The sequence below is a fragment of the Sceloporus occidentalis genome, unplaced genomic scaffold (genome assembly GCF_023333645.1).
Source record: "Sceloporus occidentalis isolate IW3139 unplaced genomic scaffold, rSceOcc1.0.p SCAF_6, whole genome shotgun sequence".
Classification (NCBI taxonomy): Eukaryota; Metazoa; Chordata; class Lepidosauria; order Squamata; family Phrynosomatidae; genus Sceloporus; species Sceloporus occidentalis.
This window is the reverse complement of record NW_028316986.1, coordinates 101018334-101161143: the sequence shown is the minus strand read 5'-3', so window position 1 is coordinate 101161143 and position 142810 is coordinate 101018334. Positions and strand designations below refer to the sequence as shown.

Genomic DNA, 142810 nt, shown 5'->3' with positions numbered 1-142810 from the left:
TTGGATATAATGGGGCTCATGCTCACTGCACGACAATGCATGCAGGCACACACGCATTTCCCAGGCGGCTTCAGCGTATGCTGAAAGCCGCCTATAAGGAGCCTGCGTATGGAGTGGGCTCACTGTATAGATGTAAATAAACCTGATGAACTGAATTTATATTTCTGACTATTTTTAGCTTTTATGTTGTCATGTCCTCCATCTTCCTTGAATGTCTTGAATGTCCCCCATTTTGAGCATGGATAAGAAGCATGGCTTTATATTTATAGAAATGTTTTTTAGCATTTATTTTGCAATGTCCTCCATTTTGAGCATGGCTAAGTAGCATGAATTGGCATTTCTATGAATGTTTTTAGTTTTTATTTGGTCAGGTCCTCAATTTTCCTTGAATATCCTCCATTTTTAGCATGACTAAGCACGCTAAATTTATAGGAGTGGGGTTTTTTAGTGTTTATTTGATCACACCCTACATTTTCCTTGAATGTCTTCCATAGAACACCCTGTGCATACTGATATTCCACACAACACACACACATCAGAGGTGTAGTCCCCACTGGAATATGAAACCCACTGTGGGGCAAATCTTGGGCAGGACACACTTTCTCAGCTTCAGAAGATGCCAGTGGCAAACTCTGTCTACATAACATGCCAGGTACACTCCATGGTAGGCCACCAGAAACAACTTAAAGGCACAAAACACACACTCATTCCTACAGTGACACTCTCTCAGCCTCAGAAGATTACAATGGCAAACCCCCTCTACAAAACATGCCACGAAAAACCCAGGGTAGGTCACCAGAAACCCCCAGGATAGAGTCCCCAGAAACTACTTGAAAACACACACACAAAGTCACACTCTCTCAGCCTCAGAGAATGACAATGGAAACCCCATTTGAAATAACTTACCAAGAAAGTATGGAGGGCAGAGTAAAAGAAGGGAAGGAAGAGGAGGTAAGGGAGGGAGGACATGTAGGACAGGACGCCAGCAGGGATGGGGGAAGAAGGGAATGGTAGAGGAGGAAGAGGAAGAAAGGAAGGAAGGACATGTAAGACGCTGGCAGGGAGGAGGGAGAAGGGGAAGGAAGAAGGGAAAGAAGGGAGGACATGTAAGATGCTGGCAGGGAGGAGGGAGAGAGGAAGGAAAAGAAAGAAAGAGAAGGAAAGGAAAGGAAGAGAGGACATATAGGACACCAGCAGGAAGGAGGTAGAGAAGAGGGGAAGGGAAGGGAAGGGAAGGAAGGAAGGAAGGAAGGAAGGAAGGAAGGAAGGAAGGAAGGAAGGAAGGAAAGCAAGGGAGGACATGTAGGATGCCGGTAGTGAGGAGGGGGAGAGTAAGAGTTGGGAAGGAAAAGAAGGAAAGGGAGGGAGGACATGTAGGATGCTGGCAGGGAGGAGGGGGAGAGGAAGGGAAGGGAAAGGAAGGGAAGGAAGAGAAGGAATGAGATGGAGGACATGTAGGAGGCGGATAGGGAGGAGGGGGAGAAGAAGGGGATGGAAGGAAGAGAAGAAAATGGAGGGAGGACATGTAGGATGCTGGCAGGGAGGAAGGGAAGGGAAAGGAAGAAAAGAGAAGGGAGGACATGTAGGACACTTACAGGGAATTAGGGAAAGAAGATGAGAGAAGGAGGACATGTATGAGGCGGATAGGGAGGAGGAGAGAAGAAGGGAATGGAAGGAAGAGAAGGAAAGGGGAGGGAGGATATATAGAAAGACTTCAGGAATGGGAAGGAGAGGAAGGGAAGGGAAAGAAGAATGGGGAAATGGAGGAAGAGTAGGGAAGAAAACAGCAAATCTTGTTTGAAACAATTTCCAAGACCTGAAGACATACCACACACACACCCAAGTCTGGGGGGAGGAGGAGGTCAAGAACAAAATGGTGTCCCCCAGGGGTCTGTGCCTCAGGGGTGGGGCTGGGCTTCCAATGGGAATGGACTGGGCTTGGTTTTGCTTTGGACACCTAGGCTGCAACAAGGAGTCGCCCCGCTGCATGTGCTTCCCCACCCCTCCTTCCTGTGCTCCGGTTGTTCTGGGACAAACTGAGCTGGTACAAGGAGCTGAGCCATGTGCAAATGTGCGCATGCTCCGACCCCACCTCATGCCCGTTCCACTGGTGACTGCCTTGCCATCAGCAACTGGACTACGTGCCAGAAGTGGCACATGTGCTATATGTTCACCAGCACAGCTGTACAGCTTTCATAGAGCACAACTCTCCTTGCCCTTAAGGAGAGTATTTATTGAAGAAGAAGAACAGTGTTAATTGATGAGCTCATGTTCACTTTGTGTAATCATCTAAAGTCCCTTTTGTCTCTTGAGTTTATCACACCGGAGGAATTTCTCTTAATTTTGAATGAAAAGAAAGTGGGGCTAGTTTAGTGAATTTACGTGAATGCAAATTGCATTCAAACTGGCTTCCCATTGCCTAAAAATAGCATGCCATTGCCCGAATTGGTGTGTGGTAGTCTATCATGCAATAACATGAAACCCTATGATTGCGTTCAGACTGCCTTCCCATTGCCAGAAATTGTGAGTGGTAGTCTATCACGCAATAACATTAAACCCCATGTTTGCGTTCGAATTGCTATTGGATTATACTTCCAATTTCCCTTGCCTGATAAACTCCTCTGAGAAGCAAATTTCCTAAAGAAAAATCTATGAAGAATATTCTGTGACTGCTAAAGTTCTGAAAGTGAGGGGAAGAGCTGAGAAAGGGAAGAGACTGAGGAGATTACGGAGAGTGAATTGGGATAGAAGGCATCAGCTAGTAAAAATAATAATAAAAGAATAACACTTTTTTTTACCCTGCCTCTCTGTCAAAAGACAATCTATTTCCATGTTTATGTGGCGGCATTGTCAACAGAGTAAACCAATTCTCTTGAATGTGATGGGTATTCCTATGGCTGAGCAGCATGAAAAATAGTAAAACAGATCAGCCTGAGGACCTTATCGCATGGGGTTAAAACCCTGGATTACCTTTCCCAAATTCAGTCCTAATTCAGGAGGCAGCTGGATATTATCACAAAGAAATCACGACTGAATTGCCACCTGGGTCTGTCCCAGATGCAGCCCTTTTTAGAAGTTAGAAGCATCTGACTTCTAAAAATGGCCACCAAAGTGGCTTACAGGACCTGGGCTGCATCCGGGATGGACCCAGGTAGCAATTCAGCCGTAATTTCTTTGTGATAATACCCAGCTGCCTCCCGAATTAGGACTGAATTTGGGAAAGGTAAACCAGGGTTTTAACCCCATGCGATAAGGTCTTATTCTCCTCAGAACTTACTGTATTAGCTGATGATGATGATGATATATTGTTATTGATAGTTGAAGCAGATTAGAAATTGTAGGAGCTATAAACTGAACTCCTGGGTCTATCTGGAGATCAAACTGTGAAAGAGATTAAAAAAAATTAAAATCAGGCATTTTAAAAACCTTTAGGAAAAATTACATAATTTTTGTGTGTACTGTTGTGCTCACTGTATATCCCAAAGGTAGATGGCAGTACAGTGCAAGAATGATTCCCAGTGGATCAGTTATTAGCAGCACAGACTGTAGCTCTCCAGCATAAAATACCTTATCTGTTATTGACCTTAAAAACCTTTTCTGTTATCAGAGTGCATGGCCTTGGTATTTTATGCTGTACGGAGGTGAAGATCACTGGCATTTTCCCTGCAGTTAGCCAAGTTCCAGAGTCATGGTGAGTAATTGCAAGGCTTATGATTTTTGTAATTTGTCATCTAAAGAGTTTGGACAGAATTTTATATGAAAATTGAAAAAACATCTCTCTTTGATATATTTGTTCAAATATGGTCTGGAAAATGTGTTGTTCTGTTGCAAAATTTCTTGCCCTTGAAGTTGAACAAGTTCAGATGCAATCAGACATATACATAATTACACGCACACAGAGCTACAACAACATAAACTGGGTCTTGTTCTTTAATAATTGGCCTGCGTATAAATTTCTATATGTACACACTCATGCACACACACACACACACACACCTATACATATATGGGTGTATATAAATGTATCTACATCTGCAGATACATTAATATGTATGCATAAACATAAATGCACATATATATAGATGTGTGCATGTGTATACATATGTATACTGTATGTATATAGGTATATAGATATATATGTGCATATCTATCTATCTCTCTATATATATCCATATCCATATATGAGTATATCCAAATCCATACACATATATGCCTGTCTGTCTCTTGTGTTGACTGTCTCTTGCATTTTTTCAGGATATATATATATATATACCTTAACTGAACAAATAATATGTATGAGCAATTTTATATATATTTGCTCATACATGGACAGGTTGCTTACCTGTAACAGTATTTCTTCGAGTGGTCATCTGCGAATACAAAGGAGACAGGAGTTATGGGGGTCCTGGACAGGCACCTTGCCCCCGCACACATCACATTTCTTGAAAGGCGCTGGAGACATCCTTACTGAAGTCGACAGTTTAAAGGAGAGTCCAAAATCAAGGTCAACAAACCGAGAGTCCAAATTCACCAAGGTCAGAAGAGAGAGAATAGCCAAAAGACGGTCTGAGGTCAAAACAGTGATTCCGAAAAAAGCTAGCAAAGGGAGCGAAGTTCCCTAAAGCAGCTAACGCGGCGGAAAAAAGGAACTGGGGAAAGAGCGGGAACGCAGGGGCCTTATAACGGGTGGGCGGAGTTACCGCCGAAAAGTTACTAAAAGTTGCAAAGTGTACTTTGCCTAGTGATTCCAGAAGTTTCTGAAGAGCACTGCACAGGCGCAGTAAAACCCATCTGTATGATTCGCAGAGACCACGAAGAAGAAATTATTTGTTACCATATACTTATGTGTACATGCAGAAATATACACAAGTTGCCATAAAGGCACATATAAAGGTGCCTTTATCTAGCTCCCCATTACACTGTCTGTCTTCATGATACTACATGTATACATAGTGTAGTTCAAATAAATATATGGTTTCACAAACCAAAACACGTTCCCACACATTGCCAGCCAGCATCAAGCCCCACTGAATGCTATCTCCTCAGGGAGTGGGAAATGCTGTGCCCAACCTCCCTTTCCAAAAGCAAAAGAACCACATATCCAAATGGGATGCTATTTCAGGGGCGGGGGGAGGGAGCAGCTCTTTCTCCAAGGCACTACCAGAAGCAACACCACTGGATGCAAACCTGCCCCATGGACCCATGGAAAAACCAGGAAAAGGGCAAAAACGAGGGTTATAATGAAGATAATGTGAATTTGGCAATCATACCATCACAATTTCGCAAATAAAGCAAATTCTAAAATACATTTTCGCTAAAGTTCCGAAGGTAAAAAGATGTGGAATAATCCTACTTTATACCTGGTTTAACTGCAGTCTTTGTGTGATGTCGTCTGAAATTGTGTCACGTAATTACGCATGTTTTGGGGGTTTTTGGGGGGATAACCTCTTGATCTCCATGTGATAAACTCCTTTGTTACCGATTACATAAGAAACATAAGTAGATACATACGTACATACACTGGTGGTAATAAAATCACATCCCAGACAATTTTGTGCTTCTCTACTTGGAAGAAAGTGACAGTGTGTCCAATATGGTTAATTTCCATACTAAACATATTTAATACTGAAAGCTTAAACAGAATACTCACTAAACAACGTTCAATGATGTTCTTCATGGGCTGTTTAAATCATAAGGTTCTTGGTTTAAAGCTCATCCTAGGTTCAAACTCTCTAAGGAGACAACACATCAACTTTTAGAATCTGCCTCTGTTCCCAGTTACATGCAAAACATTGGATGAATAATGCCCTCATAGGTTTTCTATCAGATTCTTCTTTGTTGATTTAAAGCAGATGTTGGTAATTTGTGCTTCTCCAGAAGTAGCTGTACTCCTATTTCTCCCTGCCTGAATCATCATGGCCAATAGAATGGGTAATATTTTTAAATTCCTGCAACATCTGGAGAACCACTACAGGGTCACTCTCTCTTTCCTTGTGCAACTAAAGGGTTTATCAAACGGGGTTTTACCAGCTCAGATCCAGGGCAACTGCGAATCGAGCAATGCAAATTCATGTTATAATGTTAATGTATATTCACACCTGGTTCCTTTCAATGGGAGCTCCTCCCATGGGGCTTCTGCAGTGCTTCCAGACTGAATCCTTACTGGCTCCTCATTTTGGGGAGTTTGCTAAATAAGTGAGTTGACAGGATTCGCATTTAAGCTCACTTCGAATTCACTGTGAATTGTTCTGGTGTGGAATGACACTTTGCTTGTGCTCTGGAACACCACCGCAAAAAACCCAGGTTGCAAATTTCCTATGATGCTGTGCTGCAATTTTGCCTCATTTGCTTCCGGTGCTCCCCCCTGAATGAATGCATTCACGTTTTAACATGGACAGGAGACATGCTGGCAAAGAGGGGGGAGATCGGGGGGGAGAGAGAAAGGGAAAAGAGGGGGGCAAAGAGAGAGAGTGGGGTTAGTAAAGTTTCTAAAGGACTCTTTGGGGGTGGGGAGCAGGACGTCCTCCAAAGTGAGGCCAAGGTGGAGGCAGGATTTACTTCCAAGTAGAACTGCAGTTTCTACACTGATTATTTTGCAGTGACAGAAATTTATTATTATCATTAATAATAATAATAATAATAAATTCTTTCACAGCAAAATAATAATAATAATAACAATAACAGTAATTTTGCCGGTGGGTGATACATTTGGATGAAGCAGAGGACATTTAGAGATAGGTGACATTCCCTATCATTCACGTGAGGCTAGGGTTGGAGGGTAGATCCAGATGACAGATGTGAAGGGAGATGTGAACAGGAGGCTGGAGGGAGAGATGGAACTCCCAGAATTCCATAACCTCGAGCCAAGGACCCCACAACAAACTCCAACTTCCATAATATTAATAATAATTTATTTTTAAAATAATAATAATTTATTATTTTAAAATAATAATAATAATAATAATAATAATAATAATAATTTGTTTTTATCCCGATTTTCCGCGATGATCAAAGCGGCGTACAGATTCAAATTTCAGCATCAAAATACATACATAGGAATAAAGACAATATATAAAAATCAGATTAAAAACTATTACACAGCGAGCTGAGTTAAATCCATAAAACGTTACGAGAAACAATTACAAAATAGGGAGAAAGGAAATATCACAACTCATGGGGGGAAAGCTTGATGAAAGAAGAAGGTCTTCAAATTTTTCTTTAAAAGATCCAGAGAGGTGGTGGAACGGAGCTCGTCGGGAAGGTTGTTCCACAATTTTGGGGCCGAAATGGAAAAGGCCCTTTGCGAGGTCACCGCGTATTGCGCAGTTGGGACCCTCAGCAAATTCTTCCCGGCTGACCTGGGTGTGTGGGGTGGATTATATGGGGAGAGGCGGTCCTCCAAGTACCCTGGGACCAATCCATTTAGGGCTTTATAGGTAACTACCAACACCTTGTATTGGGCCTGGAAGCGAATAGGCAGCCAATGGAGATATTTTTTTAAAATAATAATAATAATAATAATAATAATAATAATAATAATAATTTAAGTTATTAGTTTGCTGAGGCACCAGAGCTCTCTGGCAGAGAAGGTTCAATGTCTCAGAACACTACAGTTCCCAGAATTCCATAGCACTGAGCCAGGACAGTTAAAGTGTAGTTAAACCAGATTATCTCCCCAGTGCAGATGCAGAGGCTAGCATTCACATGAAACTGGAAAGGGATGGGAGGTAGATTTCAATCCAGATGACAGATCTGAAGGGAAAGAAACAGCAGGCTGGAGGGAGAGATGGAACTCCCAGAATTCCATAGCCTCGAGCCAAGGACCCCACAACAAACTCCAACTCCCATAATAATAATAATAATAATAATAATAATAATAATAATAATATAATAATAATAATAATAATATTTTTAAAACAATATTATTAATAATAATAATTTAAGTTATTAGTTTGCTGAGGCACCAGAGCTCTCTGGCAGAGAAGGCGCAATGTCTCAGAACACTGCAGTTCCCAGAATTCCATAGCACTGAGCCAGGACAGTTAAAGTGGAGTTAAACCAGATTATCTCCCCAGTGTGGATGCAACCTAAGAGAAGGCAACTGTTACAAAGGGAAGGAGAGATGTAGATGAAATAGATGAGGAGAATGACAAGAGGATAGATGTTGATGTGGCTGAAATGGATGGGGGCTCTGACAGGGAGGACCCCTTTGAATTTGGCTGTCAGGGATGGGAAAAGAGAAGGGAGGAAGAAAGGTGAAGCTGTCATTCATGTGAAAGTGGAACCAGGCTCCCTTCTTAACCTCGGAAGTGCAAAGGTTCAGGATGCGTCCAGAGCCCCATTGAGCATGCGCAAGGGTCCCAATTTGAATCGTTGAAACCACATGGTATGCACCGGTGTGGTAATACAATTTGCTCTCACTCCACTTTGCCTGAATCGACATCACGTGACTTGCCTTGGATTCGATTGCCCCTCAGTTCAGAAGGGCAATGGAAGGGCAATCAGGTGTGATAAAACACTCACATTATAACGTCAGTTCGCATCATTCGACCTGCAGTCACCCTGATCTTAGCTCCAATAGCCATATGTGTGTGAAGCAAAACCAGGAAGATGATACTATCAGAGAAAAAGAGAAATAATGGGAGTAAACAGTGGTTTGAGCATTGGTCTATGACTGGTGACCAGCGTTATATTCCCAGGTCAGCCATAAAACCCACCGGGTGATCTTGGGCAAGTCATATGCTCTCAGCCTCAAGGGAAAGCAATGGCAAACCTACTCTGAACAAATTTTGCTAAGAAAACCCCATCATAGGCTTGCTTTAGGTTTGCCATATGTCAAAAATGACTTGAAGGCACACAACAACAACAACAACAACCAAATGACAAACAATTACTCAGGAGAAGAACAATCGAACAGAAGCTGCTGTGCCAGTGGAATGAAGATAAATTGAAGGGATGGTAGCTTGGCATACTCAGTCATGCCTTGTGGGAGGGGAAGGAGCATTCCCACCAGGCTATTCCACTCTAGAACTTTCTGAATAGTCTCTATGCAGGCACAAACCCATAAAGAAATAATGGAGATCACAACAGTCTACTAATTTTACAGATTAGACTGAGTAGTAAGAACAAGAATAACAATTGAGGGTAATCACTTTTAATATACTGAGTCTGAATTGAGTTATCCACAGTGATTTTCAAGTTTTGTCTTTGTAGCTTGTATTTTGTATTTCTGTTACAATGTTGTTTCATTAATTGCTTTTTAAGGTCTCAAACAGACAGCCCAAAAGGCTTGTTCAGATATCAGTTATAACATTACCTATTTACTGAGAAAGCATCTTCCCCCTGCTGTCAAAGAACACATTTGGAAGCAGGAACAGGTAAATGGTTGTTGTTGTTTTTTACAGTTGCTATTCCAAGAATTAGAAGGCAAGAATAGCATTAAAGAGAGGGAAAAAAGATGGACAACATGGGGAACTGGCTTCTTGGATTTTTAATCAGGTGGGAATACCAGTCTTTGGCTGACTCTGCCAACTGTCCACTCAAGACCTCTCTTTGGCTTTCTCTTAACCAAATAAGTCTCCTCACAATATCATGCTCTTTGACTCCAAATATATGTGATGGATCCCTTTTCCAGGCTGGCACAGTTCCATCCCTTGGACTCCTGTCACTTGCCTTGCCCTTTCCCCCCTCTTAATCCCTTCCTGGATTGAATCCTTGAGCCCCAAAATGATTCCCATACCATTGCAAATGTTCTGGACTTGATTGGACTGCTGCTTCTATATGAATTAAATAGTTCAGTAAATATGTCCCCAGTTGACCTCATGACCTATGTCTCTTCTCTTTATGTCTGGGTTAATACAAAATAAACTCCTCAAATTTCAAAGAGAGTTACTTCAGCCGTGAAGCATTGTATAGTCTGTTCTTTTTGTTTTAGATGCTCTCTCAGTGAAATAAGTATTATTCACTTACACATGGCCCAAATCAAATGATCCAGTTAACTGGACAAACTAACAGAGTTTTAAATCATCCAGGAAGCTGACACTTTTCAAGGGCAGGGTGTGAAAGACTGCAGTAAGATTCATAAAGGCCTCTAGAACCAAATCTGCAGCTGATATTGAGAGATTTCTTTTAAAAAAAAATCCCTTCTGCTGCATCTATATACACGATGAAAATCCATTTTCAAATCATCAGTTTGCACCAGAGTAGTGTCCATAGAGTGTTTTAGGAAAGAAAGTGTGATAGTTCCCCTCTCCAAACCAGCCCCTCAAGTTCCAGCCACTGGGCTCCTATCACTCATCTTGCCCTTTCCCTCCTCTTACTCCATCCCTGCATTGGATCATTGGGCCTCAAGGTGATCCCTATGTGGACCAGTGGATATGTTGCTCTGTGGGTTCACTGTCATAAGTGTGACCAGATTCTCTGTCAAAACCTAATAGCCAGTACAGTTGTTTAAAAAAGTTTATTAAGACACATTTAAATCACACATTAACCCCTGAACTATTTAATCATTCATAGCTCCCTCTTTAGTTCTTCCTCCTGGCTGGCTGGCTGTCCTATTACAGCTTTTCCCTATCTCTATGCCACCTTTCCTCCATCTCTCTGCAATCCTATCTTAGTGGTTCCCAAACTTTGGTCCTCCAGATGTTTGGACGTCAGCTCTCTGAGTTCCTGGCTATTGGCCAATCTGGCTTGGGTTTCTGAGAGTTGAAGTCCAAAACCCCTGGAGGACCAGAGTTTGGGAACCACTGCATCTGCTTTCCATTGGTGATAAACCTCATTTTTATATCCTTTCTCCACATAGCCCCACCTTCACAGCATTCACTGAGCTGAGCTTGCCTAGTTCCTCCCTTCACAGAAAGGGAGATGTTGATATAGTAGTAGAACTAATAGATTTATTCCCCAAAGTTCAGAATTAGGATACTACAGTGCTACAAAAGAATAGTGTTGCACAAATGTTTTATTTTCCTTGTTTCCAGGCAAAATGGATAAAATGTGTACATGAAATAATTTGTTCCTCTTTTAAAACAGACTTGGCTCATCCTTAGTGATCAAAATGAAATAGATTTAATTGATTTTTCATAGGAACTGATTCAATTCACATTTCAAAAATAGCACATAGGCCATATTGCAGTTATCCTTTCATTTTTGTCCTTGTTGCAATGCAATATATTATTTAGTTATTCTAATCAAATGGAATACACAAAAAACGTACATTAATGAATACAGTGTACAAAACAGAAGCTACAATAATAAATGATCCCTTAAAAATGAGTCAACTTTCATCTTGAATGAAAAAAAAATTACCTATTTGGAGAAACTGTACTCTGAATTGGCCATTATGAAAATGTTTGTAAAAATGTGTACGCTTTACACCACTAAAATTGCAAACTGATATTGAAACAAAGATATCTTTACTGTACATCCTTACTGTACATCCTTTACTTTACATCCTTACTGTAAACTCATAATCCTTATGAATGGATGGTGCTTTGTGCACAATTGTATGTATGTAACACACAATTGCTTGATATCCCATGTCCATTGTGAGATCAGACAGGACAGGAATGTTGCAAAATTCCAGTGCACTGTAGCTGGAACTCCTGGGCTTTCCTAGAGATCATGAATGTGGAAACTGCTCATATAATAATAATAATAAATATTTATTTCTATCCCACCTCTTCCATTTTGAGGATCGAGGCGGGTAACAGCAAAGTGAATACACTATACAACAATAAAAACAACAAAACCCACAAGACCCCGGCCCAAACTTCCCTCCCAACTATAAAATTAAACAGTAAAACATGGTTAAAAAGTACATAACAATACATCAAAATTTTTTTTAAAAAAAAACCACAAATAAGAAAAATAATTAAAGTGGGGGATTCAATTGGTTCTGGACATTATCAGTCGGGGAAGAGAAAGGTTTTTGTCACCTTTTTAAAAGCCTCGAGTGAGGATAATTGGCGAATCTCTTCCGGCAGGTCATTCTGGTCTTTCTAGCTTGTAAGAGGTCTTTCTAGCATGTAAGAGGTTTTTCCCAGAGAATCGGAGTGTACAGGAAGGATTGTATGGGAGGAGGCGTTCCTTCAAGTAGACTGGACCCAGGCCATGTAGGGCTTTATAGGTGATAACCAACACCTTGTACTGGGCCCGGAAGCTAATAGGCAGCCAATGTAGTGATTTTAAAACAGGTGTAATATGGTCGAACTTGGATTTTCCGGCGACCAGTCTGGCTGCCATGTTTTGTATCAACTGGAGCTTCCAGACGTAGCACAAAGGTTGCCCCATGTAGAGCGCATTGCAGAAATCAAGGCGAGAGGTTACTAGAGCATGTACAACTGTTTCTAGGTCCCACTGGTCCAGATAGGGGCGCAACTGGTGTATCAGCCAAAGCTGATAACAGGTACTCTTGGCTGTTGCATCAATCTGAGAAAACAGTTGAAGTGACGAATCCAGGAGCACTCCCAAGTTGTGGACACAGTCTTTCAGGGGAAGTGTGACCCCATCTAGAACTGGCAAACTTATCTCCATACCCGGATTGGGATTACCTATCACGAGTACCTCCATTTTATTTGGATTCAGCTCAAGTCTATTTTCCCTCATCCAATCCATTACCAACTTCAGGCAGTCATTCAAGGGGGAGATGCCCTCCTTGGTTACTGAAGCAGTCCGAGACATAGAGAAATAAATTTGGGTGTCATCAGCGTATTGATAACACCCCACCCCATGTCTCCGGATGATCTCACCCAGCGGCTTCATGTAAATGTTAAACAGCATGGGGGACAGAATGGAATCTCAAATTAACATTTTGTCCCTGACTCCAGAGACAGTGTGCTGTAATGGTTTAAGCATTATACTAGGACCCTGGAGACAAGGGTTCAAAACCCAGCTCATCCATGTAAATCCACTGAGTGACCTTGGGGAAGTCACACCCTTTCAGTCTCAAAGGATGGCAATGGCAAACCCCGATGGCAAATTTCTCTGTGTTGAAATTAATTTTGTTAGTTTTGGTCCAGCTTTCTAGTCTATCAAGGTTATTTTGAATTTTGATCTTGTCCTCTGGGGTATTAGCTACTGCCCCTAATATGGAGTCATCTGTAATTTTTATAAGCATGCCCTCTATTCCTTCATCCAAGTCATTGATAAATATGCTAAATAGCACTGGGCCTCGCAGAGAACCCTGTGGCACCCCACTGGTCACTTCTCTCCAGGATGAAAAGGAGCCATTGCTGAGCACCCTTTGGGTTCAGCCATTCAATCAGTTACAAATCCACTAATGGTTGCATTGTCTAGCCCATATTTTACTAGCTTGTTTGACACAATATCATGGTGGAATTTGTCGAAGTGGGGGACTTTATCAAAGATATTACTGAAATCAAGATATGCTACATCCACAGCATTCCCTTCATCTACCAAACTGGTAATTTTATCAGTCATTGAGTTAAGATTAGTCTGGATGACTTGTTTTTGAGAAAGCCAAAGATTCTCTTCCATTGCTTGCAAGTTTATTTATATAGCCTTGCCTAAATGGCCTTACTTAATTACCTAAATTGTATGACTATGCTAAAACTTATTTTTTTTCCTGCATACACTCAATGGGTGGAGATGCATTGCTCCTACTACCATCCAGGATTCATGGTAGGTACCAATGTCCAATTCTCTGGATGGATTAGAAGGAGCAACCCAAGTTCCAAAATATTGATTGGGAGTGGCTGCCTATTGATTACCTTACTGATTGCAGCACCATGCAGCCAAAAACTGCCTGCACAAACTTACATTCATCTATCTGTCTTACAGATCATGAAGGCTCTTTCCAGCCAGCAATATTACAAATCTCTTATAAAGGAACTGATACTGCTTATGCCACACGTGTTGCCATTGAGCAAGTGGAGTGAGGCCACACCTGCTTCGGTCTTGATCCCTTTGCATAATCATAACACAGAAATATTCAAGCTTTTAACCAGCTTTTAACCAGCAAGCAATTCTGTGTTTTGAATAGAAACAAACAGTGCCTTCATGTGCCTAACGCATGGGACATAATTTGGGAAAATGTATATTCTGACACAATTCTTTACTTACTATACTTTATTTACTATACATTTTCACAGAAGTAGGATCAATTGTAAAAGTCCATTTATCTTGGTCAAATTTGCCCAGTTTTTTATTTACTGATAGTGGAGTCAATTCTGAAACTCTTTTGACTGAAGTGATTGGCACTAAAAACACCACCTTAAAAGAAAGCAGTCATAAAGAAGCCTCTTTAAGGGGTCCAAATGGACTTTTGTCAGTACTTTCAGAACTAAATTTAGAGCTCAAGAGGGAACTCTGCTTATTGTTGGTGGTGCCAACAAAGTAGCCTCCCTCAAAAACATCTTAATATGAGGATGTCCTGAAAGCTGACTCTCTCCAGATGCAAAACCAGTGACAAAGTGGCAACTTGTCTTTAGAGTGTTTGGCCTCAGTCCCTTGACTATTCTGCTTTGGAGGTAACCAAGCATATCACCTATGTCCTTCAGATTAACTTCATGAGTTGAACATCAACTTCAGAAGGATTTCCAAGTCATATTACAGATTGTGTGAGTGCAGTCTCTTCCTGAGGCCAATATCGTATTGACCATCTTCTCCATATAAGCCTTGTTGACTCAAAATGTCCCTCTCAATATCCATTCCAGTAACTTTAAACAATTTGGATCTTGATGTAATACTGGACCCTGATGTGTCAAGTTTGGCCTTTGCAGTAGCCACCATGGATTTCCTACTAACATCCAAAGTAGAGTCAGAAATTAAGGCTGTCTGGACCAATACAGAGCTATCAGCATCAACATGTCCCTTTCCATCTGTGCATATTTGGACACATTTGCCCTTGACCATTGATGCAAAGCATATTAGTGCCAGCCACAATGCTTTCAGTTCCAAATAACAGATATTTGAATTCCAAATCATGATGAGTACATTTCCCTTGAATTGAATGGCCCTGGCAATATGTTCCCGAGCGGGAGAGACTTGCATCTGACTATTGCCAGGTGGATAAAAAAATAACGGTCCCTTGTTCAAGTTCTGGTTGTGTAACTATCATCTCAAATTCAGCTTCAGAGAATGTGGTAGGCTGAACTCTCTTTGGAAGCCAAGATGACAAAACTGAGGCTATCGTATTATGGACACATCATGAGGGGAAATGAATCATTTGAAAAGACAGTGATGCTAGGAAAGATGGAAGACAATAGAAAGAGAGGAAGACCACATGCCAGATGGTTAGATTCAACCAGAGAAGACACAGGTCTCTGGCTGTGTGCCCTGAACAAAGAGGTTAAGGACAGAGGGTCTTGAGTCTCATCCACAGGGTCACCATAAGTCAAGGGGCCCGCCCTTCCTCTGGAGTGCCTGGCTGAAGGGGCCTGAAGGCTCTTGCCGCCGCTTCCACCTCTACCAGCTCCCTCTCAGGGTCTTGCGTATCTCCCTGGTGATGCCACTCCTTACGCTCCCAAGACATTTCTTCTGTCCCAGGGAGTCTAGGGCCGGTCCATCCCAACTCGGGATTGTAGGGCTCTCCCCTGGGAACTCCTTCCCAATGAGGGCTGGCAGGGTGAGCAAGGGAGTGAGGTCCTACCCGCCGGTGTCAGAAAGATGCCGCCAGGAACCAGGATGCCGCGGCTGGCCCTGGGACTGGGGAACTCTCACCTCTCCCTCTCCCGCCGTCCTCACCGCGACCCCCTCTTCGATGTCGTAGTCTCCTCCCCCCTGGCGCCTGTCCCTCCAGCCTAAAAGGGCTCCCTTGCTCCACCCCCAACTCTCGGGCCGACCTCTCCCCTTCCCAAGATGCCTCCACCTGTGTCCGCTCTCCACCTCTCTCCTTCTCCCCTTCTCCAGGGTCCTCCTGCTTGCCTCTTTCCTTCTCCGCCCGCTCAACCCGCACCACCTTTCCCACTTCTCTACAGGTCCTTAATATTTTCCTCAGGGACAGCCTATATTTGTACAACAGGGAAACTCTCTGTCTTAATAGAAACAAAAAACAGAGTCCATGACCTTGGCATCACATGCAGTACAGAACTAGAAATCACTAACATTTTTTTCTACGAATAGCCAATTTCTAGATTTGTGATTAATAAGTGCAGCCCTTTGGTATTTTGTAATTTGCCATCTGACATGTATGTTTGAAAAGAATTTAATATGGAATTTGAAATAAACTCTGGAGAAAGTTTTGCCCCCTTACAAATTTTCTTGCCCTAGAGGTTAAACAAGTTCACATGAAATCAGACTTTGTCACTGATTGCATAAACAGAAATACAGGCCACTAGTAAATGACATACAGTACAATCTTGGCCTTTGTTATCCTAATTTGATTCCTGCATGCATTACAAAACCATATCATTAAGCATACTTAATGCTAAAGTACAGGCTAACCAGTATAGCAATATGCCTGAACCTTTAGTACCGGAACAGACTGGCCAGTAAAGCCAGCTTCCAGGCGGCTTAGGGGCATGGCATTTAGATGCCACATGCCCCCAAGATGTCTGGAAACTGCCCTGGCTGACTAGACATGGGAAGCTTCAAGATTCTCTATGGACGTGGCATTTACATGCTGCATGCCACCAGAGCAGCTTGAAGCTGCCCTGGGGTTGCAGCCAGGCCACCTAAGGTGGCTTTTTACCAGCCCAAATAGGGGCGGATGCAGGCCATGTGGTTGCTGTGGCCCTGGGCTGAATGGTGCTGGGGTGGCCCCATCCACCTTTTTCATGTGGTCTGTTCTAGTCCTTAGTAACTGTGGTAATCTATGATTAATCATCTTAGTGCATAGAGTTGTATATAAAGTAGTGTGGTCTGTCTGTCTGTCTATCTATCTATCTATCTATCTATCTAAATTGAAACTATGTTTTTAATATGTTTTGGATTTAGCAGTCTGTAATCAAATTTTTAATAATATTTATATTTAATTTCTTTTTAACTTTTGTAAAGTAATGTTTCAGCTGGACCTTTTTAAAATTATTGTAAGCCACCTGGAGTCCCATTTTGAGAGAAAGGCAGGATATGAATTCAATAAATTAATAGATTAACATGGAGAGCTGACATAGAGTCTTTGGTCATATCAGGAGCTGGCAAATATTCTGGGATAGGTGCAGTGTGAATGGATTCCCAAAATAAAATAAGAAAGAACAGGAATCTGAGACTTTCTGGTCTTTTGAATCAGTATGGATGCAGCCTCAAAAGGATTTATTTAAAGTGTGTGTGTGGGGGGGGGGGGGGGGAGAGTGAGGAAATCCTCTGTTTTTCTTCAAGGTGGCCAGATATTGGGAATGGCCCTAGCTGAATAGGGCCTAAATATCCTAAAGGCACCAGTTCCTGCCTGATCCTGGAAACTAAGCAGGGTCAGCCCTGGTCAATATTTGGATGGGAGACTAGCAACAAATCCCAGATGCTGTTGCCTGTATTTTAGAGGAAGGAACTGGCAAAACCACCTCTGAGTATTGCTTGCCTAAGAAAACTCCATGAAATTCATGGGGCTGCCATAGGTTGACAGGTGACCTGAAGGCACATACCCACAGGTCATAGCTGGATGTCCAAGGCAGGCATTGTGCCACAGAAATATATTCAAGCAGGACCCTCACTTGAAATGGGCTTTCCATCCTCCTTGGTCCAGTCAAGAAAGTACCAGACATTATTCCTCATGGCCATGGATTGTCAAAGCACAGTTTCTTGGATCTGCTGAGAGAGTATCATCATCAGTTAACAAGGTAACTTTTCATTTAAGAAGAGCTTTCTATGTCCATGCAAGTTATACAATGGCATGAAATTGCACTTGTTAAAAAACCCCTTCACTTAACAGATGCATTATTTGAGTCATATGGGTATGGAGGGTATCTTAAGCAATGGTAGTAAACCTGGCATTAATATAGAAAGCTCTTCTTAAACTAAAAGTTACCTTATTAATTGATCATGATACTCTCACAGCAGATTCAAGAAAGGCAATCTGTCAGGTCTGTGACTAGTATATCAATCCTCCCCCTGATAAATGCAGATTGGAGTTCACAGGCTTAGCTTGTAGTAAGAAAGCCACAGCTTAAAGACAATAGGAGCACATGATGCCCACTGTTAAAAGACGATTGTGGTGACTGCTCTCTGCTGGTGGACACTTATAAAGCCATAGGATACATCTTTTCTGCATTCCTGTCAAGGTTTGTGTGTTTTGCATCTACCAGCAAGGATAGAATAAGGACAGATGTAAGCTAGATCTGTTTGCAAATAAAATAATAGAAGCAACACTTGACAAAGAAACTGCTATCTTTCAGGAGGCAAGAGAAAGTGGCAGAGGAATGTTTTTCAAGAAAAGCACCTTTGAGTGCCTGCTTTTATAGATATTTTCCTGAGGGGTATAGTGGTTTGAGTGTTGAATTACAGTTCTGGAGACCAGGGCTCGATTCCCTTCTCAGCCATGGAAACCAACTGGGTGAACTTGAGCAAGTTACACTTTCTCAGCCCCAGAAAACCCCATGACAGCTTCATTGTAGGGTCACCATAAGCCACAAACAATTTGAAGGCACACAACAACACTAAGGCACCCTCTTGTAGACATCCCTTTTAAACTTGTGTAATTAAATAAACAGTAACAAATACCATATGCCTATCAAATGATCCTTTGTTCCAGAAAAAATGGGATCCTCCTAAGTGCTGCTTCCCTGCAACTTCTTACAATTAAAGACATGAAGTGTGTGTCACAATATATTAACTAAGCCATCTAACTGGCATAAAAGCTTGTATTTTCTAGCCTCTCAATTACTGGGAAGAAGGTTAAGCCTTCTATCACAAAGGAAATCCAAAAGGTGTGTCTTGTGTAAGTGAGAAAAATTGATTTGGCTTTCATCACATTTTAGGTTTATCTGGTTTGTGATGGCTTCATGATGCTGCCAGAATTCCATTTACACCACCTAAAGGAAAATCAGATTATGTAAATCCTAATGGGTTGGGCTGCAAACAGGTTTGGTTCAAGCAGCATTCCGCACTGATCCAACAATCCATGTGCTTCACGGGCTTCAAACTAAGAATTTCATGGCTTCTATCATACTTGAAATACAGGAATATCAACATTCTGCTTGGAATTTGAGCATCACCGCTTCCAGCTGTGAAGTAAAGGAGGGAGACAACAGAGTATATCTAAGGATTCCTAGATACCAGACATGTCCTTTAGGAGGACAGTGGTCCATGCAATGATAATTTGTCAATCCCTGGATTAGTCATTCAATTAGTATTATAATCCAGGGATCACCCAAATATCTGATTATGAGAAGAAAAGGGAATTGTCTCACTATAGTGACTGCAGCCAGGAAATTAGAAGAAGATTAAGAATGGGGAGGGCAACAATGAAAGAACTAGACAAAATCCTAAAATGTAAAGATATACAGATGAACACTGAAGTTACTATGAGCCTTATCACATGTGGAGGGTTTGCAGCTCAGATCCGCAGTCACTCCTGTTTTAGCAACGCGAAACATGTTTTTCATACCAGCTCCGGACTCACTCCTGTCTAGCAATGCGAATTCACATTAAAACGTGATGTTTTACCACACCTAGTTGCCTTTCCGTTGCCCTTCTGAATCGAGGGGGAAGCGGAGTCAGTTCGATTCCAGCCAAGTCATGTGATGCAGATTCAAGCAAAGTGTGGTGAGTGCACATTGTATTACCACACCGGAGCATTCAACGATTCGAATTGGCATCCTTGTGCATGCTCAATGGGGCTCTGGACACTGTCCTCCTTCCCTGCCCCCCCTTCCCCGTCACCCTTCATTGGGGTGTTGGAGCAGGCAGGGGATGATGGGATAGGTGGCAGGGTGGCAGAGAGGACAAGAAGGGGATGCAGGAGCAGGCAGGGGATGATGGGATAGGTGGCAGGGTGGCAGAGGGGGCGAGATGGGGATACAAGAGCAGGCAGGGGATGATGGGATGGGTGGCAGGGTGGCAGAGGGGGCGAGATGGGGATGTAGGAGCAGGCAGGGGATGATGGGATAGGTGGCAGGGTGGCAGAGAGGACGAAATGGGATGAAGGAGATGGAGGGGGATGAAGGAGGAGGATGCAGGGGGCCAAGAGGGGCCACATCGGAGCGATCCTCCACACCAGACCAATGAAATGAAATCGAAGTGATCTTAGAAGCAGATTTTGGTGAATTCACTTGTTTCCGAATTCACCAAAATGAGTCAGTGCAGATTGAATGCGGAAGCGCCTCCTAAGAAACCCTCCCATAGAAAGCTATTGTGTGTGATAATACATCATGTTTTAGCGTGAATTCACATTGTTGGACCTGCAGTCACGTCGGAAATGAGCTGTAAAAAGCTCCCTAAATCTCTGTGTGATAATATGTATGGATGTGAGAGCTGGACAGTGAAGAAAGCTGACAGGAAGAAAATCAGTTCATTATTGTGGTGCTGGAGAAGACCACTGAGGATTCTGTGAACAGCCAAAAAGACAAACAAATGGGTCCTAAAGCAGACCAGGCCAGAAATCTCCCTGGAAGCCAAGATGACAAATAATTGGCTGTTGTGCTTTGGCTGCATCATGAGAAGGCATGAATCACTGGGGAAAAACAAAAATGCTAAGAAAAGTGAAGTAGAAAGAGAGGAAGGCCACATGCTAGATGCATGGATTCTACTGAGGAGCTCATGGGTATGAATTTGCAGGACCTAAGCAGAGCAGTGGACAGGGAATCTTGGAGATGTCTCATCCACAGGGTCACAAAGGGCTGAGGTCAACTCAAGGGTGATTAACAACAACAACCTCATCATCAACAACAACGTGACTACTAGGAAGGAACTATGATGTATGTTTAAAGGGCTAGACAAGACCTCAACCTGGAACCTTGGGGAAGCACTATCAATCAGCATAGAGAGAGAGAGATAATCTAAAGCAGCTTTCAATGTGCTTATGATCTCTCTCCCTGGGTTGTTGAAAGCAGTGGTAGCTCATACATCAGCGAGAGATCCCCTCTGGATTTTATTCTGTATGGTATAGGAGCTATCCAGAGTGCTGTATTCTAGCCCCAAACTAGCACCCTTGAGGCTTTTCCTAGTGTGTGTGCATGTCAGGGTGACGAGACATCCTCCTTTTCCATGACATGTCCTACATTTCAATCTTCTGTCCAGGAAGCATTCTCAACTGTCCTCCCATTTTGAGCATGACCAAGAAGCCCACTGAGTAGTGCCACAATTGCTGTTCCTCTTTGAGAAATGCATCTACTTGGCAGCCTGTCCTCCCTGCAAATCGGGGGATAGGAGGGATCCTTCTAAAGTTATTTTTTCCTAGGATCAACAGCTGACAAGACTTGCCCCAAGAGATTAGGTTTCTCAAAAGGGAAGAAGACAGCAAACATGTTAGGCAATGGCCTACTTGAAGATGCAAATGTTGAAATGGTTTCTCCCCTTAATTTCAGCACAATGGACACATGAAGGGAATAATTTAACTGTAGATTCAATCAAGGGTTGGCTGCTTGTAAAGTTCAATTTTAAGCATTTCTCTTATCCAGAGTTCTGTAAGTATATTTCAAACTAACAAGGTTTGTGGGTTTGACTGGATAGCCCTTGTGGTCTCTTCCAACTCTATGATTCTATGGCAGCAGTCCTAAGACCATATTTCCGATGGTCTTAGGAACCGAGACACTGCAATTTTATGGTTGGGGGTCACCACAACATGAGGAACTGTATTAAAGGGTCGCAGCATTAGGAAGGTTGAGAACCACTGTTGTATGGCATTTTAACTGAGATAAGTTCATCAGAAAAATATGGTTGCATGCATAATAAAAATACAAGAAAACCAGCGTAGTAGGTTTGAGTGCTGGACTATGACTCTGGAGGAGAACAGGGTCAGAATCCCTGCTCAGCTATGGTGACCCTGGGCACATCACACTCTCTCAACCTCAAATGATGGCAATGGCAAACTTCCTCTAAAAAACCTTGCCAAGAAAACCCCATGATAGAACCTAGGGCCACCATCAGTCAGAAGTGACATGAAGGCACACAACAACAATAAATATTTTTTAAAAAAATACATTATATGTAATATCACCATATACTGTATTTCATTATGTTTACTGTTGTTGTGTGCTTCATGTTTATATTGCTGTGGGAGCCAGCATGTAGTGTTTGAGTGTTGGACTATGACTCTGGAGACCAGGGTTCAAATCCTGCATTGGTTATGTAAACTCAATTAGTGACCTTGGGCAAGTCACACTGAGAGGATGGCAATGGCAACCCCCCCTATGAAGAAGAAACTTGCCAAAAAACCCCAAGCCTTAGGGTCACCATAGATCGGAAACAAAAGCATGCAGCAACAATAACAAAGCTGTAAATAAACCATATTAAATGAATTTATATTAGTGTTGAGGGTTTTTGTTGTGCTTTGGCTTTATTTGTCCTACATTTTTCTTGAACGTCCTCCATTTTGCAGTGCCTTGTCCTCCTTGGCAGTGAGGATATTTGGTCACCCTGGCCACAAGTCAGAAATGACATGAAGGCACACAAAAACAAACATAAATAAACCATATAAAATAAATATTTAATATGTGTATTTTGAGCTTTTGTTTGGTCATGCCCTCCCTTGTTTTTCTTGAAGGTCCTCCATTTTGTTTTTAATAATAGTGTCTTGAGCTTTTATTTGGTCAGGGCCTCCATTGTTTTTCTTGAACCACCTCCATTTTGAGGTGCCTTGTCCTCCTTGGTGGTGAGGACATCTGGCCCCAAGTCAGAAATGACCTGAACACACACAACAAATTACGTAACAAACTTAGCCGTAAATAAGCCATAAAAAAATGAGAAATTTAATGAGTGTTTTAAGCTTTTATTTGGTCATGGCTCTCCCTTGCTTTTCTTCCATTTTGAGGCACCTAGTCCCCCTTGGTGGTGAGGAAATCTGGTCACCCTGGTCACAAGTCAGAAACTAAACATAAGCCATATAAAATGAATATTTAATATGAGTATTTTAAGCTTTTATTTGGCCGTGCCCTTCATTTATATTCGTGTGTTGAGCTTTTGTTTGGTCATGGCCTCTTTGTTGAAGTTTTTGTTTCATGTTAGTGTTTTCAGCTTTTATGTGGTCATGGCCTACATTTTGTTTCTTGAAGGTCCTCCATTATTTGTTTATATATTCGTGTTTTGAGCTTTTGTTTGGTCAAGGCCTCCATTGTTTTTCTTGAACACCTCCTGGTCCTTCTTGGCGGTGAGGACACCCTGCCTAGTTGTTTACCGAACTACACTCTTAGAGCGCTGCTATTCCGCATTAACTGCTCTGGCTGCCTCCTGTTGCATTCTGGGACTTGCAGTTTAAAGAGGGAGAGAGTACAATGCTCAGCCAGACAGCTCTCAGGCTTCAATCAACTACAAAACCCAGAGTGCAACAGGAGGCAGCCAAAGAGCAGTTAAAACTGGAATAGCAATGCTATAAGAGTGTAGTGCAGTAGTCTACTACCTAGCCTCCGCCTTCCTTATCCCAACCTGCCTTAGGGTCAGGCGTCTTGGGGTTTTGGGGCTTTGCAGTACTTCCCAAGGCATCTTGAGGGTCCTCACGGGGCAGATGGGACCCAGCCTCATTGGAACCCAAGACATATATTCATATATCCAAAAGGCCTTGGGATAAGAAGGGCTGGGGCTTTGGGGCTTTGGAGTACTTGCCTAGGCATCTTGAGGGGCCTCGTGGGGAAGATGGGACCCAGCCTCATTGGAACCCATGACATAGATTCCTATATCCAAAAGGCCTTGGAATCAGAAGGGCTGGGGATTTGTGACATTGAAATACTTGTGTAGGCGTCTTTAGGTACCTCGTGGGGAGGATGGATGGGACCCCTTCATAAGGAACCCCCTCCCTTACCCATATGGCCTTGGGATCAGAAGGGCTGGGGATTTGGTGCTCTGCAGTACTTGCCCAGGCACCACCACCAGGGACTCATGGGGAGGATGGGACCCATCCTTATGGGAACCCTTGAAATGTATTCATTTATACATAAGGGGTCACCTTCCTTATCCCATAATGCCTTGGGGCCAAGGGGTTTGGCAATACTTGCCTAAAGATTGTGAGGTACCTTTGGGAGATGATGGGACTTATTCTCATGGGAACCCATGGAAGTTTTTTATCTATTCATTTAATTTTCCATAAGGAGTCTCCTTCCTTATCCCATATGTTTGAGCCAGAGGTGTTTGGGATTTGGGGCTTTGCAGTACATGCCTAGGCGTTGTGAGTGACCTTATGGGGAGGATGGGACCCATCTTCATAGGAAGCCATGACATTTATTTACCTATTTATTCATGAGGAGTTTCCCTCCTTATCTCAAATGCTTGGGATCAGAAGGGCTGGGGCTTTGGAGTACTTGCCTAGGCGTCTTGAGGGGCCTCGCGGGGCGGATGGGACCCAGCCTCATTGGACCCCATGACATACATTCATATATCAAAAAGGCCTTGGGATCAGAAGGGCTGGGGATTTGGGGATTTGGAGTACTTGCCTAGGCGTCTTGAGGGGCCTCGCGGGGCGGATGGGACCCAGCCTCATTGGACCCCATGACATACATTCATATATCAAAAAGGCCTTGGGATCAGAAGGGCTGGGGATTTGGGGATTTGGAGTACTTGCCTAGGCGTCTTGAGGGGCCTCGCGGGGAGGATGGGACCCAGCCTCATTCGAACCCTTGACATACATTCATGTATACAAAAGGCCTTGAGATCAGAAGGTCTGAGGATTTCAGGCTTTGCAGTACTTGCCAAGGCGTCTTGAGAGGCCTTGCGGGGAAGATGGGACCCAGCCTCATTGGAACCCATGACATACATTCATATATCCAAAAGGCCTTGGGATCAGAAGGGCTGGGGATTTGATGCTCTGCAGTACTTGCCCAGGCACCACCACCAGGGACTCATGGGGAGGATGGGACCCATACCTTGAAATGTATTCATTTATACATAAGAGGTCACCTTCCTTATCCTATCATGCCTTGGGGCCAAAGCTTGGGGTTTGGCAATACTTGCCTAGAGATTATGAGGTACCTTTTGGAGATGATGGGACTTATCCTCCTGGGAACCCATGGAACTGTTTATCTATTCATTTAATTTTCCATAAGGAGTCTCCTTCCTTATCCCATATGCTTGGGCCAGAGGTGTTGGGGATTTGGAGCTTTGCAGCACATGCCTAGGCATTGTGAGAGACCTTATAGGGAGGATGGGACCCATCTTCATAGGAAGCCATGACATTTATTTACCTATTTATTCATGGAGTTTCCTTCCTTATCTCAAATGCTTGGGATCAGAGGGGTTGGGGATTTGGAGTACTTGCCTAGGCATCTTGAGGTATTAATTTTATAATCAGCACTTTAAATATCTCAGCGCAAGACCCCTTCCTTCCTTACGTGGTCTCAAAAAAGAAAACAGGGTTGAGTGTCCCTTATTATCCTAAATACTTGGGGTCAGAAGGGTTGGGGATTTGGGGGTTTGGAGTACTTGCATAGATGCCATGAGGTATCTTGGAGATGATGGGACCTATGTTCCTGGGAAGCCATGAAATTCATTTTATGTTCCGTATGCACTTCATAGACGTTGCCAGCATGTAATTTTGTATACAGTATTTTTAAACAATTCTGTGCATCTCCTCCCCCATGTGGCCCTGAAACACAAAATTATCTCAAATGGTTACGTGTTGGGGATTTGGAGTACTTTCCTAGGCATCGTGAGGTACCTTGCAGATGATTGGACCCATCCTCATGGGAACCCTTGAAATTTATTCATTTATCCACAAGAAGTCTCTTATCTGAACTACTTGGGGCCTGAAGAATTGGGGATATAGGGTTTTGGAGTATTTGCTTAGGTATCATGATATGCTTGGAAAAGGTGGTGTCAGATTGTCAAGGGTTAAAGTCAGCACACAGGGAAATGCTTAGATGTGTGTATGTGGCTGACAATGAGCATCAAGCCTGGGAAGGACAAGGCTGATCAAGCACAGCTGATGCTCATAACCTCAAGGACACTTTGGTGCCTGTGTGCACTTGTATCTGGATGATGAAACATCTGACTGGATTGCACAGGAACTCACTGAGTTTGGGAAACCACATGGTCTGAAGAGTATATAAACTCAGGGGCTTCCAGTAATTGCCTGTGGGTTGTAGTAGGAGTTTGGTATTCGTTTGAGAGATCTGTATTATAGCATTGTAAATAAAGCATTTCGGGAGACTTGGCTTGTCTGGTCGTTTATCAGCTGAAGCCTGGCATTGGTTGCTGTTTGTCACCGAAGGTTCCTGCATTTCTTCAGTTCCTGGAAGACATCCAGTTGCTGTTATCTCTACTGGGAATTGGAACCACGTTTCTGAATTTGCCAGCTTACTCTGCCATACAGCCAACATTGGCTACAGGGCTCAAATGAGTTGCTGACAGGTGGAACCCAAGGCTCAACTTGAAATCCATTTATGTCCCCCCTTCCTTTCCTTTCCCCATGTGGTCCGGAAAAAGACTGAGTGTCCCTTATTATCATAAATACTTGGGGTCAGAAGTCTTGGAGATTTGGGATTCCCCCTCCTTCCCAGATTTTAGAATATTTGTATCGGCGTAATGCATATACATAGTTTGTGTAGAAAACAAAAGTATCTTGGTGATGGGGTATACACATATCCTGGAGGAAATATATATGTGATATATTTTTAATAATTCTGTTCATGATTGTGTATCTCAGCCACCTGAGGAGGATTTTGGAGGATTTTTTAAATTCTGGATAAGGGATACTCAACCTGTATTACTCTTTTCCTTTCAAGAAGCATCACCCAGGCAGCTGTTGGTGTGCAAGGATGGCAGTGAGAGGAAAGAGGGCATATATAGAAGTCTGTAAACACACACACACACACTACACAAACACATATATCCTCTTTCCCCCAAGACATGTGCTTTTGAATTCATCCCAAACTGCTGCCTCGCCCTGCTTTAAATTTATACAAAAGCCCAGGGAGAGGCAGATTTTAAATAAATACCATTATTATTATTATTATTATTATTATTATTAAATGGAAAATAGGTATTTTGTGTGCATTTATGAAGGATATGAGAAAGCAGGATGTTATACGAGAAAGTGCAAGCCCTCCTGCAATTAGAGACCTGCATTCTCGTCTTCCATAAAGCTTTACCCTTTTTATCCCCTCACCCAAAAAGCATGTATTTATCTCAAGAAATACTTACTTGCCACTCCCCATGTATATCCTCTCTCTGTATATAAATACAGAAGAATGATGAGAAGGCACTGTATGAGAAATTGCAAGCCCACCTTGCACTCAGAGACTTGCATTTGCATGTTTCTCAGTGCTTCACTCCTTGGGTCCCTTCACCAAAAAGCAGGTGTTTCATCCAGGACATACTTGTCTGTCATCCCCATAGTGTCTTTATTTGTTTAATCTGATATCTTTATCTGTTTAACAGGTAGCCCTCTGCTCTGCTTCAGCCGCACATGCGCCCAGGATGCATTTCCCATTCATCACCCTCTCCTTTCCACACACACAACACACACTCCTCCGTTTTTTCATGTGCAGGCAATGTTATCCAACACCACCCATAATTGCATCCCTGCCAGTCTTGAAGACAGAGGGATGGCTGTGCCAAAGGAAAACCTGTCCTGGGAGAGATGTGGTGAGGAAACAGCTGGTTTAAAGCCCTCCAGCTCTTCCTTTAAATGGCTGAATTAAGAAGGAGAGGGCCTGTTGCAAATGCTTTTGTCTAAAGAGACAGGTGGAGGTTGGGAAGGAGCTGTGATAGGACAATGTTGCTAAACCTCTGGCCACACCTGTGGTGGGGTTGCACATGTCTTTAGGTACGTACTGAGAGGAATGCATGATTTTTAGTGAGGTGTGACCCAAGCAGTGGAGTGTTCAGGGAAATGTGATTGCATATCTCTTTGAGTCCGATGTGAATTTACACTTCCTCTTATCATTGCCAGTGGCAGATTGGGAAGTGGGTTAAGAGACACTTTCACAAACAGGTTTGCTGTCCTGACTCCCTTCCCCAAAGATTTACAGTCCAAGGAGCCCACTGCATTCATTGAGAGACTTGGGTGAGAATGCCATTGAATTAAAAACTCTTGAAGTGTTCGGCAGATTTCCTTGTTTGTTGCGCGTAGATGGACAAAAAGTGATTGAGGACAGGTAGCCTATTGGTTCGGAGCCTCTTTTCCTAATTCGTTTTGGACTTATGGAGGAGAAGGACAGGTTACTCACCTGTAACGGTATTTCTTCGAGTGGTCATCTGCGAATTCATACAAATGGGTTTTACTGCGCCTGCGCAGTGCTGTTCGGATACTTCTAGAATCACTGGGCAAAGTACACTTTGCAACATATTAGAAACTTTTTGGCGGTAACCCCGCCCCCCTCCTATAAAGCCTCGGTTCCCGCTCTTTTCCCCAGTTCCAAATGTTTTCCCGCCAAGTAGGCGATGTAAGACAGAGCCAAAGTGAGCAGGACACCGAGGGGAGGATGGGCGGAATTTGTATGAATTCGCAGATGACCACTCGAAGAAATACCGTTACAGGTGAGTAACCTGTCCTTCTTCTTCGTGGTCTCTGCGAATCATACAAATGGGTTTAGACTGACAAGCTTAGGTATACGGCGGAGGGAGTGTCCTGAGACCCAAGCTATGGTAAACCAAGAAATTTTTATTACAGCAATAAACTTTTGAACCATCAAGAGTCAGTCCTGTTTCTTGCACAACATAACAAATGCGGACAAAACCTACAAGGCACAGGAAGGGTATGCAAGGTCACGCACGACCATACCCATTGGCATTGTGCAAACATAATTAGCAGTTGCAATGTAATCATAACTTTGCAGAACCTGAGGAGGGATTGTAAGGTCATGCAAGACCAATCTCCCTCGAAGCTAAAACAAAAAGCACACCATAGACCAATTGACCAGCACAATGTACACAATAAGTCATCAGTGCAACCCCGAAACCAAGACAGCCCTCCCAAAGGCTGCGTCCCGAATTGCCCTGGTGTCCAGCCTATAATGTTTTATAAAAGTCAATGGCTGGGACCAGACAGCAGCCCTACAAACATCTTCTAAAGGGATGCCAGCCAGGAAGGCAGAGGACGCTGCAACCGCCCTGGTTGCGTGCGAACGGACTCTGGTCGGTACCGGTTTCCCCGACAACTCATAACACAGGCGTATGGTGCTGGCCACCCATTTTGAGAGTCTCTGGGGCGACACCGGCAAGCCCTTTTTCGGTTCCGAATAACATTGGAAGAGCCTTTCGGAACGACTCGAACCCCTAGTCCTGTCCAGGTAGAAAGCCAAGGCTCTTCTAACGTCAAGCATATGGAGGTTTCGCTCCTCCACGGTTGACGGATTCGAAGCCAAGGTCGGCAACACAATGTCCTGGCACATGTGGAACAAGGATACCACCTTAGGTAGGAAGGTAATATCAGTCCGGAGCACCACCTTGTCCTTATGGAACCGGAGGAACGGCTCATCCCTCCGCAGGGCACAGAGTTCTCCCGCCCGGCGAGCCGAGGTAATGGCCACCAAGAAGACCGCCTTCCAGGTTACAAGTCTTAAGTCAGTTGTGGCCAAGGGCTCAAAAGGCTTGGATTGGAGGGCCGACAACACAATGTCCAAACTCCAAGTCCAACAAGGAAGGACAGGTTGCTCACCTGTAACGGTATTTCTTCGAGTGGTCATCTGCGAATACATACAAATGGGTTTTACTGCGCCTGCGCAGTGCTGCTCGGAACCTTCTGGAATCACTGGGCAGAGTTAACTCTGCAACATATTGAAACTTTTTGGCGGTAACTCCGCCCACCCGTTATAAGGCCCCTGCCTTCCCGCTCTTTTCCCCAGTTCCGTAATTTTTCCGCCAAGCAGGCGAAGGAAGAGAGCCAAAGAGAGCAGGACACTGAGGGGACGGACGGGTGGGATTTGTATGTATTCGCAGATGACCACTCGAAGAAATACCGTTACAGGTGAGCAACCTGTCCTTCTTCTTCGTGGTCTCTGCGAATCATACAAATGGGTTAGACTGACAAGCTTAGGTATGCGGCGGAGGGAGTGTCCTGAGACCATAGCTATGGTAAACCAAAGGTATATTTATTACAATAAACACCTTGAACCATAAAAAGAGTCAGTCATTTGTAGATGCACAGATCAAACATAGCAATAACATTGCTGAACCTGAGAAGTGGACAAAAGGTCATGCAAGACCAGTCCATGGAAATTGTGCAAATCATCATTCAACAGATAAACACAGTAACATACGTACATAAGTGTGAAAAGCAACCATCAGTAGCAATTAATGCAACCCCGAAACTAACACAGCCCTCCCGAAAGCTGCGTCTCGAATGGCCCTGGTGTCCAACCTGTAATGTTTTATAAAAGTCAGAGGTTGGGACCAGACAGCGGCCTTGCAGACATCCTCGAGGGGGATCCCTGACAGGAATGCAGAGGATGCTGCCACTGACCTCGTGGAATGAGCCCGAACCCTGCCAGGGAGAGGCTTGCCTAACAGATCATAGCAGAGGTGGATGGTACCAGCCACCCATTTGGACAGCCTCTGCGCAGACACAGGCAACCCCCGCTTCGGTACCGAGTAGCACTGGAAGAGTCTCTCGGACCGACTGAAGGCAGCAGTTCTGTCCAGGTAGAATGCCAGCGCTCTCCTGACATCAAGAGAATGCAGACGCCGCTCCTCCTCTGACGTCGGGTTCGACGCGAGGGTAGGCAGTACAATGTCCTGGCACATGTGGAAAGCGGACACCACCTTAGGCAAGAAGGTAATGTCCGTACGGAGAACTACCTTGTCCTTGTGGAATCTTAGGAAGGGCTGGTCCCTCCGTAAGGCACAGAGTTCGCCCGCACGGCGGGCAGAGGTGATGGCCACAAGAAAAGCGGTTTTCCAAGTCAATAGTCTCAAGTCCGCTGTGGCCATCGGTTCAAAGGGCTTGGATTGGAGGGCAGACAGTACCGTCTCCAAACTCCAAGCCGGTGTCGGTATCGAGGCAGGAGGATAAAGGTTGGCACAACCCCTCAGGAACCCTTTCACCAAAGGGTCCTTGAAAAAAGACACCCTCCCCCCGAACTGATATTTTGCACAGATGGCAGAGAGATAACATTTGATGGATGCGAGGGAAAGCCCCCCATCCAAAAGTGCCATCAAAAACTCCAGCACCACTGGAGTGGACACCTGTGCAGGAGATAAGCCCTTTTGTTCAAGGAAGACACAAAACCTCTTCCATTTAAAGGCATAGGCACGCTGAGTAGGTTTCCTCGCGGCCAGGATCACCGACTTCACGGCATCGGGAAGGGCAGTCAGGGTAGGATTCTCCAAGCCACCAGCGGTAGGCTGTCGATGTCCGGATGGAGGATCCGTCCGTCCCGGATCGACAGCAGGTCCGGGCGAGGATCGAGACGAAGAAAGCACCTCCTGGAGAGATGTAGAAGGGATGCGAACCAGGGCTGTCTCGGCCACCACGGCGTGATCAAGATCGCGTTCGTGTGGTCCAGCATCATCTTGGAGACCACCCTGATGATGAGAGGAAAGGGGGGAAAGGCATAAAGGAATCCCTCCGTCCACAGGAAGGCGAATGCGTCCCCGAGGGATCCAGTCATTGGCCTCCTGGAGCAGAACTGGGGACAATGGCTGTTCCAAGCGGTCGCGAAGATGTCGATCTGGGGGGTTCCCCACCTGTCGAACAAGGCGCTGACCGTATCCGGATGGAGTCTCCACTCGTGGCACACCGAGGACGATCTGCTCAGACGGTCTGCCAAGTCGTTGTCGTCTCCCGGCAGGTGGATTGCTTGAAGAAGAACCTGTCTCCGAATGCACCAGTCCCAGATGCGGAGAGTAATCTCGAGGAGTGTGCTTGACTTGGTGCCACCCTGTTTGTTGATGTAATACATCACGGTGGTGTTGTCCGTCTTCAGGAGCACCACCTTGCCTGTCACAGCGGGTTCGAAGGCCCTCAAAGCCTTCTCGACTGCAAGCATCTCGAGAGCATTGATGTGAAGAAGGCTGTCCGAGTCCGACCACCTGTCCTTTACGACCAAGTCGAGGAGGTGGGCGCCCCAGCCCTCTAGGGATGCATCGGTTGTCAGGGTGACCTCTGACTGTGGCTGGTGGAAGGGCATTCCGGCGCACACGTTGTGTTCGTTCAGCCACCAACCCAGAGAGGCGGCTACCGGTCTCGGTACCGTTAACCATCTGGTCGGGGAATCCTCTATCGGAGAAAAGACGGAGAGAAACCAAGCCTGGAGCGGACGTAGGCGAAGTCTCGACCACGGTGTCACGAAGGTCGTGGACGCCATGTGCCCCAGGGCGATCTGGACGTCCCTGGCTCTGACTCTTCTGTGTGATATGCAGGGGCTTAGTGATGTTACCAGTGCTTGGAACCGGTCTGGTGGAAGAAAGGCGGAGCATCTTACGGAGTCGAGGATGGCTCCGATGAATTTGATCTGTCTGGACGGGGTGAAATGAGATTTCTCTCTGTTGATTACCAGTCCGAGAGAGTCCAGCAGCCGGATTGCGAATGAAATTGCATCTTGAAGGTCCTGCTGGGAGTCCGCGACAAACAGCCAGTCGTCTAAATAAGGGAAGACTCTGTAACCCTTTTGGTGCAGATAAGCTACCACCGGGGCCATGCACTTTGTGAAGACTCGTGGAGCCGTGGCCAGGCCGAAAGGAAGGACATTGTAATGGAAGGCGTCGGAGCCGACGGCGAAGGCGAGGAATCTCCTGTGGGACTCCCGAATTCCGATGTGGAAGTAGGCGTCCTTCAAATCGATGGTCGCGAACCACAGGCCCTGGTGTAGGAGAGGCAGAATGGAGGCTAAAGTTACCATACGAAAGCGGCGGTAATGGAGGAAGAGGTTCAAATCTCTCAAGTCCAGAATTGGTCTAATGCCCCCATCGGACTTCGGTACCGTGAAGTACCTGGAGAAAAAGGCCGCATGGAAGGAATCGGGGGCTAGGGGGGAAACAGCCCCTTTGTCCAGTAAGGCGCGCACTTCGTCGAGAAGGGTGTCCGAGGGTGGGGTGGAAATGAAAGCTCCGGTGGTCGGGAGCTCTTTGAACTCAAGGGTATAGCCCCTGCGGACGATGTTTAGCACCCAAGAGTCGGAGGAAATGGAGGCCCACACGTTGATAAAGGGCCTAAGAATGTCCAAAAAGTATCTGGGAGAGGCGAAGTGCGCGGGAAGGTCTCATGCCCTCTTTTTGGACTGATCAGGGTCCTGCCGTCGGTTCTTGCGGTACCGAGAAGGCTGGTTGCGGCGACCAGAGGATGACGGAGACTGGGAAGGGTATCTCTGGCGTTGAGGGCCTTGCTGTTGGAACTGCCGGTCCTGGTAGGAGGACCTGCTGAATTGGCCTTGCTGCTGTTGCCAAGGGCGGAACCTCCTACGGAATGGAGCAGGGGTGGGGGCAGACATACCGTGCTTCCTCGCCGCTGCCTTCAGTCTAAACTTCCGGTTTAGCCTGTCATCCGTCTCGGCATGGAAGAGGCCCGAATCGTCTATGGGCATGTCCTCGATTGTAGACCTCACGTTGGCGTTTAGGTCCGAACCCCGCAACCAAGCGTGCCTCCTCAGGGCAAGGGAAGCTGCCATAGCCCTGCCCGAGCACTCCACGACGTTCCTGGAAGCAGTGATGAGCCATGCGCCGATGGAATGGGTCTCATCCCTAATCTCAGTGAGGGTTCGCTGGGCTTCATCCGGAACGTCGGGCACGATGGGGGAGATGCCTTCCATAAGGGTCTGAATATATGCACCCATACAAGCGGTGTAGTTGGTTGCCTTCACCGCCAGTGCTGCAGCCGCGTATGCCTTCCTGGCCAAGGCATCGACCTTCTTAGCCTCCTTATCAAACGGCACAGCGGCTTGCCGTTGGGTCGCAGTTTGCTGGGCACCTTCGACAATGGCGGAATTCTGCCGAGGGTGGGAGGTCAGCCACGGGGCCGTTGGGGCAGAAACCTTGTAAAGGGATTCGATCTTGCGCGGCGGTCCCACCAGGGAGGAAGGGCAATCCCACGAGCGTCTGACCAGGGCTTCCAGGGACGGCATAAAGGGAACCAGAGGTGTAGAATGGGCCCTGCTGCGAACCCTGCGTTCAAGGGGGTCCCTGGCCTCTTCCTCGGGATATTGGAGGTCAATGTCCAGAGCCCTGGACATCTTGATCACATGCTCGAGGAACGACCTGACATCATCCGTAGGAGAGGCCGTCTCCGGGTGGTGCAAGAGCTGTGGAGAGCTCCGGGCCGGGTCGTCGTCTCCCGAAGAGTATTCCGAATCCACAGGCTCGGGTTCGGAGTCAGAATCTAGCAAGTCCACCGCAGCATGCGGTCTGGGGTGTTGGACAGGCCTGTCCACACGCCGGGAGGAAACCGCTGTCGATGGGCCTGGCCGGTCAGGAAGTTCGCGACGATGGGACACTTGGTCGCGAGGTTGGTCCAAATCCCGGGGACGGTCCCGACCTCGGGAGGATTTGGAAAGGGCCACTTCTTTAGGGACCGGGAGAAAGAATTGGTCCGTCTCCGAGTCGTAATAATACTGCGGATCGGTCGGAGAGCGTGGAGCCAGCAAAACTGGAGAAGGAGACCTCGGCGGCTGATCAGGTACCTCTTCGTCGTCCGACAGGAGGAAAGGGAGCGTTGTCGCCGACTGAGTCTGAGTTGGCACGGTCTGGGCAGCGGTGTCCCGAAGGTGACTCGCAGCCGGATGGTGAAGGTCTGGAGAAGGATTGTCCACCGTAGGCGTGGCCAGAGGGTCGACCCGTCCCGGGGAGCCGGGACGCGGACGGTCACGGCGGGACTCCCGGTGCGGTTTGCGAGGGAGGGAAGCATCGTCCGAGCGCCTCTTGGAAGGTGAGCCCGTATGGGAGCTAGTCTTGGAGGTCGACTTGGACCTCTTAGCCGAAGAGGATGAGGTCGCCTCCGGGGCCGAAGACTGCCTCTTCTTGGCTGACTTGTGGCGAGGCGGTGCATCCGGAGGGAAAAACTGGATCGGAGACTCCGAGATAGTAGCCGTCCGACCAGCTCGCTCTTCGGTACGGGCAACGGAATCCCTCGAGCCCGAGGGTTCCTCGGAGGCGATGTTCCTCGAAGTGGGGTCCGAACCAGGCTTGGACTTGGACCTCTTTTTCTCCGGGGCTGCCCGGGACGTTCCCGGTGTCTCAGATGGAACTCCCTCCGTACGGCTGGTAGCCGTTTCCTGCCCGACTGACCCCGATGTGCGGGCATGTTTCAGGGGTTTGGGAGCGGCATCTCGGGCCGGCTGGCGAGAAGGGTCCGAACTCCCCTTGTCCTGCCCCAGAGAAGTAGAAGGAGGAGCGCTGGAAGGGCCGCTGCGAGCCTGGGCAGGTGGAGCCGAGGCAGAAGGAGCTGACGCCGGGCGAGAGTCCCCTTCCCTGATCTTGCCCTGGGCAATGGCAGAAGTAAGCCGCGACTCCCGATTTTTACGGGCTTGGGAGGACATGGACTTACAGAGGCTGCAGACCCTAGGGTCGTGGTCCCGGCCCAGGCAGAAGAGGCAAGAGGAATGGGGATCCTGGACAGGAACCTTTCCGCTGCAGATGTCACATTTCTTAAAAGGAGGGGACATCTTGCGAGTCAAGGAGATCCAAAGCCGAAGTCAAAACAGTCCGAGTGTCCGAGTTACCAGGGGCGGGAGAGAGAGAGTAGTCAAAAAGCAGTCCGAAGGTCAAAAAACGAGAGTGATTCAAAGCAAGCGAAAGTTCCTAGGAGCAGCGAGCGCGGCGGAAAAAAGGAACTGGGGAAAAGAGCGGGAAGGCAGGGGCCTTATAACGGGTGGGCGGAGTTACCGCCAAAAAGTTTCAATATGTTGCAGAGTTAACTCTGCCCAGTGATTCCAGAAGGTTCCGAGCAGCACTGCGCAGGCGCAGTAAAACCCATTTGTATGATTCGCAGAGACCACGAAGAAGAAAGAAAGGAACCTTCTCCACTTGGAGGCATAGGACTTCTGAGTTGCAGGCCTATGCGCGGCACGGATCACCCTCCGCACCGGAGGGGTCAGCGCCGTCAAAGCAGGAGCCTCCAAGCCACCATCGGCAGCGAGTCGATGTCGGGGTGCCGGACCCTCCCCTCCTGGAGGGTGAGAAGGTCCGGCCTCGGTTCCAGCCGGAGAAATTCGCCGTTGGACAGGCATAAAAGCAGTGGAAACCACGGCTGTCTCGGCCACCACGGGGTGATGAGGATCGCGTCGACTCTCTCCCTCGACATCTTGGACACCACCCTGGTCAATAGCGGGAACGGGGGAAAAGCATACACCGTTTCCCGTGACCAGTCGAAGGTGAATGCATCTCCGAGAGGACTCTCGTGTCGCATTCGGGAACAGAACTGGGGACAGTGGGTGTTGGAGGCTGTCGCAAACAGGTCGACCTGGGGGGCTCCCCACTTGCAAAACAGGTCGGTGACTGCCTCTGGGTGCAGACGCCACTCGTGGCAGGTTGATGTTCTGCTGAGTTGATCTGCTAGGAAGTTTTCTTCTCCCGGTAAGTGAATCGCCTGGAGAAGTATGCGTCTGTGGATGCACCAGTCCCAAATCCTCAACGTGATGTCCAAGAGGGTCCTGGATTTGGTGCCTCCCTGTTTGTTGACATAGAACATCACTGTTGTGTTGTCGGTTCTGAGCAGAATCACTTTGCCTGTAACAGTGGACTCGAAAGCCTTTAGTGCCTTCTCTACAGCCAACATCTCGAGCGCGTTTATATGTAGCGAACGTTCCTGCAGGGACCACTTTTCCCTCACACATAGGTCCCGAAGGTGTGCACCCCAGCCATCCATGGACGCATCTGTCGTCAAGGTCATTTGTGGTTGAGGCTGGACGAAGGGCATACCTATGCACACGTTTTGGGAGTCTAGCCACCAGAGGAGGGAGGAAGTCACGGCCCTTGGAACGGTGAGCCATTTGTTTGGTGAGTCTGTCAACGGGTTGAATACGGAGAGGAACCACGACTGGAGCGGTCTGAGTCGCAGTCGCGCCCATGGGGTGACGAATGTGGTGGAGGCCATGTGTCCCAACGCGACCTGGATGTCCCTGGCTTTGAGCCTTCTGCTCGAGTGAACAGTGCGCACTGCGGTTGACAGGGCCTGGAAGCGATCCTGAGGAAGGTAGGCCATCGATTCTTCGGAGTCGAGCACAGAGCCGATGAAACGGACCTGCTTGGATGGAGTCAAGTGGGACTTCTCCAGGTTGACTACCAGTCCCAAGTCGGACAAGAGATTTAGAGTGAAGTGTATTGCATCCTGGAGCTCTAGTCTTGACGGAGCTGTCAGCAGCCAGTCGTCGAGATAAGGAAAAACACTGAATCCCTTCTGATGGAGATAGGCTACCACTGGGGCCATGCACTTCGTGAAGACTCGGGGCGCTGTGGCCAAGCCGAATGGGAGGACGTTGTAATGGTAGGCGTCGGAGCCGATGGCGAAGGCGAGGAATCTGCGGTGGGATTCCCTTATCCCGACGTGAAAGTAAGCATCCTTCAGGTCCACCGTCGCGAACCAGAGGTCCTGCTGGAGAAGAGGCAAAATGGAAGCCAACGTCACCGTGCGAAAACGTCTATATCTTAGGAAGGAGTTCAGTTCTCTTAGGTCCAGGATGGGTCTGATTCCTCCATCTGGCTTTGGAACCGTGAAGTATCTGGAGAAAAATGCTTTGGGCCATAAATCCTGAGGCAATGGAGAGATGGCCCCTTTATGAAGGAGAAAGCGCACTTCGTCGAGAAGGGTGCCCGAGGGGGCAGTAGAAATGAAAGCTCCGGTGGGCGGGAGCTCTTCGAACTCCAGGGTATAGCCCCTTCGGACGATGTTTAAGACCCAGGAGTCGGAGGAGATGGAGGCCCATGTGGTGGCAAAGGGCCTCAAAATGTCAAGGAAAAACAAATTAGAGGGGGCGAAGTGCGCTAGGGATCTTCATGCCCTTTTCTTCCCCTGGTCGGGCTCCTGTCGACGGTTCTTTCTGTACCGAGACTGGTTGCGACGGCCCGAGGAAGATGATTGCTGAGAGGGGTAGCCCTGCCGCTGCGACCCTTGTTGATGGAACTGGCGTTCCTGATAAGGGAACCTTTGGAACTGACCTTGGTGGTGCTGCCAGGGCCGGAGACGCTTACGGAAGGAGGACGGGCCTGGTGTGGACATGCCATGCTTGCGAGCGGCCGCCTTCATGCGGAACTTCTTGTTAAGTCGCTCGTCGGTATCGGCGTGGAACAATCCCGAACCGTCGATGGGCATGTCTTCGATGGTGGATCTCACGCTCTGATTGAGATCGGAGCCTCGGAGCCAAGCGTGCCTTCTCAACGCGATGGAAGCCGACATCGCCCTTCCAACACATTCCGTGACGTTTCTAGCCGCGGTGATGAGCCAGCTACCAATCGAGTGAGTTTCATCCCTGATCTGGGTCAGAGTCCTCTGGGCCTCATCGGGAACGTCAGGCACAATTGGGGAGATGCCCTCCATCAATGTCTGGACATAAGCTCCCATACAGGCCGTGTAACTAGAGGCCTTCGCTGCCAGAGCCGCTGCAGCATATGCCTTCTTGGCCAGAGCGTCTATCTTCCTGGCCTCTTTATCGACTGGTGAGGTGGTCTGGCGCTGGGTGGAGGTCTGCTGAGCACCTTCCACAATAGCAGAATTCTGTCGAGGATGTGACATGAGCCACGGAGCATTTGGAGCCGCGACTCTGTACAGCGACTCGATCTTCCTTGGGGGCCCGAGGAGAGACGAAGGAGAGTCCCAGGAACGTTTAAGAATCGTTTGCAAGGATGGCAAAAATGGGACACACGGGGGTGTCGGGACCCGACCATGGACCCGGCGCTCGACTGGGTCTTCTGCATCCGCCTCCGGATAAACAAAGTCGATGTCCAGGGCCCTGGACATCTTAATGATGTGTTCCGCGAATGAACGAACATCATCCGAAGGCGAGGCCGCTTCTGGATAGTGGAGATCCTGCGGAGACTGGCGCGGGGGGTCTTCCACCTCGGAGGGGTCTTCCGTCGCGATCGAAGCATCCGCCTCAGAATCTGAGGACTCCACCGGAACCACGACATTGCCTCTATCAGCTGGTCGCGGTGTCGGTTGAAGCAAAGCAGCTCTGGAAGCTGGGACGGGGTCCCTCTGGCGTTTGCTCAACTGTGCATCATCTCGGGAACGGTCACGGGGGCGGTCACGAGAAGGCATCTTGGACATTGCAACCCTCCTAGATACCTTCAGGTAGAACTGGTCTGCCTCAGAGTCGTAGAACACGTCGTCATCATCGGGCACCGGCAAGGGAGACAGGGGAGCTGGCGATGGCGACCTCGGGTCCCGATCCCTCCGAGCTGGGGATGGAGATCGCGGGGGCAATTCCCGAGAAGGAGACCTCGAAAGCCTGTCTTGGAAGTCTTCCTCATTCGAGAGAAGAAAAGGCACGGTCGCCGCCGCCGAAGGTCCCGGAGTGGACACATCTTGACGGACCTCCCTCGGTGGAGGTCTCTCGGACACAACTGACAGAGTGTCCTGCCTTGGGGACTCCATCCGGATGCGAGGACGAGTCGAGGGCTCTGGTTCCTTAGACACTCCAGGTTCCTTACGGGGGCGGTCCTTAGAGTGCTTGGACTTCTTGGAAGCCGTAGCCTCTGGAGCTGAAGCCGAAGACTTCCTCTTCTTGGATGAGGCGGAGCCCCGCGGAACATCCAGAGGGAAGAAAGGAATAGGGGACTCCGTGAGCCTTCCACCCGGTTTGGGTGTATCCTCCCTACGGGGGGCCGTCTTCGCCCTGGAGGAGGTATCCTTACCGGTACCCGATCCGTCCTTCGGGTCCGATGGAGCTTCCTTCCGGGAGGTATGCTCCGGTGCCGGCCGCGAGGTCTTAACAGGGGCATCTCGACTCCGAGATGAGGTGGAAGCGGCGGCGGTGCCCACAGACCCAGATTTATGCGGGTGCTTGGTGGGTTTGGTGGTGGCACTGGGCTTGTCAGATCCACGGGCCACATTTGCCTCAGGGTTGGGACCCCCGGAACGGTCGGATGTCGACGGTGGAGCACTTGACGAGCCATCTCTGACGGAGAGAGCCGCGGAAACAGGGGCCACAGGGGCCGAAGACGGGCGAGGATCCCCTTCCCGGATCTTACCCTGGGCTATAGCTGAAGTGAGCCGCGACTCACGATTCTTCCTGGCCTGAGAAGACATCGATTTGCAGAGGGAGCAGGACTTAACATCATGGTCCTTGCCCAGGCAAAAAAGGCAGGAGGTGTGGGGGTCCTGCACCGGCACCTTTCCCCCGCAAATGTCACACTTCTTAAACGGAGGAGACATCGCTAACGAGGTCGACAGGTCCAAAACGAAATCCAAAGTCAAAGTCAACAGTCCAAAGATCCAGTACACGGGGAAAGAAGAGACGCCAAAATCCAAGAAACAGTCCGAGTCAAAACCAGTGATCCAAAACGAGCCAACACGAGCGAAGTTCCAAACAGCAGCCAAACGCGGCGGAAAAAATGGAACTGGGGAAAAGAGCGGGAACCGAGGCTTTATAGGAGGGGGGCGGGGTTACCGCCAAAAAGTTTCTAATATGTTGCAAAGTGTACTTTGCCCAGTGATTCTAGAAGTATCCGAACAGCACTGCGCAGGCGCAGTAAAACCCATTTGTATGATTCGCAGAGACCACGAAGAAGAAGTTTCTTTTCTCCAGCTTTTGCGATCCATGGAAAATGGGAACGTACAGAAGACAAATGGTCTATTTCCACTTGTTTGAAGGTTGGGAGTGTTGGAATTACACTGGTGCCTCGGGTTACGAAATTAATTCGTTCCGCCATTCCTTTCGTAACCCGAAAATTTCGTAACCCGAAAAATAATCCGTTAGCACTGGAAAGCCTATAGCTGCACTTTGCAGCATTTGAATTACGCGCCGAAATGAATTTCGTAACCCGAAAAATATTTCGTAACCCGAAACAGTTTTTGCCAATCCAACTTTTTCGTATCCCGGAAATTTCGTAACCCGATCATTTCGTATCCCGAGGCACCAGTGTATATGTGAGATACATTTATGATCAGATGTAGTCTTATAGAAAGATTTAGGGAGAGTAGATTGGGAGTGATTGACTTTGGCAAAATGCACTGAGTAACAAACCAGAACACATAACGGGCGCAAACTCCTCTCAGGAGAGAATCAGCTATAAAAGTAGTGTGATATGTATAGTGTGCTCCACCTGGCCAAAATTCTGAGAAAAAGAAATTAGGGATATAGCCAGAGGTGCTGTAATAAAGGGTGACTCCAGCTGCTTTCATATTGACTGTGTAAAAGACACATCCTGTTGGATTTAATATAAAATATAAGAGGGAAATTGTCCAGGAATACCAGCATGATCTTGTTTAATTTCAAGTGGAGGGGTTCTCTTTATTAAACAGAATTTGAAATGGAGTACCAGGGCTATTTCAAGTTCTTAGTAGTTACTCAGAACCATGATAAAGGAAGCATGGCTAGAAATTATAACGTATTTGAGGAAGAAGCTCAAGAGGATACTGTCATGGATAACTAGCCAAGTTGGACTCCTTTGGATTCCCTGATTTTGGGGACAGTAAAACGGCATGGCCTTCACACCGGATGACCATCTGTTTAGAAGAAGACACTCTAAGCACCACGGCAACAGTGATGACCTAACAGTAGAAGTAAGCCTTTGGAGAGCAGAGAAGGTTCAGGGCCCCTTGGTTCTGCCCAGGAATGGCCAGGAGGAGGAGATGGAGGAGGCTCCAAAAGCTGGTAAGAGAAGGCGGGAAAATGGCACTCTGGGGTCTAGATCAAGGGAAGTCATAGGACCACTCTGTTCTGCCTTGGTCAGGCCTCACCTGGAATAATCCTGGGTTCAGTTCTGGGAAAAACAATTCAAAAAGGAGGTTGGGAAGCTAGAGCAGGGTGGCCAAAATGGTGGAAGGACTGGAAACCATAAAACCCTATGGGGAGGGACTCAGGGAGCTGGGGGTCTTTATCCTGGAGATGGTTAAGGGGTGATATGATAGCCTTGTTTAAATATTTGAAGGGATGTCATATTTAGGAGGGAACAAGCTTGTTTTCTGCTGCTCCAGAGAATAAGAGACAATGGAGCAATGAATGCAAGCTCTAGGAAAATATTCCAGCTCAACATTAGGAGGAACTTCCTGACATTAAGAGCTGTTTGACTGTGGAAGACACTCTTTCCTCGGAGATTGTGGTGGAGTCTCCTTCTTTGGAGGTTGTCTTTAAACTCTCAATGGAGATGCCTTGACTGAGAGTTCCTGCATGGCAGAATGGGGTTGGACTGGATCAGGCCCCTTCTGGGGTCTCTTCTGACTCTATGAGTCTGTCCTTTGGGAGGAGGAAGAGGCATCTCCTCTAAGGTGGAGGTGGGTGGTGACTCTCTTCCACATTTTAAACTGCATTTAAAAGGAGGAGGTGTCCCAGGTGCTTTTGGGGGGGAGATGTGTATTTGGGAGAGGGTCCACTCTCCTGCCTCCTTGTCCTAGTTGTGGAGGGGGGGAGAAGAAGGTGGCCTGGGCCACCAGAACGAAGGTAATGGGCAAACTGGGAAAGACCCCTGAGCCGCTGACCTTGTGACTCCTTTGGACAGGGATGCGGCTGGTCTGTTGGAAGCCTGCTTCTCCTCCTGCGCTGGTCCTCCCTCCTTTGGCCTCCTGCTGCGGCCGGTGAGTGGGGCTTCTTGACCAGGCCATAGTAGCAGAGCCTTGGTGCCAGCATGACCATGGGGAGGGGTTTCTGGGAAGCAGCAAAAGAGGGACATAGCCAATGGGCCCCTGAAGAGCCCTGAGCTGCCCCAGAGAGCTGGCTCCCCTTCCCATAGCACCATTGTTTGCTTCTCCGACAGTCAAATCCAGCTCTTCTGGAGGCCTAGAATGGGCTTTCTCACCGGCTCCATGGCTGGACTGCATTGCCTTAGCCTTCCTTCAGGGTGTTTTGGTGTGTGTCCCATTTGGAAAGGTTGAACAGCTCAGTTCCAAGCAGTAAGAGCTCCGCGCTCAAATCTCCTGTCATTTTTGCTTCTCACTGCAATGCACCAGCTTCTCCCCCATAAAAAACCTTCTCTGAAACTGAATTTGGCTCTCAGACCAAAAGAAATTGCCCACCATTACTGGCGATTCTTCAGGGACATCCTCTTGATGTCCTAAGATTTTGTAGTCCAAAGGGAGACACTTCCCCGAGCTCTCTTGCTGTCTCTCTGGGGTCTTTATGGTGCGTCCTCCTGGCCTCTGGACCTCTCTGCATGTTGAAAGGGGGGAAATAAGGAGATGGATGAATCCAAGCATACTGGATGACTGACTTCCACCTCTTCTTCTTCTTCTTCCTCACAGACGCAGGGTGCGGCACACCGGCCAACTTTGCTCCCATGCGCTCTCTTCCTCAGGCACCTGAAGCTACAGTGGAACTCCCTTGGATGGTGTCTTTGCAGGACTTGCAGGGCAAACATCTGGCCTTCGGTAGCTTCCTGAGCGAGCAATGGCTCCTGAGCAAAGCCTCTGGCCTCCGCAACAGGTAAGGGCCAAGGCAGGGCAGGCATCCGGACCCAAGGAAGCATGGCCTTCAACTGTGGCGTCACACCCTTGGCTCGTCTCCTCCCATTCGGTCAACTCTGGCTTAAGGCATGGGTTTTTTAGGGTTCCAGGAAAGCTCTGCCAAGCAAACCCTGATATCTCCCAGTAGTCTCCCATCCGAGTATTAACCACAGCCAACCCTCTCTGGGTTCTGAAACCAGAGAGCAAGTGTGCATGTTGTATGTATTCTGGATTTCCAAACGTTACTTCATATTTCCAAACACTGTATTTCCTATGGTTGCTTTTATTGTTGTTTTCAGAGTCTACCAAGTGTCACAACCATCAGTTATTCAGATTCTGCCCAAGAATCTAGGACTCAGTGAACTATTGTTGGACAGTGTGGCTCATTCCAAGTAGTGACACTTTTTGCACTTCTGCTCTTGTGGTTCCATCTATGGACATTTGATTCAGATGTAATGAGCACCTCTTGCTACTGGAACCAAAGATGTTTTCCCAGATAGCAGTGGCAGTAACAGCTATTAACCTGACAAGGCTTCCAACGATTTCTTTAGATCCATATCTGGCTTGGTTCTTGAGTTTTTGTGTCTCTGACAGTCAGGCACTCAACCAGTGAAACCTTCGCTACCGTTACATTTCCAACCTGCCAAAAGCAGTGTCTGCTGGGAATTCCAGTCCCTTAAGCCTGGGAGTTCTGCTAGAAGAAAAGGAACAGGTCTTGCAGTTCAGAGCAAAAGCCCAGGAGCAGGTCTTCTTTGTGGTCTGTGTTGCCAAGGTCTGTTTCTTGTTGACCACGCTCTCTCTCTCTGTGTTGCCAGCACCCAGGTCCTGGCCCTGGCCAGTGTCACGGGTCCAATGGGGCCCAGAAGCCTGCTGCTGCCCATTGATGCCATCATCCCTCACAAGGACTTTGATGAACTCACGCTAGACCACAACATTGCCCTCCTGAGAATAGCCGCCCCGATCCAGATTGATGAGACGGTGTGGTACATCTGCTTCCCATACCCAAACTTTCCCCCAGAAGCTCTGCAGGACTGCTGGGTCGTGGGCTGGCTGCACCCACAGACAGGTGAGGCAATTCTGCATGTTCACTTTGAAGCCAGGACAGCTTTCAGAGTTGCTGTCTAAGAGGGTATTAGCCCAAGAGGAGGGCAACCCACTTCTTTCCACACCTCGCATTTGTACCTGCACACTGCTGCTCAAAGGATCACATTGTGGCCTCTTTGCTGCTGATCCCATGGCTCTCCTCACAGCCGTTGCAGCATCATGTTTTCTCTTTCTCTTGGGCTGCATCTGCACTGCAGAATTAATACAACTTGACACTGTTTTAGCTACCATGGCTCATTATGCTGTGGAATTCAGGGATTTGTTGTTTTGTGTGACATTTAGCCTTTTTCTGTCAGAGAGCTCTGGTGCCATAACAAACTATAAATCCCAGGATTCCATAGGATGGAGCCATGGCAGTCAAAAAGGCATCAAGCTACATTAATTCTACAGTGGCAGCAGCCTCAGATGACAAGCTTGGCTAGCTCTGCTGTGCAAACAGCTGCTGATTTCTTCTAGCACATCCCGCCAAATCCGGACAATGGGTACAAGGGAACACATTGCCATAAGTGTTGTTAGGTGCCACTGACAGGGTATTCAGCACAAAGCATTTTCTCAGGATAATGGGGTTGCTACCTGAATATCCCCAACACAGATCTCTGGGTCTTCTTACGTATCTTCCCTTCTTCCAGCTCCCAGTGCTTGCAACCTGTGCTAAACTGCAGGAATATAGCCATTGTTTGGGTTTAACCCTGTAGACGTTCTGCCCGAAGAAAATGCTGCAGGGCAGTAAGAACCTGTGCTTTGACACAAGCTGCTCTGATGGGTCCTAAAGAGAAGAGGAGGTTCCTCTGGGGTTTTAGGCAGAAGATAGGAAATACAGAAGGGCAGGAATGAGGAAAAAGTACCGTGTGCGACGTCTTCAGGAGGCAGCCGAGGTCTGTGAAGGCCTTTATAAGGCCTGGCCCATTTCATGCCTCCTCCTCTTGGTCCCAGACAGGGAGCAGCTCTCCACAGAAGCTCTTGGTGGAAGATGTCGATCCTTGTCCTCTGCACAGGACCATGGCCACAGAATGCTGCAGCCACAGGGAAGGTGACAATGTGTCTGGATGCCTGGTAAGGAAACCATGTTCTCATTTGCACCTGTGACCATGGATCAAACGATCCACATGCGAATCTCCAGCTAGCCTCCATGTGCAGCTGGGTGATCTTGGGGCAGCTGGCGTCTCCCAAGGGTTGTTGTGAAAGGAGGAAGAAAGCGTGACATACCACCCTAAACTCTTTGGAGAGAATGTAGAAAAGAAAGTAATTACGATAAAGCAAAGTCAGGTTTGCTTTGGAAGCATCCTCTTCTATCTTCTAACTCTGGGGCCAAGTTTAAGTTGTAACCTAGAGGAATGTGTCCTTGGAAAGGAACTTAGGGAGTCTCACAAGAACCAGAGCATGCCGTTGCTGGCACCATAATTTCCTGGCAAAGTGATGAATGCGTGCGATGAACGCTGACTTTGCCCAGCTCTCCTGAGATACTCTGGAAGGCCATTGGCAATGATGCGTGTCAAGTGATCATCGTCCATTTTTCTGTAATACGGAGCACCCAGCACATTTTGTTTGCTTGCTCCATTCCACACATGTAGTTTGTAGCAAGGAGCAGAATGAAAAGCAAATGCTACTGATGGAGTCTTTTCACTGAACCAATGAGCCAACTACGAAGCCTACAAATTCCTTCTTGCTCACGATTGGCATCTTTCCTGATGAACCAGCACCTGGCAGCATTGGCTGGGCTTTCCTTTCTTTGGGATACTGAGAGCACCATGAATGTTACCTTTCCTAGTTTCTTCTGTTGTGGGTTGTCCTTAACTGTCCAAGGAAAGGAAGGGTGTAAGTACTTCAAATAAGGATACAGGTGGGTGGTTAACAATAGCCCTGCTTTCTTCTCTTGTTTCTTCCAAGGGTTATCCTGGGAACTCGGTCGTGTGCCAAGCACAGGGGACTGGGCAGTGGGTGCTGAAGGGAATGCTGACCGACGGCGGCGCAAGGTGCTACGGGCCATTTCTTTACACCCGGGTTGCGTATTACAGCGATTGGATCGTTGCCACCACATCCCGGTGGGGCTCCCCTGTCTTTCCCATCCCTCTCAGGAGACATTTTGCCTCCCAGGCAGAGCACCGGCAAGAGATGGTCGATCCCTTTATTGACGAGGAGGACCTGGGCGACTGGAAGGCCCCAAGCGCTGTCTCAGAGGACCTTCCGGGCCTCAATGGGACAGAATGGCTCAATGCAAGCAACCAAGGGCCCATCGAGTCACGGGCCAAGTCTGCTCCCATCTACTACGACTACTACAGTGGGGAAACCTACCCCATTTCCACTGCAGCATTAGGCCAGCTGCCATGGGGAACTGGAGGCATCTTCTCTGCTGGCTTCCTGCTCCATTGTCTGACTTGATGGACGACTGTGCAAGGCCCAGACTAGTTGTCCTTGGGCAACTCCGCCTTTGTGAGCCTCTTTGCTTGCTTTTTCCTGGAAATTCCTTTGCAGTAACTAAACTACAAACCCTCCTTAGGCACCAACCCTGACCCTAATGATACCACCATACTCCATTGAAGGAAACAGATATTATTCTTATAATAAAGTAACTCTTCACACATACACATTCCCAGGGAGTTTGGGGGACCCTAGGGCAAATGTCTTAATGGAAAGGGAGGCCACCTGAAGCTCAGTGCGAGTCACGCTGGAGTGCTCTTCAGTGGCCAGGCTGCGGGATTCTCGGCAAACGCTCTCTTTGTCGGAGGTCCTCTTGAACCTGGGTGCTGGTCTGTTCCTCAGGAAAGAACTCATACAGCTGTTTCCTGGGCATCTTTGCCCTGTGACAAGCACTGCGATAGGTCTGTAAGGTCAGCTGTACAATGTAAGAGATGAAAGGAGGAATAAACTCAACATGAAATGACAGCTTCCCCTTGTAGCCTTTCACAATGAGGCTGCTCTTGGCTTTTTACTGGGTCCCCCATTATCACCACACTGCTAGGGGGCTTTTAAATAGGATAAAGCCTGGCTCAAGCAGCATTTCCTGCAGGGCAGGAAGGCCTTTTCTCGGGAGTGCTGAGAATCCGGTCCAGAGGTGGCTGGGTCAAGGGTCTCCCTTGGAACAAGGTAGCTCCCTGGGCCCAGAGACAGGCCTCGCAGAAGGCAGCCAAGTTTCAAGGCTGCCTCCATGCCAGAGCCTGGCCTGATGCTGACACAGCCCTACCTCTGCGATCTCCACCTTCCTCTCCCAGATTTTGATTTCTCCTTCGAGCTTTTGGAGAGCCATCGTCTCATGGACATAGTCGAGGACTGGAGGCACTTTGTTTTCGGCCAGCTGCTTCCGTAGCTTTTTGTTCAGGGCCTCAGCCTTGGCCCGCTCCTGGCAAGGAAATGGAAAGAGGGACCCTTGAGAAGAAAGAATTGTTTCTCCCCCCCACCTTCCACTATGGATTCAAGGGTGGGTTGGGGAAGTGGGGATTCAGGCAGAAAAGGCAGAGCTTGGAAAAGTACCTTTTCTGGATGGAAATTCCCAAGGATTCTGGGGGGTTTGGCCATGGAAGCCAGTGAGTGATCTGGGTCAATTTGGACCATCTCAGCCTCGGAGGAAGGCAATGGCAAATCCCCCCTAAATAAATCTTGCCAAGAAATCCCTGTGATAGGGTTGTCATAAGTTGGGGTTGACTCAGAAGTACATAAAAACAGTTAAAAACACAAAAGCTTTCCAGTTTCTTTTTTTAAAAACTCACAAGAGTGGGATGGGGGCCTGTGTCCCATTTGCACACAAAGCCGTTATTCCCAGAGGCCTCTTAGAGGTCTGAGAAAAAAGCCCCATTTTATAAAATTCCAGTTTTTTTTGGGGGGGGGGACAAGCTACATTTTGCTGACTCGATATCAATTTATACTCCTGAAAATAAGCAAGGCAGAGGACAGCATGTTCCACATCTTAGTACCGTATTTCCAGTCAGTGCAGCAAGCTGTTCATTCATCCCTTAGCAAGCAACCCTGGCCTGGCTCTCACGCCATTCAAGCACCTCTTACCATTTTGATTTCTTTCCCCACTAATGGAAGGCTTTGGCTCAGGAATCCCCAAAATCCCAGGTCACTGTAAAGGAGTCAGCAGAGGCGTGGAGAGGGGATGCCTATGGCAATGTAAGTCACCCCGCTCTTACTCCCATGGCGCCCATGCAGATGCGGCTGAAAATCCAATACAGGTGGACTTGAAAAGTATAGCTGCCTCTTCCTTTCTTACAGGAGAGGAACAGAACACACCGTCTCCTCTGTTCTGTTGGGCTACAGCTCCCAGTGTCCACACGGACCATGCAGGCTGGGGCTGATGGGAGCTGAGAGCCCCGGTTGTGTGTTAAGAGAACTGTCACACCCAGTGGTGTGAATTAGTGGATTTGCCCCTAAACCTCCCACTTGACACTGAAGCCAGCAGCTGCCCCCTGATGTGGTTACAAGGGTTGTAAGGGTGCCTTCCCATCCCTGTACCCTCTGCCCAGCTGTGCCATCCTTACCGCCTCAGCAAGGATTAATTCACGGTCAATTCTGCCCAGGGACTCCTTTCTCTGGGCGATGTCCTTTGACAAGCAGTCGGCCATGGCGGTGGCACTTTGCAGTTTCTCCTAAAAGATAACAACATGGCTCAGATGGAGGGGAAAAAGATGAGGAGAGGGGCAGGGCAGGGAGGGAGGCCAGTGTTCACTGGCACAGAAGGGGCACTCAAGTGGTGGCATCCCTCTGAAGCAGCGTCCAGACTTATTTTGCTCAGCTGCATCAGGTTGGCCAGACATACAGCTGGCAACTTGTGAGCAGATGGAGTTAAAATTTGGGGTGTGCTGACAGACACCCCACTGAATTATTCCAGGGATTCTTTCTTCCCTTTCCACTATTTCCAGGAATTCTTTTTTACACCTTTGGGCTTTGGGAGAGTCCATTCTGCTTGCTGCACTTCTTGTTCAGCCAACAGAATAATCACTTTGGCGCGTTACAGACGGGCCCATGAGGCGCCGTCATCACACTGTCATTACGTGCGAGGGGCGGTGCTTCCTGATGCGCCTTGCCCCTCGCGCGTAATGACATCAAAATGGCGGTGCCACATACAGATGGGCGCCGCCATTTTGACGTAGCAGACGCTCTGCGTCCACACATCACACTCCAGAAGTGACGCCGCGAGTGCGCGACTAGCGCCTCGCAGCGTCTCTTCCGGGGCCCAGGAAGGAGCACGATTTTCGTGCTCCTTCTTTGCTGCATCTGGGAACCACACGGTTTGGATGCTGCTATTCCCGGACGCAGCAATCAGCAGCGGTGCAAGACTGCCCCTTCTGGGCCGTCTGTAACGCGCCTTTGTTCATTACAGGATGACTCACTTAAGGTGCTCATGGTTTTTAAAAGTGATAAACAATAGAATAACTGGGTTTTTTTAAATGAAAATGATCAAGGCCCCAATGATGTAAACACTGTAAGAGCACCTGTTAAAGCACCTGTAGAGCAAAGCACATTTAAAGGCTTTTATCTTTACAAGCTCTGCTGAAACAAGCATTTTCGTGTCTGTCTAGAAGTGCTTTCATTTCATAGTCTCTCTTTCATTCCCCACTGCAATCCACGTTAAACATCTGATGGTGGAGGGAGGGAAGGCTCCTGGAAAGCAGAGTGATGATACTCTGGAGCAGGTTCAGGTAAATGGAGGAGACTCCAGAGTCAATACTCAGATGCCAAGCAACGTAGCCCAGGGAACCAGAAAAGCTGAGGAAAGACTGGTCTTCACATGAGCCAGTGCTTTCGGACACCACAAAACCTGACAGACACCCTGCGGAGCCACAGAGGCTTTGATGGTGGCCCCATGGAGGGGAAGTGGCTAGAGTATAAATGAATGCAGGAAGAGGCAGGTTCTCCAGGAAAGAGCATAGATGATCAGGTGAAGTTGGAGAAAGGCTTTCCCGCCTGCTGCTGCTGCCTGAGCATTTTGGAACAGGAACAGATCCACAAGCACCCTCTCCAATCTGCGTGCCTACTGTCTCAGGAGTGCAACATCCTCCTAGAATAAGCTGTACATTTCCTCCAGGGCCATCCATTTCCCCAAACTGACAGAGGCTCCGTCTGCCTTCCACATTCAGTCAAAGCTGCCATCCCACTGGAGGGTGAGCTGCTTGTGTGGGAAGGCTGGGACTCTGAAGAGTGTGGATTGTATGATTATGTCCAGATGGCAGTTTTCACTTCCTCCTGCATCCTTCCTGCAAGCTGCTCTGATCCCATCACTCTTTATTTCTCTCCACTATATGCTGACTACATTTCCTCTGTAAACAGGTCCTTCAGAACATTCATTCATTTAAAATATTTTGTACCACAGTTCACACAGGGAAGGAGTCATACAGCCTTGTCACCCTTGTCTTCTCTTCGCTAGGCTGAATCTGACCAGCTCCCTCAACCTTTCCTCATGTTTTGTTCTCCATACCTCATATCATTTTTGTTACCCTTTCCTGAAATCACTCCATCTTGTCTATATCCTTCTTAAAATGAGGTTCCATTACTGCAGTACTCCAGATGAGGCCTGACTGGCACAGAATATAGTGGGATTATTACTTCTCTCAACTTGGAAGGGCTCTTCTTGCTTCAGAGTAGAGCAGGGCACTGGAGCTGGACTGCAGAAATAATGAAGTATCATACTGCTTTAACTACCATGGCTCAATGCTATAGACTCCTGGGATTTCTGATTTTGTGAGTTATTTTGCCTTCTTGGCAGTTAAAGTGGTGTCAAACTGCATTATTTCAGCAATGCAGATGCAACCTGGGTCAGAGTGTGATGCAGATGTGGGCTGGAAGGCAGCAGGAGTCGGGTCAGGGTTGTAGTCTCATTCCCTCCAGCAACCCTCTTAAGCCACGGCTGTGGGGCCATGGGACAGAGAAGGATGTGGACTTTGCACTTACTTTGTAGAAGTTGAGGGCCTGCTGCGTGCTGCCCACCATCATCTTCAGCTGCAGCAATTCCTGGTTCCTTTCATCAATCTTCTCCAGGAACTGAGCATTCTCAATCTTCAGCTGTTGAAAATCTACCTCATGAAGGGCCTCCCCCAGCTCCTCTTTCTGCAGATCAACCAAGAAGAGCAACAGTTGCTGATCTGAAAGCTAGGTAGAACTGAGGCCTTTAGCAAACAAGCCAGTGACCAGAGCCCAGGGAGCGTTTAATTGTCCGTGGTCTGCATTGCATGCTGCTGCTCAGCTTAAGACCTCTGTAGGCTAATGTCAGACAACGCACATCATGAGAACAGCCATAGCTCTCCCTGGCATATGGTGACAGGTCTAAAGGCTGCAATCCTGCTTTGCAAACTGGTGATACACATTGTAGAAACTGAATCCAAGCTGGGATAACAGTAAAGAAGATTTGGATGGGTGGGTTAGTTTTGTTCCCCAAAGGCAAATGCTCATTTGCAGTAGGTGAGGAATATCCACTCAGAACAGGACATGTCAAGTGGAAACCTTGAGTGAAGGACGCAAGGCTTGGCTCACTCCCTGCCCTCACCCAGGAATATGTGCTGAGCAAGAGCTGCCCTCTGCCCGAGTAGGACTCCTAATGCTTTAATGTCAGTGCGCCACTGGCTTCTTGTTAGGGAGATAGTCTTAATTAGAGGCCAGTAACATGGAACACCGTCACACCAAGCAAGAGCACAGCTGGGTGAGACTTCTTTGCCTTGGGATGAGATCTGTCAGGCTGCATTTTCAGGAAAGGGACACCAAAGTCAGGTACCTGCTTCAGCTGCGTCTGCATTTTCTTCACCTGGACTTTGAGGGAATCGTTTTTCAAGCGGAATTTCTCTTTCAGGGCATCCTGTGAAAAAGAAAGCTTCCTGATTTCTTTCCCAGCCTTACTGCTGAAGTTTGGCTTCTGGGACCGTGTTATCTATATGTTTAGGAGGAAGACTTTCTTTGCCTAGGCTGAGGCAAGTCTCTCCAAACAAGATGTCCCTGCCAGCTACAACAGGGATTTGTGTCACCTTGGCTCTGGCCTCACTCTTGTACCTATGAAGAGGGGAGTCTTAAATGCCACAACTATGGAATCCCTCTTGTTCTCATTTCCGGACGCTGAGGAAACCCATACCTCATAAATATGCGTGGGCCACAAATTTAGATGGTAAACCTGAAGGCAGGGAACTGTCCAATTAATGTTTGCAAGCTGCTTTGGGAGCTTTTTTGGCTGGAGGACGGGGTATAAATACTCTAATAAATGAACAAAGAAAATAAAAAATAAATGTGCTTTGCTGCACTTGGTTCCTGGCTAACTTGGTAGAACTAGAACCCATATAGAAGACCAGGAATATTGCAAGTGAGATGAACTGATATGAAACACCACCCCAAATCTTATCAGATTGCTTATTTAACATATAGTTTATGGGAGCAGAATTAGAAGGATGGATTAAACAAGAAAAGATCACCACTAACCCTCTTGCGCATCTTGTCTTCCATGTATTGCAGCACCTTATTGGAAGCGATGACACTCCCTTTTTTCTTAGTGATGGTTTTGATTATCTCTTTTTCAAAGTCTGCAGCAGCTTTCTTAATATCCATTCCACGAATGTCTGCTTCCTCTAGGACTGCCTGCAGAGTGGAAATCATACTGGAAGTAGAGACACATGACGTTTTGTTTATTCTCTTTGGAGTGGCCCAGAACCATGCTTTCCAGAGACAAGGTGCCCAGAGAAAGACAGAACAAACCCATACTGTAGTTGGGAAGTTTAAAAAGCAATTGAGAGCAGCAGCAGAAAAGCCATAGGGGAAGGTAATGACACTGTGTTGCTGGACTCCTTGCTCCCAAGGGGATGAGCTGATTGATGGAGCTACTGGTCAGATGTATAGAAATTTGACACTCTCTGTCCAAAAAAGCAATTCAAACCTAGCCATTTTCATTAGAGCAGGGAGCCTGAGGGGGACATTTAATTATTGAGCATGTGGGCTGCCTGAATTCCACTCTGGAGAGCCTGTGTGAGCGGATGGTACTCTCAGGGGCTCAAATTATTAATACCTTTTAAGAAGGAAAATTACAAAAAGTTATCTGGGGAAAAGGAGGAAGAAAAAGAAAGAAAGAAAGAAAGAAAGAAAGAAAGAAAGAGAAAAGGTTTCCCTCTCAGACCATATAAGCCACTATCCCATATCTTGTATGGGAAGTGACTTGCTCCCAGTTTAAGTATCCAGAAAGAAGCCATTTCATAAAGGTTCTAGCGCCTCCACATCATCATAAGCCATTTATTTCATTTAAACAAAAGTGGGAAAGAACAACCCAAAGACTCCCATCCCAAGAACAGCAGCCTCAGTGCTGCTTTTCTGCAGAAGGTAGTCTTTGAAATGCTGCCTGTAATGCTGGCCTGTAACCACAGGACAGTTTGAAGCCTGAGAAGTGTCCATGACCGTGTCCCACAGCCAAATTTGGGGGAAAGCCCAATGGTGTAATGTTCTTCCAGCCTCTTAATATTTCCTGCTTCCTTTGTTGACAACCTTGATTAAATGAGCCTCCCTTTCAGTCATACTGTAGCCTTATTAGTAGCAGAGAGCCAACCTTATCTGAAGCAATGCCAGGTGGGCCTGAAATGCCGCCCTGACCCCTTGGTCACTTTTACTGGATTTGCCCTGCTGGCAGCAAATCCCTCCGACTGGTGAAGATGGCAGAATACACAGCTCAGTGGAGGCATACACTCTAACTAAAGGCCACTTTGCATCCCAATATACACAGACAACTCTACCTGGAGGTTCTGCATGGTCCTCTCTGAGCTCTCCTTCATCCGCCGCATCTCCTCTTTGGTCTCCTCCAGTTCCCTCTGGACCAGGTCACATTTCTGCTCCATGGTCAGGCAGACGGGGCGCTCTGTTGGGATGCGGGACTTAGACTTGCGCCTGCCTCGTCCCTGAAGCTCAAGAGGAAAGCATCAAGTTACGCATAAGCCTAGAGCAGGACCCACAAGTGTTGTGATGCAGCAATGGCGACTTTAGCATTTGCCATCAGCCTGCCTGGGTTTCTCGTTCTCCAAATTTAACTAAGGATCTAAAGGATGAAGCAGAGGGAGAACGACACCAAACAGCTTACAAAATCCCAGCAGGTATAACTGAGAGGATGTGGTTTAATGGTCTGAGTGTTGGACTAGGACTCTGGAGACCAGCGTTTGATTCTCTGGATTTTAATTTGGGGTTAATTTTTTACTAAAATTTCAGGACTTAAACATGAGCATGTATGCAGTACATGTGTTCATGAGTCAGGTCCACAGCACTGAGGAAGACGGAGAGAGCAAAATATACATGTCCATCAAAACTGTGCCCATGTCGGTGTAGTAGGGTTTAATAATTAAGTAATCATGGTATTGTTGCCTTTTGTGTTTTTAAAAAAGTATCTATGAAGGGAGATCAGTTAACAAAAGGAATGCAGTTTACTATTGCAGAATACAGGTAGATGTAGGTAATAAGGAGCGGCCAAGAGAGGGATATTTTGGACATTTTGACAAATTAGCCACTGGAGAATATGTGCAAAGTTTTTTGTTTTGTGTTATTGTGTCTGTTTCTAGAATTTTTCTTCTTCCTATAAATGTTTACATATGTCTGTGTTTCTTTAAGCGACTTACGTATGGCGCTTGTCCCAGGTCCACCGAAGAGCCGTGCCTTTCTGTGGCCATTTTCTGGGACTCCAGTCGGTTGACATGTTTCTCAAACATGTCCATCTGGAGCTTGAGGATGGCATTGCTGCGCCTGAGGGGAGATTAAGGATGAGGGGAGCAAATCCATCAGTTCACCTGCTAAAACTACAGGCGCAACAAGGATTAGGTGACACTTGGCCCTCCTTATCCACAGATTTCTTTATCCACCGATTCTAGCATCCACAGCTTGAAAATAGATTTAAACAGTATAAATTCCAAAAAGCAAGCCTTGGTTTTGCATTTTATATAAGGGACACCATTTAGATATGCCACTGGATTTAATGGGACTTGAGCGTCCAGGGATTTTTGTATCCATGGAATGTCCTGGAACCAAACCCCAGCCAAGGATAACAACAACCCACTGCACATTACATTGATTTATAGCCCACTTCCCCACCCACCCACCCCCCAAAAAATCTGCCACAAAAGGCAGAAATAATAAACCGCTTTAATTGCCCTGGCTTAAAGCTAGGGGATTCTGGGAACTGTGGTGTGTTTGTGAGGCACTGAGCCTTCTCTGTCAGAAAGAACTCAGGTGACAAAACAAATTACAGTTCCCAGGGTTCCCTAGCGCTGAACCAAGGCAGTGAAAGCAGCCTCAAAACAGTTTATCATGCATCCACAATGGAGAAATAACCCGGTTTGGTCCCGCTTTAACTTGTTGTCTGGCTCAAAGGCTATGGAATTCTGGGAGCTGGAATGTGTCGTGGGGTCCAGAGCCTAGCTTTGAGTCTAACTGGCTCAAAGGCTATGGAATTCTGGGAGTTGGAGTGTCTCGTGGGGTCCAGAGCCTAGCTTTGAGTCTAACTGGCTCAAAGGCTATGGAATTCTGGGAGTTGGAGTGTGTCGTGGGGTCCAGAGCCTAGCTTTGAGTCTAACTGGCTCAAAGGCTATGGAATTCTGGGAGTTGGAGTGTGTCGTGGGGTCCAGAGCCTAGCTTTGAGTCTAACTGGCTCAAAGGCTATGGAATTCTGGGAGTTGGAGTGTGTCGTGGGGTCCAGAGCCTAGCTTTGAGTCTAACTGGCTCAAAGGCTATGGAATTCTGGGAGTTGGAGTGTGTCGTGGGGTCCAGAGCCTAGCTTTGAGTCTAACTGGCTCAAAGGCTATGGAATTCTGGGACTTTGAGTCTACTGTGGGTCCCGCTCCGCTTTCCCAGAATTCCACAGGGGCCTCTGAGCCCCCAAGGTTTCGTTTCTTGGGACGGAGGCCTTTTCCTCTGCTGAGGGGCCGATGGCCGACCTGGTCTCCTCCACCAAGGCGGCGAGCTCCTCCAAGGAGAGCTGGCTCAGGTCCTGCTCCAGCTCCTCCACCGGCTCCCTCGACTCGCCCGTGCGGACACTCTCGCGCTCCGATTCCTCGTCAGCCATCGCGGCCGGACAAGGAGGAGGAGAGGATGGAGGCCCAGGGATCGCCATAGCAACGAGGCCAACGGTGGCAGCAGCAGCAGCAACGGCGAGGTCGCCATGGCAACGCGGCCTAGCGCCCGGTCCAAGCCTTGCCAGGCCTACTCCGACAAATCCCCTCAGAGTCAGAGTCAGGCCTCATCAGGGCGTATAGTTTGGACCAGAACCTTTACAAGATTTATTTATTGAAATACTATATTATAATCATATTTTATATAAAAATGTATATAAAATATTATATCATATTATATAAAATATAAAATATTATATTAGTTTGGCCCAGAATCTTAAAAAGATTTTCCTCAGGCCTAGGGACATTTCTAAATCCTTATTTACTTATTTAAAAAACAAACAAACATTAATAAATAAAAATGTGCTTTGTTTAATTTGCTGATTTCCATTATATTTATTATAAAAACAAAAACAAACATTTATTTATTATTTAAGACAAGCAAAGAAACATTAATAAAGTGTCTTCCCACACTTTCACTCCATTCATTAAACCCTTACATTTAAACCCTCCTCCATTCTTCTTCCTCAGTCACTATTTCTACTTCTCCTCTAATTGTAGAGTGCTTGGTTTAATTTGTTCATTTCCCTTATATTATATTAATTATAAAAACCAAAAGCAAACACATTTACTTATTAAAACAAACAAACATTAACCAATAAAACGTTTCCCTACATTTCCTTAAACCTAAACCCTTCCCCGTTCTCCCCAGAATCCCATTCTATTGGCCATCGTGGGCTGAGGGGCTTCTTATACAACAGAGTTTGGGGACCATTGGCTTTTATAGAGAGGGTTTGAAAAAGGCTTCTCGCTTCAGGTTGCACAACTCCAGGTGTGCCTCTAGACTTTCCTAAATCTACGAAAAAGCTCCTTCCTCCAGTAATAGCTCTAGCAGTCTCCAGAACTCCCGCTCTAGACTTTCTAGATCTTCGCTCCAGAGATGGCTCTCCCGCCTTTTTAACCCCATCTTGGCTTCTGGCCCTGCCCCCTCTCACGTGACCCGCCCTCCCACTGCTTCTCTTGAGGCCCCGCCCCACTTCCGGCTCCCTCCTCAGCGTCTGTCCTCCATGACCAACTAAAAGGCATACTGCGCATGCGTGTTTCCGTTTTGTGTTTGAGTGTGTTTTTCCCTCCGTGGGCGGGGCTCCAGGCGGCGCTAGGCCTCAGGGGCGGGCCTTTCTCTCTCTCTCTCGGGGGGGCGGGGAGCGTTGGGGGCGGAGGCAGCCTTTAAACCCTGCGTCCGAGGAGCTCGGGGCCAGGAGACGCCTCGCTCCCTTCTCTCCTCCGGGGCCATGGCGGGCGGCGAGGGTCCCTTGGCGGGGCGCGTGTGCGTGGTGACGGGCGCCTCCCGGGGCATCGGGAAGGGCATCGCGCTGCAGCTCTCGTCGGCGGGGGCCACGGTCTACATCACGGGGCGGAACCGGGAGGCGCTGGAGGCGGCGGCGGCGGAGGTGCGGGCGCGGGGCGGGAAGTGCGTGCCGGTGTCGTGCGACTCGTCGAAGGAGGCGGAGGTGGCGGCGCTGTTCGAGCGCGTGCGGGCGGAGCAGGGCGGGCGGCTGGACGTGCTGGTGAACAACGCCTTCTCCGGCGTGGGCGCCCTCACGGCCGAGGCCGGCAGGCCCTTCTGGGAGAGCGCCTCGCCCGCCGCCCTCTGGGACCAGGTCAACGGCGCCGGGCTCCGCGGGCACTACCTCTGCGCCGCCCACGCCGCCCGCCTCATGGCCCCCGCCGGCAGGGGGCTGATGGTGGTCATCTCCTCGCCCGGGGGCCTGCGCTACATGTTCGGCGTCGCCTACGGCGTCGGGAAGGCCGCCTGCGACCGCCTAGCCGCCGACACGGCCGTGGAGCTGCGGCCCTTCGGCGTCGCCTCCGTCTCCCTCTGGCCAGGCCTGGTCCGCACCGAGGCCCTCGAGGAGACCGCCCAGAAGGACCCCTCCGAGGGCTCCCCGCTTTTCAGGAAGCTGCGGGAGAAGCTGGGCGCCATCGGGGAGTCCCCCGAAGTGAGCGGGAAGTGCGTGGTGGCCCTGGCCTCCGACCCGGGCGTCCTCCGCCACTCGGGCAAAGTCCTGCTCACCCCGGAGCTGGCCCGCCGCTACCGCTTCAAGGACGTCGACGGCAGGGAGGTCTTCCACTACCTCTCCGTCCGGGAGCTCCTCTCCGAAGCCATGCCCAGCATGGCCCCCCTCTTCCGCCTCCTCATCCCGGGCTTCGTCACCGTCCCCAAGTGGGCCCTCTCCCTCTACGCCAGCAAGTTCGCCGTCTACCGCCCCATCCTGCACTCGCCCCGCGAGGCCTCCAAGAAGGACTGAGGCTCCAGGGGGCAAAGCCATGCATCCCTGGTCCCCAGTCGCAGCTCTTCAAGGGACGTTTCTTTCTTGGACTTCATTGCCCAGAATCCCAGGCTATTGGCCGACGTGGCTGAGGCTTCTGGGAGATGGAGGCCAAAAGCACAGTTTGGGGACCACTGCACTACGCTTTGACAAGCCAGACCGGTAGTCTCCAAACTCTGCCCTTTAAGATATTTTAGGCCTCAGCCATGTTGGCCAATAGCCTGGGACTCTGGCAGATGAAGCCCAAAATCTCTTACAGGGCACAGTTTGCTGACCACTGGCATATATATATCAATGCTTTCTGTAAGCACAGTACACAGCCTCTTTCCCTTAAATCCTTCAAGAAGGCCTGATGCTTGTATTGGACACAGTTAGGGGTATACCTGGTAACTGCATTGCATAAGGTTATGTGTATGGGATACATCCCTGTTTTTTGGTGGTTCAAGTTTACTGTGTGCCCACATTTCCAACTGCCTTACTTTAAATCATCGAAACGGGTTAAGTGTATGTCATACATTCTTGCATTCTGACTGTCCAAGTTTCCATGCTGACATTCCTTGGGCAAGAAATTGTTTCCTCTCATTTGCAGGGAGGGAATTTACAAGCTTGAAAACTGCTTTGGAATTTTCCAATGAAACTAGACGTTTTCTCAAGTTTAAAGAAACTGATGCCTCTGTAGTATTTCTTTTTTTCATGTTGGCTAGAAAACAGTAACTTTAATGCTATATTCTGTTATTAGTCCAATCTTGAAGCTTTGGCTGTATCTTTCATGTATTTGAAATGTGTCCAAACAAGCTGGGATGCACTATTTTGCTATTAAATATACTTGGTTTGGCAGCTTTTGAGTCATCTGGAAAAATGTTAATCTGGTTCATTGTGCCATGTTCCTCCCCTTCTTCCTCACCCACAACCAGTTGCTGACCAGGGCCTGTTAGTGTCTTTACATACAAGGTGTACATGTTTTATGGATGCCCACAAAGGAGCAGGAAGACAGGTGTATTATGTGAAAACACATTGATTGTTATCATATGATGTGCATATTATATCAGCCCTCTTAATGCAATTGCAAAACACATATTATTTACATGCAAAGGACAGGATAAACATGCCAACTTTGTCCCCCTCTATTCTGGCTAAGCTCAGCAAGCAAAGGGGATTTCCTTTGTTCATGGGAGCTCTCTGGGCCATTTGGCATCCTAATTTTCTAACTTAACATTATTCAGAGTACACCCATTAACAAAGGAGACTTGCAGATAGTCATCACTGAGAGTGACCAGAACGGTGATGAGATGTAGTCATTGTATTGACCTCATTTCCGCTCCTGGGTAGAGGCCCTCCACTCCTAGTACTGTACAGCATGGCAAATAAAATGGGAAGGAAAAGAGGGACTGCTCTACTGCCAAATCAAAGAAAAACAGTTAAAAAGGAGGCTACTTAAATTTGTAACTAGGAGAAATGTCAGAGGAGACCTGTGTGACGACTAAGAATTGGCAGCAATGGAACAACTATTATTCCTGTTTATATGTAGAGAGATCTTGTAGCACCTTTTAGACTAACTAAAAGAAAGAATTGGCAGTATGAGCTTTCATAGACTTAAGGGGCTAAACAGACCGGCGTTTAACGCCGGCCTCAGGGAAGAAGGGGACATGATGTCCGTATGCCCAATGCCACCACAATGCTGGCATCACCCTTTACATCCGACCACATGGCAGGGGCATCATACCACTCCTTTGCCGCAGTGTTTAGACATGCTATGCCAAAAGAGTGCCGAAAAGCTGCAGCCACGCCTTTTTGCTGGCACTAAAAGGACCAGCATTTTGCTATTCTTTTTAGCACAGCAAAGTACCGGATTGGGACCTCAGCTTTCAGTTGCCACAGCCCTGATCCAGCAAGGAAAGGGAAGCCCCTCCTTTGGGCTGTCTGTTGAGCCCCTAAATCTACTTGTTCAGATGAATTTGGAGAGACTTAAGTCTACAAAAGCTCATGCTGCCAACTTCTTTCTTTCAGTCAGATCCAAAACACACTGCAGAAATAATCCAATTTGACACCACTTTAACTCCCCTGGCTCAGTGCTAGGGAATCCTGGGAACTGCAGTTTATTGTGACACCAAAGCTCTGACAGAGAAGGCTATCTCACAAAACTACAGTTCCTAAAATTCCCTAGCATTGAGCCAGGGCAGTTAAAATGGTCTCAAACTGTTTTTTTCTGCAATGTGTTGTGGGCCTCAGTCTCAAAGGTGCTACAAGATCTCTCTACATAGTAATTCTACAGACTAACAAGGCCATATATTTGAATTCTTCTTATTCCTTTTAATTAAATTACAGTTGCCTCAGAGTTTTAGCTCTTAACTTTCAGATGATCCAGACTATTGGTTTAAACCTCAGTGGAGAAAAAACATCATAGGAGCAGTTGATCTAGAGCAAATGAAGGCCCCAACTAGACTATGCTTCTTTTCATGTAGTAGCCCACCAGATGCCCATGGGAATAGCACTTGTGCTCCTGTACAATAGGTTGTATAGCTATGTCAGGTACCAAATGAAATATCAACTTGACTAGTAGCATCGTGATCTTGCTTCTAAACACAGTGATATTGATATTGATTATATGGACTTCCACCAATCTGTTATTTTATTGTTCTGAAAGATTTGTCCAGCTCTGTCTTCTTCTTGAGTTCCAGCTGAACTAAGAGAATTATAGAATCATAGAAACGTAGAGTTGGAAGAGACCACAAGGGCCATCAAGTCCAATCCCATTCTGCCATGCAGGAAATCCAAATCAAAGCATCCCCAACAGATGGCCATCCAGCCTCTGTTTAAAGACCTCCAAGGAAGGAGATTCCACTACACTCTGAGGGAGTTTGTCCCACTGTCAAACAGTCCTTACTGTCAGGAAGTTCTTCCTAATGTTGAGGTGGAATCTCTTTTGCTGTAGCTTGCATCCATTGCTCTGGGTCCTAGTCTCTGGAGCAGCAAAAAACTAAATTAAATAAATTCCAGAACTGTTCCATTTAGGTTCACAGCACTTGTAAGGTGGTGTTTATCATACTGCCCCATGCTGCTTTGGGACACTGATTGCTAGAGCCATGTAAGAGACTCCATCTCTTTTGGGACTTTTCAGAAAACATTACAGAACAGATTTCTCCTCCACCACTCTTCCTAGGGCTGCTGCCTTTGCTAAGCAAAATAATAGAACTGACAGGGGGACTCAAAAGTCATCTAGTCCCACACACCCTGTCTATGGAGGATCTATAGCTACAGCTTCCCAAATAGATGTCTGTTCAGCCATTTTCTTAACACCTGCAACAAAGGAGAACCTGTTACCTTCCAAGACAATCTGTTCCACTGACAAATAACTTATCTGTCAACAAGTCTTTCCTACTGCTTAACTGGAATTTCCAGTTATAGTTATTACCTGTTTGTTTGAATCCTCCCCTCTGGAGCAACAGAAAGCAAGTTTGTTGTGTCTTTTACATGACAGCATCATCCTTCTGCCTCCATCTCTGCTCTAAGCATAAACCACCAAGACGGGCCCCCATGCCCAAGTACAGATATCACAGAATCATAGAGTTGGAAGAGTTCCCACCATGCAAGAACCTACAATTAAAGCACCCCTAGCAGATGGCAGGCCAGCCTCTATTTTAAAACCTCAAAAGAAGGAGACTGCACCACTCTCCGAGGGAGTGTGTTCCACTGTTGAACATCTCTTACTGTCAGGAAGTTCCTCCTAATATTGAGGTGGAATGTATTTTCCTGTGGCTTGCATCCATTGTTCCAGGTCCTGTTCTCTGGAGCAGCAAAAAACAAGCTTGCTCCCTCCTCAATATGGCATCCCTTCAAATATTTAAACAGGGCTATCATATCACCTCTTAACTTCTTCTCCAGGCTAAACATAGCTAACTCCCTAAGTCTCTCCTCATAGCTCATGGTTTCCAGGCCTTTCACCATTTTCATCGCCCTCCTCTGGATGTGCTCCAGTTTCTCAACATCCTTTTTGAATTGTGGTGCCCAGAACTGGATACAGTATTCCAGGTGAGTCCTGATCAAAGGAGCATAGAGTGGTACTATTAATACCCTTGATCTAGACACTATACTTCTATTGATGCAGCCTAGAATTGCCTTTTTAGCTGCTGTATCACACTATCGACTCAAGTTCAACTTGTGGTCTACTAGGACTCCTAGATCCTTTTCACACGTACTGTTGTTAAGCCAGGTGAGCCCCACTGGAAACTTATGAGAGCTAGATGGGACATGCCTCTCTAGTAGCTCTTCCATAGCCCTATATGTGAGATTGGCATTAAGACGCCTCACAGGCTCTGGATTAGAGTCTTATCTGGGATGGGTTGGAACTGCAATATAGTTCATAAAGCTGCTTAGTTGAAGTTTAATGTGTATGAAGCAAGACCTGTGTATCTTGGCACTCCTTGTTGGACAGCTCCACTGTTCAAGGTCATCTAATCTTTGACTTGCTAAACAGCTCCAGTGCTAAAAGAGGGTAGAGCATCTTAGCAACGAGGGAAGATAAGGCTCTGTTCCTCCAGTTACTGTTAATGAGCTGGACTTCAGCATTTCTGCTTTTCCTGATCAATCCTGTTAGTGTGTGCCTTCAAGTTGCCTGTCAATTTAGGATGACCCTATGGATTTTATAGTCTTTTCTTAGGCAAGGAATATTCAGACATGGTTTTATCAGTTACTTCCTCTGATATATAGCCTACAGCACCTGGTATTCATTTGTGGTCTCCTATCCAAGTACTAACCAGGGCTGATGCTGCTTAGCATCCAAGATCATACAGGATCTGGTACATCGTTACTGCCTATCTTCACATTCCAAAATGTGTAGTCTTTCAATGAACTACTTTCCCACTTGCTGTAAGATGTTTTTGATTATACAAAATACACCAGGGAAATACACAGGTTTAGCATTTCAATCATCCTTGTTCATCTGTGACTCACTTCTTTCCTGCCTTCACTAAGAGGAGGCAAAATAACATGGCAACACTGAGACTCAAGCATTGTCTCAGGTTTCCTTTTCATCATGCTGGTACAGGATACATGATCTGCACAAAGGCTGCACTTTCAGATTGCAACCCCTTAGCACTATCCAAATATAGTGTCATTTCTTCTTTAATATAGGTGTGCAAGTGTGTGTAAGAAAAGTCAAAAGAAACAGTAGCACAGGATGTGATTTCAGACAGGAAATGTAAAACTGCAAATGAAGCAGGGTGAGTGTAGAGTAAAAATTGGATTACATACGGACTACATCAATTGCCTTCAATTACACACCCCATTTCCTAACTATAAACAATGCTATCTTTGTAAGTTATCACAGAACTTTGATATGAAGCCCCAGCAAATGCTTTGCTCCAGCTTTCACCTTAACCTTGGGCACAACACTCCCTGCTCTTTTCCCTCCAGTCCCAAATGGCTGACTGAAACTAAGGGCCTAAAAGGCCAAGACAACAGGGATGGGATGTACTAATGTACTGTCTACTTTTAACAACATCAGTTCACAAGGATGGTTGAGAGACAGCGATTCTTTTTGTAAAAAACCCAAAACAGCTAGATGTAGTCTATCATTTTAGCTAGAAGCAAAACATCAAAATTAAGTTTTAATGATAGCCAAGCACAGCTATTGGGCAAAATGAACTCTCAAGCAGCTTTTATATCTACTAAGAAATGGAGTTGACATAGCTTCTGAAGGTATCTAAGCTATTAGATCAGTGATTCCCAAAGTATTGGGGGCCAGTGGAAAGATCCAGGAGGACAGTGAGGGGGAAAGGAGATAGCGGGGGGGGGGGGGGGAGCTTCTGTGCAAATATTGCCGTGCAAGAAAGACAAGCAGAATGAGCAGCCTTTAAGACCATGATGGGGATGAGGGTTGCATGAAACTTTTCAGGTCTCCTTAAAACCATAAAGTAGCCTCACTGATCATTTGTGTTGGTGTTTCCTGCGCTTTGCCTGCCAACACAAGCTCACTTGCTTAGCTGCACTGGTGGCAGCGGCTAGGAAACCTGCGAGGCTTGGGCACAGGACATTGCATCTGTGGCTCAGAGTGGCACCATTTTGGGACAGACTGACTGGAGCAAGCAGTTACAAACACGTGGCAGTGGGGGAGAAGTGGTAGCAAAAAGCTGCTTTCAAATTTGCTCAAGCTTTGTGAGATTTGCTGGGACTTGGGTGGCAAGTTGGAGCTGCACTGCTGTTCCTGTTTTCTTATACTGGATAGGCTGAGAGAAGAGGTAACAGAAGAAACAATGGTTTTTTTTTGGGGGGGGCACTTAAAGTTGTGTGGGGGAAGACATATCCCTGGGAAAGGAGAGGGAGGGAGCATCTGGGCTTGATTCTTGGAAAGCGTCCTTCATCTTGGAGCGACTCCTGTAGTTAAAGTCTCTCCCTTTCCCCATCTGTTCCAGTGCCCAGTCCAAAGTATGTGGTCTCTGTAAATCCCCTACACACACACACACACACCAGTTGCACCCCTCTCTGCCCCAAAGGATTAAGAATCCTTCCTTGCCAGGCCAAAGCATTTCCCTTTGCACTTAGTTGTCTTGGGAGCAATGGCCAAGCAGGTAACTGGGCAGAAACCAAGAAGCTCTTGTCCTCACTAGTCTTTGCTGGAGGCGTGGCATGGGTGAGAGGCTTCTCAGTTGCTGCTCACCCAGCTGCTCGGTGGCTGCTGCCAGAGTGACCAGGCACAAAGGAAAGCAGCAACTGAGATTGGTTGTTTTAAATTTGCAGTAGAAGAGTAGATCTAATATCAAGAAATATGCATGGGGGGAGGGGGGAGGGCACTAGGGTTGTCACCCAAAATGAAAGGGGGCAGTAGCTGGAAAATGTTTGGGGGTGACTATTAACACGGATTATGTCTCCTTGTAAACATATCAAAAATTTAACAGAGCTAAAGCAGCTGGGAAGAAAATGTTCTGGAGCCATGAACAGTGAATGAAAAAGGGAAGTGTCAACAGTAACGGCTGCTGTAGAACATAGTCCATCATTGTCAAGATATACCTTTTTATGAGATACACCTTGTAACAAAGAGCAAGAGTCAAGGTATAGTGTATACTCCGGACCATCAGTTGTTGGTACACAGGCCACATCCCAATTATAAACAATTGTACACATGTAAAGTCTGTCCAGAATCTGCAGAAACATGCAGATTCTGGACAGCTTTTACATTTGAGTGGATGGCTAAAACATGTCCTTCAATAAAACGTAGAAGACAGGTACTTATTAACATGCTTGACTTGTGCACCACAGCCACAACAACACCCATCCTTTCCTTGCCCAGTGCACACTATGTATGGTGTATTGCTAAAGGCTCAGTCTCATCTGTCAATTTATGACCTAAGGTGTCTGATGGGCTGTGAGGGTAATACAGTAGAGCACCTGCTCAGTACCTAGCCCCAGTACAAGGGCTGCAACCTTTTCAACAGACTTGGTGTGTGTATGTGTGGACCAAGATATGTGTGACTCATAATATTTGAGAGTTGATTGCTCATGAAAGCATGGGAGTGTTTCCACTGTTTATTATCACTGGAAAAACAGCCCTACTCCTTAATCTTCTTCCTTTAAAAAACTTCAGCTTGTATACTATAAAACTAACAGGACTGTAGGTCTGGATGGATGACAAGTTATCAAAACATCATGAGGAAAGGAGAATGTCATTAAAAGTTATCCTGGAAACATCAGAAATTGAAAATGGCCCCTCACAAGATTGGGACGGGAACCCTGAGGGCAGGGAATTGTTTAAGTAATTGTTTGTTATAGTCTCTGGGAGAGTGGGTTAAAAATGCTCTAAGTAATAATGACCATGACTGGGATGCCAGTGCTCTCTCTTACCCTAGCAACTGGAAACAGTTCACTGTTGAGTGAATCCTCATTTTCATTAAAAAAAATAATTAAAAAAAAATACTCACACCGCTGGCTATTTAGTATGTAGTTGGACTCAGTTATGGTGCAGAAGTCTGAGGGGTGGCCTGTAGCTGCTGCCATCATCACCAGATCGGGGCCGCAGCAACTGCATGCCGTGGCCCTGATCTGGCTCTTCCAGGGTGCAAAAAAGGAGCCGTAAAAAGCAGCTCCTTCTTGCGCCCTGGAAAGGGTGACATAGCTGACAGTGTTGCAGCTTTACGATGCTACTTTGGCGCTGTGTCATGCGGATACAGCACCAGAAGAGTGCTGTGATGGCATGCAATATCACACTGGCTTGGGGGATATATGGATGCCTGACTCTGCCCCCAGGCCAGCCTTTCCTGCCAGTCTGAACAGCCGGTGAGTTAGGGGGAAAATATGCTTAACGGGTTCATAGTATTTTAGCAGGAATAGTTCCCCCTTCTGAAACAAACGAAGCATCTTAGCCTGCTATCCTTCACATATACCAGGGGTGGGCCGACAGTGCCTCTGTGGCTAGCTTGTAACACCAGTACAGTTTTGGCTATCTGCCAGTTCCATCTGGAATGCCCTGAATGAAAATAATCTTGATAGAGAAGCTGATTTTTTCCATTCTCAAAGGCTTAGGTTGTAAACCAAGAAACAGGTCTCCATCATCTCTGTCACCTTGATATCAATTTACAATCAGAAGAGATATTTTAGGCAAGTAGCCCAAATGGGCTCCCCAGCACTGGAAGCTATGCCAGATTGAACCAGATAGCCCAGCCTGGGAAATGCTCGAGGCACTCAAGCTATGATGGGATCTCTCACGATCAGAACTGGCATAATCCCGACTTTAGCACTAGCAATTTGGTGTACTTTGGAGCAGGACAGAACCTCTATCCAACTTCTCCTAGATTCCTCTGTAAGCTGGCTGCCCTACTTGCCCTTGTGGCTGAGTCATCTCTATTCCAGACACGCCTCAAGTGGAGCTATGCATCACAATCAATATAGTATTTCCATCAGCCAAGCCTACAATTCTTTACTTTCTCCTGCCTTTGTTTTGTTAGTTCTTGTGTGTGTTGATTAGTCTACTAATAAAACTTAGAAACCTTATTTGGAATTGCCTCTGGAGTTCTGTGAGGTTTGGAATTGATATACAAAGAGTAAGATCCCAAGCTGAACATTTCCCCAAGCAAGGCTTACTTTTGATTGAGCTGTCTTAATTCCACTATTAAATATTATTTGTGGGTGCCCTTCTGGGACCCAGCTTTTCAGGTAACACATCATTTTAACTATCATGATTCAGTGCTATGGAATTCTGAGAAATGCAGTTCGTTGTGGCACCAGAGTTCTCGAACAGAAAGGGCTAAATGTCTCACAAAATTACAATTCCCAAAATTCCATAGCATTGAGCCAGGGCAGTTAAAATGATATCAACCTGGATTATTTCTGCAGTGCAGATGAGGCCTAGGAGCAGTTGTACTGTTCTAAAACAGGACAATGTTCATTCAAAACAACCAGAAGTGAACTGGATATTTCTGGTTTGTTTTTTAAAAACACATTCAGAAAAACATGCCTGGTGTGGTCCCTGGGGGTGAAAAACTGGTTCCTCATATGGTTGGAAGTTGCATACCATACCTTGGTAATTAAGGACATGTTGATGCTACTTTTCTTAATCTAATATCAGTGAGAAATCACACTAAGAGACTTTCCCCCCAGCATTTATTATGAAATAATTAAAAAGATAGTATGTACATTGTTCAAGAGCTTATGCGAACACACCAGACATCTCTCCTGCAACATATTTTTCCACTGGCATTCTTCAGAATGTTTGATTTCAAGGAATCCTCTGAGCTGTGAAAAGTTGAGAAGCCTTCCTGCGTGCCTTGTAAATGGAAAACAAGGGGAGTTACAATGTAGTATTATTTTTATTCACACTATTTAGTCAGGCTATTATTTTCTGGCATACTTACAGTTTTCTCCTCCACTGACAGCACACCATCTATGGCAACTATTTGGTACTGTTTATGTTTTAAGCCTCCAACAAATCTTCGAAGTAATCGGAGACTGTTTCCATCAATGCCTTTCAAGAGTTTTTGCATCTCTTGTGAGACAGTGCCTGGATCAAATATTAGTAGACACAAGCTTTTGTTCTTCCTTTCTTCTATTCCAATAATAGTACGACTATGGCCTAATTTAAACACACATGCAAAATAAAAACAGCACAAATTTTGTCAGAGAAGGAATGCATTTTTCTGTGGCACTTTGACCATAAATCTCTTAATGAAGCCCAAAATTACTGCATCCCTTTTTATTATCTTGGGGGCTGTGCAGACAGCCCAAAGGGGTGGCTTCTAGCTGCCCCTTTTGCAGGCATACTGGGGCTGTGGCAACAACACGCAGGAGCATCTATCTGACCTTTGCAGGGTGCAAAAAGGAGCTGCAAAAAGCAGTTCCTTTGTGCCCTGCAAAGGACACAATAGCCGCAGTGCTGCAGCTTTATGGCGCTCATTTGGCGCTGCGTCATGTGGCAGCATCAGAGGAGCGCCGTGACACTGCACTGTGGCGCTGCCCTGGGAGTGGAGATGGGGCATGTGTTGTGTAGACGCTACACCCCGACTCCACCCCCAACTACAGCCCCTTGGTCAAACAATTCTGTTTTAGTATGACTATTCAATGGTGATAAATTTATACAGTGCACCCACGTCATATGCAGGCACGAATACGGTTGAAGCCGCACCAGAAAAAGTAATGGAGCGCCGCCGCAGGCACAAACCCCATTTCACATGGTGTGTGTGTGTGTCCAGAACAGATCCCCCGCATAAGGAAAGGGACCACTGTAACTAAATTTTCTTCAAAAAATAAAAGCTAACAAAGAGACCACATTTTACAACCAAATAAAATACAGTGGTGCATCAACACAAGGAATTAAAACAGCATAAAGTCAAATCCAGACAAGTTAGAATTAAAAAACAAAACCTACAATTCAATTAGTGGTAGACTCAAAATTCTATTGAAAAAAATATGTCTTTAGACATGAATAAAAATAAAATAAAAAACAACGTAAGAAACCCTCATCTTTCAGGCCAGGGAGTTCCCCTTTGCCACCAGCAGTTCCTCAGAAGGCTGCAGTACATGGAAGAGGCCTTCACCAATGTATCTAAAAGGTTTAGGACAGCGATGGCGAACCTATGGCACGCGTGCCAGAGGTGGCACTCAGAGCCCTCTCTGTGGGCACACGCACCATCGTCCCAACACAGACTTCACTAGAGTTTGTCATTAGAAATCCAGAGGGATGTGGCACTTTGCAATAAATAAGTGGGTTTTGGGTTGTAGTTTGGGCACTCGGTCTCTAAAAGGTTCACCACCACTGGTTTAGGAGATTCACGTGGGAATAGGCGGCTTTTCAAGTACAGTAGCTGGGTCTAAAGCTGTTCATGGTTTTAAGAGGGCAACTGGCAGCTTCAATTCCACTTTTTTATAAGGAACAAGAGCATAGTGTAAACTAATTTTGTGTTACTGTTTTCTGTCTCCAACAAAAAACAAACAGTTAAGACAACATGTTCTTGAGAAATTTAAATTGCCCAGAAGACATCACTTATAAGCAAAGTGTAGTGTGGACATATTGGAGAAAAAGCCATCAGATAGTTAGCTATTACTATAAAAGATGATTCCCCTATAAAAAGGCATTATTTTCAATATCCACTCCAAGGAAATGGGTAGCAAAAGGTAACACATTAGTATTCCACCATACTTACTATACCCACAACTACTTGACTTTCATTCTTACATGATTGTATTCAGCAATGGACACTTTAAGCTATTTTCAACAGCACGACACTTGTTGATCACCTGGATATAAGATGTCACAACCAAATTAAGTGTAAACCACTCTTACTGAAATAAGACAGCTGGCCTAACTGCTCTATGGAGAATTCCAAATCAAGCGTCTACACTAATGCCTACAACCACACCTAAGGATTATATTCTTCACGTCTCTTGTAATGATATATTATTGCACAGTACACATCAAGGAAATGGATATAGAACAGTAATGCAACCTTAAATCCAGGTATATTTTGTAAAAGAGCAAGAAGGTAGGCAGCTGTACCAACCTTGGTGCTGGAGGTAGATTGGTGGCCGGGAGGAACACACTACTTTTGCATTGTTTTCCTTTTCCGAGGAATAATAATTCAATACCCACTCAAACAAACGAGGGTGTGTTCCTGAGGGGCCAGTTGACTGGTGAAAGTCAATGATTTGACACCTGCAAGATAGTTCATGGAAATATTATTTCAGAATTGTAGGTTATGTCATGACCCCCATGAAAGTGGAAAAGCTGCAAATAACAAAACTGGATTTTTTTAACCTGAGAGAACACCTCTCTAGGAATCTTTAGATCCTCTACCACAAGTCTGTAGTCAACATCTGTTGGAAGTTGACCATACAATTGCACTGGAAGATCTACAAATGCCTACAGGAGCCTTCTTTCTAGGAATCTTTAGATTCTCCAGTGCAAAAGCTGGTGGACGTTGATCATACAGTCAAGCTGGAGGACTTAGACAATCCTAGAGAGAACATATTAGTCAAATCTGTAAATAACTAAATCTGCAAATATCAATGCCACGGACGTGAAGGGCTGACTGCAGTCACAAAAAGACTTCTCTTAGTTCAAATCCTTAGTGCTTCTACTACCAGAAAGCCAAAACCCAAGTAATCTTGTCTCTTGAGGCCATCTTTCAGAACAATTATTCTGTCTATTTCAATCTGTCTGCTAAATTGTTTTTACTAGTTTTAAATTTCAATTATTGTCCTCTCTGAATTAAAATGTAGCTCTTTTTAAATGAAAGTATGCATTCACAAGTAAGAATTTTGCTACTGTCAATAGGAGATATTCTCCACATGCAGAACTGATGAACAAGTATAGAGCAGTATTGTTTCTGCTTCTTTTTAAAAAAAATATATCAAGGATTGCAAGAATGAGAAAGAAGTTTCCGGACAGCTACTTTGCTGAATACCACTATTTCCTCTAAAAGATCACACTTACTTTAGCCTGAGAGAAGTTAACAGTGAATAAATTTCACATGCTCCTATCCATGCCCTAGTACCCTGTAATTTGCCGTTGAAATGAGATGCTCCTTGGGGATCAAAACCTTCCTTCCAGGCTTCTTCAATCAATGACTGAATTTTTGGAATACAAGGAATTGATGAGTTCTCTAAACAAACAAACAAACAAACAGAGATCAGTAACCTCAGGGATGGAAAGCGATTAGTGAAAACCTCCTACACCAAAAACATTTGTGAAGCCCACTTCTAAAGGATCAATAGCTATTAAAGAGATCTAATTGTGGCAATCATTACAATCATTTCAGGATAAAACAAGCTGCAATCATTAACTTCTCCTAAAGTGATCAAGCATGAAGTGCTTCAAAAGGGTTGAATTTTGTCATTCTTATGAGTGCCATTAATGGAACATCACATGCCTCTGAACACTGTGCCTTGAGATGTTGTCAGAATGTAAAACTAACAGAAACCTATTTCTTGGTAATGTAGAAAAACTGCATTTGGGCAGTTTTTGAATAAAGGCATAGTCTTTGGAAGAGATTTTCTGTACCCAGTGATCAGATGATGGCAGCTGCTCCTCAAAATATCTTGTATAAACTGATGAAATCAGTAGAGCCAATCCCAATACATTGACTGAGAAGACATGATGTCACTGCTTTTTTAATCCATAACATTCAAACTGGAGTGAAGAACTGCATAATGTACTGGTATACAGCCAAACAACATCCTAGGATCACTGACCAACTGTTTTGCCTCCACCCACCCTACAAGCAGGGAGATGAGGAAAGATGTTCTAGCAGAGGAGCAGTTCTCATCTTCAGCACTGCCCACTTTCTATAGGAAGAGGAGAATCCAAGCACAGAAAAGCTGAGCCAGAAGACGAATCCCATCTCTCCTCAGATACATTCTTTCTCCTGAATCATACTCTTTTTGTCAAGTGCTGAATCCAGCATACGCCTATGTCCCTGCCTGAAAGCACGTTGTGTTGTTACAACACAACATGAAGGCACACAACAGCAACAACAACTATTGTCACATTAGTCCTTGAAATGAAAATGTTCTGCTCAACTGCTGCCTTATATTTGGTTCAATAGCATCATATGATTTATAACTTAACAAAGCTGGACAATTAAGCCCTACAACATTTTTTACCTATGAGGGGGAAAACTCTTAGATGCTTTTTATACCTGCTTATCATGAATTTTCAACTCACATTATACAGAGATCAAAATGAGTATGCAAAATAGGTCAACAACAGAATACACTATCAGAAAGTATTGTCTGGCAAATGTGACATTGGCAATACATTTCAGTAGCAAAATACAAACCTTTTAAGCACTCTTTATAGACACTATTTCTGAAGAGCGAAGAAAGCAGCATTTGAAAATTCCTGTAACCACAACCCCAACCTTTGTCTCCAGAAGAAAAGTTGAAGTGATCTACTCCCGTGGAAAGCCACACACGTTTTATGTCTTTACATTCATTCTGGTAGTATTGGAACAGTGCTTCTGTAATTCCTAATTTTTGAAAAGAAAGTGGGGGTGGGAGGGAAGACACTCTTCAATCATAGGGGACTTTGTCAAAGGCCTTAATGAATCAAGTTATATTACATCAACAGTATTCCCTTCATCTACCAAGATTATAAAGTAAATAGCAATATACTCATATTCCTAAATGCCCCTTGAAAGCAAAAGTGTGGCAATATCAGTCACCACAAGAACAGCTTCTTGAATCTAGCTATACAGTAGAGTCTTGATTATCCGACCTTCAATAATCCGACATTCCGGATTATCCGACATCGCTGCTCAGTGATTTCTTTACATTTTCAGAGGACTGAACTGTTTATACAGTACGTACTGTACATCACAATGTTGATCAGTGATTTCTTTACATTGTCGGAGGACTGTTTATGCATTACAGTGTTGTTACTGTAACATTACTGCAACGTTACTTTTACTGTTACTGCAGTAAAACTTCAATACACTTGCAAATCATAGTGATTTCAAGACTTTTTTTGGACCCTACGGATTATCCGACATTTTTGGCTATCTATCAGCCCGCCCGTTTATGTCAGACAATTGAGACTCTACTGTAATAAGGCAAACTTTATTTATGAAGTGCATTTGGTGGTCTAGCAAGGCAAAGAAACCTCTTGTATTTCAGAGATCACCACTTAGTTTAATTCTGCTACGGAAACAGTATACAGTCGTCCCTCGACATTTGCGGATTTGATGCTCGTGGTTTTGAGTATTCATGAGGTCAAGGCCACTGCGCACACACTCCTCCTCATCCCTCCTGGGCTTTTCCCCTGGGGAAGGAGAAAACCCAGGAGGGAGAAGTCAGGAAGGGTGAGTGCACCAATCCCGCCCCTTTCCAGGATGGAGAGCTGTTTCTTTCCCCAAGCAGCTCTCTGCCTTGGGAAGGAGTTTGGGGAAAATAATCCCTCACCCTTTTCCAGGACAGGGAGCTGCCTGGGGAAAGACATCAATCTTGCCTTGGGAAGGGGTTTGGGGGAAATAATCCCCCACCCTTTTCTGTGATGGAGAGCTGCCCGAGGAAAAACAGCTTTCTTGCCTTGGGAAGGGGTTTGGGGAAAGCAAACACACCCTCCTTCCCACTGTTCCAAGGCTTCAGAGAGCTCTCCGGAACTCCCTGAAGCCTTGGAAGGGAAAGAGGGTGCCACAAATGTGTGTTCCCCTGGCCTTCCAGTGCCTCAGATAGTTTGAGGCTTTGGAAGGGAGATGGGGTGTGCAAGTGCACACTGCTCTCACTCCCTCACTTTATTCACAAATGTTTACTTTCATGGGCATCTTGTTCCCCTAACCCCTGTGAATGTCAAGGGTTGATGGTATTAACTTTATGAATCAAGTTATTGCAGAAAAAAATTAATGCAATAAATCATGATGCTGTGAACCTATGCAGGAGCATGAAATTAAACCCTTTGAGAGCTTTAACCCCCAAAGAAGACAGTTAAGGTGCCACAAATCCCCAAGGTAAGATCACAATATTTTGAAAGAAAGAAAAAAGATTGTATTTACCAAATGACTACTTCAAGCTACCAATTGCTATGATGACTTTCATTTTAAATGCCCCTGCTGTATACACTGTGATAATTGCTATTAGAATTATTCCTAACCTTCATAGTATTTAAATAACAACTGAACTGGTTACAACTGAGCATTGCTGTTGGTGTGTGAGAACCAGAGTGGTGTAGTAGCTTGAGAGTTGGACTACAACTCTAGAGACCAGGATTTAAATCCCCACTCAGCCATGGAAACCCACTGGATAACCTTAGGTAAGTCATGCTTTTCTGTCTTGAGAGGGAGGCAAAGGCAACCTCCTCCCAACAAATCTTGACAAGAGAACCCTGTGATAGGTTTGCCTTAGGGTCATCTCATGTCAGAAATGACTTGAAGAGACAAATCAACATCATAATCACAGAAAGATTTGTTCAGAGCGTATTTGCCTTTGCCTTCCACCGAGACTGAGAAAGTGTGACCTAGTGCTTTACAGCGCTTTATAAATAAAGGTTAATAATAACAATAATAATTTGGGCCCATTCTAAGCAGATATTTCCCTGTTTCGTGCCATTTCTTGTTGAAAAGAAGTCTTTCCTTGGACCTAAACTTTTGGATAATTTTCTGTCGGAAAAAAAAGCCTCTCCTGGACATAAAACAGGCAAGAGAAGCCCAAAAAATGTAGCAAAATTGCTTCCCACTCTGGGGAAGCATTTGGAGGGGGAAAAATTAAACATAGGGGAAGGTGGCATGCACCCCTCCAAGTTCCTAATGGGGGCAATGTAGCCTCATAACACCAAACCGTTGCCTGCCCCAATAAATTTTAGACATCTAATTTAGGCTTTCAAGGAAGTGAATGTTTCAGTTACTGACCTGAAGTCTTTGTCTTTCCCTCATCAGTGCCAAAAGCCAAAGATTCCATCATATCAGCTTTCCTCTTGTGATATTCAAATGGTTGCATTCTTCCAAAAGTAACATCCTTTTCCATGTTCTTCAGTGACTGCTGTTTGTATCCTCCAGAGCCATCTAAACCATACTGTCTCTGTTAAACAGAAATTACACGTTGAGGGGAAATAAATCTAATCTTAAAAGAGCCTTCCCCATCTGGTGCCATTTACAGACTTGGACTTTAATTCCCACCATCCTTTGTCACCAGAAAAGTGGGCTACCACTGGATCTGAGGGAACTTAGGGCCTGAACAAACAGGCCAAAATAAAGCTGCTTTGGGTCACTTTGGAGGTATGCTGTTTAAATGCTGCATGCGTCCTAAGAGGCCGGAAGCCACGCCAAAGCCACACTCCAGTCCTAAGGGCTTTGGTGCAGCTTCTGGCCTCTTAAGGTGTGTGTGTCATTTAAACAACATACAGTCATCCCTCCATATTTGCGGATTTGATATTTGTGGATTTGATTATTCATGGATTTGATTAATAGGTTCTCTCTAGGAATATCTAGGTCCTCCAGTGCAACTCTATGGTCAACCTTAACTAAAAGTTGCACTGAAAGACCTAGAGGCCTGTTACAGACTGCCAAAATAAAGCTGCTTCGGGTCTCTTTGGAGGTATGCTGTTTAAATGATGTATGCATCCTAAGAATCCGGAAGCTGCACCAAAGCTGCACTCCAGAGCTTAGGAATGGAGTGTGGCTTTGGCGCGACCTCCAGACTCTTAGGGCCCATGCATCATTTAAATAGCATACCTGCAAAGAGACCCAAAGCAGCTTTATTTTGGCAGTCTGTAACAGGCCAGAGATTCCTAGAGAAGATACACTACTAATCATTTGTGGTCAGTGTCTCTCAGACGTTGGCCAGAGTTGCCCTGGAGGACCTAGAGATTCCTAGAGAGTGTCCTCTCAGGTAAAGACATGATGTTTTTGTTATTTGCGGTTTTTCCATATTCACAGGGGTCTTGTGCCCCTAACCCTAGCGAATATGGAGGGACAAGTGTACTTCCAAAGTGACCTGAAGCAGCTTTATTTTGGCCTGTCTATTTGGGCCCTTAGTTTCAAACATCTGGAGGGCAGCAGGTTGGGGGAGAGTTGTATTGTTATCACATACAGACCAGCCTCAAGAAGTGCTTATATACACACATGGATGGAATATAAAAGAACCATGGAAGTCAATTAGAGCACAACTCATTGCCTGAGAAAAAATTAAGTGTAATATCTGATGCAGAAAACAAGATCTGGGATGTCTGGAATGTGACTCAGCTTTCTAAACTATACCTCTTCATTCTGTAACAAAACCTAGGGGCTCAACAGACCACCCCAAAGGGGCAGTCTGGAGCCACCCATTTTCCCTCTGGAGGGAGCCTGCAGCAACTAAAAGCAGGTTCTTTTGTGCGCGCAGGCAGGATGTCATCAGTGCACCATTAGCGTACTGTGACACCTGCACTACACAAGCGCGGCGCATGGAAGTGTGGACGCAGCGCTGTGCTTCCGTCGTGGACACGAACTACATATGGATGGCGCCACATAAAGATGGTGCCATCCATACGTATTAGGGTTCCAGAGCATGTGGTTGCTGTGCACTCTGGAATCCTAATTTCAGCGCTGATACAGCGCTTTTGGCCCATCTGTTTTGGGCCCTAGGGAGAAAAGATAAGTATTTTCGAAAACAGTAGAAGCAACAGAGGACTTCATCTTGGTTTTTGATTGAAACCATAGAGCTGCTGATAATACTTTACTAGGCTGAGCAGTGCTCAGGTGCTTCTAGACAGAGGGCTCCCAGCATTACTGATTGCAGGGCACTGCACAGTGATTCCACCTTTTGGGGAACAGCTTTGTACTGATTCTTTTGTAAGAAGGGGGAAAAATAGTGAGAAAATATGGGAGGGTCACAAAAGGAGAACTTACAATCAGTCTTTGAAGAGTGAACAGCAGAAACTAAGCAAACCAGCTGCAGAAACAGGAACAGGAAATTCAAGCAGAACCAGCTCTCTACTAAGGCTGCACCTACATTGCATAAATAATCCAGTTTCCCACCACTTTAACTACCATGGTTCAATATTATTGAATTCTGGGAATTGCAGTTTGTTGTGGCAGCAGAGCTCTTCAACAGAGAAGGCTAAATGTTACAAAACTACAATTCTCAGAATCCCATAGCAGTGAGCCATGAGTTAAAATGGTAGCAAACTCGATTATTTCTTCAGTGTGGGCGTAGCCTAAGCTACTAAGGAACGAGCTGTAATCTTGGCCCTCCAATGGCACAGAAATTCCTGATTACAACCTAGCTGAATATTTAAGTACATTCCATCCTGACTGACTTATAGCTTAGAAAGTAAGATCATCTAGGTTGCTGTACTGCTGTTAAGTGCTCCTACGGTTGCTTAAGGACAAAAAAACACTGCTGGTTTTTCAAAAAGACTAATTGGGGGAAATTTTAGGTACCATTGTTTTGATTAAGTTCAATGAGTAATACTTCCATGCATTACCATACATACTCAACTATAAGTCAACCTCATGTATATGTCGAGAACAGGCATTAGGAAGAACTTCCTGACAGTAAGGGCTGTCCGACAGTGGAACAAACTCCCTCGGAGTGTAGTGGAGTCTCCTTCCTTGGAGGTCTTTAAACAGAGGCTAGATGGCCATCTGTCGGAGATGATTTGATTTGGATTCCTGCATGGCAGGGGGTTGGACTGGATGGCCCTTGCGGTCTCTTCCAACGCTATGATTCTATGAAAATTGTGGATTTTTATATAACCAGTGTATAAGTCAAGGGTTAAAACTTAGGGGCATGTAACAAAGAATGTAAAAGATGATGGAAAGGAAAATGATGCCAAAGTATGCTACTATTTTCCCACCCAGACATTTAAAAAGGCAAGAAGCAGCACTGCAGTGGAGAAAGTAAAGGGGGTTGGTGCTTCTTTTAGGTTCTCCTGGGACGGACTAAGCTACACCTTTTGCCAAGTCAGAGAAAGGCATGGTTCTTTTTTTGGTAGGAGTTAAAGTACAGTACATTGGCCCATGGATAAGTCAACCCAGTTTTTTTGGGTCAATTTTTTAATTAACATTTCTAGACTTATGTCTATTTGTAAATGATACCAAGAAATGTAACAGAGTAAATTCCATTCAGGCCTTGTGCATATAGACAAGTACATAGCAAGAAAAGGAACTATCACTAACAGAAACTGAAACAGATTCACTTTTGCCCTTCTAGATGCATATAGACACTTGCTCTAATGCAGATGGATGAGAGAAGCATTTTAGCAGAAACATCGCTGATTTTTTGTCCTTGTCGTTCACTCTGAAAATCCTGGTTTCCCCAGATATTTTCTACTAATGTCTTCCCTATATTGAACTATTTACCTCAAATTCTTAAGAGATTAAACCTGTGTCTCAAGGCTCTAAGCTTTCATTTGCTGTGGCCCTGTCTTCCTACAAACCTTGCAGTTGCAGGGTGAGGGTAAAAAAAAATCTAGTGCAGATTCTCAGAACTTTATATCCTTGAAATCCCACTGCAGATAGAGAACTCCTCCTAAACTTTTGGGCTGGGTCATATAGAACTACAATATGTAGGATGGAATTGCATGAAACTGGGTACCAAGCCTATATGTGGGAGGAAAAGAAAAGAATGGTTGCACAAGTATGGTGCGTTACAGACGGGCCCATGAGGCGCCGTCGTTACGCGTGAGGGGCGGTGCTTCCTGACGCGCCTTGCGCGTAACGAGTGCGTCAAAATGGCGGTGCCCTATACAGATGGGCGCCACCATTTTGACGTCGCGGACGCATAGCGTTCGGACGCTGCGCGGCGGAAGTGACGCCACGAGTGCGCGCCTCGTGGTGCCACTTCCAGGGCACAGAAAGAAGCACCATTTTGGCACTTCTTTCTTGCTGCATCCGGGAACCGCGCGGTTTGGCTGCTGCGGTTCCCGGACGCAGCAACCGGCAGCAGCGCGAGACCGCCTGTTTTGGGTGGTCTGTAACGCGCCTTAGTTTGTGCTACCATCAAATACAACCCATTGCCATGTTATTATGAATAATATGTCAAGGAATAAAGTAAAAAGATTAAAAAATAAACAAAAATTGAGTCAGAGTAGAAGCTTTGAGGCAAAAGACTGAGAGGATGCAACAGAATCTTATTCAATCATACATATGCAACGGAGATGCCAAATCCACAGACTGTTTTCATCCACACTAACATTTTTGACAGAGAGTAAAATGCTTCCTTCAGATGAGAGCAATATGAAGGAAGAGGCTGCTGGCCTTAAGCTCCACCATATATCATTAGAGAGGAGAGAAGACCTCACTACACACTGCAATCTTTTCAAACCATTGCTATTTATGGAATACGGACTGACAAATTTGCAATGCTGAAGAAACTGAACTTAGCAGCTTATAAAAGACTCTCTGCACATCCAGTTCGTGCCAAGTGCCAAACAATATTACTATATGCATATGTGCGTAAATCTACCACAAATTTTCAAGGCACTTGCTCTGTTATTTATCTAGATGTAGTAACATAGCAATGCTGGCAGAAATGTATACTCTAAAAGCAACAACGTACCTGTAGCTTTTGAAACTCTTCTCTTTCTTGTTTTGATGTTTCTTCTCGTCTTTGCCTATCTTCCTCATTCTGAAGCTGCTGTGCCAATTCTAGGTCACCCAAGTTTCTGCCTATTGTTAAACCACATTATGAAAAATACAAACTGTCATCTTGGAGAATGTTAGGTACATCTGATTATCCTGGCTGAGATAATTTCCCTCATCTGAAATGCCTGGGACCAGAAGTGTTTTGGGTTTAGGGGATTTTGGAATATTTGCATATACATAATGAGATATCTTGGAGATGGGACCCAAGTCTAAACATGAAATTCATTTATGTTTTGTTTATGTACATAGCTGGAAGGTAATTTTATACACTACATTTTAAATACTTTTGTGTATGAAACAAACATTGTGTGCACTGAGCCAGAAATTAAAGTTGTCACTATTTCATACACACATGTGGATAATTTTGGATTTTAGGGTATTTTGGAATTTAAGGGTAGCTGACTGTCTCCTGGGAAATAAGCTGTGAGACTTCTGGCATTCCAGATAAGAGAGCTGGCTGCCTGTTCTATCAGTTCTGATAGAGACTAGGCTTATGAAGTGATGTAATTCATACTTAGGTTGTACAATGGGCAGCAACTCAGACTGTTGACAAGTTTTGAAATTATTTTCTCAGAGATGCTCAAACGTTTGTAAGCCCTGTGGATCAGACTGGGGCAAGAGCAGAAGGAGGAAGATTTCTTTCATTTCTTGAATCAGAATCCTCATTCATTAGACTTTATTCAAAATGTGAACTTTCAGAGCAAGAGCTGTGGCCTATGTCTTAGTACTGAAAGAGAGGGGGATTAGGACTGGCATTAGTCGTAAGAATAGGAGCTTGCAATTTGTTATACCTCTGTCTTAGTGTGACACTGATGATTGTGCACGCCTTTTGCAACCTCTGCCCAGAAAAAAAAGGATAACTGATAGAGCAGTGGAAGCCCTTGAAAAGACAGAAAAGAGGATCTGGGTGCCTTTTAAGGCTTGTCTCTGCCTCCTATGTTCATAGTTTTCAAGCATCTCTTCTGCTTTGGCATAAACAAGAGAAGAGGCAAGCAGAAAGAGGGCACTCATCAGGAGGAGAAGGTTCTATACCTTAGACATCACATTTTCTTGCCCTGAGCTGAAAGCTGGAAGTTCAGTTCCCCAACATGCCTGGGCAGTTTCCTCCCCTTGGGTCTCTGTGGTGTTGGCAGCAGGACAGCTGCTGCCTGATCTTCAACTTTATCCCTGGCATCCTAACAGGCTGGACATTGGCAGTGCAAAGATGCTGCAGAATAGAGGGATTTCACCTGCTAGACCTGCACTGATTCCTCCACTAGCTCTTATCTGAAAAGGACAAAGCCCCAGACATGCCTGGACTAGCTTCCTCAGTCCATGAGAAACAGGCCACAGTGAGTAAAAAGGTTTCTTCAGGTGAGGGAAAATTTCCACTTGGGGGGGATATTCCTGAAGAATAGCATTAATGTAGAGAGCCTTCTTGTTGATGTTGTTGCTTTTATAACTGCTGCTGTAAGAGAGATTTTGTGAAGCAAAGAAGAACAAGAGAAAAGCATGGCCTATGGGGGCATGGAACAGGTATGAAGGCTGGCCTTATCAGGAGATGCTCTCACTAGAGGTCATTCCTAAATGTCTGTACCATTCCTATCTAAAAGGCAAGAGAGAAGAGCAACTCATCTCGAGACGTTCAGGCTTTCACTCTTGGGTACCTACTACAACAAATGTATTCCCAAACATTGGTCCTCCAGATGTTTTGGATTTCAGCTCCCAGAATTCCTGACTGTTGGCCAAGCTGGCTAAGGTTTCTAGAAAATGAAGTCCAAAACAACTAGAGGATGAAAGTTTGGAAACCACCATGTTATACTTTAAAGGGACACCAGACTCTCCTCCCCCCCCCCCCCCACAACAGATAAATTTGGCTACTTCTTTGGAAACTCTTTCCTTCCCCCAAACTAACTGTCACACTAAGAAGGGATGGGAAACACTCTCGGGATGTGCAAGGGGAGGCTTAGCCTTTCTTTTCCAAGCTGCAATCCCTTCCACATTATGCTTCCCCTATGTGTATTAACTGGGTTTGGGAAGAAATATCCCTTTTATGGAGCTGGCGCCCTTCCTAGGAGTTAATTTTTGGGTGGGGTTAAAGGTGACTGTGGACCTGTACAGAATGCAATCCAAAAGTACAGAATATAATCTCTGACAGTAGAGAAGCTGTTTCTATATTTCATAATATGCTAACATAACATTATGATGTTCTGACGAAGAGTTTCACTTTTCTTAGCACTATAGGGGAAAGGGCAAGAAAGTATATAAATGTGTAGGGTCCAACATCTTGTCCATCTTACCAAACATTTTAACCAGTAGGGGGAAAATGTTTCCCCTAATCTTTCTAGTTACCTTCTAAAAGGCTGCATTCCTCCAAGTGGAGTTCAACATGTTCCTGTAGGACTGGGTAATCTGTACAAACAAGCTGACACATTGGGCATTCATAGAGCTGCTGACCATTTTCTGTATGAAGGGAAAATATTCAGGATATATTATAAAAGCCATCATTCAGCCAGTGACACACGACTGCACCATATTATTTAGCACTGACTAGATAAATTTCTCTCACAAGACATATCTAAGCTTCTGTCCCAAATATTTGACTCTCATATGTCTGTTGGAAGGCCCTGATTATTATTATTTACAACAGTCAATATTTCCAACAATAAGACAAAAAGTAAAGGCTCAGGGTAACACGAACCAGCCGTTGTTCTTGTGTGCCTTCAAGTGTTTGACTTATGGAGAAGCTATCATGGGAGTTTCTCAGCAAGCATTGTTCAAAGAAAGTTTGCCTTTGTCTTCGTGGCTGGGTGTGTGTGATTTGCCCAAGGTTACCCTGTGGGTGTTCATGGCTGAATGGGGATTCAAACCCTGGTCACAAAACCTCTACACCATGCTGGCTTTCCTCAATCAAACCTCAGAGGAACTTATATGGCAGCCTCTCATTCTGCCCTCTGTATCCATGGATTCTTTAACCATGAATTTAAGCATCTATGGCTTAAAATTTCCCCCCCAAAAAATATAAATTCCAAAAAAGCAAACCTTGATTTTGCCACTTTTATAAAGGACACCATTGTACTATGCTATTATATTTAATGGGATTTGAACATCCATGGGTTTTGGTATTCACGGTGTGTGTGTTTCTGGAACCAAATTCCAGCGGATACCAAGAGCCCACTGTACACCACAAACTACCTCCAACAGGTCCTCACTGGATCTGGTCCACAGCCTCCTTTAACCCTGCCCCCTCCCCAACAGCCTGAATTTAACTTCTAGGAAAGGCCACAGTTACATATTTCTTCCCAAACCCAATTACTGAACATAGTGGAAGCATAATGTGGAAGAAACTTCAGCTTAGGAAATAAAAGCTAAGCCTCTCCTTGCACACACTGAAAGTGCTCCCATCCTTCCATAGTGTGCCAGTTAATTTTGTGAGGGAAATAAGGAAGTGTATGTGTATGCAGGCATGCATATGGGCCCCATGCTGGGAGAAAGGCAGAATATCAGGTTGCTAGAATGAAAACTGGAGACAGCTCATTAATGGCTTTTTAGAGCAGGGAACTTGAGCTGCTGTTGCTTGTCACACAAACAGGTAACCAGCACCATCTGCTGATTTTTTCTTCTTCTATGCAGCCTTTAGCAATATAGGTGCCACCTCCAGTTTTCAGTCTGGCAACTCTAAATAAATTAAACATGAATAAGAAGGAAAATGAATGTGTAAGAGAAAATGAAAGTGTGTGGTATCACTGAAAGATGACAGGGATATGAGTAGGACTGGAAAACATGTAGGTGTCAGGTAGGTAGGGGTGTGAGTGCATGCGATGTGTGTGCAATGAGCTACCATTGCATGAATAGGATATACAAAAACTTTGTGTGACTGGAAAAGTGCAAGGTAGCTTTTGTTGTTGTCGTTGTTATTGTAGTTGTGTGCCTTCAAGTCATTTCCGACTTCCGGTGACCCTAAGCCAAACTTTTCATAGGGTTTTCTTGGCAAGTTTCTTCTGAGGGGATTTGCCATTGTCATCCTCTGAGGCTGAGAGTGAGAGACGTGCCCAAGGTCTCCCAGTGGGTTTAAAGGGCCAAGACAGTGTCTCCCAGTGTCCTAGTCCAACTTCCAAATAGTTACAACACGCCCGCCCTCATGACGTGGCTCTGGCTTCACCTATATACACCTTTGCTCAGGTAGCCCTTAGAAAATGCAGGTTTCCAGCTCCAAAGTGCATCTATACCATTTGGCACCACTTCGAATCCTGGGATTTGTCGCTTTACAGGGTCTTCAGCCTTCTCTGCCAAAGAGTGCTGGTGACCCACAAAACTACAGATCCTGGGATTCTCTAGGATGGAGCCATGGCAGTTAAAAGTAGTATCAAATCCCATTATTTCTACAGTGCCACTCTGAGTCCCAGTTTTGGGGGGAAAGTGGGATATGGACAGGTTGCTTACCTGTAACAGTATTTCTTCGAGTGGTCATCTGCGAATACATACAAATGGGTTTCACTGCGCCTGCGCAGTGCTGTTCGGAAACTTCTGGAATCACTGGGCAAAGTTTACTTTGCAACATATAGAAACTTTTTGGTGGTAACTCCGCCCACCCGTTATAAGGCCCCTGCCTTCCCGCTCTTTTCCCCAGTTCCACAATTTTTCCGCCAAGAAGGCGATGGAAAGAGCCAATAAGAGCAGGACACTGAGGGGATGGACGGGTGGGATTTGTATGTATTCGCAGATGACCACTCGAAGAAATACTGTTACAGGTAAGCAACCTGTCCTTCTTCTTCGTGGTCTCTGCGAATCATACAAATGGGTTTAGACTGACAAGCTTAGGTATGTGGCGGAGGGAGTGTCCTGAAACCAAAACTATGGTAAACCAAGGGTATATTTATTGCAACAATAAACACCTTGAACCATAAAAAGAGTCAGTCTTTTGTTCAAGCACAAAACTCAACCAGCAATAACATTGCAAAACCTGAGAAGGGGATCAAAGGTCATGCAAGACCAGTCCCGTTGGAGTTGTGCAAATCAACATTCAACAGAATGTAAAACAGTGGCATTATGTACATAAACACTGAAAATACAAACCATCAGTAGTGCAATCAATGCAACCCTGAAACCAACACAGCCCTCCCGAAAGCTGCGTCTCGGATGGCTCTGGTGTCCAGCCTATAGTGCTTTATAAAAGTCAATGGCTGGGACCAGACAGCAGCCTTACAGACATCCTCCAAGGGAACGCCCGACAGGAATGCAGAGGATGCTGACACTGCTCTCGTGGAGTGGGACCGAACCCTGCCAGGGAGAGGTTTACCCAGCAGTTCATAGCAGAGGTGGCTGGTACCAGCCACCCATTTGGAAAACCTCTGCGCAGACACGGGCAACCCCTTCTTCGGTTCCGAGTAGCATTGGAAAAGTCTCTCGGACCGACTGGAGGCAGCAGTTCTGTCCAGGTAAAACGCCAGCGCTCTCCTGACATCAAGAGAGTGCAGGCTGCGCTCCACATCCGAAGTCGGATTGGAAGCGAGGGTAGGCAACACAATGTCCTGGCACATGTGGAAAGCAGACACAACCTTAGGCAAGAAAGTAATGTCTGTCCGAAGGACCACCTTGTCCCTGTGAAACCTCAGGAAGGGCTGGTCCCTCCACAAGGCACAGAGTTTGCCCGCACAGCGGGCTGAGGTGATGGCCACAAGAAAAGCGGTTTTCCAAGTCAGTAGTCTCAAGTCCGCTGTGGCCATCGGTTCAAAGGGCTTGGATTGGAGCGTGGCCAGCACCGCCTCCAAGCTCCAAGCCGGGGTCGGTACCGACACAGGAGGGTACAGGTTGGCACATCCCTTCAGGAACCCCTTCACCAGGGGGTCCCTAAAGAAGGAAGCCCTACCCCCAAACTTGTACCTGGAAGAAATGGCAGAGAGGTAGCACTTGATGGATGTGAGGCACAACCCCTCATCCAACAGTGCCATCAAAAACTCCAGCACCACTGGAGTGGAAACTTGAGCAGGAGACAAGCCCTTTCGATCAAGGAAGAGGCTAAACCTCCTCCACTTCAGGGCATAGGACCGCTGGGTGGATGGCTTCTGTGCAGCCAGGATCACCGTCCTCACCGTGTCCGGCAGTGAGGCTAGGGCTGGATTCTCCAGGCCACCAGCGGCAGGCTCTCGATGTCTGGGTGCAGAATCCGGCCGTCCTGGATCAACAACAGGTCCAGACGGAAGTTGTGGCAGAGGAAGCATCTCTTGGAGAGGTGGAGAAGGGATGAGAACCAGGGCTGTCTCGGCCATCACGGAGTGATCAGGATCGCATCCGAACGGTCCGTTGTCATCTTGGACACCACCCTGATGACGAGAGGGAAGGGAGGGAAGGCGTAGAGCAGCTCTCCCGACCAAGGGAAGGCGAACGTGTCTCCGAGGGATCCGTCCGTTCACCTCCTGGAGCAGAACTGGGGACAGTGGCTGTTCTATTCGGTCGCGAAGAGGTCGACTTGGGGGGTTCCCCACCGATCGAACAGGTCGCTGACCGTCTCCGGATGGAGCCTCCACTCGTGGCACACCGAAGGGGATCTGCTTAGGCGGTCCGTCAACTCGTTGTCCTCTCCTGGAAGGTGAATCGCCTGGAGGAGCACCTGTCTCTGGATGCACCAGTCCCAAATGCGAAGAGTAATCTCGAGCAGAGTCTTGGATCTGGTGCCTCCCTGTTTGTTGATGTAATACATCACGGTAGTGTTGTCCGTCCTCAGGAGGACCACCTTGCCTGCGACAGCGAATTCGAATGCCCTCAAAGCCTTCTCAACTGCGAGCATCTCCAAAGCATTGATGTGGAGATGCTTGTCCTGGGCCAACCACTTGTCCTTGACAACCAGGTCGAGCAGGTGGGCGCCCCAGCCCTCCAGGGAAGCATCGGTTGTCAAAGTCAATTGAGGCTGAGGTTGATGGAAGGGCATCCCGATGCAGATGTTGCGGCCGTCCAGCCACCATCTCAGTGAAGCGGCCACCGGTCTCGGTACCGTGAGCCACTTGGACGGAGGGTCCTCCATCGGAGAGAAGACTGAGAGGAACCAGGATTGCAGTGGTCGGAGGCGAAGCCTTGCCTACGGTGTCACGAACGTCGTTGACGCCATGTGGCCCAGAGCCACTTGGACGTCTCTGGCCCTCACCCTTCTGTGAGAGATGCAAGGCCTCAGCGATGCCACCAACGCCTGGAGACGGTCTGGAGGGAGAAAGGCGGAGCATCTTTCGGAGTCGAGGATGGCTCCGATGAACTTGGCCTGTCTGGTCAGAGTGAAGCGGGGCTTCTCTTTGTTGACGACCAGTCCGAGGGAGTCCAAAAGGTGCAAGGCGAATGAGACTGCCTCTCGGAGCTCGTGCTGTGAGTCGGCGGCAAACAACCAGTTGTCCAGGTATGGGAAGACTCTGTAGCCCTTCTGATGAAGGTATGCCACCACCGGTGCCATGCACTTCGTGAAGACCCTTGGAGCCATGGCAAGGCCAAAGGGGAGCACGTTGTAGTGGTACGCGGTGGAGCCGACGGCGAAGGCGAGGAATCTCTGGTGGGACTCCCGAATTCCGATGTGGAAGTAGGCATCCTTCAAGTCGACTGTCGCAAACCACAGGCCCTGATGGAGAAGCGGCAGAATAGAGGCCAAGGTTACCATTCGGAACCGGCGGTATTCAAGGAAAAAGTTCAGCTCCCTCAAGTCCAAGATGGGTCTGATGCCCCCATCCGCCTTCGGTACCGTGAAGTACCTGGAGAAAAAGGCCCTGGAGCATTGCTCGGATGGTAAAGGGGAGATTGCCCCCTTGTCCAGCAAGGTGCGCACTTCGTCGAGAAGGGTGTCCGAGGGGTGAGTGGACATGAAGGCTCCGGTTGGGGGGAGCTCTTGGAACTCGAGGGCATAACCCCTACAGACGATGTTGAGGACCCACGAGTCCGTAGTAATGGAGGCCCAGGTGGTGACAAAGGGCCTTAAAATGTCCAAAAAGAAAAAAGAAGGAGAAACGAAGTGCGCTGCAACCCTTCAGGCTCTCTTCTTCCCCTGGTCGGTGTCCTGCCGGCGGGACTTTCGGTACCGGGAAGGAAAGTTGCAACGGCCAGAGGAGGAGGAGGACTAAGAGGGGTACCGGCGTCTCTGAGAGCCCTGCTGCTGAGGTTGCCGGTCTTGTTGGAAGGTTCCCTGTGACTGACCTTGCGGCTGCCACAGGCGCTGCCTCTTTCTGAAGGGCGAGATGGGAGCCGATGATATCCCGTGTTTCTTCGCCGCCGCCTTCATTCTGAACTTGCGGTTCAGGCGCTCGTCGGTCTCGGCGTGGAAGAGGCCGCTACCATCCAGGGGCATGTCCTCTATGGCTGACTTGACGTTGGCATTGAGGTCCGAACCCCTCAGCCACGCATGCCGGCGCAGAGCCAATGAAGCCGACATCGCCCATCCCGCACAGTCAGCCACGTTTCTGGAGGCAGTGATGAGCCAGCTGCCGATCGAATGGGCCTCATCACGGATCTCTACCAGGCGTCGCTGGGTTTCGTCTGGGACGTCCGGGACGAGCGGCGAGATCCCCTCCATGAGGGTCTGAATGTACGCCCCCATGCAGGCGTTATAGTTGATGGCCTTGACTGTGAGGGCCGCCGCCGAGTAGGCCTTCTTGGCCAGACCATCAACCTTCTTCGCTTCCCGGTCGACTGGGGAAGTTGCCTGCTTGGGGACGAAGCCCTGCTGAGCCCCCTCTACGATCGCCGAGTTCTGCTTGGGGTGTTCGGCCAACCAAGAGCAACTCGACGGGGAGATCTGGTAGAGGGACTCGATCTTCCTGGACGATCCGATGAGGGAAGCTGGCACATCCCACGACCTCCAGACAATGGACTCAAGGGAGGGCAGCAGCAGGATGGAGGGAGGCGTGGGCACCCGGCCATGCACCCGACGTTCCACAGGATCCCGAGCCTCCTCCTTGGGGTAGGAGAGCTCAATGTCAAGGGCCCTTGCCATCTTAATGATGAGCTCGTTGAAGGAGCGCACATCATCCGTCGGGGAGGAAGGCTCCGGGTGGTGCATCCGCTGCGGAGACGCCTGGACGGAGGTGTCGTCGTCGTCCGAGGGCTCCCCCGACGGCAGCAAGGGCTCCCCCTCGGAGTCGGTGTCCAAAGTAAGCGGGATGTCCGGGACCCTGACTCGAGTTGCTGAACGCGCCGGGATCTGTAGGGCCAGTGGCTCCGTCGGGGAGCGGCGTGGTGCAGAGGCTGAGGCCATCGCATGGGAAGGAGCAGGCTCGTCATCTTGGGGGCCACCGGGCACAGGTTGAGCCGGGTGAACTCCCTGAAGGCAGTCTCCCTCGGCACTGACATGTAGTATCTCCCGGATTCGGGGTCAAAAAACATGTCAGTGTCCCTCTCCATCGGTTCGTCAACCTCCGAATGGATGGAAGGCGGAGGTGACAGTCTCCGAGGGAGCTCAGCTGCTACCTCATCGGCGTGGGCAAAGTCGACCGTCGACGGCAGCGGTGTGTCCAGGAGAGCGGCCGCATGCGAGGCGGACGAGCCATCAGGGCGCGAAGAGGCTGGTATTGGAGCCTTCTTCGTCAGGGAGCGTTGCTTGTGGGAAGCGCGCTCCTTTCCCTTGGAGGAAACCTCCAACCCGGTGTGGTCCTTGGAGGGCTTGGACCTCTTTGGTGCGGAGCCTTCCGTTGCCTCCTTGTGGTGCCTCTTCTTGGACGACCGTGGCGTCTCGGCCCGATCCTCGGGGGGGAAGAAAGGGTTGTCCGGCAGGTCCAGCAGGACGACGGCTCCCGTGGATTGAGGCTTAGATGTCTTCGCCTTTTCCACCGGTGCAGCCTTTCCCGAAGAGGACGCCCCCGTCTCGGGCAGCTTGGAGGTGTGTCGAGATGCCTTCGACGATGCCTTGGAGGACGGAGTCGGGACCGACGAGACCTCCGCCTCCGCGCGATCCTTCGCACGCGAGCCCTCCGGGGACAGCTTCCTCCCGGATTTTGCTCTGTACCCTCAGACCCCGACTGCTTGTGGGGGCGCTTGGAGGGCTTGTCGGTGGCACTGGGTTTATGTGAACCACGGGCCACATCGATGGTGGACGATCCTGCCATCGGCGGGGCAGACACCACGCTGGACACACTCGCCCGAGAAGATGAGGCAGGCGGCGGGGCCGAAGGAGCCGATGATGGACGGGGGCCTCCCTCCTGAACCTTGCCCAGAGCAATGGCCGAGGTCAGCCGGGACTCACGGTTCTTGCGAGCCTGGGATGAGAGGGACTTGCAGAGCGGGCAAGCCTTCGTGTCATGTTCCTTGCCCAAGCAGAGGAGGCAGGAGGAGCGCGGGTCCTGGATGGGCACCTTGCCCCCGCAGACATCACACTTCTTAAATGGAGCAGGCATTTTCCGAAGTCGACAAGTCGAAAGGGAAAGTCCAGAAACGAGGTCAACAGTCCGAGAGTTCAAAGTTACCAGGAGGTCAAAGTGAAAGTGATTCTGATTGCAAGCTAAAGCGAGTGAAGTTCCCTGAAGCAGCTAGCGCGGCGGAAAAAAGGAACTGGGGAAAGAGCGGGAAGGCAGGGGCCTTATAACGGGTGGGCGGAGTTACCGCCAAAAAGTTTCTATATGTTGCAAAGTAAACTTTGCCGAGTGATTCCAGAAGTTTCCGAACAGCACTGCGCAGGCGCAGGCGCAGTGAAACCCATTTGTATGATTCACAGAGACCACGAAGAAGAAAACTAAATATAATAACAATAACAATACAGTATAGATGCACCCTCAGTCTTCCCTCCATGACTAGGGATGCCATAACCCAGTGGCCCCCGTGACAAACCCGCTTTTGGGGGGCCCGTCACGGTCACGGTCTGGTTTGGCCCCCTGCCCCCGGCTTGGGGCCCGCGCGGCGCCAACCCACCTTCCCCTGCCTCCCCGCGTGGCTGCGCCACCCACCTCCTCCTCCTCCTCCGTTCGGAAGCAAAGGAGGAGGCAGTGCGTGGGGGGGAGGGTGGCGGGGAGGTGGGGAGGGGGCGTGGGTGGCGCAGGAGGCGCACCTCCTTCTCCTCCTCCTCCGTTCCAAGCCTCCCTTCCTTTCTCCCTCCTTCCTCCTTCCTTCTTCCTCTGCCTCCCAGCCCAGGCCCAAGCAGAGGAGGAGGCAGAGGTGCCTACCTGGCTTGGTGCTCCCTGTGCGCGCGCGCGCGCATGTGCCAAGGCAGCAGGCACCGGCAGGCTGCTACCCACCGCCTCCTCCACTTGGGCCTGGGCTGGGAGGCAGAGGAGGAGGACGGAGGAAGGAAGGAGGAAGGAGGGAAGAAGGAAGGGAGGAGGTGGAGGGAGGAAGGAAGGAGGGAGGAAAGAAGGAGGAAGGAGGAAAGGGGAGGAAGGGAGGAAGGAGGGAAGAAGGAAGGGAGGAGGAGGAGGGAGGAAGGAAGGAAGGAGGAAAGAAGGAGGAAGGAGGAAAGGGGAGAAAGGAGGCAAGAAGGAAGGGAGGAGGAGGAGGAGGTAGGACGGAAGGAGGAAGGAGGAGAAAGGAAGGAAGGAGGGAGGAAGGAAGGGAGGAGGAGGAAGAAGGAAGGAAGGAGGGAGGAAGGGAGGAGGAGGAGGAGGAAGGAAGGAAGGAAGGAAGGAAGGAAGGAAGGAGGAAGGGGGAGGAAGGAAGGAGGGAGGAAGGACAAGGAGGGAGAAGAGGAGGAGGAGGAAGAGGATAGTGATGATGGTGAAATGAGCCAGCTTCTGAGGCACGACCAATGTAAGTTACTCTCATTTTTACAAACTCATGCACAGTGGAAAAAAACCAAAGTCCCTTGACCAAGTACACACTTCTGAGAAGAACAGTTGAATCCGAGGGCAAACCCACTTCTTGTTAAACCACTTTGACATATTCAGTGTGAAACCCAAAGAGTTTGGTTATGGAAAAAGCCTCTGAAATATGCAAGAGATTGCCATGTTAAATAAAGCCATGTTCAATGCCCAAATGTGCTGTTTGGAATGGGGGGAGGGGGGTGGCTAGAAAGGGAAAGTCCATTTCTGCTATCTGTCTAGGAATAATGCCCAAATGTCCTCCATTTTGATCATGCCTAAGAAACATGTATTTATATTAGCATTTTTTTTAAAACCATCAAATTTTTCTGTGTCCTCTATTTTTAAAAAATGTGCCCTCCATTTGAAAATTTTGTCCTACATTTGTCCTACATTTGTCCTGGTTTGGAGGTCCAGACATATGGCAACCCTATCCATGACCCATTTTTCAGGATCTGAGGTGGAGGAGGAGGAAGTGCTAAGACTATGACCAGAAGTCTTCCTTTTCCAGGACACGTCCTACATTTCAACCTTCTCTTCTGGGGAAATTCCCAAATGTCCTCCGTTTTGAACATGGCTGAGAAGCATGAACTGACATTTCTCAGTTTTGAGCTTTTAAGTCGGCCATGCGTTACATTTTTTCTTGAATGTCCTCCATTTTCAGCATGAGCGAGAAGCATGAACGTACATGTATATGAGGGTTTCTGGCTTTTTAGTTGGTCACGTCCTCCATTTTTCTTGAAGGTCCCACATTTCGTGGTGCCTTGATCTCCTTTGTGGTTATTAGGACATCCGGTCACCCTGTGGATGGAGCACTTCTCTACAAGCTTTTGGTAATGCCAGGGCTATTCCCATAAAGTACAGTTGACATGCCCCACTCATACATGTGTTCTTCCTCATTGCGGCACCTGTTAAAAAAGGGACTGGGAAATTGTGAAAGGAAAATTGTATGAGTATCTTATCAACCATCAATTCTTTTTCTGTCTCTGCTAAGGAAGTTGGATAACTACTGTACAATGATGTGTGGTGTTCCCGCATCATTGGGGAAGCCTCTTTTATCATGTTGTCAATGCGTCATTGAATTTTTTTGTGTACGCATTTGTACCTTTTTCTTGTGATACATGTTTTATGTGGATACTTGTTATATGTTGAATAATATTTTATGTGTGAGATACATCAATAAATATTATTTAATAAAAGAAAAGAAATGTAAATTCATGCTTCTGAGTCATGCTCCAAATGGAGGACACTTTGGAATCCTTCCTGGACAGAAGGCTGAAATGGAGGACATGTCCTGGAAAAGGAGGATGTTTCTGATTACCCTGAATGTAAGGCCTTCAAGGGGGAAAATGTAGAACATTATAAAATAGAAGCTAGAAACACTTAATATAAACCTATGCTTCTTACTCAAAATGGAGGGCATTTTGGGATCCCTCCTGGAAAAAATGGAGGACAGGTCCGGGAAAAGGAGGACGCATCTGACCGCCCTGAATGTAAGGCCTTCAAGAAAAATGTAGGACATGATCAAACAGATGCTAGAAACACTTAATATGAACTCCTGCTTCTTAATGATGCTCCAAATGGAGGACACTTTGGAATCCTTCCTGGACAGAAAGCTGGAATGGAGGACGTGTCCGGAGAAAGGAGGACGTGCTGGTCACCTTGGAAGGATGCTCCGCATCTGAACACTCACCGCGGGCAAGAGACGGGGAGACAGGGCCGCGGGCAGCCGCGGAGGAGAGCAGCCCGGGTCCCTTGCGCTCCCTCCCCGCCGGAGGTTCCATCTGGCTGCCAAGAACGCTTCGGAGGAGGAGGACGCCGCCGCTCTCACCCACAGCGCATGCGCAACCGATGGCCCTCGAACTCCAGCGGGCCGAGGAAAGAGAAACCTACCCGCCGGCAGGGAGCACTGCGCATGCGTCCTCCCCTCTCTGTTTGACGTCATAGCTCTGCTATTATTCTACTTTTAACTGCCATACAGAAACATTCTGAGGAACACCGGAAGTAATTCTGGTTTGACACCAGTTTAACGGCCATGTGCTTCCGGGAACTGTAGTTTGTTGTTGTGGCGTCAGAGCTCTCGGAAGAGAAGGCTAAAGTAGATTATCGCACTACACTCTTAGAACGTTGCTATTCCACTTGAACAGCGCTGGCTGCCTCCTGTTGCATTTTGGGGTTTGTAGTTCAGTGAGGCCTAAGAGCTCCCTGGCTGAACATTCTAAATGCCCCCTCGGTAAACTACAAGTCCCAGAATGCAACAGGAGGAGGAAGACAGAGCAGTTAAAGTGAAATAGCTAAATTTATTGTATTATTGTTAGCCACCTCAATCTGCTTGGAGAGGCGGGATACAAATAATAATAATAATAATAATAATAGCAGCAGCAGCAACCGTTTTAGGACCGTGGTGTGATAATCTCCTTAATGTCTCACAAAACTACAGTTCCCAGAATTCCTTAGCATCGAACCAGGGCAGTTAAAGCAGTCTCAAAACGGATTATTCCTGCAGTGTATTTCGGACCCATATTTTCTAATGTCCCTAATATGTGTGTGTGTGTGTGTACACACACATATATTTTACATGTACTGTATATACATATATATACATACATATATATATATACACACACACACACAAAATATATGTATACCATATATGTGTATTTTACATATATGTGTGTGTGTACACGGGTTTAGTCGTAAATCAGCCTACTCCAGAGTGAAAGCGCCCCATGTGGAATAAACGGGATGCTGTATCTATACACAAACTGCCGCTCCATTCCTTTTTGCGGTCCAAGAGGGCCATTAACTCCTGAGGCGCCGCCTCACAGCTGTTACCCGGATGCTGAGGGCTGGAGTCAGCGAGCGTATCATCACTCGCTCTCTCTTCTTCCAGGCGCTTTGCCTCTGGAGTGCGCGGGGGCTGCCGGGAAGAGGGGCGTTACCAGGTGGTTCTGGGATCCGGTGGTCTTCTTGGGGCCGCCATCTTGGGTTGCGGAGAGGCGGCGGAGGGGGCTGGGTCGCCCCAATGGGTGAGTAAAGCGGGGGGGCAGGAGGAGGAGGAGGAGGAGGAGGGATGAACCATTCTGAGCTCTGCTGCTTTCACCCGAAGGGTGCAGGCCCTTCCAATCCTTGGGGGGCTCCGCGCTTCTCTTGCGTCTTCCCCGAGTATTAAAGGGAGGGGAAGACTAGCGTTGCCGGCCGTTGTGGTTGTGGTTTTTGTTGCTGTGTGCCTTCGAGTTGTGGCAGAATGTGACTAATGCTCAGCTGCTGAAGGCGATAGATGGTGATGTGAAATCAAGCAAGAGCAAAGGCTGATGATGTTCTGGAATCTGGGAGGCCACACTCTCTCTTTGCTCAGGAATGTAAACAGTGGGAGAGGGCTCCTGACTTCAGGCTTTGGACCCAAATAAAGGGAAGCACTTGGAGAGACAGTCTGGGGACAGCAAACGGGGTTTCCTTTCCAACCGACTCCTCCGTCTCCCTGCGGATTTCTGGTTAAAATTCTGGGGCTTAACCTAATCAATAATCAATAATCCATAACAAAGTCATTTCAAATGGCGACCCTGCCGTGGGATTTCCTTGGCGAGACTTTCCTCAGAGGGTTGGGTTGCCATTGCCATCCTCCCGAGGCTGAGAGAGTGTGACTTCTTGCCCAAGGACACCCAGATGGGATTCAAACCCTGGGCTCCAGCGCTAATAACAATAATAATAATAATAATATGTTTTATTTATATACCTCCTTTGCAAAATTAGATAAACAGTTACATAAACACACAAACAATTTACATCAACAGAGATACATAACATACAAACCCTAACTCCATCCCTTGCCCCTTAACTAAAACACAGAAGAGATCTGTCTTAATGGCCTTCTTCAAGGCATCAAAAGCAGTAATATGATGGATCTCTTCCAGCATCATTGAAATAATTTAAAGCACTATGCCACATTCTTGGCCCTTGTAACTTGAAAGCAGTTTGTGTCCCAATGAAAGGGGTTTGCGCAATGGACAGCGCTTGTGGTTCAAATCAATGCATCCACACTACATAAACAATCATGCGACTTGACAGCACTTTAACTGCCGTGGCTCAGCTACAAACCCAGGAATCCCATCGCATGGAGCCATGGCAGCTCAAAGCCGTGCCAAACCGGATCATTATTCCTGCAGTGTGGATGCAACCTGGGTGACCCTGGGCATGTCACACTCTCTCAGCCTCCTCACCTTCTCTGAACACACCTTGCCAAGAAAACCCCGTGATTCGTTTTGGGGTCGCCATGAGTCGGAAATGACTCGAAGGCACAACAACAACAACAACAACAACAGCAGCAGCAAAACCCAGGTCCAAACCACATTGCAGAAATAATCCAGTTTGAGACCGTTTTAGCTGCCCTGGCTCAATGCTAGGGAATTCTGGGAACTGTAGTGAGACATTTAGCCTTCTCTGCCAGAGAGCTCTGGTGCCACAATAAACTACAGTGCCCAGGATTCCCTAGCACTGAGCCAGGGCAGTTAAAGAGGTCTCAAACTGGATTATTTCTGCAGCATGTTTTGGACCCCCAGGTACACACATAGTTGTAAGCGTTTAATAGCTGTGAATGGGCAGACAAGATTTCCATCCTTAAGGCCACACTCTTTTCAGGCCTAATAAATTCTGGTCCTGTGGGAGGAAGAGGGGGCTCAGTTTAGATGGTCTCTTTGCCCATTTCTGTGTGTGGATGTGAGAGAGCTGGCCATGAAGGAAAAGAGGCAACCCACCTGGATTGTGGCACTTGAGAAGAGTTCTACAGATTCCATGAACAGCTAAAAAGACAAACAAATGGGTCCTTGAGCAGATCAAGTCTCCCTAAAAGCCAAGATGACTCACCTTGGAGCCATATTGCAGGATTAAAGTACACTCATCCCTCAACATTTGCAACTTTGACTTTTGCGGATTTGATTATTCATGGATTCTATTAATACATTCTCTCTAGGAATATCTAGGTCCTGCAACACAACCCTATGGTCAGCTTTAACCAAAAGTTGCACTGAAGGGCCTATAGAGATTCCTAGAGAGAACACTCCACTAGGAATTTGTAGCTTCTTCAGCACAATTCTGTGGTCACTGTCAGGCAGATGTTGACCACAGAGTTGTACTGGAGGACATAGAGATTCCTACAGAGGTGGAAAAAACACAATGTTTTTGTTATTTGCGGTTTTTCCACATTCACTGAATTCCTGTGCCCCTAACCCCAGTGAATGTGGAGGGATAAGTGTAGTCTGACACCACTTTAACTGCTGTCAGCCTGTCCTATGGCATCCTGGAATTTGTAGCTTGGCGGGGAACCAGAGCTCCCTGCTTGACCAGGCAAATGAATACCTCTTGTTGATGTTGTTCTTGTGCAACTGATGACGACCCTAAGACACAGTGGTTTGAGTGCTGGACTAGGACACTGGGAGCCAAGGGTTCAAACCCCAGCTTGGCCATTCAAACTCACTGGGTGACCTTGGGCATGTCACACTGTCTCAGCTTCAGAGGAAGGCAATGACAAAACCCCTCTGGAGAAACTTGCCAAGAAAACTCCATGATAGGTTCACCTTAAGGCTTAGGGTCGCCAGAAGTCAGAAGCGACTTGAAGGCACACAACAAAAAAGGTGGAGCTATCACAGATTGAGAGTGTGTGCCTCACCAATTCTCAAAGCCTGACAGCTTCAGGGTAGTTTTGTATTTGTTGAATTGTATTTATGAAAGGATGCAGATTGGAATAGGCTTTCGCAGTAAACAGCCAAAAGGAGGGCCTCAGGCAGCATTCCTATAAAGAATATGTGAAAGAGCTTGTTTTATCTTCTTGTATATATTGTGTATATAACCAGCCCTTGGAGAGTCATTGTGGCGTAGTGGCCTGAGTGTTGACTATGACTCTGGAGCCGTGACACCCACAGGGTGATCTTGGGCAAGTAACATACTGTCAGGTTCAGGGGAAAGCAATGGCAAAACCCCTCTGACCAAATCTTACCAAGAAAACCCCATGATAGGATCATCTTAGACTTGAAGGCACACATCATCAGCACTTAAATATTTAAATTAATTGAATAATAAAGTTGTGTGATGTGGGCAAGATCTGAGCATTTTCTCAAAAGTGTTAGTTCTGGGACACAGGTTACATATGCAAGAACAGGAAAAATGTACTTTAGGATTTTTGCATTTTCTTACATATTGTATTGCATTTTAGCACCAAGTTTAAAATCTTCCTTGACAAACCTGCTGCACATGTCCTCTCTGTTGTGATTGTGTGATTGGTGGCTGTGTGTGCTTGTGGAACTTGCTCCAAGGGAATGTGAGCCTTTCACCTTCCCTGATATGTGCTTGTGATACATGATGGTAGCCTCCTTTTGAGTTTTGGTGGTTCCGTAACTGGTTTTAATTTCACTGTGTGTTTGCTCCTGCTGTTGATTGATGTTTCCTGCTTTGAGGTATTGCTTTGAGCATAACTTTCTGTTATGCTGATTTGATTATTTTGTTAAAAAATAAAAACTACTTCTATAGTTTTTGTGGGGGTTTTTTGGGCTATGTGGCCATGTTCTAGAAGAGTTTCTTCCTGACGTTTCGCCAGCATCTGTGGCTGGCATCTTCAGAGAAAAACTACTTCTGTTTATCTGAAAGTAAGCCCCATTGGAAAATGTCTTGGCTCTGACTAGACATGGGATCATACTGTAAGAGTTGTTTGAATGGCCATTTTATTTTTTATCAAACTTCATGTAAATTGGTTTTTGTAATTATCATTATATTTATTTACATCCCACTTTTCCCCAGAATTGAGACTCCAAACGGCTCATAATTAAAACAACAACAGCAATGCAATTAAAAACATACAAACAGAGAGTATTAAAACACAGTTAAACTACTGGCAGTACTAAAACAAGTCAACTTCAATAGAAGAATAAAATGCAATTAAAAATATTTTTTAAAATCTTAAAAACAGTTCAGTTAAAACAAAACAGCCCCCTGGCCTGTTCTTTAAAAACATTCTGTTTTAAAAGCCTGTCTGAATAAAAATGTTTTAGCCTGTCGATGGAAGGGAAAGGAGGAGGCCATTCTGGCCTCCCTGAGAAGGGTGTTTAAACGTCTAGGGGCAGCCACCATAAAGGCCCTCACGCATCCCCACCAATCATGCCTGTGATGGTGATGGAAGAGACAGAGATAATGGCCTTTCCTGCGCAACTCAGAGCTTGGGCTGTATCACACAAAAAGCGGGTTCTTTCTGCAGCGCCATAAGGATGCCACAGTGTGCCAATGGCACACTCGTGATGTCCTTATGGGGGCGTGACGTGCGGACCGTCATTTTGACACCCTCATTATGTGCTGGGGTGAGGCACGTATGGCAGTGCAGCCTCAGCCAACCCCTAGCATGTGACAGGGGTGCCGCAAAGGCCCGTCTAGATCGGGCCAACCTCTATTTACAGGTTCACAGTAAATATTCATAGTTTTTTTGTAAATTATTTCCTCCTGTTTTCTCAGTTTTATTGGCAATCTAGGTAACAAAAGATTTAGTGTAATCTTTCTTGCTCTTTATTCTAGATACCATGGCAAGCCCAGAGAAAGATCATTACAGAATGAAAAGTTATAAGAATAATGCCCTCAATCCACAGGAAATGCGACGCCGAAGAGAAGAGGAGGGTATTCAGCTTCGGAAACAAAAAAGGGAAGAACAAGTAAGTACTGTATTTAAAGATTCAAGCCACATTCCTATATTTGAGAGTAACGGCCAGTACAGATAGCACAATACGCCGGCTTCTCAGCAGCATGGGACAAGGTGTACGGATGACATACGCCCTGAAGCCAGCATCATGCCACCCTTTTAGAGCCATCTGTTTCGGCCCAAGTTTCAGTTAAATCAGTATGCTTACTTCTCAGAAGACTTATATAGGACAATCTACTAAAGCAGGTTAGCAGAACTGTTTGTGCACCTGTGTATGGGTGTGTGCTTTATTTCAGAGACAGGAGCTGGCACTTGAATATTCCTTGTTTAAGAAAACCCTAAGAAATTCATGGGGTCACCATAAGTTAAAGCATACACAAGCATGGATGTATGCATATAGTCTGCTAAACCTACAAGTGTTTAGAAATTTACTGTAGCTGCACATTTTAAATTCTACCATCATAATTCTTTCTGAATTCATAGAAAGTCTTTATTTGGCAGTTCATAGAATTAATAGAATTTGAATTAATCGAATTCATAGAATTTGGCAGTTCATAGAATTCATATTAAGTCCTTATTTGGCAGGTTGGCAGTTCGAGGCCAGGGTGCCACATGATGGGGTGAGCTCCCATCACTAGTCCCAGCTTCTGCCAACCTAGCAGTTTGAAAGCATGCAAATGCAAGTAAATAAATAGGTACTACTCCGGTGGGAATGCAAATAGCATTCGGTGCAATCATGCTGGCCACATGATCTCTGACAACACTGACTCTTTGGGTTAGTAACAGAAATGAGCACCGCCCCCTATGGTCAGACACAAGTTGACAACCTTGTCAACAGGGAGTATCTTCACCTACCTTATTTGTTAACATACGAGGGGTTTTGATAGTTTAAGTATTTATCAGCTTCTCTGTACACTGTTAACCATAACTGATTATTTTGAATCATTGGGTTTAGTTCGTTTTTAAATGGAGGAATTTTATTTTTATCGTACCTTATATACTCGTGAATAAGTCAACCTCATATATATGTCAAGAGCAGGTTTTGGGGGCAAAATTATTGATTTTCATATGACCCATGGATAAGTCGAGGGTCAAACCCAGGGGCATGTAACAAAGGATCTAAATGGAAGGGGGGAACCACTTCACTCCCTCCTTCTCCCTCTCTGGACCTCTCCTAAGGGTCACAATCTAGGCATGCAAAATGTGGATCTAAACTCCAATTTCCCTCCCTTCCCCACAACCTTCCCCAAGGCTGATGGCTTGCAAAAAGGGGGGACACAAACTTCCGATTTCCCTTCCTTCTCCGCAACTTTCCCAAGGCTCACAGAGAGGTATTACCGTATTGACCCATATATACATCTACCTAGGATTTTGGAGCCCATTTTTGGGCTTAAAATTTACAATGTACAATCGGCCCTTCTTATACATGGATTCAAGCATACAAGGTTTGAAAATGTTCGAAAAAAGTATAAATTTCAAATATCAAACCTTGATTTTCCATTTTTTATAAGGGACACCATTTTGCTATGTCATTATATTTAATGGGACTTGAGCATACACGGATTTTGTTATACACAGGGGGATCTTAGAACCAAACCCCAGCATATAACAAGGGTCCACTGTATAGATGGGTATATACAGTAATTTATTAACCTAAGGATTATCTTACTGGATCAAGCTCAGGTCAATGAAGTCCAGCACATTTTCATTACTTGTGACTAACCAGATGCCTCTGAATATTATGTCCAAAGCAACTGGCATATTGTATCCATTGTATAATGTATCTTGAGAGATTTGATGACTCATGTGAAGACAGCAGTTCTTTTCAAAAATATGTTTGACCTATTTAGACTTCTGTAAAAATTTCCAGGGATAGAAAAACGTAAGCTACTATGCTGTGAGGATTGGATAACATCCCAGTTAAGCATTTTGTGATGTGCATATTGTCGTTTGATATTTCCAAGTAGGAAAAAAAATAAGCATAGTTCATTCCTATGGAAGTATCAGTTTAGAAATGCAATACATCGTGTGTCATGTCTTTCCTCTCCTGCACAAAGTCAGCCCTATTATTTGTTAGGAATTTTCAGTATTGTGTATGTATGACTGTGACTAGAGTGGGTTAAAATGTAACTATTCTTGCATTAAAAACCCTGATTATAAAAGGGCTATTAAATGGAATTTAGAAGCCTAACTTGATTTCATGCTTAAACAGCTGGGAAATGGGGTGGGGGGTGATCAAATGGACTGTAATAATAATAAGTTCATAAAGACCTTTATGTGTTGGTCAAATAAGCAATTTGTAAACAGAATTCTGTCACCTATGTAAAACACAGACACCCCTGATAGAAGTTCTTTCTTTCCATTTTCCTCTTTTTTAGTTATTTAAACGCAGAAATGTTTCTCTATTGGTTAATGAAGAGTCGATGCAAGAAAGTCCAATCCAGGATCCTGACGTGAGCTCTACTGTGCCAATTCCTGAGGTAAAAGACACCACAATGACTGTGAAAGTATGTTGATAAAGATGAGTAAAGATTCAGACAATGACAATGACTTTTCATTTTTAGGAAGATGTAATTACATGTGACATGGTACAGATGGTTTTCTCTGATGATCCCAACCAACAGCTTGCTGCAACCCAGAGATTTAGAAAATTGCTTTCTAAAGGTAAATAAGTATTGTGGGATTTGCTTTTTTAAAATGGACGTTCTGAATGTTATTTCCACACATTCAGCAAAGCATATCCGTGTTTAAAACAGTTTATTGAATTGTTCCATCGGCTTTTTCTCATATGAGTGGTCAAATTGATTCAGCAAAAATGGCTGAGTGTGAAAACTCACTTGGTGCAAACTACAAAAACAAGCAAATTGAATGGTAACATGATAGCAACTGCACACAGCTCTCATGTTCCACTGTTCTTCCCTGATCTACTGTTTGTTATAAAATGACTTGAAATTAATTGTTTTCTATGGAATTGGCTTCAATGTTTGAGAGACAAATGAATTTCCTGTTACTGTGATAATTTTCTTTGTATCAGCAAGAGTCAAGGGATTTTTAGAAAGGGAGCTGACTACAGGAATAATATTGAACTCTGCTTTGGAAAGAGGCCAGTTAACTAACTGTTGTTTGAGAATAATATTACATTTATTGAGTATATTTTTAGCATTGCATTTGTTTCAAGAACAGTTAGAGTTTGGAATGTTTTGACACTGCTAAACTGCTTTGTTGTGAAGAACTTTGTTATTTAAAATAATGAACAATTTTATGAGATGCATACTTGTTTGCAGTTTATGTTAGGATTATAAACTTTAACTGATAGAATAACAACTAATATTGCAACCCTATAATCACTTTTGTGGCACTGAGCCCCATTCAGTTTGCTGGCATTTATTTCTGAGTAAACCAAATATCCTAAAGGCACCGGGTTCCTTTTGATCTCGGAAGCTAAGCACGGTTATCGTGGATAGGACGGACAGACGGACACACACACACACACACACACACACACACACACTGCCCCCATGAATACCAGATACTGTAGGCTATATTTCATAGGAACTGGCAAAACCACCTCTGACTATTCTTTGGTTAAGAAAATCCTATGAAATTCATGAGGTCACCATAAGTTGACAGGTGACATGAAGGCATATAAACACACACACAAATATAAGTAGCAAAGATAGGGAACAATTTGCAGCTCAGGGGTCAAATTCAATTTCACAAAGGAGGCTACCTCCAACTGGTTGTGTGGCCCCAATGGGTGGTTCTAGAAATTTTAATCTATTTTAGCCAAAAGTACTAATTAAGCCTTAGGAGAGGGATTTCAGTATTCTAGAATGGGGAAAACCCTGTGCAATATCATGAGAAATGCCTGGAAAACCCTGGGACAAGACCCTAGGAGAGCCAGATGTAGCTCCCCAAGGGCTTAGATTTCTAAATATAATTCTGCTCTAAACAGAAGGTTCAGGATGAAAAGTTATCAGAGTTGTCGTCCAGAAGCATCTAAAGTCTCCAGAACCCCGTCTTAGATAACTTTTAAAAGGGATTGGATAAATTGGGGAAATTAGTTTTTGTGGCCATGTTCTATAAGAGTTTATACCTGACTTTCATCAGCATCTTTGAAGATGTCAGTCACAGATGCTAGTGAAACACAAGGAATAAACTCTTATAGAACATGGCCACATAGCCCAAAAGACCCACAAAAAACTATGGATGCTGGCCATGAAAGCCTTCAACTTCAAATTGGGTAAATGTTTAATCATCCTTATAGACATGTTGGATAGTCCATGTTCAGAGGCAGTGTGAGGGGCAAAAATGGAGGACAGCTTTTCCTATTTTGCTTACTGGAAGTATTTGTCTGCTCATTAAGAAAGAGAATATTCGATTAGAAACAGGTAGATGAATCTTTTGTCCAATACACCTTGGTTCTTATATTTTTAATCCTCTGGTTGCACAGTGAGGTGTATAATGATTAATTAATTAAATGATGCATTATTGTTTAGCTGGTGGATTGATTAATCAACCAGATTTACTTGCCTTAGGTTTTTCATTACAGTAACTAGAAAAAATAAAGAATATCCGTCATATTTGAGCTTTACCCTTTTTTAGAGAACTCATAGCAGCATTTAACCCCATCTGTTTCTCTAAGGCAGGTTAGGCTTAGTGGGAGAAAACTTGCTTAAGAACACTCAGTGGGCATTTTAGCTTAATGTGAATTTATATGCACTCTGCTAAATCCTCTCCCTCAATTTAACTGATGTAACTTTTGTTTTCATCAATTGAATTAACCTTTATTTTCAGAACCTAATCCTCCAATAGATGAAGTCATACAAAAGCAAGGAGTTGTGCAAAGATTTGTGAAATTTCTGGAAAAGAATGACAATTGCACTCTTCAGGTGAGTTTACGTCATAACATGTTATTATTTAGGAAACATCAACAGTTTTAAGAATTTAAATCCTTCTGCTGGGAGATGATGGTGGTTTGCAATGGTGTTTTCCCCCAAATAATGGGATGTGATATGAATAAGATACAAACAATCTACAAAATAATTATGTAGAATACATTTCACATCTAACTATGTTTTTCCCTCTTAGTTTGAAGCAGCATGGGCTCTTACAAATATAGCATCTGGAACATTTTTGCACACCAAAGTAGTGATTGAAACTGGAGCTGTTCCAATTTTTATTAAGTTATTGAATTCTGAACATGAAGATGTCCAGGAGCAGGTATGTTTTTGTGGACTTTTGTCATTATGATTGATTTAGGGTGTCAAGAACCTCAGGAAGTATAGTACATGCTTGTAAGAAATCCAGTTATTCCTGTAAAGAATGTGCTGTGTCACATTTCATTGTTTTGATGACTGATCCTGCACCACTCCTGACTTTGGATTCAGTGTTGGCATGCATGGCTGTTGGTTTTTTGCTTGCCTATTAAGTCCTGTTGTAATCTTCCAGCAGCTTTTAGAAATAAACAACAGCATGCTTTTCTTTGTTTCATACTGCTGAATTTCATTTATTTAGTAGCATCACATTACACTTACTATTATTGTTATTATTATTATTTCTTACTCAGCTCCCCCATGGATTATTTAATTTACAAAATGTGCTAGTTTCATGTAAGGACTGTAGTGTGCAAGTTTTAGATGGAACGGATTAAGAGGTTTGTAGAAATATATAACATGGATTTCGCTTTTTGTTTCTAAGGCAGTGTGGGCTCTTGGTAATATTGCTGGAGACAATGCCGAATGTAGAGATTATGTTCTAAGCTGTGGAATACTTCCACCCCTCTTACAGTAAGTATTTGGATCATCTTTGACAGTAAATGGAATTGTATGCCTATTTAAACTTTGAAATATCTACACTTAATCATTAATTTTAAAGGGGTGCCTTGATAATTATTTATCATTAAGATAACAATCTTTTGTGCCCTTTCCAGGGACATCCTCACTAATCTTATTGAAACATACTTCTGAATAGATGGACATGTGTAGGGTTGTAATATATGTAATACAGAGTCTGGCATAGTGACAAACAATTCTTTGCTATTACAAGTTTTTTTTTTCAAATGAGATAGTAATAAAGCCAAAGTAAAGAGTTACTTCTGTTTCAGAAAATTATTGATTTCCATGTGATACAAAGTTAGCATTATCTTACGTGAATGTTAATTTCTTGGCAGACTGCTAACACATTGTAACAGACTCACAACAACTAGAAATGCAGTCTGGGCACTTTCAAATCTTTGTAGAGGCAAAAATCCACCTCCAGATTTCAGCAAGGTAAGGTGTGTTTCACTCTGCTAAAAATGCTATATAGGTTGAGTCTCCCTTATCCAAAATGCTTGGGACTAGAAGGGTTTAGATTTCTGAGTTTTTTGGATTTGTGAATATTTGCATATACATAATGAGATATCTTGGAAATGGGACCCAAATCTAGACAGGAAATTCATTTATGTTTAATATGTCTCTTATGCACATAGCCTAAAGGTAATTTTACACACAATATTTTAAAGAATATTGTACATGAAACTTGGACCCGTTCCACACGGGTGTAAAGTACGTCCCCAGGATGTACTAGGGTTAGGAAAGGGCGTGCTTTATGCACACCCCTAACCCTAGTACGTCCTGGGGACATACAAAATGGCGGTGCCTGTTCTACACGGACACCGCCGTCTTGACATCGTGGATGCATAGCGTCCGCACGTCCTGCAACAGAATTGACGTAGCGAGTGTGCCACTGGCCACTTGCAGCGCCACTTCTGGGGCCCAAAAAGAAGCCGCTTTTTGCGGCTTCTTTTTGGTGCGTCCGGGAACCACACGGTTTGACTGCAGCGGTTCCCGGATGCAGCAACTGGCGGCGCCGGCAGAGTGCCCATTTTGGGCGTTCTGTAACGCGCCAAAGTTTGTGTACACGAAACCATCAGAAATCAAAGATGGTTTTGTTTGTACCGTTATTTGGAACAAGTAACTTAATTTTTTAAAATTAAATTATTTTTGAGGGTCTGTTCCAAATGTAGCTTAACATTTTAGACACTAGTTTGGGCTTTGTTTCGGTTCAGAAAATGATAAATGTTAATTCCTGACATTCCTGTTTTATTTCTTGAATTCCAGCTGTACATGTAGTCCACACTCCATTTATTCATGGGCACTCCCATTGAAGTGAACATAATGGCTTTGGGGTAATTGTGTTGTGGATTTAGGTATACACAGTCTTAAAGTTCAGGCAGGCACATCTTGTTATTACAATATAAAGGTTGCACAGGATATTTTTTTTAGGTTTACCTGGTTTTAGCTCTTTAGATAATTTCTTGTAATAAATATGAAATTCCCCAAAAGAGGAAATACCTGATAATAACTCTGTCTTCTTTTAAATTAAGGTTCGTCCTTGCTTAGGTGTTCTGTCACGACTGTTGTTCAGCAGTGACTCAGATGTATTAGCAGATGCTTGCTGGGCCCTCTCTTACCTTTCAGATGGACCAAATGATAAGATCCAAGCAGTTATTGATTCTGGAGTCTGCCGGAGATTAGTGGAACTTCTAATGTAAGTCCTATTTAACTCTTACCTAGATGGATTTTAAAAAAGCTTGCATGGAGTGACCTTGTGGGATATGATTGATGCTATCTAAATTACAGTGTATTTCAGGGGGTAAAAATGCTTCATATGCACAGAGGTATTGTGGTTGCCGAATCAAGGGTATTCAATATTATGCAAATACACAAAGTCACAAAATATATGTGTGCCATCAGGTTGAACATTTCTTCTGAATAGGTCTCATCCCTCTTATTTAGAAAAAAAATATAACCAACAAAATTTCTGTGTCTTAAAACAAGCTATTACTGCTGTTTCTAATTCCAAGAAATATTTTAGAACCCCCAAAATGAAGAAACGAATATAAGTCCTAAAGATAAACAGCTCTTGTTCTTAGTTTCAGGAAGAGCTAATGTTAATGCTTTCTGAGGCAGTTTTGTACCTCAATAACAAAATGGTTTCTGCTGAAGGAAATGAAGGGCCGTTCTTTTTGCCAGAAGCTCTATGGGCAACCAGAGCAGGTCACTTGGCTGTTGCAGTGGTTCTTGCAAGCAAAGTTTACTCATGTGGTGCACCATCTGATTTTCTAATCTGCCCTACTGTAGACATAATATTACGTGGGTCGGAAGATATGGCTTATTCTGTTAAATGATGCAAGTGTATGTTAGTGGTAAGTCTTTGCTGAGTAGACCAGCCAATTTCTAAGTGACTAATAACATGCAACAACCTCCCACCACAGTTTCCCCAGTGGGAATAACTGGTGCTTTCACCATACTTTACCACATTGGGCTTCCTATAGTAGTTCAGGTAGAATGCTTCCCTTCTACTTGCAAAACAAACTGGGAGGGGGGGGGAGGCAAAGAGCTACTAGGGGAAAGAGGCAGCTCTCCATCCACTTGCACCCTTCCTGGCTTCTCCCTCCTGGGCTTTTTCCCTCCCCGGGGAAAAGCCCAGGAGGGTTGAGGAGGAAACCTCATGAGGATTTGAAACCGCAAGTGTCAAAGCCACAAATGTCAAGGGATGACTGTATTATCTTTCAGAGGTTTTGAGATACCTAAAATGAACACTTATGGTATATAATATAAAATGCTTAATAGTAATACTGTGCACAAGCAAACCCATTTGATTATAAAAGGCTTATTGCATCAGAACTAGCGCACCAGTTTTCTAGCCATTATATAAATAGAGAGTTTGAACCTCATACTATTTTATTTTCCCGAAGGCACAATGACTACAAAGTGGTGTCTCCTGCATTAAGGGCAGTTGGGAATATTGTGACTGGTGATGATATTCAAACACAGGTAAGAATTATTTAATTTCCAAAAACTTTAGTGATCACATCTTTTTAATTCTTAATGGATTTTGATTTTGATTTTTTTGAGAGGGACAGATCATACTAGTAAGCACTATTCTCTTGATACCTAAAAGTATCAGAGAGATAAAGCAAGACTTAGGGCCCATACACACAGCCCTAAGGAGGTGAATTGATGTTGCCCCTTTGATCACCAGATCAGGGCTATGGCAACCACATGCCCTGACCCTGATCTGGTGTTTTTCCAGCCCAAAAAGAAGTGGCAAAATGCTGCTCCTATTTGGAGCCGAAAAAAGCTGCAATTTCCGCCGCCATGGCACCTTTTTGGCTTTCCTGCAGCATATAATTGCTGTGCCATCAGAGCGCTGCAACACTGCCCGCTTTCTGGGTGGGCGGGTGACGTGACGCCCGCTTGGGGATGGCATCAGAGTGTGTATCATCTAAACACCATGCTCCCATACCACCGTCAAGCTGCCATATTATGCCAGTCTGTTTTGCCCCTAAATTGATTCCAGTGTCTTCATTTATCAGGCTTGCGTACAGTTGAGGAAAAACTGCTTCTCTTCCTACTTCTGAAGGGATAGTTCTAAAACCATGAAAATATCCTCTTTCTAGCAATAGGTGAAGTAATACTTCCCTGCTTTATTGAATTTGAATTTGAAAGATGAAAGTCCATGTAAAGATAGCAGTGGCTATTTGAAAGGACAGCTAATAGATTGTACAGAACTCAAAGATATAGCCGTGTTAGTCTGTAGAATCAGTACTTAGAAAGATCTTGTAGCACCTCTGAGGAAGTAGACTGAAGTTTACGAAAGCTCATGCTACCAATTTTTTCTTTCAGTTAGTCTCAAAGGTGCTACATGATCTCTCTATGTACCAATAAATTGTACAGTTATATACCAAGATAATTTTCACCAAAGACAAACCCCCTCAACATTTTGACAATACAGTACCTGGCATTAGCAGTTCATTGATTTAGTGTCATTCAAAGTTTTGGTCTCTGAGCAAAATAATAAAGTTTGAAGCATACAGAAAGGTAGTTTTTTGTGGGTTTTTCAGGCTGTGTGGCCATGTTCTAGAATGCCAGCCACAGATGCTGGCAAAACGTCAGGAAGAAAATCTTCTAGAACATGGCCACACAGCCCGAAAAACCCACAAAAAACTCTGGCCTGTTACAGACTGCCAAAATAAAGCTGCTTCAGGTCTCTTTGGAGGTATGCTGTTTAAATGATGCATGCACCCTAAGAATCCGGAAGCTGCACCAAAGCTGCACTCCAGTGCTTAGGAATGGAGTGTGGCTTTGGCGTGACCTCCGGACTCTTAGGACCCATGCATCATTTAAATAGCATACCTCCAAAGAGACCCGAAGCAGCTTTATTTTGGCAGTCTGTAACAGGCCTCTGAATGCCGGCCATGAAAGCCTTCAACTTCACATACAGAAAGGTGTTTAAAGGCAGGTATATACACTACCTTGATTTGCTCCTCCCTTTTTTCTTCAATTCATACTGTCTGAATTGTGGGTACCCTTTTAAACTAGATTTTCCTTTCCTATTTTTGCAAGTTGCCCAATCTATTTTTTTCAAAAATCAAGTAAGCATTCTGTATTTCTACAGCTTCAAAACTGTGATAGGAATAAAGATCTGATTTCCATTTGTCCATATTTCTAACCATATTTTGGGTTGAATGTGAAGATGCCCTTTAGCATGTAAAAATATTTTCTGTTTCCCATGATTTATTAATATTGTATTTATAGGGAAAATGAAAGTCCATGTAAAGATAGCAGTGGCCTTGCTTATGGGAAGCTTAAGAATGGATGAATAACCTACTTAATATGTGTGTATGCATATGCCTTCAAGTCACCTGTTCATTTATGGCAATTCTGTGAATTTCATAGGATTTTCTTATGGAAGGAATACTCAAAGGTGGTTTTGCCAGTTCCTTCCTCTGAAATATAGCCTACAGTATCTGGTATTCATTGCAATCTCCCATCCAAGTACTAACCATGGCTGACACTACTTAGTTTTCCAGGTCAGGTGCTATCGTTGCCTTTTGTAGCCCTGTGCAAATTAAACCTTTACATCTTACAGAACAGGACAAGAATTATTTTCTTCATACTCTTAGCTGCTTGAATCCAAATGTTTACTTGAAAGAACAGTTTAACTCCATCATATTTTGTTTTTACTTTTTCTGTTAATGCTTGAAATCAGCTTTTTTGTGTTACAGATCACCACAACATTTCCTCTTATTCCCTTCATATACATCTTTTAGAGCAATTCAATATAGAATTTCTCTGTGCAGATTACTATGAAATTGTATCTTATTCCTTTCTAAACACTGGATGAAATTCAATTGTTGGTCCTGGCTATAGTAGACTATAGACTATAGTTTCACACCACTTCAACTGCCATGGGTCCATGCTGTGGAATTCTGGGAATGGTAGTTTGTTGTGGCAACAAAGTGTTGCTCTCAGAGGACCCCCTGAGACAAGAAGCTGCCATTCCCAGAATTCCCTAGCATTAAGCCATGGCAATTAAAGTGCTGTCAAAGCGGATTATTTCTCCAGTGCAGATGAAGCCCTAATCAATTATTAAATAGTAAGTTAATTCTTTATGTAAATCCTGTTGTTTCAGTGAGTTTATCACAAACACACTGCAGAAATAATCCAATTTGAGACCACTTTAACTGCCCTGGCTCAATGCTAGGGAATTCTGGGAACTGTAGTTTTATGAGACATTTAGCCTTCTCTGTCAGAGCACTGGTGCCACAATAAACTACAATTCCCAGGACTCCTTAGCAATGAGCTAGGGCAGTTAAAGTGGTCTCAAACTGGATTATTTCTGCAGTGTGTTTTGAACTTTAACAAATGGTTTTAGCTTCTTGAAAGGAACATTATAGTGTCTATAAATATGACTAGAAAAATAATATGTATGTGAATGTGTGCGCGTGTGTGTGTATATATTTCTTTTAGATGTATGGACTGCTTTATTTTACATTGTTTAGGCAGAACTTTTCATCTTTCAAATTATTTTAGGTAATTCTAAATTGCTCTGCATTACCCTGTCTCTTACATTTGCTGAGTAGTCCCAAGGAATCTGTTCGGAAAGAAGCATGTTGGACAGTTTCTAATATTACTGCAGGAAACAGAGCTCAGATACAGGTAATATATTTGTGCTTCCTGTCCTTTATACCACAGCTTGATCTCTTTTATACAGTGGGCCTGCCACATTGGTGGGCTAGCTATCCATGGATTGGAAGGTCAATGGTTCCCCTTACCCAAATTATTCAGTGATGGTGACCACTGAATAATATTGGCCAGAAACTAACTCAGAAGAAAAGTGCCTCCACATTCTTTGCCAGTCAGCATCAGATATACTTGTGCTCAGCTCAGTCCTCATTCTAACTCAGGAAAGCAACTACATATACACCAACTTTTCCATCTTTTCTGTAAAGATATTTCAATAACACGAAGATGTTGAATTCAAATTCAGTTTTTTACACTCCATAGAAACAGGGGCCTCCTAGAGTTATTAGAGAGTATGAACATAAATGGCCTTTACTGTAGAGTCAACTGTCTTTTACCCATAGGTTTATGAAGGTCATTTTGAACTTTCCACTCCTGGAAAATTAAGCACTTGCCAATCTTATTTCACCAATTTCAGTAATGTTCTTGTTTCTGTGATTTGGGGGTGGGAGTCAGAAGTTGATAATAACTGAACATGCACATTTCAGTTAAGATTGATTAACTTCAGTTAGATATCAGTGTTGTTTTACATCTTATCTCTCTTTTTTCTTGCTAGGCTGTTATAGATGCAAATATATTTCCAGTATTAATTGAAATTCTTCAGAAAGCTGAATTTCGTACTATAAAGGAAGCAGCTTGGGCCATCACTAATGCAACATCTGGGGGAACGCCTGAACAAATCAGGTAATAAGATGCAATTGGCTAAAAGTTGTGGTGGTAGTGAAGATATTTATTTTTTACATTTTCTAGACTTTCCTTATTAGTCTTTTATGATAGTGAAGATATTGAAAAAAATGTGCTAAGTGTTTTAAGCAAGCTGCTTAATTCATTAAAAAAAATTCTAGATAGATGTTGGTAATATTACTACATACTATAGTTTTCAGTAACATTGTCCAGAGAAGAAAGGTGTCTGCACTACAAGCTCATACTTGTGTCACACTGAAAGATCCAGAAGTTCAGCTGGAAGATTATAGATTCAGATAATCTCTAGTACCTCTTTCTTGCCTAGTCAGCACTCATACTGTACTGTGTGGATTATCAGATGCTTTATGGTAGTGAAGATACTGAAACAATGTGAGATATCCCATTGTTAAGTAATCCCTGATTAGCTAGGATCATGCAATAAGTGCTGATATCAGAGAAACTGATATATACTAAACTAATATCAGAGAAGAAGCAAAGAAAAGAAGCAAAATGGTGCTTGAATGATATAAGTAATGTATATTTTAATAGTATGTTTTCTTATGTTGTTTGTGAAGGCATGCTTTATATAGGAGAAATACAGACCAAAAAAGAGGTTCACCAGTCTCTCCTTTTCCTTTTCTCCCACTGTACCAAAGTTACTTGGTGGCATTAGGTTGCACCAAGCCTCTTTGTGATCTTCTGACTGTGATGGATTCTAAAATAGTCCAGGTGGCCTTGAACGGCCTTGAAAACATCCTGCGACATGGAGAACAAGAATCTAAGCAAAATGGAATTGGTGTTAATCCTTACTGTGCCCGTATAGAGGAAGCATATGGTAAGAAATTCTGGCATTCACTCTTGTAGTAAATTGGTATTGTGAAATGCTACTACCGTGTTTCCCTGAAAATAAGACACTGTCTTATATTTATTTTTCCTCAAGAAGGCACACTATGGCTTATCTTCAGGGGATGCCTTATTTTTATGCCTCCGCCTCTCAGCAGGAAGCACAGCCAGACATCCCGCCCCTTCCCAGCCTCCCAACCAATCAGGGAGGCTTCCAGCCAGAGGAAGGGGTGAGACTTCTGCCCACAAAGGCTGCTGGGGCTTGTAGTCGCCTGCAGGTTCCTCCTGCAACTACATGCCCCCGTGGCCTTTGCGACCGGAGGTCCCGCCCCTTCCTCCAGCCAGAAGCCTCCCTGATTGGTACGCTGCATAGCCACACCTATCGCTATGTCTTATTTTCGGGGTATGGCTTATATTGCTCAAATGCTTAGAAATCCTGCTATGGCTTACTCTATGGGTATATCTTGTTTTCAGGGAAACATGGTACTAAAAACCTAAATTACCTCTGTAGTGTATGATTTGTTGTTTAGAAATAGGGCTTCAACCTTATACAGTTTTCCTTTGGAGTAAGCCCTATTGAACACACAGTAGAGGTTACTTCTGAATAAATGTGCATAAGACTATGTGGTTAGGCTTTTAATTTGTGACTATTGATAGAAAGGTTCTACATTTAGGGCCAAAAATTCATAACTGAAGACAAGCCTTTTTGTGCTGGCCATTTCAGTAATGCAAACTGGTATCAGTTAGTAGAATCTATTAAGGTTTCTTACATTATTGGTGTTGCTACATGCCCTCAAGTCATTTCCAGTTTATGGCAACCTTAATCTGTCCATAGGGTCAACTTTCTGGGGCAGAGATTGTGTAACTCATCCATGGTCACCCAGTGGGTTTACATGGCTGAATGGAGAATCTAACCCTGGTATCCAGAGTTATAGTTCAATGTTTAAACCACTACAACATGCTGGCTTTCATACAGACAATATAAAGATATTTGATTGATATGTGCTAATCAGTAATAGAACTGCAGTCAGAATGAAGTCTGTTTCTGAATTTAAAAGTGTTCAGAGCCACTCTGTTTTGTGATTCTGAGACCAAGGGTTGCAAATTTACAACAAATACTCTGAAATTATTAGTGTACTCATGTCTGTTGCAGCAAGTAAGCAAGAAATTTAGATTGTTAGGAACTGGTTTACTCCAGTACAGCATCACCCCTGCAACTTTGTGCCAAGAAAGGCAGTAAAGTGTTTGCCAATAGTGCAACCTAGGAAGCACTCACCAGTCTTCCCTATAAGAAAGGTTGACATGGAGCTTGCAGGTTTGTTTGCTCCACAGTTGATCAAACTAGCACTTTTTTCAAAGTCAGCAAACTGAAGAAAGTAATGAATGCACCGTGCTTGCAGGAACATCGTTTGAACCTCGGCAGTTCAAAGGGCTGGTTTTTACTGTTTGGGAAGAATAAGAACCAATGTGCTCATTGTAACTCATGAAAATATGGAAGCCTCACGATATACTAAGCTCATTAACATTTCAGATTTAGGTGTTTTGCCATTTATTGTGGCTAATTTTTTATGCTTTGCTTTCTTTTTATGCAAGTAGCCGTTAAAGTTTTCACTTTCTATTTTTAAATATGTTGTATGCAGGAAATGAATAAACACAAACAGTCCTGCAGTCCATAACACACATGCTTGTGAATAGTCTGGCTAAAATTGCTAGAATTATTTTGGTATAAAAGTCTATTGTGGAGTCTATTGAAGCCTTAAGTCCAAAGGTATACTTAAAAGTGTGCTTTTGGGGGTTTCTTCCTTTGGCCCTGTTGGGGGGAGAGAGGTATATTAAAGCCAATTCATTGAGTTAATAATTGTTCTTTATAGAGTATAGATTTCAATTATGTGTGTTCTCTTATTAATTCAGGACTAGATAAGATTGAAATTCTTCAAAGTCATGAAAACCAAGAGATCTACCAAAAAGCTTTCGATCTGATTGAACATTATTTTGGTGTGGAAGAGGAGGATGCAAATATTGTACCACAAGTGGATGAAAATGAGCAGCAGTTTCTGTTTCAGCAGCAAGAAGCGCCAATGGAGGGATTCCAGTTGTAGCTGGTCAGTATTAGGAAAGGTGGGAAGGTTTTACTGAAGACAGATAAAGAAGCAGCTCATGCACTTACATGTTTTCATTATTTTCCTATGTGTGCATTTCCATTGTCTTGTGTCCAAAAATACTGACTAATTGCAGTTTAAAAATGTTACAGAGCTTGAAGAGTGACCTCAGTGAGACATTAGATACTGAGTTTTCAAGCAGTTGCTAAAAATGCATCATTATGCATAAACAGCTTTTGATACTTTGAATTTTGGCAGTAGGGTTCATGTGCCCAGTCTACTCTAAATCTACCTCTTTACCATGGAGCAAAAAAAGATGTTTCAGAACTGAAGTGTAAAATATATGAGCTCCTAGTAAAAGCTAACCTTAGAATGTGAAAAATTATTTATTTAAATAGTGAAAGTATAGTTTTATGTGTGAAACTTTGCGATACACCAGTGAAATATATTTATATTTAAAAGCATAATACATTGGGTGCACTGCTTGTATATGACATTAAAATAAAGGCACGATAAACCCACATTTTTTCTGCTGTGTGAAATGAAATGGTAGCTTGTTTCAGTTTATAATTTATGTAGACCTTGATGCCTAAGCATGTAGGGAAATATCCTTCTCCCTCTACTTTCTTCAGTGGTATTGCAAATGAGGATAGCATCTTTTCTGTTGACCATTGTAGCTGTGCGTCTGACAAGTTTCATTTGCAGTATGATAATTATGTTCATGTTGCAAACATGTTGATCATTTTCAGTCAGACTGCTGTGAAAGGCACAAGAACTGGTCTTTTCCCCTGGTCTGTTGCAATCCAGATTATAAACTGGGGATTCATGATTACTTTGTAGTGACCATTTGATTCCTGTGAGGGCAAGGGCAGGTTTCTGTAGCTGCATGCTAAAGACCGTGCATAGAAATGTCCATGTTTAACTTAAATGTTACCAAAGTGTGTGAAATTGCAATACTCTTTTTTTTCTTGAAACACAGATGATTGGCTATATTTATACAGCCAGTGTGTTCTGTTTTGACCAAATATACTAATGCATCTCATCTAAAGTTTGTTGCAAGATTTGTCCATTAAAAAAAGACTTCATTTGAAACAAGCCAAGAAAAGCATGTCTTGCTCTGACTTTGTAATAGTGCTACGTTGAGAAAACACATTTTTCTGATACTTCAAGGAAAGAGAAAATGGTTTTGTTTGTAAATACTATAGTAGGGTCCTGTATAGAATCATCTTTGATAATGTATGCAAAATGTTTAAGTTTATATGATGTCTATATAAAGAAAACAGGCCATTTTGTTGCTCATTTTTTATCCACACATCTTTTAACTTTTTTGGTAGCACAATTAAAGTACTCTGTTAATTTTGCTTACCAGAAATGTCTTGAATTGTGTAACTTTTTAAAAAAGTTGTATGTAAGATTAGCAGGTTATTGCCTTTTTCATAGTATTGTATAACTTTAAAAAAATATGCACTCCAAAATCTTCTGAAGGAGCTATTTATCTTGTAGCCACAAACAAGTTCAAAAATACTGATCTTTTTGTTCCAGTTTTGTATGAGTGATCTGTACAGGGCTGTTCGAATGTAGCAAAAAAAGGCACAGTTGGCAACATGCTTTTGTATCCTGCATCACTCTGGGGAAAATATTTCTCCATAGTATTTCCAGTGCCAGATCATCACCAGGAGAAACTTCAGAAAGAAGTTGCTGTGAGTTATTCTCATCTGTTAGTAGATTAGCAGCAAGGGGAACAAGCACAGAGTCAGAGTTCAGATGTATCCTGATCTTCACATGAGTTCTGACTGGAGGGTTTCTGCTTTGCATTTTCAGCTGTGAAAACGGGGTGGTAACCAAGATGCACAGCTTTGTACTGTGTTCACCAGTCTCTGAAGAGTGGCTATAGTTTTTACAAAAGTATTGCAACAGTAACTCTTACTTTTCCCTCAAAAGGGTTTATGAAATTTAAGCTTGACTTTAAGAGAGTAATAGTGAGGTATAGTTTATGTGTTAACAGGGTGCTACAACTGAAGAAGATTCAGCCTCATTTGACTAATGGCTGGCAGTCAGATGTTCCTTTAGAGGGAATGAAAACAAAAAAGCACAGTTGATCAGACAACCTTCAATGTTAATAATTACTTGGCCCCCTTATTTATTTGTAGTTTTTTTATTTTGGTAATACATAGTTTACCCTTTAATCAATTAATTTTACATAATTCGTTCCAAATATAGCGTAATGAAAAAAATTAATGAAAACTTGATTGATCAGAAAGATTTGAATATGTAAAGAACAAAAATATTCAGGGTTGACAGGGTATTCCATTGTTCTGTTGAATTAGGAAAAAAAATTGCCAGTTGTGCCTGCTCTTAATTTGATTATTTGATATCTAATAGATGATGATATATAAACATTTCCATTTGAATGAAATCCAGCTATCAGTTGTACCTAAAGCAGACCAATTGAATCCTACTGAGATTGGACCTCATTAGAATTAAGAAATCTATTTGATTTTGATGTGTCTGCTCTAGGTAAGATAAACAATGTGTATAAATCTTAGCAGAAATAAAAGGAACAAAATTAAACAGAATTTTAAAAGCATCTCAGTGTTCTGAAAGGTTATCATCTTATATATCATAAAAATGAAAGTTTCAGAATGCTCATCCTATTCCTTAGAATGTAATGTTGGTGTGGTTATTTTTTGAACTGTAATATCAGTATTTGGTTTGCTTTCAAATTCTCTTACATATAAAATAGAGACGACTTGCACACTTACAGAAACAGGTTACCTTTCTTGGTATTAATGTGAACTGCAGTCTGCAGAAATCTATAGCAAAGTAATGTTTGGGTGGGTTTTTTTTTTATTTTAAGGTTCAAAATGTTAAAAATTAAATTACGTTTTCTTGGCACAGATTGTGAGACTCACATAATTATCTGCATTTGACATGACTAATCTATGCAACTATGCCAAGTATGTATCTCAGATACAAAACAATAATAAGCTTTTTTTCAAACAGGTTTACATTTTTAAATAAATAAATAAAATGGGTTAATTCTTAAAAGACAACGATCGTTACTTTTACTTTCATTACTCAATTTTGTTTTATTTGCTGGAGCCTTGTTTGCCTTTTTTGGTATGTTTTAAAGTCCCTTAAATTTATTTGAAAAATAAAATACATATTGTGAAACTAACAAAAGATTGGCATCTCCTATAAGAACATTTCTTTCTTATTCTTGTTGTGTTTGCAAATGACCCTTTGTAATTTGTTGCAGCTGGAGGCTCTAACTGAATTTACAAATATGAACAGTGTGCAATATTAATGAATGTTACTACTATAAATATAACAACTATTACAGTACAAAACTAATAAAGGCATTTTACAAAAGAAGGGCATGTGTCTTTCTTTACAGTACTTAAAATATGTCTTCAGAAATAAAACAGTTTTTGAAAATAGAAGCTTAAAAGAGATTTGATAAATTACTTGAAGTGACTTTTAATTTTAATTTTTTATAAATAATTTTAAAAACAAATATATTCTGCCACTTGCTATGAAACTTCATAAGCTTATAGGTAGTTAATAGTGTTGTATACAGATATTACAGGAGTGTTTGTAAAAATATTCTCATCAGCCTTGCCCTCCATATGTTATTAACAAAGAAGGAACTTTGCTCATCTATGTTTTGAATGCAACTCAAACAGATTAATGTAGGGTAAAGACCCTGAACAGTCCAAGACATCATCTTTATCTGGTACTCATTTTTTTCTTGCAAGTATTTACATGGATTGTGGTAGAAAATAAAACTAGCTCACACTAACATCTACATAAATAGTTATTAATGAATCAAATTGAGGCAGATAGCAGATGAAGCCTTTTAAAACAAACTTTCAGTTGACCTTCATATTTTAGTCCCTTTATTTGCTACTTGTGACATGGAAACAGATAATCTCCTCTCACTCCGTTTGCTACATAAGTGCAAGTGAAGGCTGTTAGTAATAAATTGCATTTACTTTATCTTTAGCATTTTATCCAAGGAGAAGAATTTCATCCATTTTGCCCCCAAACATTTCTTCCTTGCAAACACACCTCCAACTTCAATATTACGTGTGACTATTTGGCCTTTGTCTCTGTAGGTGATGCAGCCTCTTCACGCCATTTGGCTTTCTTTGCTAAGTTCCAGCTTGTTAAGGATTCATGGCGTTGAACAGCCTGCAAAGGTAGAGCAACCGCTTTATAGTACCAGTCTGATTCAGACCAAATACCTGCAAGATAAAGCGTTATTCTACACACAATGTGATTGCATGTTGGCATAGCATCCTTAGAAAGATAAAGGGGGCATATCTGCCTCTATAGTATATGAGGTCAGTATTGTAGAGTAGTTAGAAGAGTTATATTAGAATCAGGGAAATTGTTTTCAAATAGAAGCGAGCCCCAGTGGTGCAGTGGTAAAATGCCTGTACTGCAGCCACAGGGTTGTAAGTGTGATCCCAGGACTCCAAGGTCCACTCAGCCTTCCATCCTTTTTGTAGGTCGGTAAAATGAGTACCCAGCTTGTTGGGGGCAATTGGCTAACACTTGTAAGCTGCTTGGGGCAGTGATTCTCTAAACTCTAGCCCTCCAGGTGTTTTGGACTTCAGCTCCCAGCATCCCAGACCATTGGCCAAAGTGGCTGAGGCTTCTGGGAGTTGAAGTCCCAAAACACCTAGAGGGCCAGAGTTTGGACATCGCTGGCGTAGGGAGTGCTGATTTCACTATTAAGCGGTATAGAAATGTACTTGCTATTTCTGTCCAGCTGACCATTGTGAGCTCTTTGAAGGCAGGATTATATATAAATTTAATACCCCTTGACTTGTGTTGTCTCAAAACCATATTTCTTTATATAGGAGATGTTAAGTTGGCATTGTAAAACATCCCCCATCAGGTCTTCTCTTCACTGCTACACTGCTGGATTTTTCAAAAGCATCATTTAAGCCAGGGTTTGGCAAATGTACAATACTCCTGATGTTGGTGGATTGTAGTCCCCAGCAGTTCTCTCCATTGGCTATTTTAGCCAAGTTTTACTGGAGACCAGTAACATCCGGAGGTCTGCACCTTTTCCACCCCTGATTTAGCTTCTCTGTTTTCTTTCTACTAGTGTTTGTGGTTGAGAAGCAGAAAGTAGCAGTAGGCTTGTTGGAACCCCAAGAAATGCAAACAAATGAGTGGGGAGGAGCCCAAATCATGCCCAGTGGCCACAAATGCTGTCTGACTTTTGGAAGGCTTGGGGAGCAGAAACAAAATGGAGTGTTTCTGGAGAGGGACAAAGGACTCAGCTTTCCATGAGACAAAGCCAACACTTGCAAATTTTGATCTGATTTGAACCCATTACTATTGCAGAAGTGATCTGCCAGTTGAGGGAAAATGTTCACCCTGAACAAAGCTGTAAACACCACAAAGATGTTTATGATGGTATTATCTTCATCCAGTCCATGGCTAAAACCTGACTCGTTCTGGATGAACCATTATCTTAAGGAACAAAGAGGGGCTGGTTGTATTCCTTTGCTGAAGGGAAAACAGTATGAACCGGAGTTTAAAAAGAATTTTTTTTTGGACTACAATTTGCAGAATTGCAAGTTATTTCTGGGGAATTTTGATTGCTATGCAAAAAAGTGACTTTTCCAAGCTCTGGTTAGAATACTACCCACTTTAACATGGCAAACAAGTGAATCCTGTGCTGTTTGAGCTTGGAAAAAACATTTTTAAGAAACCACTTTAAAATTCCCCAGCTAACATGGAGTGAAGATCATCATGGAACAAACTTACTCTTTTAGCAGAGATGATCACAGCAAAGCAACCCACTATGGTAAGACCAATCATGATATAACAAGCCTTGACTCGAGCTTTGTTCCTTGCAGCATCCAGCATCTCTGGCCTATAATAAAAATAGGGTTGGACTCGTTTTATACATGTCAGCTTGAAATGGTTTCAATAGATACAAATTTATTAGCAGCAGAAATAAAATATGCATTAGAATGACATTTTCGTTTGTTTTAGGCCTTTGTTAGTCTTTTAAAACTCAGTTGAAAAATTAGGTTAAAACAAATATATTTTACAGAGTTTGAACATGTTGCCCAGAATTCTCCATCACATCTACGCTATGTAAACTTTTGTATACAGTTGCCTCTCCTGATTCACAGTCTTGCCATTCACGTCCTTCAGTCTTTCATAGATGGCAAGCCAGGAGGGACATAATGGCACGCGTGCACAAGAGCGCACCCCCATTATAATAAACGGGGCTCGAATATTGGCAATTTTCCCAATTCGTGGGGTGGGTGGGTGGCCCAGAATGGATCCCCCATGAATTGGAAGAGACGACTGTACTTGGCTGCATAGTGGAGATGCCAAAAAACCCTTGTTACTGAATTGGAAAGATGCATAATGGGACAGTGACAAGTCTCCAGATATGTGTCGGGATCTACCCATGTAACTAATTAGTAAACCTAACTAGTGTCCCATTGTGCATTGGTCCCAATGCACAGTAGTCATTTCACCGGCTCCCTTATGTAATAACAACAGCTGCCTCCTGCTAAATATGGATGTTACAAAACTGCTGAATTCTATTTCCCACAGACATAAGTTTCCAAGTGAATTCCATCCATTATTTTTTTGACTACAGCTACCAGAATCCCCAGCTAACATGGTTAGTGCCTTCATCTCTATACACCATCAGCATTCATACATTTTTGGGACCTCAGACATACTAAATACATTTTATTCAATTATTTGGCTTTTCAGTGTATAGTCCATCATTTTAGAAAAATGAACAAAAAGTCTTCTAGCACCTGGAGGACTCTGATGACAACCCAGTGGCAGGTGGGGACTTCTGTGTCAGGGATATATATAATAATATAATACAGATTTATTTGTATCTTGCCCAGTCACGGGGAATCTGGGCTGCTAACAGGAATAAGAGAAATACAATAGAAAGAAAATACAATAAAATACAAAATAATCCCTTCCTGATCACATAACCAATACTTAAACAAACATAATAAGCAATATAAATACAATAAGTAAGTAAAAGAATACTGCACAAGTTAAATAAGTATAAAATTAAATACAAAACTAAGTATAAAAAATAAAGCAAACGTAATCCAAGGTACAGACATAACAATGCAAAAAACAAAATCCGAGATACATTACTTAATAATAATTGGTACATAACATATTAATCTACTAACAATATTCGACCCTATTCGACAATAGCAAGGGGGATGTTCCGGAGGATGGAGGATGGCTTTTTGAATATGCTGTCTCCCCCTCAGTCCCTGTCTTCATATGGTGAATCTCTGTGTGTTTTTAGTCCAATAAAGAAACTATCTGAGGTCCTGAATGCTACCCCTGAAATAAGTTCACCATTTCTACACTATGGACTAAAAACCTGCAGCAGACTCTGCCCGCAGACATAGGAGCCTCCAGTTACCATTTTGGGAAATGAAAAGGGAAGACAATTTACTTGAAATCTGTAATTATATTCCATTTCCCCCCATACATTGTTTTTAAAAAAGCCAAAAAAATAATGCTATCAATGACTGTGCTATCAACTGTTTATGAATCTGCCCGTTTCCATAGAGTTCACTCAAGGTTGTGGGATAAGGAATGTAGCACTTAAGACATTCCAGGAATGATGAATTAACGTGTGTTCCCCCTTTGGTCCAACACTGTCATACTTCATGTTCTTATGGGGGAATTGGACCCCAATAAACAACTTATAAGGAGACATGAGCAGGATTGAGCTGCAGTCCTAGAAACATTTACTTGGGAGTGCATTATTATTATTATCCTTTATTTATATGGCCTGTAAATTTACATCTTGTTGAATGAACAGAGAGCTACTTTCCAGTAAAGTTCTTCATATACTTTTTCCATTTAAATCTCACTGAAATTATAGATACACTTTTGTTTAAGTCATATTCTCAGTAAGATGTGTGGGGCTGTGGCATTACACATCCAAATTGAAAAAGGAAACTTGAATATTGCGACAGTTTCTGCTTCCCATCGGTAGGGAAATAAGACAGCTGGATTTCATAGTATTAGGGCTTAATGCATTTAGGCATGACCAAATCCAAACCAGGCAAAGCACATTAAAGCCATTAATCTGTAAGTCACTCATAGTGAGACAAACAAAACGTTGAGGTTGTTGGCTTAAATTTGCTAATTATATTTCATGACACACTAATTGGAACAGTTCTGACGCCACAGATCATATCCTTAAACCAGAAGAACAAAGCAAGCTGCAAGAGAGACCTTATTACTGTTCTTTGTAATCTTTTGCATCTTATAGGATCCACCAAGTTCCAGGGGAACCCAGAGATGGGGATACTCAATTAACACTGAATTTAAATATAAATAAATGTTGAAATATAAGTTATTTTATAATTAAATGAAAAGCCACAGTTCAATAAGACTTTAGCAATAGAAAAATCTATCAAATCACTGTATAGTGTTTGGCCTCTTCACTCTACTCTTCATCAGTCTTCTCTGCCCGCCAAACAACTATCTCAGCTCAGTTCAGCAAGCCCCCCACATCATAGCCAAATTTTGCTACCAAGACATAGTGACCAAAAGTATTTAATTGTAGAAAACCAGCATTTCCCCCTCTTTTTCCATTACTTTGCCTTCATTACCCCAATATCCTTCTTGTCTAATAATTCTTTGGGAGGGCTCAGTCCCTTTGCCAGCTGTGTGGGGAATAGTTCTAGCTTTCTTTGCCTCCTTCCTCTTGGTCACTGGACAACTGTCTGCGAGAACGCCTCTCTAGAACTCTCTAGGTCCTCCAGTACAACTCTGGTCAACATTTGCCAGAAACTCAGCACAGAATTGCACTGGATGACCTACAAATGCCCAGAGAAGTGTTGTCTCTAGGAATCTGTAGATTCTCCGGTGCAACCTCTGGTGGAAGCAGACCACAGACTTGTGCTGGAGGACCTAGAGATTCATAGAGATAACATATTAATCAAATGTGTGAATAATCAAATCCGCAAATATGGAGAGCCGACTGTATTTGCAATTCAGGTCTTATTCTCTGGAAAAACAATGCATGTGGGACTTTTGTATAGAAAACATCATTTTCCATGGAGGGGAAAACAAACTTTCTTGTGTAGAAACCCTCAGGGGAGGAGAGTTGTGGGGTGGGGTGTGGATTATGCACAGGCAGCAAGAACTACCCGATCTACATGGCAAATGCTGTCCAGGCACAGCAAGTTCTTGAGGAGCAAATGAGAGTAGGGCCAGTGAATCAGTCACCCTCTGTGTAGTCCCATTAGCACCACCTAGCAAGGCAAATGACCTGGGAAGCTGGGAACAACACCCAAGGAGCAATACATTCCCTCCATATGGGACAGCTATTGTTTGTGCATCCCTCGAGTAGTCAAATATCTACAGAGACCACAGAGGTTAGAAGCACATTCACAACTTGATATTCTTCAGCTCCATTCCCTTTAAGCTCTATCCCCCGTTGGACTCCAAACTCTATTCACCAATGAATGGTGAATTTAATTTTCTGCATTTTTAAAAAAAATTCTGTATTTTTTAAGGGTTTATGCCTCACTAGGATAACCTGAACATGGAGCTACTAGCATCCCCACTTGTAGTCATGTTCCTCACCATGCTTTAGAATCTTGAGTAGAAGCATTGGTTTTATCACTTTTTACCCAAATCTAGAGGGATTCAAGAGTCAATCTCTATACTATACATACAGAGTAATTTGATTTTGAGAGTCATGGCTTTATCCCACGGTATCTTGGGATCATGAACTTAGTGTGGGAAACAGAATTCTCTGTGGGAGAGCTCCAGTGCTGTCATTCTTTTAAAAAGTCCACACAGCTGTGCGCCTGTCTCAATGGTACCGAGAAAACAAGTTACAAAGTTCTTGTTTCAAAAGGCATTGCTGCTAACTTGTCTTTTAAACATTTTTCTTTTCTTTATAGGACAACAGTTATTGCTCATGCTGTTTTGTTAAAACAGTCATTGGGGAAGTAAGTTTCTTTCAGGATAGATCTCCCTTGTGCATGATACCCTGACATCTAAGAAATAAGTGAAACTAGTTCTTTCCAAAGAGATACTACAAATGGTATAATATTCACTGATTTTGTTAGGAAAGGAATCTTTTTATCACAGCTGTCTTTTTTTTTAAGGGTCATGGGAAATACTGTGCTGGAACAGTTCTTTGATATTAAAATTCATAAAGTTACATATGATGATCTCGTTATACAAACAGGAACACAAAGAGATATAAACAGTTCTTTTTAGCTACAGCAGTGATGTATGAGTAGCAGCAAATGCTACAAGAGTTTAGAAAAATGTTGTAACAACTACAGAATAGAAACAATTTTTTTTCTCAAGGAAATGAATGCTGGAATTGGTGATTAGTATACATAAATACATGTCCTGGAAATTCCATGTTACTGTTATTCTAAGACACCTGAAACTCGGGCAAATGTAAGGCTTTTAGCTAGTGTATAGATGCCTTACCTGCCAGAGCTCAACACTTTTGATCCTTTGACTTTTGGCTAGCAAGGTTGGGAGCATGTCCTTACTGACTTACAACTCCCATCAGTCCTAGCCGGTACAGACAATGTGAGGGATGATGAAAGTTGAAATTAAACAACATTGGATGGGCTATGTTTGTTCCCCAATCTCCTACTCTTCTAAAGCTACAGATAAGGGGACAACTTAGAGACTATATGATGAGGAGGAACCTGACACCACTCCTGAAACTATCCAGAGAACAGAAGAACAATTCCTCTAGAGACTGTCTTGGGCATCTCTCTTGGTTCTGGTGCTCAAGGCAGTCTGGAGAGTATGGTCAAACAGAAATTAGAAATGTTATTGTGGGGCACTACAGATCCCCAAATCTCCCAAATAGTATCATTTCTTAAGTTATAGATGGCAAAAAGGGAAATGTTTCCAAATTCGGTGATGAACATGGCTGCCATAATAAATGCACCACAGTGGCTGTGATAAGGAAACTAGAATTTTAGTATGCAGTTGGTAATAGCAATGTTCTCTGTAATTACATTACAGAATAATATGGCCCTCTGGCTGATAGCAGGCATATACACAATGAGCAAGCATGCTAATTTTTTTTAGAGAGGATAATATGGTTCAGTTGTGTATTGGAGCATCATTGATTCTAAATTGCTCCATGCTTTGTGAAAACATCTTTTTGTTCTATACCCTATAGGTGCCTATAGGTGAATCAAATATGCTTCAGCTTGAACAGGCAGGCAAAATATGCCCGCTTCTGGGCATTATTGGCAAATGTTTAGACACTGCATGCTGCAATGACACTGGGAAGCTGGCTTGAAGCCAGCCAGCTGCCCAGATGTGGGAAGATTCATGATGCTCTGGCGCATGGCATTTACATGCCACATGCCGCCACTGCATCATGAAGCTGCCATGGGGCTGTGGCGGGGCTAGCAAGGCTGGCTTTTACCCAGCCAAAAAGAGAGTGGTTGGGGTGAAACAGATGGGTGGAAGGGGCGGCTTGGGATCATGGCAAACACATACCAGAGCCCCAGTCTGCCTTGAAGCTAGTTGAAAAAGGAGCAGAAAATATTTGCTCCTTTTTCAGCTGGCAAAAAGTTGGCTTTTCCCATCTTGCTGCATCCCCATGGTGGCTTTATGATACTCTGGTATTGTTGCTGTGTAAATGCCACTCCACCGGAACGTCATGAAGCTGCCCATGTCTGGGTTTCAAGATGTCTTGGGGATGTGTCGTGTCTAAATGCCACGTCTCCAAGCTTCCAGGAAGCCAGCTTTTAGAGTCGATCTGTTCCAGCCCAATCTTATCCACTTCTTTTTCAGCCAGGTGGAAAGCAGATTGGGGCCATGGTATGTGTTTGCAGTGGCCCCAGTCCATCTTCGGAAGCAGCAGCTTCAGTGGCTTCATTTGTTTCACCCCTTTGTCTGCAAAACTATTTCACTATGATTTATTATTATTTTGAATGCAGTGCTATCACTGTGTATGGCATCTATAGAGCATGAAGTATGATATAGCAAACCTAAACATTCCCACAAGTGTTTGGGTGATCAAAGCTGTCACCTCTTCTGAAAAATCAATACACATTTTGCTAGCTTTTTCCCCACACACTCATATTTTTTTTAAAAAAATGTCCTTGACTAGACTATGAACATTACCACCCAGTATACAGTTGATATGATATTGTGCAGTTTATAAACAAATACCATCCCATCTGCCTTTGATCTTTGTTTTAATTTAATTCTCCCTTCCCCCTTCCCCAGCAAAATAAAGAACTTTGGATAGGCAGTCAACTGTCAACATCCTTGAGAGTTTTGAGACCATATCCTGTTTGTCTTTGAATAGAACTTCCCTAATGGGTATCTGGGGAGATTTGTGCAATAATCCCAGTTTTTATTATTTTGTTGAGGGAAATTACTAGTGGATGGAGATTTTTATTCTCCATCATCCTCTCACTCACACACACACCCCTTTGCATACATGTACAATGGGGAAGCATAAGGTGGCATCAAGTATGGCTCAGTGTAGTATAGTAGTTCTATATGCAGAACTATGCTACAATGGCCATTCACTGACCCCTAGACTTACTCTAGGATTAATTCATGCCCACATGGCATTCTATGGCTGGAAGGCATCAGGAATAAATTGGATAAAGATCTTGCTATGTCCTTGTAGCCAGATGCAAAATGATTACATCAACCACTGGGGTTCCTCTGGAGGTCTCAGCAGAAGATGTAATTATTTCATGTCTGGCTACAGGGACAAGGAAGATTATTGCATTTACTTTTTTGTGCAATCTGGGCATGGGATGGGATCGGGGGGAAACGTGTGTTATCACACACAAAATTGTTGCTGCACTGCTGGCTGACCACCACCCGATAGATAGTATCGTTTTCTCAGAAAAAAACACATTTGGTTCATTGTTTCCTCCTGATATTTTTAAATATTATCATGTGATGGATTTTTTAAAAAATGGCAGCTGTTTCCCCTCAGTATTTACAGCAGCCTGATGGAATGAAATACTTACGAGATCCTAAGGGGAATCTCATCTTCTGTCTTGAAGCGCCCAGTCCACAGAAGAATTTTCTTGTCAAAGGTTGAAGGTTTGTGGCCACCAGGCACTTTGTATGACTTCTCAGCTTAAAGATCCAAAGCATCACATCAGTTTGTGTACTGAGAGTGGTGGAGGAAAGGGGAAGGTTTAGGGTTAACATTCTAGCATCAGAGTGTTATTGTACCTCTTCCCCTTTCTCTGTTTACAATTCTTAGATTGCATTCAGGGTTGCCAGATTGAAAACTGGAGATAGCTCCTGAACTTTTTGTGGTTGTGTACAAAAGGAAATTTTAGCATGTCTCCCCTTTCATACAACTAAGGAACAAGCTACACTAGTTGAAATCACCTCTTCTATACAACCATGAAAGGTGCAGGAGCCCTCTTCATTTTTCACTCTGGCCACCCTAGATTGGCCAGTGTAACTACATTGGCATAAACAGTAGCAGCAGCAACAAGGGTAAAATGGTCATTTGTGTTGCAGCAACAGGGTTGGGAGGAAGAGATTATCACACCAGGGCCAATTCAGCAATAATCATGGTAGTAAAAACAAAAAGCAACAGTAGTGGTATAGTAGTGCAATAAGGCGACATAAAACCTAAAGAATATCTGACATATCCGTGAATGAATCATTAGTACATTGAGATTGATCATTTTGCACATGCACCATTTTGGCACCTGTCTTCAAATCATGTTCCTGCACCGCACAGAATAAAAAAACAATAAAATAAAGTTTATTACTTCACCCTAGTATTTTAATCCAGTATAAACAAAATCATGCCCGAGACCTAAAACAAGACTGAAATCCACAGCAAACCCAATCCTGGCAATGGAATGAATTGCCTGTGCCAAAATGCAGACCCTTTAAACTTTAAAGGTCCCAGGTTGTTCCCCCAATAGCGCAAATGTAATGCAGTTAGCATTTGTACTGTACCCTGGCAATCGTGCTTCAATCATGCTACTGAAAAGCAATTCATGAGGATTCCTTGTGGATGGTTTGTTGCTGGAGCATTCCTGGTTCTTCGTGGGATAAGTCCTGGATGAGTGCGACATCTTCTGAAAATCTTCCACACAATTTTGCGATTTAGCTGGGATTATGCCTTTTTCTTCCCCCCTTTCTCGCCTCTGTAAGGAGGAAAGCTGTCTGGCCTGTTTCCAAGCTATTGGGACCATTTTTCCTCTCCCAAACCCACTATACACTACTCCAGAGAAAGGCTATGCTATCATACAGGACCATTACTACACTGTAAGCATCACCAGGGTTTTGGCCTCAGTGGAAAGCAGTGGTCAGGGTAAGATCTAACACTCTGAGATCTTTAGGACAAAGCTACTATCACTTTTTAAGCAATTGATGTAAATTATCATAAGTCTTGTGATTTATCTAGAATGCAGAAATGTTGCCTTTTAGCACCAGCCATCATCATCATCATGACTGGGTGATAGTTGCCAACCTAGGCTGCATCTGCACTGCAGAAATAATGTAGTTTGACACCACTTTAACTGCCATGGCTCAATGCCATGGAATTCTAGGATTTATAGTTTTGTGAGATATTTACAAGGTATTTAGCTTTCTCTGCCAAAGGGCATTGATGCTTCACAAAACTACAAATTGCAGGATTATGTAGGATGGAACTATTACAGTTAAAATGGTGTCAAACTGCATTAACTGCAGCATAGATACACCCTAAATCCTACTGACAGTTACCAACAGAGTAAACCCATTAAATCAGACCTTGTTGTTTAGGCAGGCCTTAATCTTCTGATTTATGTGACAAAAAGAAGTTTTAGTGGGGTGGTGCTTTAAATCTGTTTTGAAACCCACTTTAATATATGTTTTTACAATGTTTTAATTGTATATTGCTTTAACCTTGTGTATTTTGAAACTAAACTGACATTTAAGTGGTTTTAAACTTTTGTATGAATAATTTTTTTTAAAAAAAATTGCACCATATTTTTAAATCTTTGAAAGCTGCTTTGGATTTTATAGTTTTTTGCAGCGTTTTCAGGCTATGTGCTATATAGCCTGAAAATCCCACAAAAAACTATGGATTCCAGCCATGAAAGCCTTCGATGTCACACTGCCTTGGATTCTGTGTAAAAAATGAAAAGAAAGAAATGAAATGAAATAAATGGAATTTACTCAAGTGTTGACTTATAATTCAACACCTGATTCAGTGTTACTGCTCTAGTTGGAAATAGCCAAAGGATTCAGGCCTTGGAGTAATATTCCAAAAAAGAAAGTTTTCTTGAACTCTGAATTAAACTGTAAGTAAAATGACATGGCAAAAAAGTATCTCAGTCATTTGCTTTTTCTCCCCAGAGCAGAACTACAGCTCTTAGCTCTTAACTCCAAACCTTATCATAGAGGTGGGGAAACTTTTGCATTTCAAATGTGTTGGATTTCAATTCAAAGAAATGGCAGTCAGAATGGTCAATATCAATAGACTATGGTAGTAGTTGTTCAAAGCATCTGGAGGATCAAAGTTTTCCACTGTTAATGTTGTGTGCTTTCAAGTCATCTCCGACTTATGGCAACCTTAAGGTGAACCTATCACAGAGTTTAAAAAACACAATGGGTTTTAGCACATTTAAGTCTGGATTGGATTAAGGCCAGAATATTTACATCCACCTTATTAAAATGAAAAGTATCAGGTGCCTGTAATTCAGTGGGCTCCTGCCATCCATGGGCTTGCCATCTGCAGATTTGAGCATCCTTGGATGCAAGCCCCATTGTTGCTAGTGCATGCACATGGCCACGCTAGCACCTGCACGCACATCGCATTGTCTTTGGGGACAATAGGACTAGAGGTCCCACATTTTTTCTTATCCATGAAGGAAGGGGTCCAAAACAGATTCCCTGTGGATACGAAGGGCCATCTGTACATATATGACTATTTAATAAATGTGTATTCCATCCATTCACAGCCAAATTATAGAAGACAAAATGATAACATATTTACAGCTCAGCCTTATATATTTCAAAACATAGATAAGTCCCACTAAATAGTAAGTGGGCATAGAACTGCAATCATAATTATAAAAATAGTAACCATTGAAGGATCCTAGTACAAATTTTCAAATGAAACATAACATGAACAGTATCACAGAGCCTGCCACTATAATTCTTTGTTTTATAATCCATGATGATAAAAATGACATTATTGTACAACTGGGGAATTCTGAAAGCTGTCATCCCAAAAAATAATTTTGCCAAACTCTGTTGAAGAGAGCATTGATGACTAAATTTTTGATGAAGGCCCACTAAAAACAGCATAGCTGCTTTTCAGATGAGTAACATCCGTGCATTTCAGAAGATGTAACCAACAGTCTACAGAATTAATATTTAGACTGAATTAGCTAACATGATCTTCATGTCATGATCCCCTCTTATCTCTGTCTGTCTTGATATTTCCTTCTTATATTCGAAAACAAATAATGAATTTTCTGTCATTACAGTAAGGGCCCAAGACTGTAACAACAGTGGCACAATTTCATTACTCTGAAGCATTACAGTTTTGTATTGTATGACATACATTAGTTTTTCAAAACACAAAGATGATGTTCTAATGTTGAGTTATTACCCTTCCTCTTCCATTTCTGTTATTGTTTATTGCTTTATTATTATAAAAATCTGAATGCATTATTGGTATCAGCTGTGGTACACAATAGTGCGATTAGTAAGATACACATAGTTTGTAGCTTTAATTTACCTTTGGGCAGCCAAAACAGCATGCTCCTAATTAGTACACTTTGATGCTTTCCCAATGTTTTGCCTGGATGATGCTCATAATAATATGATAACATCAAATATAGCAGAGGAAGGCAAGAATCATGACTTTGGAAATAGCACTATAACTTTGGGGGGGGGGCAGCCTTTCAAAATCTCTCTTTTTAAAAAAAAATTGTGGGTGCAGAACAACATATTTTGGAACTAGAGGGTAGGTAGCAGTAGCACCTGTGGGACAGGGTTGAGAAACAAGAACTTAAAAATGTTCCTTTTGGGAGTATGGCAACTGCCAGAATCCTCTACTGGCCACCCAAACTGGCTGAGGTTTAATTGTAGACCTGGCAGGCATTTGAAGTGCTCAAATGCTTCTGTCTGCCAAGAATTCTTTCCAGCTACTCACCTGAGTTCTTTGTCTCTGGGTTTCGGTGCTGACCACTGCAGGAGAGTGCTGGAGAACTCAGGCTTCCAAATATGAGAGGAGGTCTTCGTGGAGGAAGGTTGGGCTGCCCTTCAGCCAGTAAGCGCCCAAACTGGAGACGAAGACGTGTCCCACTTGCAGCCAGCATGGCAAGAGCAGCCAGCTGGGTGTCCAAAGACAATTACTAAGCCTTTCAGTTACCACGACCAGCTGGTGCCCAAACTGAGAAGAGAAATAACTTCCAGACACACACTTGCTGCCTTTATAAACTCTGTGCCCTCCTACCCAAGCCTGGTAACAGCAGAAGCTCTTTCCAGTCTTCTTGATGGTTTGCTAGCCGTTCCCCCTCGCTCCCCCTGCTTTCCTGGGTGTCCTCCTCTTTGCATTAAAAACATATCCTTTCTAGGCCACCAGAGGCCTCTTGGGTATTTTGTGATTTTCTTGCAGCCACCCTTATTCAGTCTAACTGCTAGTGTTTTTAATTAAATACATTTATTAAAACACAATATTTATTTATTTATTTAAACACATTTTATATACATATAAAACAATATACAAGACACACAAAATACATAAAACAACATACATAAAAAACCTAAACTAACCCACGCAAGACCAACAAAGGGGAAAGATACTTGACTTTCAACTTTCTAGCCAAATGTTGAAGTTATACTTCCTCTGCTTTAACTAATTGAACTTCTACTTATTGAAAGAAATCTGTTATTCTTTAGAATCAAAAAGTACTACATTCCCCCCTCTAAATCTCTAAAGTTAACACATTCTAATATCTTACTAACTTATCTTACTATTAAATAAGCAATATATATTTGTATTATGCGATATAATCAAACAACTAATCCAAATCAAATTACATTTAACTACTTTTCTTAAAATGTTCATAAAGTTATTTTCTTAAACAACCACTTACAATGAAAAAGACAAAATATCCTCAATATATAATGTTTTATCTTATTTCTATCTAATTCCAATATCCAATTTTCAAATCTTTTTTTTAAAACTGTCTTGCTACTTTTTTGAGGAGCATTCATCTGATTCCCCACAATCCTTTGAAATAAGCTGATCTCACCTGCCTTTTACTTAGGGAATTGTTGCATGGGATCTCCTCTGCTTTAGGCAGCAAACTAGAGTACACACTACAGAGTAGTGTGACTCACATCATGTATAGGATTTCACTAGGTTTAAATCTGGAATCTGAGGGGAAATTCTGCCCCTGATAATATTAGCTTTGCTATTACTTTCATCTTTTCTGCTCTTAGCTGAGGCACCCATATGGAGGCAAGAACCAAGGACATGTGAACTGTGATGTTTCAATGTACTCTATGGGTGTATCTGATTGACAAAGAAGCCTCGTGCATACCAAAACATAGGTATATAACTTTGTGGGGAGAACTACATGTAGTGGTTTGAGTGTTGGACTACAACCTTGGCAATCAGGGTTCAATTCCCCATTCAGCCATGGAAACCCACTGGTGACTTTGGGTGAGTCACACACTCTGAGCCCCAGAAAACCCTGTGATAGGTTTGGCTTAGGGTTGCCAGAAGTCAGAAATGACTTGAAGGCACACCTCCAGCCAGCTTAGCTAGTAGTAATGCGACATCATCCCCATCTCCACCACCTTCCTGATGCCTTTTAAAGAAAATTCCTTAGAAAATGCAGCTTGCAACATTCCAAAGTATTTTTAAAAAACAATTTAATCTTTAAATGTTGTTTCATGTATATGACATAGGCCAAATACATTCCACATCTGTTCTTTAGAGGTGTAGGTAGCATACCCTCTTCCTGATTTGGTAGGGACAGTCCTGATTACTGTATATACTCATACATGTAAGTCAAAATATTTACATGTTTGACAAGTATAAATCAAAATATTTAGGTCAGAAATTGACCCAAAAAGCCTGAGTCAACCTATCCATGGGTCAATGTAAGTACTATGTCTTAACTCTCATTTAAAAGAAGGAACCATCCCCTTGTAAAAGGCAAGAGTATAATCTGTCCTGGAAGCATTGGTCCCCTCTACTCTCTCATCTAGCTAGCTTTAGGAGTGTGCACAAAGACCAATGTCTGCTTGAATTTTGTAAGTTCTTTGACATTGTTTTGCGTTGCTTCATCCTTTAGATCTTTTGTTATATGCCCTGAGTTTTACCCTCATCTTATCCATGGGCCATATCAAAATCCATAATTTCATCCCAAAACTTGCTCTTGACTTATACATGAGGTCAACTTATAGTTGAGTATATACGGTAATCCTCTGTTGCTCTACTTTTTCAGCTGTTTTTCAAGTGCTTCAGTTTCTGTCTCCTCTCACTCCTCCCTCATCCTCAGTTGACTTCACTTGCTACAAACTGACTTCAAAGTGGAAACATAGCATGGACTCAACTCAGCAGGGAGTGAAAAGAGGTGGCTGTGGATTCTTTCTTTTCATTGTAGATTCAGGCAAAAGCAAACTGCTAAAGGCTCTTCTATCTGGTCTTTTCTTTCTCATCAACATTTTTTGCAACCTTGACCACATTCTGATGTTACTTCCACACATGTGTTCTGTAAAATGCTGAAGAGTAGTAAGAAAACCTTATGAGATCACCAGTTCTTCAGACAGTAATCAAATTCTTTCTGTGATGGACAGATGGGTATGTTCTTACGTAGCCATCTGTCCAGCACAGAAGGAGTTTACCCTTCTCTCAAGGCTGATGGAAAGCAAGAAATTGTTGAAACTGGACACAAAACTCTTCAGTTTCATACTGGCCCTCCTATGAGCCAAAAGTCACACACATATACTGCTTGCTAAACCTTTGAAAAGATCTTTATTCTGAATCTTCATTTGATCTCTACACAGTTCTTCTTTCCTTTTGATAGTGTGGCAAGAGTATAAGAGGAGAAACTGCTGGATCAGACCAAGGGCCTATCTATCTTAGGCCCAATACAGATGGGCGCTTTGGGGCTTGGCGGTGGTGATTCTAGGGTTAGAGACCATGCATCAACCACACAGTCCCTAACCCTAGAATGTCAGGGCTATGGCTTCATGGCGGCCTCCCTTCCACATGGAGGCCACCATGATGATGCCGCCACTGCGCAGCGTCCCCATGACCACGCAGGGAAGCGATGTCATAAAGGTTGCATTGCAAGAAGGAGCTGCATTTCGCAGCTCCTTCCTAGAGTGGATCATTCCGGTGGCAATCACACAGCCATGGAACGATCCTGAGGAGAAAGGGGCATGAAGCCCCAAAGACACCCCTTTTCCAGGCCATAGAAAAGCGGAATTTTGCTGCTTCTCTGTGACTCAGAAAAACACTGGATTGGGGCCGCCCTGGCCCCAATCCAGAGTGAAAAGTGGCAGCTGCAGGCTGCCCCTTCGGGGCTCATCTGTACAGCCCCTTAGAAATTATGTTTGCATATTGATCAATCAGATGCCTCAAGGAAACTCACAATCAGGGCATAAGCACAATTGCACTCTCTTACTCATGTTTCTCAGCAAATGAACACTGTAGATGGTATATAATTTTCATGACTAGTAGCCATCAATAACCGTATTGTCTACAAATTTGTCTAATCCCCTTTTTCAGCCATTGAAATTGGTGCATATCATTTCATTTTGCTAAAAGGAAATTAGATACTATAGTAGGAAATTGATGATAGGTACCACCTGATATGAACTTCTAGGATTCTCTGGTGTCTGGACTAAATGTGTTTGTAGCCATTTTTTTTAAAAAAAAGACAGTAAATAAGAATGACAATAGCCTTTATGTTCTGTAAAGTACATACCCAAAAGTAGCAGCAGCTACTGTCTCTGGCCACAAGAGGGCATCATTCAATAACTTTTGTGATTTTCTGAGGCCACTGTTCAGTGCTTCTGTCTTTCAGATGCATATCCCTTTGTATGTTTTCTGTTCTGGTCCCATAGTAGCCATACATTACTAATTTAATCACCCCATACGTCTGGAGAGATCCTGTTCTGGAGATCAAGCACATCCTTCTGAGCCAGATGGATAGAAGAACAGACCACTCCTGATGACACTGTGACCTTGAGGAAAGGGGAAGTGTGGCAGCCCTTGAGCTTCACCCCAAAAGATGGTACTTATCCCTCCAAGTCAGAGCAGGGGAGAGAGTCACCCCACATTCTGAGATAGTAGTAGTGCTTCAAACCACATGCCATGCAGCTGGCATCTTGAAAGACTCACTCTGGGAAGCATATTTTCCATCAGTCCCAATTTGGCAGGGACTATATTACTCCTCTGTTATCCTATTCTTCAGATGCTTTAAAAATGTCCCAGTTTCTCTCTCCTCTTTCCACTTCCTACCCTTGTCCCCAGCTTATTTCAATTGTTATTGCAATCAATTAATTCAGCAGGGAGAAAAAGAGGAAAAGAGAGGGGTGAAATCATGCCCTTCCCAGTAGGCTCAGGCCAAAGCAAACAGTTGCAGCCACTCCTACCTTGTTTGTTCTACCTCATTAATAACTTTTGATATCTTGATCCCATTCTAATATTGCTTGGCCACACATGTGCCCATTATCAACTGTGAACTTTTGGAATATTTGGGGAAGTATTGTGCTTTCTCTGTGCACAGTGTGCCTTGCTGTGTTCTATCTATGCTAAGGATGTCATAGTTGCTTTTGATGTGGAAAGGGAAGATCAAATTCACCTGAGTAATCATTAAAAAAATAATTCTGAGAGATTTGGGTCTTTTTCTTCCTACTGGGAAGGGCAATGATTTAATTCATATCAAGTGGCTTATTCATTTAAACATGATTGCCTGATTTCTGCTCAGAGACCAGGCAGCTGGAGAAACTGCAGGCGATCCCTCTGCAACTGCTTCTTTCAAAGTGGTCTGTGACCAGGAGAGTGCTGCAGGTGTAATTTCCCAGCTTTTTGATCTGAAGTTCCTCTGAAACCCTTCAGTTGGAGTGCTACTTGGCTGAAAAGAGGGGGTTAACAACCAATAAAGGTGAATCACCAAATTTTCAACATCATAAGTCAGGCTTATTATTTCAGAACCACTAAACAGGCTGCCACTTTGTATGTCCCTTGAATAGTAGTGGAAGGGAGGGCAGTGAATTTTCTGCCCCTAAATTTCTCAGTCTAAATCACAAAAACTATACCTAAATGTAAGAACCCCAAATTAGCCCCTGCCACCAAAGCCCCTCTCATTTTGAGCTCTATATTAGATGAAAGTGATGACTGGATGCTATGAAATGTTTTGTCTTGTGTGTCTGATGCACAGGAATAGCCCATTAGGGAGATATGATTGTGAAAATTGCTCTCACAAAGACAAAGTTGGCTATCTCTGCTGTACATAAAATGGCCAATGGTCTTCCTAATCACACTGCTAGCAAATATATTCCTCTAATTCTCTGTATCTGTAAACATATGAATTGTATTTAAACTTCTATTCTGAGTCCCTTAAGTCCTTAATGATATTCCGGTTTTATATGAGCCCTGTTTAAAAAAAAAAATCTGATCTGTAAGTGGCATCAGTTGTAAGTGGTATCAGTGAAACAATAGAATCTGTAATCCTATACTTACTAACCAGGTTGTAAATGACAGTGATCACAGTTGCTCTTCCTTCCCATGAACATGTTTAAGGTCTATGCTGCTTATATTGTTAACCCAACATAATGATTTTCAAAATATCTTCTGGGCACCCTTCATATGTTCCAAAAATGAGTTTGCTCAGCAGGAGCAATAATGACAAGCCAAATTTCCAGAAAGAAATTTCACCAAACACTACTAACTTTCCTCTGTAAAGCATATTCACAGGAGAGAGTTTCCATTAGGTTCACGTTCAGTTCACCTAAAACAGACTGTGTGCTGTCTGGACACATGTTTATTGTATAGTGCTCCATGGGTATATGACACTTCATAAAGCAATGAAAGGACACATCTCTGCCCCAAGGGGCTTTCAGTCTAGAATAGACAGAAGAGAGGCAACAAATGGAATGGCAGTGGAGGTCTGGGTAAACAAGGAAATGTGTGATTATTTCATTTGCAAGGACTAAAAGAATATTCAGACTGGCATGAACACATCCCAGTGGCATTCAACAATTCCATACTAGGAGAGGTGCAGAACTGACATTGGAATGGTTCCATGAAGGTAAAAAACTTGAAAATTGATGACTAAGATGCCTCACATCAAAATCTAGGTTTCCTGTAGATTCCCAGAGAATGTGAATGTTGATCAAGATTGGGAAATGGAGACCCCGTTAGGCTGAGTAGTATGGGTGACTGGAGAACAAGTGAGCATAATTTCCCACTCTTTCCCACTCCCTATGGGAGGATAATACACACTGATTAAATTATCATACTGATGGTAGAAAACAGTTCTGGAGTGGGAGTAAGTATACAAAATAATATGAAACCTGAGGCCCTCTATGGGGTGCTTGTAACATGTAGTAAAGTCTCAGCTCTGGAATGTCATCTTAATTTCCTGTGTTTAAATAGAGCTATATATTTTTTACGAAGTTTCATCAGTTTAAATGCTAGTATACTAAAACCTCTGCTGCCTGGACTGGGCAATTGGTGGCCCTCCAGAGGATTTTGAACTACATCTCCAATTATCCTTACCTAGCATAGCTAGAGGTGGGGAAATATAGGGTTTGCAGTCTAAAAACTTTTGAGTCCCATTCATTCCCATCCCTCAGGAATGCAGTCATTCTTAATGCATATAATTTCTCTACAAATGAGAGCAGGGATGAGCATGTAGTTAATTCCCTTCCATGTAGTTAATTCCCTTCCTTGTCCCTCTCCAAATGTGGAATGTGACTCTGGAGCAGGGAGCCTCCTGTATCCGTGAGGCTATCCTTGCCATTTAGATTTCTGGAAACTAAGGCCTGTTACAGACAGCCAAAATAAAGCTGCTTTGAGTCAGAGTGGAGGTATGGTGTTTCAATGATGCATGCATCCTAAGAGTCCAGAAGTCGCACCAAAGCCACGCTCCAGCCCTAAGGACTGGAGTGTGGCTTTGGTGCGACTTCTGGACTCTTAGGATGCATGCATCATTGAAACACCATACCTCCACTCTGACTCAAAGCAGCTTTATTTTGGCTGTCTGTAACAGGCCAAAGGATTCTAACTTGCACAGAGAGCCCCTATGGCTAGAAAAGGTGAAAGGAAAGCCAACGTGCTCACTTCTGGTATCTTTCCTTCCCATGTAGAAGCTATAAGTGGCTCAGGTCAGTGTGAAAGAAGCATATTCCTGGATTTCTCTAGTGGGGCTAGAGAAATCCTTTTCACTCTCACTGCACTTCTCCTCTGGTCCATCTGCCTTCAAGCAGAAAGCTCGGTGCTGCTTATCTTAGTCAGATTATTTCACTGTGCTCCTCCACCACTTGCATTTTACTGGCCCCGTATAATTCCCTGAGTATTCAATATAGCCTCCTTTTTATCCTATTTGAGAAATACAATTTCTGAAGACTTTTCCCACTGCTTTCAGTGGTGCACAACCCACTCTTGAGTTTTAGTTTAAACATGACAGGAGCTATCTAAGGTACTAAACCTATTCTTGGAGCTCTCCTTTAACACTACCACTAGTCACTGTTTGCACCTCTCCATGGCATTTCCTATTCCACAGATGGAATGCTGCCCTCTGTTTGTCAGGAGGGAAGGGGCACTGTATCTATAACAGCTGTATTCTATGAGTGGAAAGCTTTCCGTAACAACAAATACAATTCTTCAATGTTTGCAACAACAACAACAAAAAAGGAAAGAAAAAAAGAAAAGAAAAGTGTCCTGAAGAAACATAATTTTAAAACTTTATTTTTAACAGCAGTGTAACTGTATTCTTCTTTTTATAATGAGAAGATCTCTGTACACAAAACATCCATTCCAACATTGCTGTAGGGAATCAGCAAGACAAGACATTTTACTGAAATGGCCATTTTCAGATGAATTTGAAACCACAAACACAGGTCTGAGAGTCCATCTTTCAATGGCAAAATGCTTAACACTGAGGTATTGGCAACAGTATTTACAAACAAATATTTACACACACGCACACACACACACACACACACACACACACACACACACACACATACACACTCCTTTCCAGAGATTACAAGCACAAATACAGTGCAAATCCTAGACCTATCTACTCAGAAGTAAATACCATTGTGTTCAACGAGGCTTACTCACAAGTCAGTAGGTGTAGAATTGCAACTGTAATCTCACAAATTATTTTTAAAATCAGAGCAAAGAATCATGCAGCTTTCCAGCTGCTGTTAGATGGAAACTAACTGTTTTGCTGGGAGTTGCAGTGTCACAGCATCTGGAGGGCTGCGTGAATCTTGTCCTAGCTGTAAGCATACATTTAAATGATGTGGGTTACATTATAGTTCTAAATGAAACAACTAGTTAAATCTAACCAGTTATGGGAGCATTAGTTACCCCAAGGAAGCTTAACTCACTATCAGAGCCCAAAGATAAATAGTTAAATTTAACTTGTTTTTATTAGTTATTTCATTAGGTTTAACCCCCCTCCCCCTGATACACACACACATAAGTAAATTTGCTGTTTAACATCACTCACTATTTATGTGGAGGAAAGAATAAGAGATTTTGTTTTATTATTTATTGTAAAGGGTGGTCTCAAGAGGAGAGAATGACTAGAGAGCTCTGAAGGTTTTTTTGCAAGTGGAGATGGCAAGGAGTGAATTTGGAAGTTCTGGTCCTTTCTTGCAAATATATGCCTGTTATTCATGTTTTCAGACTGTACTGAGGGAAGGGGGTAAAGACAGAAGTTAGTGAAGAAATGCCTCTCTGTATGCTGAGAGGTACTACAAATATTTCTGATTAAGAATTTTTCACTCTAAATTCATCAATTGATCTTTCTAGCCACATATTACTGTACTTCATTATTGCAATGGCTCACTGTCCTCTAACTAGAATGAACATATAATTCCTTATTCATCTTTTCAAATCCAGACAAACAATCCATGGCAGAGTATTTGAAGGATGAGCGAACAACATGCATGTTAGTGGGTGGGGTGTGGGTGGAAAGAAGAAAGATGGAGATCAGTGGCAAAACCTAGTTCAGTTGGTTGGGGATCCTTCATACTCAAACAAATCTGAAAAGTGTGAGGTTGGAGAAGACCATCTGAAGATAACAAATAACATTTTTGAAGGAACCAGTAACAAAATGGGCTAATAGTTCATTCTCAGTAAATCCTCTGGTTTCTGTTGAAACAGATGAATTTGGTAAATAATTAATTACCGTAATGCAGTTTGACAAAATCAGCAAGTCTTGTTGTTAATGTTAACAGTAATTAATTAATCTTTGTGTTTCTAATGTTCCTCATTAATGAATTAATTTTCAGACCCAGTGTTCCAAGCTCTGGATAAGGAGAGTGAAGATATCCCCAACCTAGTACTCTCCATAAGTGACAGACTGCAATTCTCATCATTCCCAGCTGTCATTGGTGGGTATTGTTTATATCACATGGAGGATGGCAAGTTGTGGAGACTTGTATAAAATTTGGTTTTACAGCAAGGAAAAAGAGTGAAAAGCTGACTCCTTGAAAAGGTCAACATAAGTTTTCTCATTAGCTTCACTGAGGTCACTCCTTCACCCTATTGTTGCATATACAGTACAAGGCTACTGATGAAGAAAAATTAGACTTATAATTTTTCATCTGTGCCTTTAAACATGTATGAAAGAAAAATAAAAATTAATATCCAACTGTTATTTCTACACTTACACCGAAATATATATTAGAAATAAAACAATACACAATACTGCAGGCTAAATGGTATGATGCAAATGCAGAATCTGCTTTATCACTGTTCACAATGAGACTGTACTACCTCTAGTAGCTGAAATGTTGAACTGTATATTGTCCTTTAAGGGTAGTTTCTTTTAAGGGCATTTAATTTATTTTACCCTTAATAACTATGGTTCATTCTAGTCATGATGGAGCAAGATACAGGACAGTTTTTTGTTGTTGCAGGGTGCGGTATTAAACTGCTCATTTTAAAA

The 142810-nt window shown here is 44.4% G+C and overlaps 6 protein-coding genes across 16 annotated transcripts; 3 read left to right on the top strand and 3 right to left on the bottom strand.

The window, feature by feature from the left end:
- The first annotated feature begins 43359 nt into the window (after nt 1-43359).
- Nucleotides 43360-46983, top strand: PRSS54 (serine protease 54). The gene is made up of 4 exons (XM_089530527.1): nt 43360-43478; nt 44314-44564; nt 45540-45655; nt 46490-46983. The coding sequence occupies exons 1-4, from the start codon at nt 43381-43383 to the stop codon at nt 46979-46981; spliced, it is 957 nt and encodes a 318-aa protein (XP_089386653.1). The 5' UTR covers nt 43360-43380; the 3' UTR covers nt 46982-46983.
- A 153-nt stretch (nt 46984-47136) lies between these two features.
- LOC149311179 (cilia- and flagella-associated protein 263-like) lies at nt 47137-57747 on the bottom strand. 5 transcript variants are annotated; one of them, XM_089530520.1, is made up of 10 exons: nt 57147-57747; nt 56473-56803; nt 55162-55285; nt 54292-54453; nt 52997-53152; nt 52305-52385; nt 51488-51643; nt 49078-49185; nt 47784-47939; nt 47137-47435 (listed from the first exon to the last, which is right to left on the bottom strand). In XM_089530520.1, exons 2-10 carry the CDS (start codon nt 56646-56648, stop codon nt 47280-47282), a joined length of 1275 nt encoding a protein of 424 aa, XP_089386646.1. In that variant the 5' UTR covers nt 56649-56803; nt 57147-57747; the 3' UTR covers nt 47137-47279. The 5 variants fall into 5 exon arrangements, with proteins under 5 accessions (XP_089386646.1, XP_089386648.1, XP_089386649.1 ...); XM_089530522.1 differs by having other exon boundaries at nt 57322-57747; XM_089530523.1 differs by lacking the exon at nt 52305-52385.
- An 84-nt stretch (nt 57748-57831) lies between these two features.
- DHRS1 (dehydrogenase/reductase 1) lies at nt 57832-59054 on the top strand. Its single transcript, XM_089530526.1, has one exon. It carries the CDS (start codon nt 57939-57941, stop codon nt 58953-58955), a length of 1017 nt encoding a protein of 338 aa, XP_089386652.1. The 5' UTR covers nt 57832-57938; the 3' UTR covers nt 58956-59054.
- A 9496-nt stretch (nt 59055-68550) lies between these two features.
- On the bottom strand, nt 68551-95196 carry LOC149311177 (zinc finger-containing ubiquitin peptidase 1-like). 7 transcript variants are annotated; one of them, XM_089530516.1, is made up of 9 exons: nt 95083-95196; nt 82847-82957; nt 80430-80539; nt 75800-75968; nt 73238-73426; nt 71893-72061; nt 70961-71112; nt 68819-69036; nt 68551-68730 (listed from the first exon to the last, which is right to left on the bottom strand). In XM_089530516.1, exons 2-9 carry the CDS (start codon nt 82926-82928, stop codon nt 68683-68685), a joined length of 1137 nt encoding a protein of 378 aa, XP_089386642.1. In that variant the 5' UTR covers nt 82929-82957; nt 95083-95196; the 3' UTR covers nt 68551-68682. The 7 variants fall into 7 exon arrangements, with proteins under 7 accessions (XP_089386642.1, XP_089386640.1, XP_089386639.1 ...); XM_089530514.1 differs by lacking the exon at nt 95083-95196 and adding an exon at nt 94958-94974; XM_089530513.1 differs by lacking the exon at nt 95083-95196 and adding an exon at nt 93941-94134.
- Nucleotides 95197-116145, top strand: KPNA5 (karyopherin subunit alpha 5). The gene is made up of 14 exons (XM_089530512.1): nt 95197-95276; nt 99802-99935; nt 102301-102402; nt 102487-102586; nt 104720-104814; nt 105014-105145; nt 105623-105711; nt 106095-106194; nt 107292-107455; nt 108666-108744; nt 111787-111912; nt 112553-112680; nt 113337-113515; nt 115435-116145. Exons 1-14 carry the CDS (start codon nt 95273-95275, stop codon nt 115620-115622), a joined length of 1620 nt encoding a protein of 539 aa, XP_089386638.1. The 5' UTR covers nt 95197-95272; the 3' UTR covers nt 115623-116145.
- A 3006-nt stretch (nt 116146-119151) lies between these two features.
- On the bottom strand, nt 119152-133142 carry FAM162B (family with sequence similarity 162 member B). Its single transcript, XM_089528492.1, has 4 exons — nt 132808-133142; nt 128657-128768; nt 121410-121518; nt 119152-119816 (listed from the first exon to the last, which is right to left on the bottom strand). Exons 1-4 carry the CDS (start codon nt 132971-132973, stop codon nt 119718-119720), a joined length of 486 nt encoding a protein of 161 aa, XP_089384618.1. The 5' UTR covers nt 132974-133142; the 3' UTR covers nt 119152-119717.
- Between the last annotated feature and the right edge of the window lie 9668 nt (nt 133143-142810).

Excerpts from the sequence above, each read along its gene's own strand:
- PRSS54 (XM_089530527.1), top strand. The coding sequence starts at position 43,381 with ATGGTGTCTTTGCAGGACTTGCAGGGCAAACATCTGGCCTTCGGTAGC. Across the intron at positions 44,565-45,539 it reads CTGGCTGCACCCACAGACAG|GGAGCAGCTCTCCACAGAAG; the intron begins GTGAGGCAATTC and ends GGTCCCAGACAG. Across the intron at positions 45,656-46,489 it reads ACAATGTGTCTGGATGCCTG|GGTTATCCTGGGAACTCGGT; the intron begins GTAAGGAAACCA and ends GTTTCTTCCAAG.
- LOC149311179 (XM_089530520.1), bottom strand. The coding sequence starts at position 56,648 with ATGGCGATCCCTGGGCCTCCATCCTCTCCTCCTCCTTGTCCGGCCGCG. Across the intron at positions 47,940-49,077 it reads AATTAATCCTTGCTGAGGCG|GAGCGGGCCAAGGCTGAGGC; the intron begins GTAAGGATGGCA and ends TTTCCTTGCCAG. Across the intron at positions 47,436-47,783 it reads GGAAGGTGGAGATCGCAGAG|CTGACCTTACAGACCTATCG; the intron begins GTAGGGCTGTGT and ends TACATTGTACAG.
- DHRS1 (XM_089530526.1), top strand. The coding sequence starts at position 57,939 with ATGGCGGGCGGCGAGGGTCCCTTGGCGGGGCGCGTGTGCGTGGTGACG.
- LOC149311177 (XM_089530513.1), bottom strand. The coding sequence starts at position 94,031 with ATGGAACCTCCGGCGGGGAGGGAGCGCAAGGGACCCGGGCTGCTCTCC. Across the intron at positions 82,958-93,940 it reads CTCCCCGTCTCTTGCCCGCG|AAAATGGTCAGCAGCTCTAT; the intron begins GTGAGTGTTCAG and ends CCCTTCATACAG. Across the intron at positions 73,427-75,799 it reads GGGAAAGACAAAGACTTCAG|GAATTACAGAAGCACTGTTC; the intron begins GTCAGTAACTGA and ends TTCAAAAATTAG.
- KPNA5 (XM_089530512.1), top strand. Across the intron at positions 105,712-106,094 it reads ATACTTCCACCCCTCTTACA|ACTGCTAACACATTGTAACA; the intron begins GTAAGTATTTGG and ends ATTTCTTGGCAG. Across the intron at positions 107,456-108,665 it reads AGATTAGTGGAACTTCTAAT|GCACAATGACTACAAAGTGG; the intron begins GTAAGTCCTATT and ends ATTTTCCCGAAG.
- FAM162B (XM_089528492.1), bottom strand. The coding sequence starts at position 132,973 with ATGCTGGCTGCAAGTGGGACACGTCTTCGTCTCCAGTTTGGGCGCTTA. Across the intron at positions 121,519-128,656 it reads GAGATTCCCCTTAGGATCTC|GCCAGAGATGCTGGATGCTG; the intron begins GTAAGTATTTCA and ends TTTTTATTATAG. Across the intron at positions 119,817-121,409 it reads TGATCATCTCTGCTAAAAGA|GCTGTTCAACGCCATGAATC; the intron begins GTAAGTTTGTTC and ends CTACCTTTGCAG.